This window comes from Vanellus vanellus (genome assembly GCF_965231255.1).
Source record: "Vanellus vanellus genome assembly, chromosome: Z".
NCBI classification, from domain to species: Eukaryota; Metazoa; Chordata; class Aves; order Charadriiformes; family Charadriidae; genus Vanellus; species Vanellus vanellus.
In genome coordinates, this window is record NC_138908.1 from 74792544 (window position 1) to 74911794 (window position 119251).

Genomic DNA, 119251 nt, shown 5'->3' on the forward strand with positions numbered 1-119251 from the left:
CTTTGTATCATCAGCAAACTTGCTGAGGGTGCACTCTATCCCCTCATCCAAGTTGTTGATGAATATATTGAACAGGACTGGACCCAGTACTGACCCCTGGGGAACACCACTCGTCACTGACCTCCAACTAAACTCTGCGCCCCTAACCACAACCCTCTGAGCTCTGTCTTGCAACCAGTTTTCTATCCACCTTACTGTCCATTCATCTAAACCACTCTTCCTAAGCTTCCCTATGAGGATACTGTGGGAGACCGTGTCGAACACCTTGCTGAAGTCAAGGTAGACCACATCTACCGCTCTTCCCTCATCGGTCCATCCAGTCACACCACTGTAGAAGGCTATCAGGTTAGTCAGGCATGATTTCCCCTTGGTGAATCCATGCTGAGTACTTCTGATAGCCTTCTTTTCCTCCACGTGCCTTGAGATGACGCCCAGAACAAGCTGTTCCATCATCTTTCCAGGGATGGAGGTGAGGCTGACAGGCCTGTAGTTCCCCGGGTCCTTCTTCTTGCCCTTTTTGAAGACCGGAGTGACATTGGCTTTCCTCCAGTCCTCAGGCATCTCACCTGTTCTCCAGGACCTTTCAAAGATTGTGGAGAGTGGCCCAGCAATGACCTCTGCCAGCTCCCTCAGCACTCTTGGGTGCATCCCATCAGGGCCCGTGGACTTGTGAATATCTAATTGACCTAACTGGTCCCTCACTTGATCTTCCTCAACCCAGGGGAAGTCTTCCTCTTTCCCTGTTACTTTCTCCAAGGCTAGGAATCCTGAGAGCTAGGACTCCTGAGGTGAAATATATATTTGGAGTTTAGTCCTGTAGTCTTTGATTACTAAACCAATATTTACTCCAGTGAATAAATCCAACTAGTCTGAAAGGACTCCTTGCATAAGCAAGAAGTAATTCTTCCAAGTGTAAATGCTCTGAGAACAAATATTTGTCAATTACACAACAGAAATGACAAGGAAGCATATTGTTGTTGCAAGCTTGAAGGTCAAATGATCTTTTCCACACTAGGATTGCAAAAACTACCTTGATCTATTATGAACTCTCTTGTTAAAAGGAAACTAGAGGTCATTACTTGACTCAGCAAAAAGAATTCCCATGCTGCAGTCAGCAATCAGCAGTCAACTAAAATGTTCTTGTTGCTTTTAAAGTTCATATGCTTTTTCAAATTATTATTTTTGAAGAATCTCAGTATTTTAAACTATGTAGAAAGAGATTATTGAATTATTATTGCAATTCTCTACAATAAAAGACCGTTTAGGGGTTAAACAAAATCTCTGCTCATTACCATACCCATGCTCCTAAGGCTGTGACCTAACAGGAAGACTGAAGACTGGTGGTCCCATTGTTTACTGTTCAGACCTGGAAAGATATTTGCAGAAATAATTCTTGTTTGTTTGTTTGTTTCTTTCTTCATTGAAAAACAAACAGACAAATAAAAAGAAGTAAAAACCATCCAAACAAAAAATCCCTGTAATTTTGTATTGTCCTTAAAACCACTGGAATTTCCTATCAAGCTCCAGGCAATCACCAGCCAAGCTGTAATAGATCCAGTTGTTTTTTCCTCCACTTCTGTAAGGAAGTCCACCTGAAACTGTGAAGCCAATGAGAACTACTGAATTAAAAACTAAAGCACATCTTTCTTTGCAGTAATATTACAACAGAAACTGACACAGCTTCTGAACATGGGGCAGAGCCCACATTTAGTTGCCAGCGTGGAAGCAAATCATGATTTCCTGAAATAAGTGTTGTCCACGATGCCAGTCCTGAATCCCTACTCATATTAAGATGGAGGTAGAGGTCTCTGAAACTGCTGTTCAGGGACAATAGTTTTCTGCTCTACTGGGTGACAATCCTCACAGACAGGTATTTCACCTCTGAAACATGCATTTTTTTTCTGAATATGCACCCTGATTTCTGAAGACCTGTCAGGGATTGTAATGATACATGGGTTGGCCATGAATCCCTGTATTCCAGAGAGTGATGCAATGAACACACTAATAGTGTGATGGGAGGTGATTCTGCTCCTCTACTCCACTCTTATGAAACACTGCTCAGAGTAGTGCATCCAGTTCTGAGGCCCTCAACATAAGAAGGACATGGATCTGTTGGAACAAGTCCAGAGGAGGGCCACGAAGATGATCAGAGGGTTGCAGCACCTCTGCTATGAAGACAGGCTGAGAGAGTTGGGGCTGATCAGCCTGGAGAAGAGAAGGCTCTGAGAAGACCTTATAGAAGCCTTCCAGTATCTGAAGGGGGTGTAGAGGAAAGATGGGGAGGCATTTTTTATCAGGGAGTGTAGTGGTAGGATGAGGGGGAATGGCTTCAAACTGGAAGACGGGAGATTTAGATTAGATATTAGGAAGAAATTTTTCACTATGAGGGTGGTGAGGTACTGGAATAAATTGCACAGAGAAGTTGTGGATGCCCCATCCCTGGAAGTGTTCAAGGCCAGGTTGGATGGGGCTTGGAGCAACCTGGTCTAGTGGGAGGTGTCCCTGCCCATGGCAGGGGTGTTAGAACTAGATGATCTTTAAGGTCCCTTCCAAATCTAAGCATTCTATGATTCTTTGATTCTATGATTCAATGAATAAGGGTTTCCTACTCTATAGTTCTCCATGGAATTATTCACAGAGGGAGTAATAAAGGATTTACCAACCTAAAAATAATATTGTAGTAGAGCTGTTGGCAGTTTTCAAGGAAGACAAAGGACATGGCTGTCTCTGATAAGATTCCTTTATCTCTGAGCAGAACCCCTCTAAGGGACTGGGTTAGTCTGGGGACAATATTTACACATGAAGCAGTCTCGTTTCCTGAAGGCAAGGAGGAGATTTTTCCTGTCAAGTTATAATAGGGGCTAAAGCTTTGGGGTGTAACTAATTTTACTAAGTGTAGACATCTATACATTAGATGGCTAGTCCAATTCACTATTTGCGCTCCTTCTGCATACACTTCCAAGACAGGGCTTCTCCAGAGCACAGGTTCTCATAACACCTGTTGTAAGATGGAATCAGTTCCTGGAGAAACTCTCCCTCTTCTTTAACTGTAGAGGAAGTCTAAAAAAATTGCTTTCACCACATTCTCTGATGTCAAACATTAGATATAATCAATGCCATTTTTCACAAAATATACATAGAACCCTTGAGTTAGTTTGAGGCTGAACAAACCTGAAGATTGAGGACTGTAGTATTTTACCATATTAGTGTCAGAAAAAATCTTTTCTGATCTATCCAAGAACTGAAACAGAAAAGACAATATTGCAAATTTGTGATGTTAAATGAGGAAATTCCTTTAATTCCAGTTCAGATCTCCTGCTTAGCTGCTTGAAAACCTCTCAAGCTCTCCTAAAATACTGTATTCTAGGGCGATGCAGTTTCTAACCACCCATGGATTAAATTATATTTGTAGGCAAAACCTTAGCAGATACACTTTTTATGTCGCCTTATCTTCAGCTTGTTTGTCCTGCTAGAAACTTGACAGTATCACTGCAGCTCTCCTCTTGGAAGACAAGCAATGAAATGTCTTTTTGCATCCCTGAATGTTGAAGCATCCGGGAAAAGGTGTCAAATGTTTTTATACTGAATGCTCAAACGTGGGGTTATTCACATAGTGCTTTTTTAACAGTTAACAGAGTGTGTTGTATCATTTCAAGAATATGCCACATTGTTTATTTTGGATGGGAGGTTCACTCACATTGTGTTAAAATCATGTTAGTTTATTCAAGGTCATGCATTGTTTAGCTACTTTCACTTCCAATTTAATTAACTTGAACAAAAAGAAACACACCCAAACTTATGAACAATTTCCAAGAAAACATCAATTAAATTTTGATACTGAAAAAAGGATTTGAAGAGGAAAGAAAAGTACTCCAAAGCTAGAGAACTAGAGGAGGAGGAAACAAGCAATAAACAAAAATGCCCATATATATCAAATCATGATCTAGCGATACTAACAGATATCTTCCTAATAATGACAATGGTAATACTTCCATATTATATACAAACAGAGTTAACAAAAAAAGTTAACTTCACTTCCCCTGCCTTTAACCATTTAAATGTTACACCTTAACCTAAGACGGCAGGTAGGTTCCCTCTAGAGTTGATGGATAAAAGAGGGTACAGGAGAGCTACTGTAGCTGTTCTGAGAGAAGTAGACTAGATATGGCTAGGGGGGTACTTCATTTTGGTGACTGTAAAACGAGACTTGACAAACAGTTTAGATTAAACAGACACATTTTAAATGCAGAAGATGTATCTTACTGCAAAATGCAGTGGCACGACTTACTAAGGAATCCTCTCCAATACTGAATTTCGGGGTCAAGCCTGTTTAGAAATGTAACAGAAATGAAGACCAGAAACCCTGTATCTGATAAGTACTGTGCTGGCACCAGATTTTATCCAAGGCTGAATCTAATTTATTCATGCCTGGCTTTCAGATTTTATGTCCCTTCTTCAGCCTTCAAAGGATCATATTTTTATTTCACTCAGTTGCATATGAGAATTCTGGGTTTTGCCAAATAATTCTTCTATCTTGTGAGTTAAAAATGAGATGAGACTTTATAATAATCAAATAGCACACATTTTAGAGATAATTGATTCTTAGAAGGTAAAGAATTACCTAACTGTTCAATAGAAAGAGGACTTTTAAAAGTTTAACTATCATTGTGGGGAAATAAGATAAAAAATATTACCTGACTCAGTAAAAAAAACAACCAAAGACAGCGAAATGTCATTAAACTGATTTTATCTCTTATGGTAGGTATTGTACAACCTTGATTCAGGAAACCAGTTTTTATATTCCAGCCAGTATGAAAAGCTTGAACTATCCAGTATATGAGGAGTGTGAGATGCAAAAATTCAGTGGTCTGTTTGAGAAAACAAATTCCACCAAACTCCAAGGCACTCTCTGCACTGACCTCTACACATTCTTTTAAATCCACCTATCTTTCATGTAAAACTCCTCAGTGATTTTTATTTAAACAAAAAAAAAAAAAACCAAACCTTGACCCTGCATTCGTCTAAGATAACTAAAATCCTTGTTAGTATTAGACCTGGGATAAAGAACTGTAGTTTCAGAGATATCATACAATGCATTGTCAGGAAAAGGCGTGGATAGCTTGCATACGAAATTTCCTGAAAACTATGTTTACAAGGAATTTGCTTTGTTATAAAGCTTTTAAATCCATTCCATTTCTTATTGAACACTGTTCTTTGGGGAATATACATCCCCCACTGTTTTTGCTTCCTACAGCAAAATATAGTATATGGGTTTCCCTCAAATATTTCTGTTCTAGGTAGAAGTTAAGCTGGTACGAAAATCTGCATTGCCTTTCATAGGTGGGAAAACATCATCTATTAATTATTCTAGCATCTGCTTTTATACTGACCTCTGTAACAGGAAATAGAGCACAAGTGACCCAATAAAGCTAGTGATAAAAAATATAAATAACATCTTGGTTTCTTGCTATTGTGTTTGCTTTTCTGCAGTTCTGGATGGTCACAATATAACTCACACAGTCCCTCTGCAGAAAGACACTGGACGAAATCTGTGTGTTTGTGTGCAAATTGTTGGAGAAAGAAGCTGTTAAGATGGACCTGAAAATTAACTTTATAAAATTACTTTATCATCTTATTTTGATAAGCAAATTGTTTATAAATAAGCAATATTGTTTATAAATATGATGTAATCTTCATGCTATATATAATTATGTATTTGACTAATAAGAAAAAATACATATTACAGTTATATCTCTAATTATAGATGTTGTACTTAAATAGTAAAAGTAACTCAAATTCAAATTGTGTAACTATTAAAAAAAATCATACTATAATGATACTGTTCAAGTTATCTTATTCTTTTAATTCTAGATTCTCTCTTGCATTTTTTTACTTTATAGTGTTTCACTCCCTAACTCACGGTGAAAAAAAACAAATCAACACAGACAAAACCAGAAAAAAATCATGTATCGTATATCAATTAATGACTGTTATTTCAAAACAGCATCTTTAAAACCCTCGTAGATGGAATTGAGCATTCATAGTATCCAATTTTTCTTCAATATTATGCATATAAATAACAGGAGGTCAATATCTCTTCAAAGTTTTACAACATAGTCTTGCTTTCCACAACAGTGGCTGGAAAGTTGCAACACCCTTTTTTCATTAGTGTACCAAACTGTTTGTTAACTTTGAATAGATAGCTGTGCTCAGTCAGTTTCCAGATGTTGCCATAGAATACCAGTAAATTTACCGCAAGTTTCAGTTTTTTAATTGGGTTACTTGTAAAGGGAATAAAATTCTTTCGCTTTCAATATCCAACTGAAAGTTCAGTTAAGACCAAAAAGGTTTATTGTTTTTTAATTATTTTTTTAAAATATAAATGAGGTGAATTATTGTTAATCTAAAAAAAAAATGCTCTCTGAATAACAAAAATAATTAAAAATGGCTATTTTTCCATGAGTTTGTCTTGTAAATCTCTTCCTCTATTGTGACAATCTCAACTTCTCCTTTCTTCCATTTGCCCACATCTCCTGTGGAACACCCTTCCCATACATGAGAGCAACAGTGCTGTTGCTACACTGAACATTTAAGCATGATAATTAGCTATCTGTTATAATATGTACTGCTTGAGTGAGGCTCTAACATCATCCTACAGGGGAACTGGTGGAAAAAAGGAGGCTCTAATTTACCCCTACTCATCTGACTAATGCCCACCCTTCCCCAGACTTTTGAGACAATACTCAGTCTCGTGCTTCTCCCTTAAATGGAATCAGATGAAAGTGACCGCTGGGTTCAAAGATTACTTGGGAAAATGGCACATATGCAATCGAACTGATAAACTGACAGAATGATTGCATGAGCTTCAACTCTAGAAGGGTGATTAAAATCAGAGAATTAAAAGCTGAAAAAGCAATGTTTCTCATCATTTCAAAACACCCCTTTCTTGACCAAATGGGGTCAGCACCGTTACTCTTTTCTTTTTTCTCTTAAACCATTCTATGATTCTATGATTCTATGTATTCCAGCCTAGCAATATAGACCAAATAAACATGCAAGAGAACTTGAAAGGAAAATCTATCAACTGGTGGATTTCCAATGCCTTTTCCATCTCATGACATCCTTTCTTCCTCTTATTGTTCCTTTTTTTTGTTGTTCTCTTTCTCTTTCTGTGACAGGAGAGCTTAATGCAAAATAACATTTGACCAATACCCATGTATTCCAAACAATGAACACTGATACTATCAGTCATCACAAAGATATGTGAAAACAGTATTTTTTGCAGTCTATCTTAAAGCAAGTGGATTTTTTTCTCCCTTCCTAATTACAGTGACAGATCTTCCTTTGTCATCAACAGATGCAGAAAAAATTGGTAACTACTATAAATACACATCGAGCACATTTTAAATCTGACTTATCTCTCTGAAAACGCCCACTGGCATTCTTTGAATAAAGCGTGTCAGAAGTGGTTTCTCTCTTTTCACAATTCTTTGAACAAGGAAATCTCCATGTATTTTTTATGTGGGCCACAACGTAATAGAAAGATCTTTTACCCTACCAATAAACACATAATGAACATTTGGCAGCTACATCAATTATGTAGGTGGAAAATTAGATGTAGAAAGCCTGGCTTTGTAATCCTAGCTACCTTCCATATAGTGTGTACGTCCCTTTTCAGAACACATGTTGATATTCTGTCCCTAATGAAGCCACCAAAAGATTTGTCATGGATTTTTCTCAATTAAGGATTTCATTCCCAGGATGGATTTCTGTCTTTGGTTTATACGTCTGCAATGTAGACTTCTACATCTCAGCTACCCACCACAATAAAGAGAAAAAGGGTGTTTCAGGTCTTGAGTTATCTAACCTTTTTTGGACCTTTTACAATATGACATCTTTCACATACTGGGAAAGCCTGTTTCTCTTCACTGATTATAAGAAAAGCCTGAAATGACTAGTTCAGGTAAAGATACCTCCATCTACTCAGACAAATTTTACTCACAGGACTTAGTTCAGCTGCAGGTAAATACAGCCAATATCAGTAAGTTCTTTGTGAACTACAAGTAGCATCTATCAATCAATCTAAAGTGTATACTTCTTTGTAGCCATATTTCCCTTCTTCAGATAAAATGGTCACAGTTTTCCTCTTGCAACATCATTTTAACTGTCACTCCTAAGTAAACTTTATCATTCATACAAACCAATAAAAGAAAAAATAAATAGAATTCTAGTTTACAGGGACTAAGAAGGATCCTTTTTGTTAGATTCTATGACTATGCAAATATTCAAATTCCATTTTTTAGGAACTCATTTTGTGAGGCCGCAACAGGAGAAAACATCAGAATTATTCACTGTTACATACATGTCTGCTAATCTATTTCCTCAGTTGCTTTAATAGGATTCTTTTACATGTGAAACTGATAAACATTAACACAGGTTAAGTTAATGTTTACAGCTGTGGGTTTTTCTTAACATATACTGGGGAGTGGATACAAAACAGTTTGTTAACAGGAAACTAGGTTGAGTTCATAATAAACACAGGACTAATGATGTTACTATTTATAGCTTAACTCTTTACCGCCTGTTATGTAAGATTATACTGCTTCGTCCTCTTCTTCACAATATCCTTTATATTTTAAAGATATTCCAAAACTTATCCTTTAATTCCCTCTCACTTTCCGTCTTAAAATCCCCAAGACCTACTCCAATCTAATCAACTTATGCTTGTACTCCAAAATATAATGTCCATCTCTTATATCTGTAAATTCTGATTTTGGATCATACCTCCTAAACCAGTAAAAATACAGTCATGACAGAACTCAACTGTTAATAACATGAAACATGTTGAGCTACCTCGTGGATTGGTTGTCATATTTTCATGTAAAAAGCAGCATTTCAACAAGAACATACCCTGCTTTGTTATACTTCTAAGCATCTATTTGCTGTCATAAACTGGCTGATGTTTGCCTTCTGAAGTCCACGAAAAATTTGAAAAACAAACATAAGTAAATTTTACCCACTGCCTCCTTACACAAAAGTAATTGATAATGTTCATAGCAAGGATTTTAACAAAGAGATATAAATGGATAGCAGTTCTAATTTTGTTCCTTTTGAGATTCAAACTTCTCCTTCAACCCTACTGGCTTGAGTTGAAGCCCCATCTGAAAATTCTCAGTTCTGTTGGAAAACGCAACAATTAATGGGTTGGCTAGATCTAAGATAAAATAATTAATTTTTTTCTATTAAGCTGATGGAATTGTATTTTGTCTAATATTAAATAAATGTATTTCATACTTTTATCTGACCTAAAGAGAATATTAAACCAGAACTCTGTGGTCTACATTAGGTCAGACTAAACAAGCAAAATAATGCCCTTGGCCTTAAAGTCTGTTCACTCTGAAATAAATTTTTGACCATCCCACTGGAAATACAATTCCTCTACTGTGACAGATTTTCTTATACATTTTGCAGGCCTAGAGATTTGGAGAATGTCAATAAAATATGTTTTGAAAGATGCAGTAAATTACTTTTGTAATGTAAAATAACAGCATCTCAGAACTGCATGGCATGCAAAATATCAAATCAAACTGATTGAATAGCTTGGATTATTTTAAAATTATATTATATAGTGGATTTTGAATGCTTAAAGAAAGTACAAAACTGAGCATTTATCTGAATTTTAAATCTTTCTTTTCCCACCAAAAGAAGTCTCTGAAGTCCAAATAGTACTAAAAACATGTGAACAATTAATCTAACCTATCAAGAAGAGTTAAAACAAATTATAAGAAACCAGTTTTATTATATGTTATCATTACAGTGCTTGTATCATTATAGATCTTCCATGATTATACTACTTATTCTAAATTTAATTTTACTAAATGCATGAATATACTATCACTCTGATTCATAAAAAATCCCTTGCCAATTTGCCAGTCAAGCTTTGTATGCAGACAAATTTTTGAAAAGGCAGTAACTAAAAAAAATCATCAAGTTCAGAATATTCTTGACATTAAGTCATAGCTTTACTGGATCACCAAAAATATATATACTGATACCGTATGCAAAATTTCAAATAGCAAACTGGGTTTCATTAAGTGGAAAGGTCAGTATTTTCGGAATTCTTACTATGTACCTACACTGCTATTACATACCTAGCTGCATAAATTCCCTTGCCGTTGTACATATGACTAATAACAGTAAAAAAATATGGTCTCAAAGTTTCTTTCTTTTTCAGTTAGAGTGACTTTGTTTTGACAACTAGAAACCCAGTGACATTTCAAGGTTTTTTTTGTCCACAGCTTTGCTGTTTACCACACGAAACACAATGTTAATTCAGCATCGTAATCACTACTATGAATCTTGTTGCGATAGCTAGGATGGCTCTTCTCTTAAGTTAGATGTTGTGACTACAAGGCACAGCAGTGTGGTGCTCACTATGGTCTAAATTCCCCTCTTTCTGCATATCTGTCTTTATCTTGCTACTTAGGGGCGCCTCCTTGCTGCTTGATGTACTAGCTGGCTACATGCCTCAAACGCACCAATATAGCTAGTTTAAACGTAACTATAAAACCAGCTAAAAAGTAATTCCAAGTGTGTCTACATGAGTGTTACGGTTTGAAGAACCCACAACAATTTATTGTTGTTTAGACAATTATTCTCTTACCCGATGACCCCTTGCCACCCAGGAAGGGGAATCGGGGAAAAACAAGGAAACCCAAAGGTTGAAATATAAACAGATTCAATAGAATAGGGCTAAATAATTAACAATAATAATACTAAGGAACCAATATTGATCCCAATACCAATATAAAATATACAAGGAATATGCTCCAGCAGTGGACAGCAGATATTGGACGCTGTGAGCGCTATGGCTTTGGGAGGAAGGGGAGAGCTCAGGGGTCTGGCACCTGGACAAAAAGTTCTCAGGATCATGGCCACCATAGAAGAGAGAGAGAACTCCTCAGCAAAATTTCTAGTTTATACTGGATGTGATATTCATGGTATGAAATAATCCTGTTGGCCATGTTGGGTCAAGTGCCCGGGTCTCGCTCCTCCTCATCCCCAAACCTGGCAAGCTCGAAAACACCGAGACCTTGAAACCCACGTACCATAGCTGACTATAAAGTAAATATTTTCACAAATTCCGACACTGGAGTCTTCTAAAAATGAAGTTTTCCCAAGCACTAGAAAACACCTTACTGAAAAGTAAAACTACTGAAAGATAAATTAATCCTGTGTTGCTCAAACCAAGACAATGAGTTGTAGGAATGGCTACAGTATAGACAGTGTAATCTACTCAGCTGTATGCAAAAAGGGGATTTTTATGCTGTATAATTTGTTTTTGTTCAAATTCACCATCCAGTTTTTATCGTCCTCCACGAAGCAAGTGAAATGCTTCAGGCAGACCAGCCCGTATCTCCATACCATCACAGGCTTCGCTTTCCTGATTGGTACAGTCCATCTAGCAGCCTACTTGCATCTATATACATCAGTATCCATGTCATTCAAGAAATTATAAACACGGAAGCTGGGATTAATGTTTTTAGCCCCTTGTCAGGCCAATAATCCAAGAACCTAGGAATCACATCTGATAAGGTGCTGTGAATATACAAAATACAGCTCCTGGAGCTTTGTGGTGGCTGGCCCCAAATCAGCTTACAAAATGGGGTGCAAATGTCAAGTGAACAAGCTGGTGAGATATCAACTTTGGACCATTCCTGGAAAAAAAATATCTCATCCGCAGAATACTTCAATATCTCAGCAAACAGCTACCAAAAATATTTTTCCTCTAGCTTTTTCAGTTAGCTTTACAGCAGCCATAATGACTTAGCTGGGAAATGAGGCAATAGATTCCTAGAAGAAATAAAGTTTTGACATCTCTGAGATATGTATTCCACTCTGGCTGTGTAACTTTCAGAAAAGGCCATGAGACTCTAAACAGGAGATGAAATGGGAATGAGAACAAACATAGTAAACCATAACCATTCATGTTCCTTTAATAAGAGCACTCAGAGAGAACTAATGAAAGCAAACAAACACTGTTATTCTCGGAGTCAAAACTATATCGTGGTGATACAAGACCTTACATTAGAGCCTGGAAGACTTCTAAAAGAGTTGAAGGTCCCAGGCAGATAAATGCATGTTAGGTGCACAGGTATTTGATAATGGTGCCAGACTGAGTTAATCAAGAAGCTGCAAGCTAGGAGTTCTGGACAAGGTCAAAAAGGCTAGTTTGGCTGCAGAGTTTGGGGGAATGTTCTCCTGAATTGCTCCACAGGCAGTTATTTGGATTGCTGAGCTAGCTTTAAAGCCCCTGCAAAGGGTGCTGACCTGAACCAAGGTCTTGGCTCAGAGCCTAGCCCTATTGGAGAAACAAGATTTCCATAGACAGTAAACACAAATTAATCCAGGCATAACACTCATATCCACTGACTCACCAATAAGCACACTATTATTAATAAAATGCCTCTGGCAGATACACTGGTTATTTTAACAACCTCATTTTGGTCATTTGATGCTTGGACTCTGCTACGCTCTAATAAACCATCCTTGATGAAGGTGACAAAATTTCTTCTAAGAGAAAGCATATTACATATTCTGGAGAAACAGGCTGATTTTTTCAGGCTTGTTACACTGCAGAATATCTTCAGGATGAAGAAAAATTGTTTCTTTGGACCTTACAAATGTGTATGACGTAAGATTATTTTTTTTACTTCCACTTGCGTGCTAAACCCCAGTTACTCTGAAGCTGCCTCCATTAGCACTGTATCATCTGAGTCAACACTACCCTGCAGTAGAACCCTGCACACCTGTCCATGCAATTCCTGTTTATGACAGTGATAATCGTCAGTTCTGAAAATTTCCACTTAAGAGACAACTTTCTCCTTTCCCCTTGAGTTTTGAGTTAGTTCTGGTCTCTAAAACTTGTTACAATTTCCTGTGAGCTAGAGGAAATATCTGCATCTTTCTTTTTTCAGATTATACTTTTACAACAAACAGAAAATATTTAGTCATCATGCAAGTGCCATAACAATGACACAATATAGTATAACTTCTATTAATTTCTAGCTCTGCTGCTGATAAGCTAGAAAGCAGAATAATACAGCACATGCAATTTTGCTGTGTTCACAGTGGGTGAGTTTTCAGACTAAGAAAAAGCTGCTAATCACAAAATCCTACTGTCAGAGCAGAACTTCCTCTTTCATTATGACTATATACTCTCAGCAATTTCTAGGAAGTGCTAAAGTTATATTTGTTATACCCAAGGATAATTTTACAGAAATGGAACACAGCTGCTTAATTTTCATATCAGCAAATATTGCCACCATTTGATTAAAATACTATATCAAATCTCTCTTTAAATTAAACCCAAAGCTATGCTTGCCCCATGATCTAGATCCTCTGATACTAGTAAAGCAATTCCTAAATTAAACTGGGTACTTAAATCCAAAATTGTGATCTAAAAATTCTTTCACCTCTTCTCCAAACTTGGAGATAACTACTCTCTTTGGGCACTAACCAGTTTGAGTCTGTAAGGTTCTCCAGACATTTAACCATTTTGGTTTTGCATGCCTAGAACTGTGCTTCCAAAGGAGTTTGGTGTCTGGATCCAACCTCCAGACCAGACTTTCTTCCCCTCAATCTTCCTAAAGGGCCAGATCCTGTAGACACACTTGGAGTATGTTTAGCACAAATTGAGAGGATTAATCTCCTCACAAAATGCAGTTCCCATTGCTTCTTTTAAGCCATGGGTGGAAGAAGAGACTCTGCCCGCCTGTTGAGGTATAACACCAGCCAGCAACTAAGCGCCACCCAGCCACTCACTCACTGCCCCCCAGTGGGATGGGGGAGAGAATTGGAAGGGTAAAAGTGAGAAAACTCATGGGTTGAGGTAAAGACAGTTTAACAAGTAAAGCAAAAGCCATGCATGCAAGAAAAGCAAAACAAGGAATTAATTCACTGCTTCCCATGGGCAGGCAGGTGTTCAGCCATCTCCAGGAAAGCAGGGCTCCCTCACATGGAACGGTTACTTGGGAAGACAAATGCCATGACTCCAAATGGCCCCCCTTTCCTTCTTCTTCCACAGGTCTATATGCTGAACATGACATATATGGTATGGACTATCCCCTTGGTCAGTTGGGTTCAGCTGTCCCATCTGTGTCCCCCCTCAACTTCTTGTGCACCCACAGCCTACTTGCTGGCGGGTGAGAAGCAGAAAAGGTCTTGACTCTGTGTAAGCACTGCTCAGCAATACCAAAAGCATCCCTGTATTATCAACACTGTTTCAGCAAAAATCCAAAACATAGCCCCATAGTAGCTACTGTGAAGAAAATTTACTCTGTCCCAGCCAAAACCAGCACACTGCCTTTTCTGTAATAGCTTAATGTTTATAGCATTCATTGGATTCACTTCCCTTCCCAGTCTGGACAGATTCACACTGTCTTACAGATTGTCTTACATCCCAAGGAAAATGCCCCAACTTTTGAGTCTTTTTACATGAAGGCTAAGTTGTTGTTGAAGTGATGAGAGAGTCCTGATCTCTGGTTCCTTCTCCTAGGACCATATGCATTCTACATGACGCTCAGGACACTCCTATGTGACTGAGAGGATCCAGACCACCAGAACAACTCACTCACATTTAAGGCCCTCCCCCCTGCTACCTGGAGGCTGTTTGGATATGGTTGCAGAGTGGGCAGCACATTAAATTGATTGTGCTGGTATCCTTGTCTTTTGTCACCCTCTTTCTTGAGAGCCTGGCAGCACCTCTTTCATCACATGATCACACGCATGCCTATCATATCTAAAAGGAATGTTATACAAAAGCACAATGTCATGAAATATCTGCATTGTACTCATCTGTAATGTGCTCTGGGCAATCCTGCTTTAGCAGGGGAGTTGGACTAGATGATCTCTAGAGGTCCCTTCCAACTCTGAAACTCCGTGATTCCGTGATTCTGTGATCTGACAGGGCATATAGGTGTACAACATGTAACAGACGTGTTAACATATTGGTCACTTGAGGAGTGCACGCTTCATCACATAAAGAGCTATATAACTCAGCCTGCATGGGTGAAAAAGGCTCCTTGCAGGAGCTTTCAGAGTTACTGCTCTGCTACCCGTTCCTGGCCTGAAGAAACCTTAGTTCTCCAGTACACAGTATTTGTTTCAACAGAATGATACAGCCAGTTAAGCAAAAGCCTGCTGGTTTTGACATGACTCTCGGAGACTGGAGATGCTTTTTTTAAAAGTGTTTCAATGTGAAAAAGAGCACCAACTTATAACTCTGACTTTGAAGCTGAATGCTTTATTAGTCTGCTAACAAAATTATGTATATTACCTTCTCTGTCAGCAGTCCACTGTTTCGACACAACTCACCTTCAGAAGGTTCCTCGCTCCAGCCTGGAGGTAGCTAGAGATGCCTGTCTGTCTGTGCCTTGCACTAAAATACCTACACTTGAAAAAGAGTTTGGATTTCAGACTTACCCAGGTGATTGATAATCATGTTACTTCTGGAAAACCCAACACAGGATAATAAAACCCAATATGGGCTTCTATAAGAAGCCCCGGACTGTCTTCTTACCAGAGTAACCTAACCACTGAGATAAAACCAACAGTGTTTCAGACCACAAAAACAAATTATTCACCTGGGCAGGCAGGTGGAGCAGTGGGATTTAGATTACACACCTCTGCAGGAAAATTATTGTAGCACCCCTGAAAGAAAGAGTTATAGCAACCTACAGAAGCTGGAATCCTGGCAGGAGTCTGGTTTGCAACACCCACTATAAAAAAGTAGCAATGTGTTGCTCATTATAGAAGGACTGTTGCAAACGTAATTTGTCTTAAAATCACACAGTTAAAAAGGTAATCATTGCAAAAGCTGAAGTTTCTGCACCACAGGGATATTTTTTGTGTGTATGTGCTGTTGGTTTTGGTTTGGGGTTTTTTTGTTTGTTTGGGATTTTTTGTTTGTTTTTTGTTTTGTTTTGTTTTGTTTTGTTTGTTTGGGATTTTTTTTGTTTTTGTGGTTTTGTTTGTTTTTTAATGTATGCCATAAAACATATACTGGCATCATGACCAGGCTCACGTTCCTGAAAAAAAGCAAGATTTTATTCCTGATCATGAAGATTAAAGGAAAGCCTGGGCAGTGATCTATATTTAAATGTTGCTTTTGTGCTAACTGAGCAAAATAATAGAAATGGAAGAGAATAATGTGCATGCATCCAGGAAAAGGGGGAGAGTTACCGTTTTTATCTATGCAGAGTAGAAAGAAAAAAAATATAATAAACTGAGGGTTTTCACCATGGTTATTGCAGTCACATCTACCTTTTTTCTGTAACCAAACAGTAATAAGTAATTATATTATGCAGACCAGCTGTGAAGGCAATGAATGCAGTGCAATGCAATACAGTGTAAAACTCTGCAGACTACGTAATTATTTTGAGAAAATATTGTCATCTATTAGTCTTCCTTCAAAACACGGTCTCATTAAGTTATTCTTTTATACAGTTTCATAATTGAAATCTACCTGAACAATAAATAATATTGGTTATGCAACATACATACACTTAATTGTTAAGGAGCTGTAATAAAAAAAAGTGTGGGTGGAGTGCAGAAAGCCCAAGGTAATAATAAGTATCAGTTAATCCTCTGCCCCTAAATTCTGGTCTCATTCAAATAATTTCACTTGTATAACGCAGTGGAGCTAATGCACTGATGGACCAACATTAGCTGGGATATTATATGTACTGTTAGTCAAAAACCTTATAAAAAGATTGCAATTTCTAGTGCAAACCCTTGATTTTGTACAATAAAATCTGAATTTATTTCTTTCATCTCACCACACTTGAAGTTACCGGTTCCATTCCCCTCAGACTCAATGTCATAGCTCCAAGACTTCAGTGCTGCAGAAAAACTGCTTCAGCACAAAAAAGGCTGAAACACTCAGGCCACAGAGATCAGTACCTCATTCAAGTTGAACAGATAAACCAGATTGTGTTTTTCCAGCCATATTTGTAGCCTATACTTTGAAGAAATACAGATTCATGTTATAGTCTGATAATATACTACAGAACTCAAGGATATATTGTTGACATAGTAAACAGATAAATAGATAGGTACATAAGCAAGCAGAGAATCTCCTCCATGTTGCAGGAGAAAACTGTGAATCAGGACTTAAACTGTAAGAAGTTGACTCAAAGGAAATAGAAATAGCATAAGAAAAGATGAAAAGACTAGAGGTATCATCTGCAAGAATCTTAAATTCTATTCTAATATAAAAATCCTTCTACATGAGTATTAAGCGACAATCATAAAATGAATAAATTAGTGGAAGATTTATAACAGTAAATGATGACATACAAACTCATCTCCTCCTGGTGATCCTGTATTTTTGTGATACAGTTAGTTTTGATCTTCACAAATATAGGATGAATATTGAAAATAATGCATCCAGAGAAAATGCAGAAAGAAAAGCAGCATGACTGAGGATGTCAGATACGTTAAATCTGCTAAGCAGGAAAATCAGACTATTTTATTTTGGTAGGAATACAGACTGTATGTTAATTTGGTTCACAATTACTCTATGACTGTTGGTATATAATCCAAAAAAAGATCAACGAAGAAGACATAAAAGATATTGTAGAGAACAAAACAGAACACAGAAGACAAAGGGCATTTTCCATAACATTTCCTACCAACATTAATTAAACTAACACAAGCTGCAAAACAAAATTTTTATGAAGATCCCATTGTACAGCAAAAAGGATTTTTGGCACATTTGTACCACTGGTTAATACAGATGGAGCAGAAACATGGGCATTCTCCAAGAATATCAAGTATCAGCTAAAAGCTGAGCTGTAAAACATGAAAAGATTTATGCACAGAGTATTGCTGGAACCATATCAAATCCTGCAAGGTCTTAGTTCTAGTACTTGAAGAAGGAGCCCTTGAGTATCTCAGACATAATAAAAATAAGACTACAGCCCCACAAGTTCTGCCAAGTGAATTCTAGCATGCTCCTAGCATCACATAGGAAAAAATGGAGACTATGAAAATGAACAACAGAGTAATCAAGGTGAAAGACATCTTGGAGACTGTGAATAAGCAAGTGTAAGAAAAAAATGTAAATGTAAATTATCACTAATCTACAGTACAATGTAAACCATCAAAGACGATAATAAGAGCTTTCACTCAGAAGCTATATGAATAAGCTCTGTACTATTTTCCATGCAGTGCATAATACAATGTAATAACAGTGAACATTGCAGAAACATGTTACATCTCTTACAACTATTGATGTTGTCACACTACTCCTTTAATGGAAGTAAGTTAAGCATGCTTCTGGATATTTGAAGTCAAAGTCCTGCATTACTCATTGCTCTCTTCTGCTACAGGTTAGAGATCCTTTTTACCTAACAATCAAAATAGATTAAAATTGCTCATATCGTCTATCAGAGTGGAAGAAAAATTTCCATGGAAAACAAGTTCCATGTACATTACAGTCACATATACAGTCACACTGCCTGCCTTTGAAACTATTTGAAAAGCTTTGGTTCCTGTTCCTTCACCCCTCACCTTTGGGACAGAATGTATTTCCACTGTTTTTTCAGGAATTACACCCTCTTGAAGGGAGAAGAATTGGGTCTTCCTGATATTTTTACTTTTTGTTGTTTTTTTTTCAAAGTCCATTCTTCCAAAGTCTTTCAATTGATCTTTAATCATAAATACTTATATCAGATTCCATGGAACTACTAGAGTAGTTATTCTATAATGCATATTCTAAAATATTTTGCTGAAACTGAACTGGGAAGCAGAGTTCAAAATGTCAAATCACATTTAACTTATAGCACTAGAAAAAAAATCTTTCCTCAGCATTCCATGACACTTTAGAAAGGCATAAAAGAATATGCAAAACAATTATATTCTTTAAACTAAGTTGACATTTTTTTTCCATTATTATAGGTTTTCTATATTTTCTATACTATTATGATCCACTGAAACTAATAATATTTGTTAGGCAGATATTGAAATTACCTAATATCCCAACTACTTCTGAGTCTGATTGCACCACATCTAGGGATTCCTGCTTAATATACATGTGTTCCTACTACTAATGTATAAGACTTTAAACAGTTGCCTGAATGAATGCATCTAAAGCAACAAAGACTGTGAAAAAATGAAGCAGCTATTCTACAAGCAATAGGAGATTGCTTTTTTCTGAATTAGTTTGGCATTCCGAACCGTAATGTATTTACTTTTTTGAATGTATGCAAATTAATAAGAAATGCTAGCTCGCTCTAGCAGTTTGTCTTTTCTAATGTCTTCCTTTTGACATTGCCTGATGCAAGATGCACAGGACACAACAAAAAGAAATTAATAAATAATAATTCCAAGAATATTTTGGAAGAAATTAGAAATAATCCTACAACAGGAACATTCTTTTTATTCTCAAGAAGCATTATTCTCCAACATGATGTACATTCCCCACATATGTACCAAATGTCACTTATACTTGAAACAGGTTTGAACTGATCATTTTAATCCATGTGAAAGTCCTTAGTTTCCCTGTTTCTTCCTCTGGTGTAGTTAATTGTATCACAGAAAGAAATCATTCACTATTATTTGAAAGCAAACTGAACTCCTCCATGTGCATTTAGTTGAAGTATATAGAGAGAAAGGTAATACAAAGATTTGTTAAAAAAAAAAAAAAGCAAAACACCAACCCACAGCAAGTTATCGCCACCTTTGAAACTGGAGTAAAACCAGAAGTAGTAACACATCCCACTTGCAAACAAATGAAACTACAGCCTTTTCCAAAATCTCAGTCTTCTTTTAGTTTGAATGCCATTTTGGTTTCCTTTAATTTTAGGCACAAAACCTTTAACTGGAAAAAATGTGTCTAGTCTTTTAAACCAGTACCAACAGAGCTCAGATCCTCATTTAACAAAAGTGACACATGTGCTTAATTTCATCAACTTTGAGTAGTCCCACTGTGGTACTTAAATATATTTTATAATGTGTGGAGGCAAGTATATGCATAAATTATTACTGAATGAAGACCTTTGTTCTTAAACACAGCTTTCAAATTGTGCAGTTTTCTAAATTTTCCACAGATCTACAAGTAAAGGTGCACCCAAAGTGTTCTCATAAAATTAAGACAGAAGTTGGCAGATGTATTTAACTATTATAGTGATGATTAACAGCTGCAGTTTATTAGCCTCAGAGGAACTTACAAAAATTCCACTAGCTTCCACTTATTCACCAAATTCTTTGCTCCAATTCAAAGAAAAAATGGGGGATTTTTCTACTAGCACCAAGATCTCCAGATCCCTATAGGGTATTTTAATTTATCTTTTTCTTGCTTGAAGAGCCATGGGTTCTTCTGTTTTATGAACGTCAAAATGATTCTTCACCAGGTTCCAGCGCAAGAACTTACACACTGCTGACAGGATGTCACTCTGTCTGAGCATCACTCTGGTAAACACAAAAAGAAAAAGTCCCGCAACCTGTTCTTTTACTGAGTGTTTAATGAACCCTGAAAGTCCCTACTCACAGGCCTGAATCTGGCTGATGATTACCTTTGTGATTTATTCGGTTATTTATTAATGAAGTCGTTCAGGGAGCAGGGAAGGAGGGGGGAGGGATGCCATGCAAATGTTCGGTAGATGAGGGCAAAGGCAGTTGTCTGGTATTTCCTCTACGCAGCAAAGCACAGGGAGACGCAAAGACTCGAGAAAATAGTCCACTGTCTGAAGAATTACTGCATCCCCAGACCCGCTGAGAATGGGGAGGGGGTGGCTGGCTTCCTCCTGCAGGCAAATGACCGGCCATAGAGTGCGTTTTTAAGGGGTGATGTAAGAGAAATTAAACTTGACCAGCCAAACACACCCCACAGTTCAACCATGCGTTTCTCCTGCTGCGAAGGGCGAGAGAAGTGGCTGAGGAGCACACGGAGCTCCTTCTGCCATACTGGGAGGGGGGCTGGCCGGCGGGAGACACTTATTAATTCATTGTGAGCGGGCAGATGTCCCTTTAAGGTCTGCTGTGCTTTCCCAGAGCTGCAGCCGGAGGTTTGGGGGGCGGGGGGGGAAGATTTGGCTTTATTTGTACATCTTAGCGCTGGGCTAGTTCTACGGGGAGGTTTCCAAGGCTCAGAGGTCTTTGAGGGGTGGGCGGGAGGAAAGTTGTGTGCGGGGGGAGGAAGCTAAATTCCTCTTGATGCGAAGAAACAACGTAAAGACCGAATAACAAACAGGAAATGCCTGACTCGGCTGCGAGGCGGACGGGCGGCGCAGAGCGCTGAGCTCCACTCGCAGCGCAGCACCGCGCCGGCGGCAGGACCGCTCCCGCCGCCCCTGCCCTCGCCCCGGGCTCCCGGCCCCCGGGCTCGCAGGAGCCCAGGCATGGCTGCCTCCTACTGGATGCTGACAGGTGAGGAAAGCACACGCCACCCCACCCCCCGCTCCGTTTCTGCCTTGCTTTGAAGACCCGGGTCTCGAAAGCAGCTCTGCTCCCTGCGGGAGGGGGGTGAAGCTGTTGGGGGCTGGCACCCGAGGGACCGCGTCGTCGTCGTCCCCCGAGCGCTCCGCTCCCCGAGCGCTCCGCCTGCCCCTGCCCCTGCCCCGGGAATGCCCTGTCCGGAGCTGCCCTCCCGCTGGAGCCCCTCAGGGACTGCTTCGGTTTGCCTCTCTTTGGGAACGTTAATCCCCTAAACCAACCTTAGAAGCGGGGGTTCGTGGGCGGGAGGGGGGGGGGGGGGGGAAGTGCCTCGGTGAGGATGAATGGGTGAGAAGAAATACTATAATTTCATCCGGTTTGGGAAAAGAGGTGCAGCTGGCAACGGTTTGGTTTTCGGTTTGGGGGTTAGTTTGTTTTTGGTTTGGTTTGGTTTGGTTTGGTTTTAAATTAGGGTAGCTTTTTTGTTTTCAGCTTTCAGATGTTCTGAGCGGTAAAAGGGAAGTGAGGAAGTGGTTAACTGCACCCAACTAACTTCAGAAAGATGAGTTCATCCGGAGAAGGAATATGTAATATTTCCTTTTAGGGTTTCATTTATTGTTAGGGACTTGCTTTTTTAGTAAAACCAATACAGCAAGTATCCCCCCTAGCAAGTCAGTCTTTAGTAACATCCTGAATCTGAAATCAGGGGAATCCAAGAAGTGGGAAAGAGGGTAAGGCAATGCTGGGACTCATGTGCTTGCAAACTTTGACACCGAGCTCCCCAGCAGCTCTTGTGCTGGCAACCAGCATGCACAGTGAACCTGAGGCTGTTCAGAGGAAGAAATCGGTTTCACAAGAATCGTCAAAATGCAGGCGGCAGCAAGTAGGGGAAAAGGCAAGACTGGGGTTTTTCCCTCCTCAATCTGTGCTTATTGTGCAAGAAAGAACATATACAGAAAATGTGAAAATCTGAATGTAGCACTTCGGTGTGCCACGTTTAGCCCTTGTTCATAGATGTCTTTATTACATTTATTACACAGTGATATTTGCCAGAATACGTTTTGTTTGTGTTCCTTCACAGAAGGAGGCTTTGTAAAGTGGCAACAATTTAGTGTGCCACAACTTCCCTTCAGAGTTGTAAAGTTGCAACTGGTACTACTGACAGATAATTGACGAGTAATGACAAAAAAGTTTATTGTCAGATAGGAAAACATCTCAAGGGTGGGTCCCATCCAGATCTGTCAGGGGCTTCCTAGGTTTTGTTGTGGTTTTTCTTTTTAAAAAAGTTGTTGTGAAGTAGAATATACTTAGAAGTAAGAGGAGGCATTACAGATACCAGGAATTGGATTCAAATTTTCTCAGATAAACAAGTCAAAATGTCATAAAAATAAGGACAAGGAGTTTCAGAATTACAGTGGAATAAAAAATAAATGCCAATTAATTACTTGCTCTTCTTTCTTAAAAAGAAAAAAAAAAAGGCAAATAATCTGGCATGCATTAGCAGACAAAATTAGCACCTCTAGAATAAAGGAGGTGCACAGAGGTGTATGTCTGTGTATTTATGCAGATTTTTTTTAATTCAGCTTGGTCCTGTGAGGCCTCTGAGAATCTTGAGTGCAGGAAGTCTGACAGATGCAGACAAACAGGCAGAAGTGCACAGAGAAGTGACAAGCCTGATAAGGGCTGAGGAAAATGATCCATGAGGGAAAACTGAATGAGTTAGATTTGTTTATCTAGAAGAGGGAAAACTAAGGGCAGTGTTGAGCATTTCAAATATATATATTTTACCAAAGTATTATTAGTGAGACTTTTCTTCCAAATGTCAATGTTTTCTTTGTTTTGTAAGAGCACTCAATTATGACTTTCGATATTGCTTCTGTTGATTCATGAAGAGATTGATGAATAGTTGGTTCTCCATGTCCAACAAAAGAAAAGAGAAAATCAATGTAATTCACTATGCAAAAAACTTAAGGTCACAAGAACTTTCTTACTCTTCAGATAAAGAATTACTAGAACAGGCTACCAAAAAAAAGCCCCACGCCTGCATAATATCCTTCACTGAAAGTTTTGATGAAATTGGATAAATACCCGTGAGGGACGGTTGAGGTTTACATCACCTGGACTTATTTTAAGTAGTTTGACTAGGGATCTACTGAATTTTTCTCCAGCTCTACATTTCAACAGAAGAGAAAGGAATAAATCAATCCAAAGGGTTCCAGTGCTTTTTAATGCTTCTTCACTTATACTTTTACACATTGCCTGAGCCATCTTGAATTCTCTCCTCATTGGTGATGATCATGTTGTTGGTACTGAGTATTCATCTTTCTAATACGAAAGACCAGTAATCATAAAGACAGAACTGAATGCAGAAAATGAAGTGGTCTCTGTCCAGAGCCTGCAAAGGCAGGACTGACGCGGGATGAAGGGAAAGCATGAGAAAACACATTTTCCCCACTTTCTCTCGCCATCTTTATCTTTTATCTTCCTTTGCTCTTGCAACAATAATGTCCAACATTTCTCAGCAGATTTCCCCCTATATTTGAGATTCTTTCCCACTAGATTTTCTTGTCAAGGACTTGAGTGTGTTTGCATGAATTCTAGCTAAAATGGCTATGATATGGGGAAGAGGGGGTTTCCTATGAACTTGATCTCTTCTTGTCTAAAATCTGTATGCAACCTATCTTTACAAAGCAGCTGATCAAGATGTAGGGCAGTATGTCTCAAATGTTTTCAAAATAATACTCTTAAAAACATCATGGCTACAAAATCCCTATGAATATATGCTATCATCATTTTTATATTGTCTTGGACTGTGCTTAAGAAGGTCTGAAAATGGATGTCAAATTGCTACAATTATTAGTATATATAAAATTGTTTTTAAAAGTGACAAATTGTAAGAACTGTCAGGTTCTATGCTTAGTCTTAATCTTTAACAAGACTGAAACAGATCATGTAATTTTGAACTCATGCTAAAACTACGTTTTAAAAGCCACTGCTTGCATCAAGTGAATGTTTATTTTCTACTGGATGGTACTGGATGCTAAATTGCAACCTTTATCTAAAATACATCACATCTCCAGGCATGCCTGTAAAAGTTAGACTGGAACCACCAAGCAGAGAAAAGTTTATAAATACACAGCCACAGAAGAATAAAAAATAAAATAAATATTGATGTGGAAGGTAAATATGCACTACAGCTAATTTTTCCTGAAAGAATAGCATGAGGTCAACCCTTGCAATTTTATAATTGCAAAGAACAAAACCAAGAAAATTCACCATAAATTCACCATGTACTATTTACATAGATAAGTGAAATGAACTCGTAAAGAAAAGCTGGATGCACACTCTTTGCATAAGCCACAAAACATTAATACAAAATTATGAGTATGTACAAGCCCAAATTAAACAAACAGTTATTTACATGTGTGCTTATGTTATATTCCCATGGGTGGTCCAGCTTCCTTCTGTGAAACTATTCATGCTAACAGAGTTAAGCATGTGTACTCACCGGAAGAGACTCTGAGGTCTCATAAATAAAACCTATTATGTAATATCTGATAAAGTTGTTTTTACATCAGTATCAAGCCCAGAAACAAGGAACACACATTACTGGGCCAGATTTCAGTTCAGTGTCCTGTCACAGCAACTGACTAGTGCTACATACTTGAGAGAAATTTATATGTACACCATAATGGGAGATATGGGATGATTTTTGCATACAGTAGCCTTGTATCTCATTAAATCCTTGATCCCAAACCCTTTCCAAGTTGGCAAATTCCATAATCCACAGTGTTGGATCTGGGTTGATTTATGTTTTGTTTTTTTATAAAAAAAAAAAAAAAAACCAACAAAAAAAAAAAACAAACCACTGAAAGAAACCAGAAACTTCCTTTTAACAATTCTAAATTTGCCACTTTGTCAACTCTAAGAGGATGTCCTCTTGCTTTTCGATTATCAGACAGAGTGTGTAGACATTCCAAATTCCAAATGTACTGTATATGTTCCAGTTGCCTTGATAGTTTGTCTACTTTCTTGAATATTTTTTGTTCTTTTGAATCATTCTTCATACAAGCATTTCTTTCTATTCTCCATTCTTTTCATTTTCTTTTTCTCATCCTTTCTAAATTTGCAAAATTCATTCTGGAGTTTTCACTGCCATACACCATTTCAAAATAAGCTGCAGTACTTGCATAACGACATTTTCTCTTTTTAATCTTATTTCTGGCTTGATAAATTTGTCTAGGCTGCAAATTGAGCTGTCTAGTTATTGCTCAGGTCCCTTGTCTGTGCAAATAGCATTGAACTAATATGCGTGTTAATTAAAAGGGGTTTTTGCAAGGCCTGTTACTTGCGTTTGTCAACGTCAAACTCCATTTGAAACGTGCGTAACTGCCTCCGAAGCTTCTCAGAACTGCCTCACGCTGACTGAGAAGTCGCAGACTCGGGAAGCAGGCCAAGTTTCAGTACAGGCTGACGGGTAACTTGCAAGTTTAACCAAAAGCTTCTAAGCCCAAGTTCAGTTTAAGCGCAACGTCAAAGTGTCGGCTCAGGTTTAGGTGATGCCTGGCTCCGGTTTCCGTGTCACCCGCTACCGCGGGTCCATCCCCCCTCCCCGCCTGAGCTCCCACCGCATCCCCTCACCGCGCCCGGGAAACCTGCGCCTTGGCCCTACTTTCCTCAGTTCTTTCTTCACCTGTAACCTTCCAGAACTACGGAGGGGTTTTGTTTTCTCTCTTCTCAAACGCGAGGGACTGTGCTAGAAGCTTTTGGAAGTTCGAATCGTCGCTGTGAACAGCTCAGAGGGGAAGGACGAGGGCGGGCCCCGATAACCGCCCGCCCCTCCCCCCCGCCTCGCTCACGGAGAGGCCGCAGCGGGGACACGCGCCAATTCACAGCATCGCGGCTGTCTTCTACTCCCCCAACCCTCTCCCGAAGCCTTCTCTCCGCGGACCCGCCTGAGGCCGCAGCTTCCCCGCACCTTCCCTCACCGCCGACCTGCGGCGCCGCACCCGCACCCGCGCCGGGTCTCGGCAGCAGTGCCGGCGGCGGGAGGAGGCGGCCGTGCGCATGCGCCTCTGGCGACAAGGCGGGGGGGAGGTGCGCGTCCGGCCGAAGCCTTTCAGCACGGGCTGTGCGCATGCGCCGTGGGGGCGACAGGGCGTCACGCATGCGCGCCGAACCGCCGGTGGGCAGCAAGAGGAGCAGACGCCGCCCCGCGCCTGAGGGTGCAGCCTGGGCTCCGCCGCGGGCCCGGGGCAGGACGGTGTTCGGGAAAGGCCGGTTATCGCGGCCCAGGGTAGGCCAGTTGGCCGTCTGTCTGCTCGCCCGTCCGCCGTCTGGGAGCGTGCGCCTCCCGTTGCCAGGCCTCCCGCCGCCAGGCCTGTTGGCTGCTGCCGCCGCGGCCGAGGGGAAGCCGGGGGGAGGGAGGGCGCGGCGGCGCCAGGAACCGCCAGGATGAAGCTGGTGAGGAAGGACCTGGAGAAGGACAATGCGGGGCAGGTGACGCTGATCCCTGAGGAGCCCGAGGACATGTGGCACACCTACAACCTGCTGCAGGTGGGTGACAGCCTGCGGGCCTCCACCATCCGGAAGGTGCAGACCGAGTCGGCCACGGGCAGCGTGGGCAGCAACCGCATCCGCACCACCCTCACCCTCTGCGTGGAGGCCATCGACTTTGACTCACAGGCCTGCCAGCTGCGGGTCAAGGGCACTAACATCCAAGAGAATGAGTACGTCAAGATGGGGGCCTACCACACCATCGAGCTGGAGCCCAACCGGCAGTTCACGCTGGCAAAGAAGCAGTGGGACAGCGTGGTGCTGGAGCGCATCGAGCAGGCCTGCGACCCAGCCTGGAGCGCCGATGTGGCAGCCGTGGTCATGCAGGAAGGGCTGGCTCACGTCTGCCTGGTCACTCCAAGCATGACACTTACCCGTGCCAAGGTGGAGGTGAACATCCCCCGCAAGCGGAAAGGGAACTGCAGTCAGCACGACCGGGCCCTGGAGAGGTTTTATGAGCAAGTGGTGCAAGCCATCCAGCGGCATATCAACTTTGAGGTGGTGAAGTGTGTACTGGTGGCCAGCCCAGGCTTCGTACGGGAGCAGTTTTGTGACTACATGTTTCAACAGGCTGTCAAGACTGACAACAAGCTGCTTCTGGAGAACAGGTCCAAGTTCCTACAGGTAAGGAGCTAAACAGCCTTCAGAGTGGGTAAAAGGAGGTTAAGAGCTGTCTGTGATAAAAGGACATAATTGCCAGGATGATGGGAAATAGTTCACTTATTAGAGAAGATAAATTTCTGTGTTAGCATTGTAAGGAAATTATTTTCACGCCTCCCAAACTGTAAGGTAATTTTGCAAGATACAGGGATGGTTCTTTCCTAGGGTACCTTAATGTGGAGTAGAGAAAGTATTACATATTTCAAACTACATATAATGGCGTATTTAATCTTCAATGAAGAATGAAGTGGAAGTTGGAAAATAGTTTAACTGTAGTGTTAATCTACTGTACTGTATAGCATGCATGATTATTAACAGCTTTTTAAGCTTTTTTAAAGAAGAAAAAAAAGCACCCGGATGTGATAGATGTTAGTTAGTTGTGGTGTTAGTTTTGTACTACATAGCTAGAGGTTATGCGGACCATAGCATTTTTTCCCGTTCATTAGTCATCTCATTGACTGAGTGGGTGGGCTTTTTGCCTTTCACTGAAGTAGGCGCACTCAGAGCCTAAAATAAGTTTTCCTTTTCATAAGGGTGCTTGTATAATTTTTTAATTGGAGTAGGCCCACAATCTATGCTTGCAAAAGGGCAGGTTGGGGGGAGTGGGTGGTGAAACGTGTCCCAGTACTTAATGGTCACAATGCATAGAAGACAAAGTGCACCAAAAACTCTCCTTTTGCATTTGTAGCAAAGTGATAATAGGAAGCGTGAAAAGTTTTAATGTACTTCACAGCTTTGTAAGCATAGTAGCTATGCAGTTGTGCAAGATTTGGTGCTTTTGCACTATTTGCCTGCAGTCTTAAGAGGTCTTTCTCTTCTTGAATACTTTAAAAGGAAGAGGCTGAAGTCTTAGTTTCTTAGTAGTTTCAAGTGGCCCTGCCTTGGGGACTGTCTGCAACAGCTTGTATATTTAACCCAGTCTTTGAATAAGAGAAACAGCTTTCCTGGACTTCTTAAAATACAGTTTAAAGGATTTGATCTAGGCTTTGGGTTGCAGGAGAGATCCTTTAAGAAAAGAATCATGTAGATTTCAAGAAATAGTTAATATTTATCTTTTTTAACTAAGAAGTTATGTATAGTGGAAGCTGTTTGTGATTGGCTAATCAAGAAAATGGTCCATTTTATTTAAAAAAAAAACCCAAACCTTTGACTTTTTTTACTCTAGGTCCACTCTTCCTCGGGACATAAATACGCATTGAAGGAAGCCCTCTGCGACCCAGCTGTAACTAGCCGTCTCTCTGACACTAAGGCAGCTGGTGAGGTCAAAGCCTTAGATGACTTCTATAAAATGCTGCAGCATGAGCCGGACCGGGCTTTTTATGGTCTAAAACATGTGGAGAAGGCCAATGAAGCCATGGCCATCGATACCTTGCTGATCAGTGACGAGCTTTTCCGGCACCAGGACGTGGCTACACGTGCCCGATATGTTAAATTGGTAGATAGCGTACGGGAGAACATGGGCACAGTACGCATTTTCTCTAGCCTTCATGTGTCTGGAGAGCAGCTTGGCCAGCTGACAGGGGTGGCAGCCATCCTGCGCTTTCCTGTCGCTGAGCTTTCTGACCAGGAAGATGAATCTAGCTCTGAAGAGGATTGATAACAATGACTTCATTCCACGGTTTCTTTTCCAAGTCATGTTGAAATGACATTAAAGGCCCTCCCTTCCTACATACTGTGCGCAGATGTGCCATGACATGTAATTTAAGGTTTTGATAGTTTTTCTCACAGCATCTAGCTCTGCTCAGCACACTAATGGATATCTGTTCTGTGGTAATGATTATTAGTATACTGTGCATTGAAGCTGACTGTTTTTGCAAGTTATACCCTGAACCTCCAGCAGTACAAGAAACTAATTTGACTTCCCAAAGCTGCTTATTCTGCATGTTAAGGCAGACTGGCAGCTTAGTGTTTTGGAATGTGTATGAAAAGATAATAAACTAAGAGGGAGAAAACTATGTTGGTCTGTCTAATTCTGTTTAAATGCTTGAATACCGTAGTGCAAAACAAATCTAAACTTCTTCATGCAAGATGTATCAAAACTGTGTTTGATCTTCTTAGAACTCGCCATTCTTCCTACAATGTGGGAAAGGAGTGGGATCAACATCATCTGATAGGGGTTTTTTTTGGTGTTGTAAGTCTAATCACTTAAATATTTATGTGAAACACTTGAAGCAATCGTTCAGAAACCAGACCCTTTAAATTAACCATTTCCTCCTTAATATGGTAGTAGATGCAAGATAAATTGCGAAGCTCAGTGCACCCATTTCAGTTATTTTTCTGAATACTCATATATTGGGAGATTGTCCTGAAGTCTAACAAGGTATTCTTTATCTTGTCATTGACTGTTAAATTGGCATTGGGATTTCGCACCCAGTTCAGAGAAGGTGTATGAAAAGGCTTACAAAATCAAGATACTAGTTTCCATGGGGAAGCTTTTGACAACAAATAGTTTAAGTCAGTTCATAATCTGGTATTTGTCTGTTTGTGTACCTCTTTAAAAACATACATAAGCTGGGATACAAAAGGAAGGATTACAAATTTATAAATCAAACTTCGGCTAAAGATAATGATAGCTGTAAAAATCAAAATTACTTTTCCAGTTACGTGATCTGCTCAAAGTATTGAGAGACACTATAAAATTTTGTTTCTTCACTGGACAATAAAGCAGTTTCTGCTTCCTCAGCCTAAGATTTCAGATTCTGACATAGCTGCAAGGGGATTGTTCAATTTAAACCAATGTTTGATGGCATACGTGTTGTGTGTAAATAAGGGTTCCTTTTTTAAATGTAGTGGGAGGGGAGGAACAGGAGAGACTTGCCAAAAATGAATTTCATTTATGAAATCTGGAAGACTGCTGAAATACAGAAAGGGATATAACTGGAAGGTTAAAAAGTAAAAACACCAAAACTTTTAATCTGGGTAGAATAGTCTTAGAAAAGGCATTTTTAATGATACTACCATATGTTGATGTGTGCCAGCTCTGTGAATTTGCTAGCTGAAATGTCAGCCTAAACTTGATAGAGAAGTACTTTTTGGGTAAAAGCCATCTCCCCTTTTCCCATCATCCACACAGTCTAAGGAGTGCATGATCAGAACTTACGTTAGAGCTGTACTTTATTAACACTGATTTTTCTGTCACTGAAGACAAACAAGCCCATTAAGACAGTTGTTTAGAGTCAGCTTGCACAGATAAGCTATTTTATTTGAGCTTTATGGTTTTGTCTTCAACGGTGTTGAGTGCCACAAGTTGTAGAATGCTCAGGTAGGCTTCCTTCAGCAGTTAGGAGTGGTTACATTAAAATTTCTTTTTTTTTCTGTTCTAAGTCTGCCTAAGCTGATTATACACTTTGCCAGCTAGAAAGCACTCTGATCCCTGCTCTATATGGAATTAAATGTAAAGGTTGTATGAAACAGGTAGAACAATACCTTCAATACGTATTGTCTATATGCAGCAAATTATAGCTTTGAACAGGCTCATTATGTCAAAAAGTTTTTAATTTCTTTAAGATAAGCTGGTATATTAGTATTTGCCTTCTTGTAAGTAATGCAAATTTGTTAAAATTGTACACAAATGGAACATACATTCGAAATTGTAACACACCAGGAAATTCTTCGTTTAATTCTCAGCAAACTGAGAGACAAATCAAACTGTTCCTCGGTTGTGGAATGCTATTTTGTTAGACCAAATTGATTCCAGTTATTCCATTTTAAACAAGAATTTATGAAGAGTTTTTTTCTGTGTACTATAAGAAAATTACAATGGCAATTCTGCAAGTCTAAGTTTTGTGCTTGTGGTGGTGTATCACCAAGGAAAAGAAGCAGCCGTTTTGCTGCTTATTTGTTTTTTTTTTTAAGGTATAACAGCAAACATCTGGTAAGAAAATATGTTCACAGTGATCCTTTGAATTATTCGCACTTAGAGTTAAAATTCTTCAGTGACTTAACAATTTATGAGTATTTTTCTTCTTTTAGCTATTGCTATCAGTGCATTCAGTCTCTGAAATAAATACACATCTAGTTGCCCAAAGTATGGAAGGGTGGGATTTTTTCTTTTTTTTTTTTTTGGTAAGCATTTTTGTAGTAAAATAAATATACAATCACTGTGTAGACAAATGCATCCTGTTTCAGGAAACAGCTTCAGGGCTTGGTATTGAAAGTAGGCTGTATTCAGTAGTTGCAGATGCTTGACCTGGCAAAGTTCCAGGGTTGCTAGTATCTTTTACATTTAAAGGAATTTTGAATAGTTGAAAAGTCCATATTGACAAAGATGCTTGTCTAACACAAACCTTAATGTCTGTGTGTAGATAACACTTACACAGAAGATGTAGCTCAAATGAGTAAGTGGTAGAGCCATGGGAAAATACTTTTTGTGTCTTTTCTTTGGAACTAAACATGCATGAACTAAGAACTCTCCGTGATATGAAAATGGTTCTCTTACACCATAAAGTATTTCAGTAATTTTGAACAGTGTCTCAGATTAGTTTCTGATTATATTCTAACGTAATTTTGTGAATTAGTAGCATGGTTTGTCTTCCAATTTTTCAGTTTTCAAAATAAATTAATGCATATTGTTTATTAAATTTAGTAGGAAAAAAGCTTTAAAAAGTATTATGAAATCAGCTTGATCTTGAACCCTGCTGTGCTCTTATTCAAATAAATTCATTAGTTCAGGTCATAAAGCCTCTCTTGCAAACTCATATTCTGGAACAGGCCCCAGTTTGTTAGTTTTGTCACCTTTGGCATTTGAATCCAGTTCTTATTATATCAATTTTTTTGTGGTGGTTTACCAAATAAAGTTTGATGCAAAACATGAGTTCACAACCAGCAAGAGACCAAATAATGCTACTAGTTATAAAGCAAAATAAAAGATGAATCTTTTCTTAAAACTATAAAGCATGTAACAGTGTTTGACCTAGGGAATTCTTCATCTCCCTCCTTCCTGTCTTCACCCTTGTACACTATACGAGTAAAATGCTGGTAATAAAAGGTCTTTTGACCTCTCCCTGACCACCAGTGTAATAAGAGCCCGCAACTCTTCAGCTTAATTTGTAACGTAACCAGCATAATATTTTTAAAGCCATGAAATAATTTTCATTTGCTCCTGTTTTCTCAAAGGTCAAGTAGCCCTGAATATTAAAACTATCTTACTTAGACTTTGAAAATGTCTTTGTTTAACTTCTGAGATGGTGACCTTGGCTTGCCTTTTTCTGTGAAGGTATATTATAGCTACCTTCTCAGCTGACTGATGTGTAGCTTGAGCCTCTCTTAATTTCTTCCTGGAACCTGCAGTATCCATCCAGAAAATGTGCTCAGTTTCATAAAGGCAAAGTGAGGACAAAAGGTATAATCATGTGCATGTGATCTTTTTTAGTCACCCACTCCATTCACTTTTCTCTCAGATTTTCATATCTGTTTTTAAAGAAGACATGCCTGTTTCATAAAGTTGTCAAGTTTTGCAGGAAAAAACATGTTGTCGTAATGTTTTGCTGTGTTTTTTTTTTTTTTTTTAATCTGAAGCCACATTTGTGCAGTTTGTGGTCTATTTCTTTTACAAAAGATCTAAGAAAGCAACTTTTAAAATGTGAAACTGCAATTAGTAGGTCTGCAATTAGGAATCCTTGTTTATAACCCAAAATTGGAATTCCTGCAAGACACTTAAAAAAATGAAGGAATGACTTCAGAAAACTACTTATCTTTGAACTTTTTAGATACAACAAAATTTCAGACTTGAATTTGCTTTTATCAGTTCCCGTTTTTGTGTTTGGGGTTTTTTTTGTGGTTTGTTTTTTTTTTTTTTTAAGATAAAGTTAAAATGTTTATTTTGGAATGAAGTTGTTAAAATGTAGAGCTAGGTGCAGCTGAGGTGGTTCAGGTTGATGACTGTTAAACAAAAAAGAAGTTTCTTCAAGCTGTGTTAATATGGGGAATGCTACAGGTCTGGGACTCATTCCCTTCTTGGTTCTTGTGAAATATACACCTCCAACTTGTTACAAAGGGAATGATAAAAGCTTTGATGCTGTTAGGATTTCTCAGTTTTGGTTTGATTTAGCTGACCGTGGGAACAGAAGAGAGACATGGCATTGCAGTAGATTATTGTGCAGTATCTGTGTTTCTCCTAAAACGGACACAACTTGCTTTTAGAGACTGTTGTATTCAGATTTCATATGGGCAAATAGTATTTTGCAAACTCATTATTCTGCTAATTTAGAGTTAAGGAAAAGCCTAACCATTTGGGTCTTGTGATTATTGTTATATTTCTTAATTCAGGCTCTGACATGGGTCGAGCCTGGGCTTTTTCAGCAGTGGAAAGAGTGATTGTAGACTGTGGAGCTGCTTGTGTGACAGTTGCCCAAAGAATTGCTTAATAAGCTCAATGTTTAGTCCTGCCACATTTTTTATGCTTGACTCAAGTAGGACATTGACTTTGATTTGAGGATAACTGCTTGCACAGTACAGAATATAAAGGAAAGAAATGTCTTCTGTCTGACAACCAAACTGTAATGCATATTCTGTCAAAACTTATGAACTTGACTGTTTTAGAAATGCAGTATAGCTTCTCTGTGAAAAAATTGTCTCCTAAGATGTCTTAGCCTAAAACAGAGTGTGAGGAAAAGGTCTCTGAAATCATACTTGTTTATTCTGTTGTCTGAAAATAATTCTTCCTCTTGTCCCACTTGAGGGCTGTACAAGAAACAGAGAGGCGGCTGATAGCAGAGCAGCATTTGCTTCCAAGTCAGTGTCTTCTGGGAAATGCAACACGAAGCAGCAGCTTTCAAGCCCTGCCAGCTCTTGTCAGATTTTGCTATATTGATATCTAATTTATTGCCCGCTTTTTTGGGAAATGCCATGTTCACAGCTGATGTAATTACTGTCATGCTACTCTAATAATTACTTAGAAGTCACATTAGAGCTAATCATGAATCCTTTGACAAAATAGCTGTTCCATTAGAGAATGTTAATTAGTTGAAACTAGGCCTCCTTTTTAGGAATGTACATACCAGACTTGATGGGAAGTTTTTTCTCTGGTCCGAAATGGAATTTCTAACCAAAGCCAAGCCTAGAATAGCAAAGAAAGAGTCTAGGGGTTTAAGGAGTCATATGGGACAGAAGACATGAAGCGTAAGACCCTTTTCTGTTTCATTGTTAACACTAAGCTGAAGATGCTCCATTTTCTGTCAGTGTCTTTGGTAAGTACAATTCCATATTGTATAAGCAAATAAATATTTTTATATTTTGGCCAAGGTAGCTACACCACAACTGACTCACGTATGACATCTCTTGGGATGTGGGAGACAATTTTCAGATTTCTGATCTGAATGGGACAGGAAAGTGATTGAAAGCTGGGACTGTTCCTACCTAACACACTCCAGCTGTAGTCTTCATGTTTCAGAAAAAAGCCCTGAGAAGGGTTCCGTGTCTCAAAAAGTTTTTGGACTTTGTGGCATCCAAGCAAATGTACTTTTGAGGACAGGCAGATTATTTCCCATGCAGCCTTAATACAAACCCTTAGACATTTGCTTTACTTAAAACAAATGTTTTTAGCTGGCTTTGTACTGAAAGGACTTCAGAACAAAGAAATGGAACACAAAATGTATGTAAAGATAGATATGTGTGTGTATGAAGATGCAGTGCACTCAAAAAATGTGGTATCTTCATGTAAAAAAAAAGCTAACTTGACTCTTAGCTTGTAGTTGCTTTGGTAGCTGAAGGAATAATTTAGGGTGCGGGCTTGATAGTTGTCTTCAGGCCTCAAGATGTATTTACGGGAGGAGGAGCTTGGTTGCAAGTGCGACATTTGGGATGTTGAATGCTCATGAATGTTTCCTTCAAGCATTTCTGAAGCTCTGAAGGCTGCAGCGGGTGTTGCTGAAGAGAATTGACTTTTCTTTGACCTGCGGTGTTCGGCTTGGTGACTTAAAGCGTGTAACGCTGGTATAGGTATTTTATTTAAGGTGTGAGAGAAATTAATTGCATTTGTTTATCTTACTCGAATCGTTGCCATAAGACCACCTCCACTCCCTTTGGAGAACTGCTTTATCCCATAAAATTTATTCCTTTCCCGAGTGGAAAATGCTGTTCTGGGATAAGGTGGTGAATAGAAGCTGACATGGGCTTTCTTCAGATAGGGTGCAGGGAGAACATCAGCTGTCTGCAAGGACAGCCGTGCCGCCTGGCATCGGCTGCCCTCGCTGCGAGGTGGTACCTGGGAGCTGCTGGGGCAGCAGTGGCGAGAGGCAGAAACGGAGCAGCTGCCTCATGAGGGAGCTTTTCCAAGCTCCAGAGCCCCGAGGAAAGATGAAGAGCGCTGGGTCAATGGAAAACATGAGGTGCTGTGTTGGGCACGGGACTTCTTCCCCAGAGGGAGCTGCAGTGGAAGTTCGAAATGCCCGTACTGGGTTCTGACAGCTCGCCCTCAGCCGAGGGCAGGACGCTGGCTGATGTGATTAAGCTGATGTGATTAAGGGAGAGCAGCCTCGAGCCTGAGGCCGAGATTGAAACCGAGATACTGAGACCTTGCTAACCCTGTCCCTCTGGAGTAACTAATTTCTGACAGGGCTGCTGCCCACCTGTCACACCTGGAGTCATTGCTGTATCCGAGGCCTGTGAAAGACCGACTGTCTTTTCCTTTCATGACCTTTCATAAGCCGCCTTCTTTTTCAAAAGTAGCGCGCTTTTTCGAAAGTGCGTCGCGTGGGTAATCGGCGTGATAAGCAAAGGAAAAATTTCTAGTCAGATATTAGAAGAGAAAAAACAAACCGAAACAACAGAAGCTGATTGAAATAAACCTTCCGGAGTTTTTGAGGGAGTGCTTTGAGAGAGGAAACAGTAGGAGAAAGCCAGAAAAACAATACTTAAAAGTTTATGTATTTTTTTTTAACAGTTACAGGTTGTTTCAACTAAAGCGTTGAGTTTTAAGATAACCAGACTAGTAAGTGTACTAACCAGTACTAACTAGTAAGTACTAGCCAGTACTAGTTAGTGAAATGACAAGTTTTTAGACTTTCTCTCTTGAAAGCTTCAGAAATCAGTTGTTAAAACTCTATTAATACACAGTCAAGCATTGTGATCTTGGTAAACAATAGTTTTATGATTGCTTAAGCAATGGCAAGCTCTCTGCATATGTTTTATCCAAGTCTACTTGCCCGGTCCTGTGTATTTTTGTTATCAGACAAAAGTCCTATTAAGTGTTCAAAAAGAACAAAATTAATGTTGACGATTAGTGCTGACAACAGTGAGTCTAATCTTTCCTAATTCTGAAGACTTGTCTTTCTAGCCTAAATAGGTTATATAAATCTATAACAGTCGTCTTTTATCCAGGGGAGAGTATTGACATTTTCACTGTAAAATGTTTAGGGCTTTGGGCAGTAGTATTTTGAAATGGAAGTTTTCACTTTTGCTTCCAGAACACTTTTATAACGACTTTGTTCCCTAGCTTAAGCACTTTTATTTTGACATAAGAACTGGCAAGAAACAAATGTATGTTGGAGAGCAGAAGCTCCCTACTACTGGAAAAATGAGAAGTTGGAACAGCCTTCCAGTCAGAAAAAATCAAAGCAAAAGGTCCCTTGTATATGGAATTTGTTTACCCTGAAAAATACGATGTACTTGCCAGCAATAGATAGGAATCGATTCAGCAATCCTGTACCCCATGCTCTGAACAGAAGCAGAGCACTTGCTGCTGTTATTTTAGCGGAGCAGTGTGTTGCCCCATGTACATCAGTCCAATTCTTAGTGCACCACATCTCAACAGGCGCTCCAGATTGCACCGCAATACTGACCTCCTGCCAGAGAGGGATTAGCCATCTGAGCTGCCTATCTAAAAATGCTTAGATTAGGTACCTAATGCGGGTTTAATGAGTACTTTCCTTTCGATCTCTGCCAGTTTGATGTCCTCCAGCAGCTTTACATTTCTATTTAAAAATAATTTTTGAGCATTTTATTTGTGAACAGGCATCAGAAACAAATGATGGCCTGGAGGGGAACGCAAAGATTGTAGGGACTCGAATGGAATTAAGTATTGATGGAAGAACTACAAAAAGTTCTTTTGTAGCTCTGAATGTTTGATGTCCTCCAGCAGCTTTACATTTCTATTTAAAAATAATTTTTGAGCATTTTATTTGTGAACAGGCATCAGACGCAAGCCATTGATCATTAAATGTGTTTCCTTTAGAAAGCGTGGTTTCTTCAACAGTTTTGAAGTGAGCTGCTGTGAGTTGGTCCTCTGTGTCTGTCGGTACAGCTTAGAAAAGTCTGCATCAGACAAAGGCAACTGTGGTATCCAAAGAACCGTAGACCGAAGAAGAATAGAAGCAGAGCGCAGCATCAGCCCTGCCGTGCTGCCTGGTAGCTGGGCTGGAAGGACAAGCTGGAAGTGATCCGTTGCCACTCTCTGCTGCTGACACTGTAGTTGGGGTGCTACTTGCATAAAGCTGATGTTAAATCTGTGACAAGGTAGCACGTATTTGCAAAGGAAGTATCGTGGGACGTAAGGTGGCAGCATGAAGTTCTTCTGTGCCTTTTTATGAGGTCCTTTTTTAACACTTGCGGCTGCTGTTGGCTTTGGAAGACTGAGTCACTCTTAAATAACACAAAAACTGGCCTTAGCTTTGCAAACCTCAGTTTAGCCTAGACGAGTGGCACGTGCATGAGGAGATAAAATTTCCTCACTGTTAAACTTCCATGGTACTTTTGTGAAGTTGATGCAGGTGTTTGAAAGAAAGAGTAACATGTTCTTTATGGACCTCCTGGTAACACCAGGAGACTTTCTGAGCAGGACTGGGGCGGACAGATATCTTAAAATCTCGGGTGTACTTCATATGCTGTGGGTGGGAAACGTAAGTTATTAGCGCCAGTAATTCATGTAGAAAGCTCTATCTTAAACTGCATCTAAAAAACAGGATGTTTTTCTACCTCTAGAGTCCAGCTTTAATTTTGGGGAGGGAAAAAACCTTCCTCTTACAATCTCTTCATGGCTAGTACCAAATTTCCCTGAATTGTTTGTTGACCAGTAAAAAAGAACATTTGCAGCAAAAAGACTTAGGATTAGTTCCGTAGTGCTTTCAACTGGTTTACCAGTAAAATCCATCCGACAACGGTACAGCGAAAGAGGTGCTCATGCTCTTACTGGTGCTTAAGTGTCTTAGTCTTTAAAAATTAGTATATATGATTGATGATGCATATTATTATGCTAAAAGTTTCAGTACGTTGCTATTCAATATTCATAATTCACAGTGAGATACTGGCTTTTGGAGAATTTACTAACTTTTTAATAGAAAAAAGGTATCTTGACTATAATAATACACCACATAAAAGAATAATTATTAAATCCCCATAAACTGTTAATGTAATTTTAAAAATTCCTTTATTTCCCAAACTGCACTGTGAAATGGCAATGGTAGAGTAACCGATCTTGATCATATTCCACTTCAAACGTGTCACACACGGTTCTTTCAGGGAATAAGTTTCTAACATACACCAGAGGGGTATCTTTCATTCTTGTTTCAGCGGAGCGATACCGGTGTGAAGCTGGCATTTTGGCTTTGTCGATTTCTCTGATGATCTCAGGTGAACACCGACTTACCAGTACATGAATCCATTTACAGAAAGTTTGGTTTTATCTGTTGCCTGTAAACTACGTTCACCTCCCAGGCAGACTGGAGATTAGTTACTAACGTGTAAAACAGCAAGCCTAGGAAAGCCCTTGCGATTGTCTGAGACTATGAGTAAAGCTGCTTAAGTAAAGTAAACAACTAAATAAGCCTAGCAGCCGTCTGTGAATTGCCTAGTGCAATACCAGTTGTGCTTGAGATTTTGTTTTTTTTTTTTGTCCAAATGAACAAATCTTTGGGTTGCTGATCTTCAGGTTTTCTTAGGGTGCAGTGTTTTTGTGAGGTGTATGTGGTGGTGTTTTTTGTGGCCTTTTCTAGATTAGGCAGCTGTTTCATGGTTGTTGACGTTCGTAGAAGATTTAATGACCACTGTGCTTATTTGCAGTCCCACATTCTTGTCTGCTTGGATTCCTCAGTTAAAAATGTAAAATGTGTGTTATCCCTGAGCCATATGCTTCAAACTGTCCAACACAAGAAAAGATTCCTTATCACAGTTAACAGTTCACAGGTAGAGACGAGTGAGGGAACAGACTGGCTGAGGCTTATCTTCTCTTTTAGCAGTGAGCAGTCCTGAGTTTCAAACCAGGAGAGCTCTGTACATCTTGGTAGACAGCCCATGCCGTGAGTACCCATGGCAGCGCGTGTTTGAGCCACGCTCAGGATTTCGCTCGTGAGCAGGTCTGAGCTGACCTGTGCCAAGAGGCAGCGCCTGCGACCCCGTGCTCCTGCAGGACAGAGCTGGCGTTCCCGGCGGGCATTTCGCTGCTCTGCAGCTGGGGACGAAGAGGCACTTCCATCTGACCTCGCGGTGTGACAGCTCTAGCATCTGGGGACCATGCATGGTGGAATTCCAGCGTTTCGACAAATATGTGACTTATTTTCCATTACTGCCTGTAGCAATCTCTTGTCAACTATATTCTCACAGGAGTCATTTTTCTGGTTACTGATAGGAGAAGTAGTTCAAAAATCTTGAACAATATTATTGACAATACAACTGATTCATTGCAAAGAACATACGCAATAGAAAAGAGGAATTGTTTGGATTATGGTGATTTTTTTTCAGTCTAAGCTCAATGTCAAGCATTTTTAAACCTTTAAAAATTTGCTTTTGGCCACAGTAGGTTTCATCCCTTACTCTCCAGTTCTGCTATGAGAAAACTGCAAGTATGATTATTTAAATACAAAAGAATCGGTTTAAACTTTACTGGGATACTTAAATTTGTAAAAGCGTTTTCTATCTTAGACTGTTGTAGCATCTCCCTGTGCCATGCAAATGGAGCTCAGTTTTGTAAAAATCTTTTTTATTTACATTTTGCTGGAACCTGTTAGCTATATATAACAAGTTTTTCTGAAAAACAATATAGATCTTTGTGCTAAGAAGCAGTTTAAAATTTAAGAGTTTTCAAGTTCCTGTTGAAATACGGGAGTACATATTGTGAGCACGGAAACATGGAATTACTTTTTATGTAGCCATGACAGAAGAAGCTGGAGCTACATAGTGTTTCCCTCTTACTGTTCTAGAAGATGGCTCAGACAAAGAAAATTAATGTTCTGTTGTGCTCCAGTGAAAATTATCATAGATGGTCTATTAGCAGAAATAACACGAAAGGCGTTCTCTCTACAACTTGACTATACTTTGCAGGTTGATATTTTTTTCCTTTTAACATACACACCTGAAATTTAATTCTGAAGTGTGTCCATCCCTGCTTGGCTCCGGAATTTTTTGCTTGGTCAAGCTCTCTGCTTGCTTTTGGGTTTTGTTTCCCCCCAAATCACTGCAGTTGTATGGGACCAAAGGAAAAGATAGATATTTGTAAGCTTCCGTCTTTTCCCTCCACTGCATTTATTACAGCGTCTGGGATCACAGCTGAATTAATATTGATGCTTTTTATAGACATAAAATATGAGATATTGGCTTTTAGCATGCATGTTGACTGCACGTGTTTTTGCTGTGCTGTGCTGTACTGTACTGTATAAAAACTGGCTTGGATTTAAGTCCTGTGGTGCTCTGCCTAGCTGGGTGTGAGAGAGTCATATCAGGATACTTGCGCTTCCTTTTGGAGGATTTCTTCTCTTCCTAAAGCCTTGAGTGATTCGGCTGAGAGCGAGCCAATGATTATGCTCAGCATAAGGGGATGAAAGACAGGGGTTTGTAGCCATTGTGAAGTAAAGAAATGGAAAAAGTTGTCGCTTCTCAGAATGCCTTTGTTGCCACCAAAGCGTTTCCACCCTGATATTAGCTTTAAGACTGCTGACCTTTGAGAAAAATTACCCAACAATCCCTGAAAATAATTTGGGGGGGAAAATAATTGGGGGTGGGAGGTGGGGGGGGGGAGGGGAGGATTAACAAATAATGATACCAAGTCAGGAAGGCAAAAATAATATCAATTGTCCTTCATCCTGGTGAGGAGATAGTAACACGAGTTTTCAGCTAGGCATTGATCTTGCATCAGTTCTTGGGTTATCACATTTCCCAGAGTGTTCAGAAAGGAATTTCTGTCCTGATGAGTTTTATAGATGAGTGGTTTTGAGTTTAATGGAGTAGACTGACGAAGTCTAGGCTGATCAGATAGGCTGATTTTTTTAATTTTTTTTTTTTTTTGGTGTGCTATGGTTCATGCTCTCTTAAAAGAAAGTAGACTTTTTTAATGTCTAAATAACAGCATACTGGCAATATATCCACCCTCAGGAGTTAATTTTTCTGCAGTGTTTGGCAGTTTTCTCTGATATTTTGACAGAGTATTTATATTTTATTTTTCAAATATAGCTTGCTAGATGGCAAGGGAAAACACAAGTACAAAGCATGGATTCAGAAGAAACTTAAAAATATGTAGACATTGGCATTTGCAGTTCACATTTGACCACTGACAGGTAGTAATTTACTCCAACTCACAGGACCGGACGGTGTGAAAAGTATTCAGTGCTTTCTTTTTCCTTAATCCTATATTAGTATACTGAGATTATGAAATATGTAGGCCATGTTGCATAATGACAAAAGTCGCCAGTCTCTATCTTCTCAAAATAAACCTACTTTGGATGGAGAATAGGCATGACACTTACTGTTGAACACATATCACACTAACAATATTTCTACGAGCCTTCACGTGGTTTTATCATGAGCTTCAACTCTGATATTGTAAAACATAGTTCTGATTCAAGGAGGCATTTAAGTTAACTGATCATTAACCATAATAGAGTGGTGCTATGTGAGGATAGTCACACCATTTTTTTAAACAGGTAGCAATGAGTTTACCTCCTTAACCAGTTGTGCTACCTGTGGCACAATCCAGCTACATCTTCGGGTTGACACATAGGCATAAAGTTGAAGGAACTATTGCTTGAAGTTATTGATGTGATTACATATGCTACAAAAGGTATGGAAGTGGCTTGCTTAAGAATAAAATAAAATTGGGCGTACTTCCTCCTATTATCAAGTGTTGCAGAATTTCATTTCTTAGGAAATCTGAAAAAGAATACTTAGAAATATCTGGGATTATTTCACATAGTAAGAATAATAAGGCTTTGGATACTCAATTAGCATCATACTTATTTAAAAGAAACTGCAAGACTCTTAACCTACTTTACCTTTGATTTAGCCTAAGAGCAACAAAATTAATTGGAAATACCTGAAGAACTATGGCTGTTAGTATGGGAAAAGCAGCCCAGCTAACAGTGTGAAGTCAAATGAAAAATCACTGTGGAAGAAGTGACTTTGGGGCTCGCTAGCGATTTTAATGTGTGTTTCCCACAGCAATAGCTGTACCTGCCTTACCGCGCTGTTTTTGACAAGGCTGCACAGCGGAAAGCTTATAGCAGCAGGACATCAGCCTGCAAAACTGGGATTCAGCATAACTGAGCAAGTAGAAACCTTGTAGAAAAACCAGCTGAAACGTCATACGTCAATCTTCCTATCAACCTAGAGGAATTTTGTGCAGAGGAAAACCTACAGGTCCGTGTGCAGTTTTGGAGAATATTGTGAAGAACGCATTTTTCGTTAGGTTAAAGAGTCCTTGTTTATTCACTTTTAATTAATCTGTTGCTCCTTTTTAAACTTCTGGGGTTTATTTCAGAAAATAACATACATGTTCATTTTAAAGGTATTTTCTGTATGAAATCTGAGTTAATTACAGATAATTATAAATATCTTCTATCTTGAAAAAAAGTCAAGAGATAAAGGGTCCTGGGGGCTTGTACATAAAGCTAGATGATAAAAGTTATAGTGGGATGTTCAAGGAGGAAACGGGTCTTTGATAGCAGAAGAGGATGGGCCTGGAGGGGAACACAAAGATTGTAGGGACTTGAATGGAATTAAGTATTGATGGAAGAACTACATCCAAAAGATGGACTGGAGATCACTGGAGACAAACCAAAGCATTTTCTCGGAGATGTTTCACTTCCATCGAGGTGCTAAATTTGCTAAGCCTCTGTACATCTCTACAAGTCTAGTAGCTGATCTCATGGAGTCTTTTTGTGTGTGACTGCATATTTCTAAGGCTTTTCCTCCCTTCTGTGAGAAACTGCAAAGTGCACCGAATTGTGCCAATGAGAGGACTACTTTCCAAACTCTGAACAAAATAGTTTTATTCTGATGACTGTCAGACGAGCGGGGTACATATTTTTGGTCTCTGCTATTGTATTTCCAGGAGTTTTGCCTATTGCATTGTGTTACTCATTTGGGACCACATTACAAAGCACTGATTCAGTGTATTTTCAGGCTTGACACCGCATTAGAAAGCTATTTTCCAGTACAAGTTATTCAGTACACAACCAGCAAAGGAAGCTTTATTTAATGGGTTGTATAAAGCATTTAATTGGTTTTGAAAAGCATGTGGCTACTGAATCTGGAACCACTTTCAAATATATATTTCTTTGTCTTTTGGGGATATTTATCTACTTTTAATAAGAAGTCTTTTTTTTAATTATTTGGTTTTATTCCAGAAAGTCAGTCTTTTGCTCTTCAAAGGTTAAAGATTAAAGAAAAAATGCTGGGGGCAAAATTATACAAAAGTTCTTTTGTAGCTCTGAAAAGTAAAAGACTTGACTTAAGCAGTACTGAAAAAGTTTCAAAGTTGAAACTTTTTTTTTTTTTTTTTAATATACAGCTTTATTTGAAATACGCTGATATTTAGCCAGCCAGAACTGAATGCAGCAGGAACCCCTACCGCAGCCTCTGTGGCCTTCCGCAATAAGGCCAGAGCTCTGTGGCCCCCGAGCTCACAGACGGCAATTGTACCACATGGGATGTCTGTGACTAAACCTCTTTTTCATAAGACAAGACTGCAGTGACATTATCGCAAATGAAGTAAAAAATAAAATGTGAAGACTCTCCCATTTGCTGGACCAGCAGAGAATCCACCTTCACGTGTTTGAGCCATGATTTCACAAATAGCATTTTTATAGGTATGTCTTTGCAAGCAGATGCGTGTTCACTCTTCCCTTGCCCCCAGCCAGATGCAGTCCGGCCCTGAATCCAAATCCATGGTGTTGTGTTGACGCAGCTAAAAGATCCGGCTTTCAGAGGGTTTCATTTGCTGAGGCTCGGTGCTGCGCTTCCTGAAGGACACAGCTTGTTCTCTTGATGCCGGCTTGATTCCGGCTACCCGAGAGCAGCAGCAGAGGCTTGGACATGCCAACGCGCAGTGGTATCGATTTCCTCAAGTGAAAGAGTTTTCTAATTGCAGAGGATGATACTATTTGCCACCGTTTTGAAAATAAGCCTGTGTGGGAGGCCAAGCCAATGTTCCCAGTCCTGCTCCCTTCACTGAGTCCCTGTCACCAGCATCCCCATTGCTTCCTTTTGTGCCGTTTGCTTCCTATATTTTCTACGATCCCAACCGAGGCAGGTAGTCTTCTGCAGTATCAGCATAAAATGCACTTAAAGGCAATCAGTTATTGCCTTATAAACTAGGACATTCGTCTTAACATCACTTAGCTTTGAGTACATGCACTCAAAGCACTGTTCCGTGTTGCTGTTTTGCAATCCTACGATGTGGTTTGCAGGTCTTCAAAACATCCTTACATCATCATTGCTTGTAATATGTGCTGTACAAGACATTAAAGCAATATTTTATTTATTTTTTTAATTTTATTTTTACAAAAGGACCAGGTATATGAGAACTGCATAAAACATTTTAATTTTATTTTAATCTTCCGCTTAAATTTCTCTATGCTCTTTTATTTTCCAGGATGGAAGCCATCTGATTTTTTTTTTTTTTATGCTGATAACTTTTTTTGAGTTTCCCAATATTTTCCAGTAGTGCATACTTTTGCAAGACACTTCTACTTGGTTTCTGTCCTCCTTGTCTGCACCTGCTTTGTTTCAGTCTCTTCTTGCAAAATGCGGAGGAATTAATAAAGACACCTGAAACGCGATAGCAGTAAGTGTGAAATGCAACAAAAATAACACTTTGACCACATGCTGGTGGGGAGAAGTAGCGTGTAGCCAATGTGTAAGCCCTCTTCAATGCTAAGTGCAAATTTGTCCTTTCTCATTTTTGCAAAAAGTTTTTCTATTTCTCAGAAGAACTGCTATTTAGAGAGGATGCAGTTGTTATTTGCTACAGACCATACACAGATAAAACGTTCTAGCTGAATTTTCTCTCTTCTCTCGGCTAAATCAGTCTTTGTGATGCCATTCATTGTGGGTGATTTGTGGTGATCTAATTTTCATCAGTAAAGAGCCAGGTATTAGGCTTTGTTCTACAGTTCGAGTCATGTTTATACGCATCTGTTCTAGGAAAACAAGGGTGCCTATTCTGGAGTTCTCTGTTTACAAAGGTCAGCGTGGCCAGGCAATATGCACGTGGGCAACTGCCAGGGAAACGTAGTTTTCCACATTTTAGAGGCAGAATAACCAGGCAGACAGCACGATCGTTTGGTTAAAAGATCTCACTAAAAGAAACAGAAAAAAAATTTATTAGTGGCTACTGGACAAGTATGAGCTACTACTCTAGGTTTGCAATAGAAATAATATTTGGGTTGTCGTCTTGGTGACTGAGTGTTAACCTTTCACGTATAGGTACAAACTGTGCTCAGCAAAGAATGCCGCATGCATCAGATAGTGTTCTCTCCTCCGTTTAAATCGGTGAGAGGGACGTTGTCCCAGGTTTTCCACAGTGCCTCCTTTCTTGTAGAACCTGAAGTTAAAAGCTGGAACCTCAGTTTTATCCGTTGATAAACATTTATAGTCTGCATTTCTGATCAGTGCTTTGCTCTGTATTTGTATTCATTCTGTTAATACAACACGAAATAATTCAAAATCCTAATTTAATTTACCTACGTTGTGATTAAGTATATAGTCAAATACTACGTACCTTACCAAAATTATTTTTTTTCTCCTTAATCCCCGTAACTCTCAAAAGAATCCTCTCCAACTTCGCTGTAGCTCTTCTTTTTTCCACTGCTTCTGCCAATAGTCTTTTTAATTTATACACCCAAGTTTGCTAGAAAGAGATGAGAATGTGTGCATCTTAGAAACTGAAAGGTTGGAAGAGTGGAAGCTAGATATTCTTATTAATATAAAGTATCATTTTCACAGCCACAATCAGTGATATTTTTAAATGTTCTGAATTGTCAGCTCATGCACAATGTTCTTTGTACTGAAAAATAAAACAAAATGTGAAAGCTGGGTTGCCATAAATCAGTAGATTATTGTTAACAGTGTAATGTGGGTCACCGTAAACTCCACTTTAACATTTACCATGTGCAGATTTGAATGTATCTTTGACTAGCAAGATTTCCTTTTACAGAATTTGTGGAAAATGTAATAAGATACCTTTAAATCTATTAATTATTTTTAAGTCCATCTTACTCTGCTTATCGTGACCCTTACTTTTAGTGAAAAACATTATGGTCATGATGTTTCATAGCACATGGAAGCCAGAGAAAGTCACGTAATACATTTTATATTAAAATATACCACACAGTTTGTGTATGAAGTCAAACTTCAAAGCATCTGATTTCTGGCTAAAATGGATCAGGAAGAGGAGAGAGCACAAGTATGGTCATACTGGATCAAATCAAGACTGTGTTTTGTCCGGTATCGTGTCTGCAGGAGTACATGTAAGCCAATAGCTAGAGACAAAAAATAACTGAGCAAGCATACAAAATATTCCAGTTTCCAAGTATTTCCAGCTGAGGGGATTTCCTGAACCAGATCTGCATTCTGTACAGTTTGTAACCTGCAGTGGTTTTGTCTTGCATTTACTTACTCGGTTACCCATTGAATACATAATAACACTTAGCTTCCAAAACATCCTTTGTTGAAAAGGTCTACAGGTGTATTCCCCCTGTGTAGAGCCACCTCCTTTTTAATTCTGACCTGTGTGACCTATCATCTAGCTTCTTTTGATTCCTCTAGCTTTATTTTTTTTTAGAAGAATACTTATTATCATTATTGCTGGTTTTAATTTGACCTCACTCAGAAGCACAAGGATTTGGGGGGAGTTAGTATCAAATAGCTGGCATTTTTTGTCTTCTAGTTTGCTTGTTTTAGCATTTCACATTTCGAAACTTTCTGTTACAGCTATGAGGATTAGAAGTGTATTCTTTAAAATTATGAGATTTGAGCATATCACATAACAGACTTGAGAAACTTCAAGACGCTTTAGTGTAGTGAATGCAGAGTAAAAATCACAGTAGTTGTCAATAATGCATCATCGTGAAGAAATTCCTTGTCTGTCAGCAAACGATGGAATGATCATGGAGGGTATCTTGATGGAGTGTACAGAGCGCAGAGTGTACATGTAACCTTTGGTAGCTTTAGGAGAAAGTAAATTGGAAGAGATGAGCTGGAATCTGTGACCTTTAATATTTCATATCATAATATGTTTTAAATTTGGGTGGAAAAAAACATGCCTCTGGAGACCTCTAGAATGATCTCTGTCCATCTTATTCAGAGGCTAAAGTAAATAGACTTCTGAAGATCTTTAAGAGGAAAGTCAACATGGATAGATTTTGCATCTGCCTTTCTTCAACTGGGTAATGAACTTAGACACTTACTTTAGCAGGTGATCTCATTAGAACCATTTCATTGTCTAGGAGGTAGGTTGAGAGTCCAAATGACGTGGTCTGAATCCCACGCATGGTGACAAAAATAATAATAGCAATTATTTTTACTCTGAAATTTAACAAAAGAGGATTGAACTGGTGATGACTGAATTTTTAAAAATCAATTTTGTTGATTTTAATTAGGCTTTGATGACAGAGAGCAGGGGAGGAAAACACCTATTGCACGTGAACAGACATAGCAGAGTTTCTTTAAACATAAACATTTAAGGAAGACAAAAGATGCATGGATTACTTTTCCGGCAAATTATTTCCTGTCAGACCATCAGCCATGAGTTTTTTTCTTATTGTTTGCAACGAATCTTTTCTGAAGAACAAAAGTAAACTCTGTTTTAATTTGTTCGCTTCTTTATATTTCCTGACTCTGACTGGAGGAAGAAAAACTAAAATAACACAAATGAAACTTTTCCTCTTTTGCTGTCCAGTGAGACTGGAAATACCTACTAAGTGATAAATAGTCTTTTGTGATAATTTTACTGCATTAAGCAGGAAGTAAGATGCTGAGAGAGAGAGATTAGCGTTGACCGCTTGGGAGTTTAATTATAGTAACATACTTTCTATGAGAACATCGTCTCAGTGGTGAATAACACAGATGTATTTTAGTAATTATTTTATTTAGATGCTTTGACATGCAGCAAGTATTATGAATTTGAGTATTTTTATGTAGCTGCTAAATGTCAGCAAAAGATCATGAAATGCTTCTTTGAAATGAAATTAGAGTTGTATATAATTGTGTTTTTAAGTAGTCTTGGTGTTCTACAAATTCAATTAAATTGACTATTGTGTATTAAATACACAGCTCTGCAACAGCAGAGTCAGTGGTTGCTTTTCAAACTGACTTCAACAGGACAAAGATGGAAGAGATCACTGTAAGAAATAGGAAAAAAAGAGTAAAGCCTTTTTTATATATATAAATAGTAATTTTGGGCTTCTTAATGAGCCTCACGGTGGGTTACGATTACCACTTCAAGCTGGAGTTTTCACCCTATATACCACATTTTTCTGAAACTTGCTATACAGTAATATTTTTACAGTATTTTCCCTGATAATGATCACCGACTCTAGGGTACGGGAAATCAGTTTTAAGAAACATCTGCTGTCATGACTGATCTCATCATAGTCCAACAACTCCGTTGCAGAGTAACTTTTCCTAAGTGGGTAAATGTTGGATTTCTGCAAATAGGCACATACAGGTGCTTTTGAGATAACAGCATCTGGTTGCATTAAAAACTTATTCTGTGCTTTCCCAAATATGAAAAGTTTACAGGTACCCTAGAATAGAATTAAGAGGAAACTATGTGCTTTTTTTTTCCTCTAATATACCTTAAAATTAAATACATCTGAAAGCTTTTCCTCATTCTTTTCCCATGTGTGTCTTCTGCAAACAGTGGAGAGAGATTTAATTCTCAAATTTATGAAAACTTGAGAACTACTACCTTGAATGAGGGAAGGAAAATTTTGTGTAAAATTCTTACATTAGAAATGCATGGAGTTACAAGGAGTAAAAATAACTAAAATTTTGTTTACTATTAAAGATAATAATATTTTACTTGATCTTATTTGAATTGTGATTTACAAATGAGCGATGGACTTTACAAAATAGGTTTTGGATACAGAAGTCCAGCTGCTAACATCTCTGAATTTAGCTGCATATGTGTGTGAGGAAGTATGTTTTAAATCTCTTACCAGTTGTGACAAATATGCCCAAAATGCCACTTTCAATCCCTGTTTTGTACCCTCAGTTAAGTTAACCTTGATTCCTGAAAAGTCTTGGGGTTTATGCATATTGCTACATATTACATTTTTCTTTAAAGCTCTCTTTCACCTCGTCGGCTCTTCCAATGTTGATGTGAAAAATGCGATGACCTTCAGTGGGCCTCTGGAAGACATGTTCGGGTACACAGTCCAACAGTATGAAAATGAGGAAGGGAAATGGTAAGCTGTTTTTCTTTTCTTGCATGGGAACTCCAAATTGTCAGGTATTCGGTGACCCGGGTGCTATACTATTATTTGTAAGTACGCCCCATACATAAGGGTCAGATTCTGTCAGTCATATTTCTTAAACTAATGCACAGTCCTAAGGAAACCTGGAAAGATTGGGAGACTGAAAGGTTCAAATTTGTATCTACATTTATTTCCTCGAAAACGTAAATGAGTTCACAAACTGGGTAAATGCCCTTGTTGGTGGAGCTGAGAAAGTTTTGTGTTATACCTGAGCCCTCTTTTTTCTGTTTACTGAATAAAATCATTATTTATCTTTTCCTTGTGTTAATGTATTGTCAAGTGAAATTGCTCCCGTTTTATATAACTAATCTGTTTGAGTTTTTTTCTAAAGTTTTCTGTCAGAGGCTGTCTGAACTGAGTTTTTTAACTGGTGGAAAGATTTCCCGGTCAAAATATTCATTAATACAGTACTCTGCCTTCCCTTTTGGAGTGCTAATTCCATCTTGCAATTGGTAATACATTCCCATTTGGGACTTGGGGCCTTCTTCTTAATCTGTCTTTTCCTTCTCATTGTTCTCCTGAATTAGAAGTCGCATTTTGGAGTGCTTACTGGTATCATTGCTTCTTGGTCTTTTGATAAACACCTGCTTACGCTTTTCCCTCGTAAGAGCAAACTTCCCAGGCTGACCACTGGGTTGGTGGACTGAAATAACGATGGAACGGTAAAAGCTTTGGGAATCCTGAGATCTCCATCGTTCTTTACAGATTGCTCTGGTTTTCCCAGAGCTTTCCCAGTACGTGGACATTCTTGGTAAACCCAGGGACGCCCGTGGGCAGCCTGGGATGATGGGCACGTGGCTGTGTGACAGCCAGGTCAGACTGTTGTGTACTGCCTGAGCAATCGTCCCCGCAAGCGCCGGGGCTGCCTGACCCCGAGAGTCTGTCCACCCCCGCAAGGCAGTGGTCACCACCAGCCATAGAGGATGTTCACGGAAATGAAGTTGCGGAGCCTGCTTTTGAAAGTTCTCGATCTTGATTGCCCAGGTTGTAGGATGTTTAAATATTCATCTGCACGAGGGTCGTGGGAGACTGATGATGACCTCCTTTCAGCTAATTGTATCCGTTCCTAGGAGCAGGGATTTTGCAAAATAAGCTATATTGTTGTAAGCTGTCCTGAAACCTTTCCAGAGCAAAAAATAGTACGAGCTGGAACTGGCGACTCTTGCAGTAGCTGAAGGAAGACAGGAATCTAAACTAGTGTGATAGGTCTGAACGTCTCTGAAATTAAACTCCAGAGCTGCGTGACGGTTGTCAAGCTTTTGCGTTGCTCTCAGCATAGCAACGTCCAGAGCAGGAAATCTGTAGCTCTACCATTAAAAATGAATATACAAAGCAGCCTTGTGGTGCTTTATCACCAGCGATAACACTGCCTAGATACCACAGATAGGGCTTTTCAGCAACAGACGTTCTGTAAACCTGACTGTGGTTGTTTCTCAATAAAACTGGGGTGCACTAAAAACAACCGCGTGCAAAAAGACAGAACATCCTTCCAGACCGCTTCTCTCTGTGCATGGGGCTTGCTCCTTCTAGAAAAGAACAGCACCGGGACACGATCCTGCTGAGCATTGGTTACCTCCCATGGGATGTTGGGCACACTCAGCTTCTCTGCAGTGAAGTGGAAGTCAAGGATGTTAGGCTGTGGTGCCTGTTTCTAAGTTTTGGTGTAAAAAATACATAGATTACAGCATATAGCTTGAAAGAGCAGTCAGATCTGATGTATACTTGGAGCATTTTATTTTGCTTTAGAATTAATTAAATTATTATCAATGAAAAAAGCTTAATGGATTGCAATAAGCTGTTCCAGTATGGTGTTTTTAGAAGCGGGATTGGTTACTGGGTTTAAATTCTCTTTTTAAATCTGTAGGCTACATTTTACCTATTACATCATTCTGTTCAAATATCTTCTGCCTAGACTCATTAATTTATGATTAAAGATTGAAATGGCTCTCTCAATAACTCTTCACAATCATCTAAGCGTCCAGTAGCAAATTTTACTGAACTATTACTCTCAATGGCAGGATTTCTGTTTCCAGTGTGTGCTGTGAATTCTAATTTAGTACAAATTCTTCCTTACACATTCAATGGAGCCAGTTGTTATCTGCTGCGTAATGCTAGGCTACTTAGTGTATTTAGTGTAGGTAATAAAGATTTGAGAACAAAAACAGTGTCCATGTCTAAACAGTGTTTTCTGCTGAAAACTGGATTTAGGAGTGGATGCTAATTTGTGGTGCTTACAAAGTACTATATAAGAATAGTGATTTTTGATCACACCAAATTTGGAAAAAAAATAAAAATCCTTAACGTTTTAAAAATTTGAAATTTCTTTTAATAACTTTTAATTGCATTATTTTGCAGTAATAAGTGGAAAAATTACATATTTTACACTGCTGGCTTACGTTACTTAACTGAATTATTCTTCTGGGTGCTTGTGAGCCTCTCCTTTGGCATTTGGTCTCTCAGCATGGAAAATGTATTTTTTTCTAGAATATATTAGAGGTCAAGGAGCTGGTAAACAAAACAGATATCTCCTTCTGTATTGCTTTTAATACTTGTCATCCACCCACCAATATTGCTTTTGTTTTCCACTGGAATTTTTTTAAATGTTATTCTATTGTGTAATTTGGTATATAGGCACATTTCCTTTCTGTGTCCTTTATTAAAGAGGAGACAGAATATCTGCTTTTGCTTGTATCTGAACTAGCATAACAGGTACTTTTCTTGCTCTCCATCCTGTACTCTTTGTGTGGAGTTTGCTGCAGCTGCACTCGCTCTATAAGTTTTATTTGCTGACTTTTGTACCTTTTAAGAAAGAAAAAATTCCAAGTAACTTATTTCATTTGCAGGGTACTTATTGGTTCACCTTTAGTTGGCCAACCTGAGAAAAGAACAGGAGATGTATACAAATGCCCTGTAGGAAGGGACAGCCAATCACCCTGCATAAAACTGAACTTACCAGGTATGAAAGAAAATAAACCTGTGTAACATGGAGAAATAATAAAGGTCAGATCTTAGGAAATTTTTAGCTAATAAATATGCATTAGAATTGTTTCTATAGAGAAAATTTACTTAGTACTGTAGAGCTAAATGTGAAGGAATTTGTGTTTGTAACATCAAAAATAATTTTATTTTAAAGCTTCTCATTGTCCTATGGAAAACATGCTCATAATTTCAGAATGGGCATTTGTATGCGTTATCAAAACTTTATTATTACTGGCATTAATTGACTGTGGTTGGCAGTCCTGGCCATGGAGCCAGAAAGGCCATGCAGCATAGATTCATGGATTACCCTTTCCAAAGCTCTCTGAAGCAAAGAGCCTTCATAATGCCACTGGTAAACTTTTGATGACAACGTAACTAGCCAGAACCAGGCTGATGCATCTTAATATGATACAGGTAAATATTAATAATTTTCTGGCTCATGTCAAGAGATACGCAATGTGGACAGGAAGAGACTTCCTGTTAATATGAATTTCACTAAATACACCTGTTGTGGTATTTTTTATCTCCTCTTTTCTCTTGAAAACCTAAATACCAGTAATGTAAAAGCTGTTAAGTCATTTATAGCAGACCAGGGTAAAAAATGAATGTTTGTTTTCTAATTAACAAAGCTGTGTGAACAGTAATCTCTTGCTTTCATGACGTGCTGTTATTTTTACTTTTTTTTTTTTTTTTTGCGGTTCAAGAAACTATTTGAGACAGCAACCCAGACGAATTTTCTGGGATCAAAGCCAGTCTCAGAAATTTTTCTTGATTGTTGCAATTGAAGAAGGAGGAGGAAGGGTGCTAAAATATTTGATGAAACCAGTGTCAGTCTGGGGTTTATTTTAGAAGCTGGAAGCTGGATGCTAGGGGATATATACTTTAACATTTTGTTTTCATGTTCCCAAATACTTAACATTTTAATCTATTTATAGCTTCTACTTCAGTTCCTAACGTCGTGGAAGTAAAAGAAAACATGACTCTTGGAACAACCCTAGTGACTAACCCAAAAGGAGGCTTTCTGGTAAGAAAGGACTTTTTGCCAATTTTAAAAGAAGTCTGTTTTTTTTGTCAGGTGCCATAACAAAAGCATTTCACCCTTTTTCATCTTTTAAAGGCATGTGGACCACTTTATGCTTATAAATGTGGGCGTTTGCATTACACAACTGGAGTTTGTTCTAATGTCAGCTCCACTTTTGAAACCATCGAGGCAATTGCTCCATCTGTGCAAGGTACGCATGCCACAGGAATTCTCTTGTGTGTCTGAAAATACAAAGAGCCAAACAAGACAAATGTATACACATAGGCATACCAAAAAGTATAAACTGCTTAACTTAGCTACCAGCATTACCAAGTTAAGTAAATGTTTTCATTGTCCGTATATAACCTAAATTCTTGCTACTTTTGGAATTTATCTTGGTATAAACAATCACTAGACTGCTATGTAACATCCAAACACAATTGCTAAAAATAGTTGCTTATGTTTTTTACTTATGGCCAAAAGACTCTTTTTAAGTAATGATGGCATTTTAAGACCTAACACAAACCCAGTTTCGTCATATAGATAAAAATCTTAAAGACCCGGTGCTTTGAAAAAAACAAAGAGGAACAGATTGACATTGAAGAAGGTACGGGTCACTAGTAAATACTCCAGTTAGATGATCTTCTAATCCCATTCTTAAATTTCTGCTTACAAGAAAGTGCCTTGCTGATAAATGGAACATAAACAATGTAAAACATGATGCAAAAGTTGACATATGACTGTTGGCGTCGAACGTGTCAGTTCAGCCCCGTGGCAGAAGGACATGCATTTGTTACTAATCACAAAACCAACGGGAGCTGTGAGATATATGTGATCCTTGTTAGTATCAATTCTCACGTGGCAATTTTTGTTGCAGAGTGTAAAAGCCAGCTAGACATTGTCATAGTCCTCGATGGGTCCAACAGCATTTATCCATGGGAGAGTGTCACAGCCTTTCTAAACAGCCTGCTGAAAAACATGGATATAGGTCCTCAGCAAACACAGGTAACATGGTAGATATTTTATGGTTGTTTAATTTGCGAGAGAAAAAAGGATTTACAGGAAATGGGATGACAGCGTCATCTATGGAGCTCTTCAATTACAAGAATTTACAGCAATGGGATGCTAAAATAAAATAGCTGAAACCACAACTAAATCAGTGTCTGTCGCCAAGTAGCAATGTCAGGAGGCTCTCCCTCCCCCCACCACTCAGGCGGTCTGGAGAAACTGACTTCCTAACCTAGAGACAAAAGTTAAGTGCATTAAGTGAGGCCGTTTGAACATTGTCCTTTCCCACTTCCTTCCTCTCCACAACAACTTCTTGTCTTCTTTTGTACTTCATAGCACAAAGGTCATTTCTGCTCCTCCGAGCCGCACATGCACGGTTCAGACAGCCTTCAATTATAAGCTTTTTGGAGCAGCGTTCAATGTTTTGTACTGTGCGGCATTGAGGGTACGGCTTCTAAACATTTGAAATCATAATTAACGACTGGCTGTTAAGCCACATGTTATTAATGGCAGAAGCTGCATTTATATAATAAGTGGAGAGGGCCAAATTCCCAGCTGCTATAAATCAGCTCGGTTCCACCAGAATTAACGGAACTACAACCAACTACCCCAGCTGAGGATCTGACATATGTTTCATAGTCTGCTGAACAGAGTATGTAAATAGCAATTCCAGCAGATCTTGGGGAAGGGGGAAACACGGACACTGGGATACACTTTAGCTCAGCAAGCTTTATTAACAGCAATGGAAGAAACACGCTCTTCCTTTCACTTCGCCCTTTTCTCCCTCCCAAAGTCAAGGATTTTCTGGGATCCTGTAGGATATTTGGTATGCTGCAGGCCAGTACTTAGTGTTTTTGCTGCTTCAGGTTAGCTCCTAACGTTCCGCTCCTGCCCTCGCGAAGGAGACTGTGAGAAGGTGTAAAGGATACATCTGTCTTCAGAGAGCATCCCTGTCATTTTCCGAGTTAATTGGGGTTTGTGAGTTAACCACCCAAATCCCCTGTTGAACGCTGAACACTGGCTGATACAGTTATTACTTATAAACTGTCAACTTTACAATCACGTCCTGTTATTTTAAACACACTGTTCTTCCAGATATTATGAGGAAGAAGGAAAAACACTTTGTCAAATTTAACAGAAAGGAAAAAAAAAAAAAGAAAATTCTTCCTGGTCCCTTAGGCTGCTGATTACTCAAACATGTCCACCTTGGGAAAATAGTTAAACCTGAACTTCCTAGTACAGGGCAATGGCTGCATGGAAACCATCACTGCCTTCTGCTCAAAGGGCTTCGTGGGAATAGTACACAGGGCAATCAACTCTACTGCAGCCTCACCTCTCTTCCTCACCCTGAAATTCCTAAATTTTTACATTGCCACACCTCTGTTATGTTTGTTTTTGGAATCCTGCCTCGTCTGTGTGGCTCGACTCGCGCACAAAAGGTCCCTTGCTGGCCGGCACTCCAGCAGCCCGCCATCTCCACCTACAAAATCCGTTCTGCCCACGATTTGGCACAGCTACCCCTCTTCTCACACGTACACTTATTCACTTGAGAACGTCATCTTTGGCATCTGGTTGCTAAAGAGCAGAAACATTTGAGAGGGAGATAAGAATGGGATAAGGGTGAGAGAGGCTGAAAAACTGGAAAGAGAAGGCAAAAGCTAGTTAGAATTTTCTGGGTTCCTCTTACCTTCCCCTGTCCCCAGAGCATATCCCATCCCTCTCCTCTCCTCCAAGCCCCCTGCTCGGAAACCCCGTCACAGCCAAAGGTAGTAACGAGTTTATACCACCTCCTCCACCCACACTGTCTCCTTTCTCAGAAACTGTGTTTAAATGTCTGTTGAATGGGGAAGAGGGGAAACAACAGAGCAGGCTTATTTCTCCCCTCTCCTCTGGGAGCACAGAATAGAAATGAAGGAACAATAGTATACTTTCTGTCTGTTTAAATTCATTTTTCCATATTCGTTTTTGGGGGATTGTTGGGCATGTGGAAATCAGTGGACTTTCACTACTTCAGATTGTTTTCCTCTTGCACAGTAAAGGAATGAGGTGATTACAGAATAACTCCTTAGCAGCTTGGGTGTGACTTGTTCAAAACCGTGTTTTGATTAGAGGCTTGCAAGATATTTTTTTTCCACTTACCCGCTCCATGAACAATGGTCACTAGATTTATGGTAAGTCAGAAGCGAAATTCCTCAGTGTCCCATGTTTGGCAAATCTGAAAGTGAAAGCCAGAAAATTCAGATGCAAAAAGTTGAAGTTTCTGGTGTAATTTTTTCAGTAGTATTTCCTTCACTTCCTCTTTCCGTTCTCCAGAAAATCCACACCACCGTACTGATGGTTAAGCTACATATCCTGAGTTTAGGGATAGAAGTAAAAGGAAAGTGAAAAAGGAAGAAGGAATTAAATGAGAAAAAATGGTATAAGTAGGAACAAAACATTTCTCCCAGCCTTATTCCACATTTTAATGTAAATGCAAAGCAAGATAGTTGTTTGTTTTTTTTTAATATTTGTTAAACTTTTGTAGAGATAATTGTCTTTTTAATAGGGTGGGGTTTTTAATTCTTTACATATAAGCAACTTTCCGTGATAGAAGAATATCAAAAGACAAAGGAGAATACTTTGGTATGTTCAAGTCCAGCTTTAAAGCTATGTTGGAATGGCCTTCAGAAATTTTCAGGCAGGTTTTCTTTCTCCATTAATATATGATATAGGCAGTTATAGGTACCTTATTATATCTCCAAAGGGACTGTATCAGTAGTCTAATAAGTCCTGCCGTGTCATTCATACCTTATGATCAGTTTTATTTCCAGTCTGAAGTGTATTAAAGAGGTATTAAAAAGATTCAGGATGAAAAAAAGACCTTTGCAATAGTTTACAAGTAATTTCTGTCTGAGTCCCTGGGAGCAAACAAAATGTAGCAGAATTAATTCAGTTTTGCTTTGATTCAGGTATCTTTAGCAACCTCTCCATATGATAAAATGTGTCATCAATTAGTGCTTCCCAAGGCATCTCTGCTTTTTTTTTTACATTAAATATGATTTAAGTACAACCACAAAGATTTCCAATTTTCCTCCACAGCCCAGTGGTGGAAATCCTAGGATATCATCTCCATGTAAATGATTTTCCTTTCCTTTTTTTTTTTTTTTTTTTTTCTTGGTTTTATCGAATAGATTAGCTTAATAATTTATGGGGAAAGCCAGAATGTACTTTCCAAATAAGGGGCTGTATTCACTTATAGAACAACAATAAATAATTGCTCTCAGAAATGTTTTGTCCCGAAGCAGAACAGTCCTTCACTTGCCTGTTCTCTTGTACAACACTTTTTCACAGGAACTGGGGACAATTAAAGAATTATTCCCTTGTGTAATATAAAAGCCATGGAATGCTAGGGAAGGGAACATACACTTAGGAATTGCAAAGATGTTCAATAGATTATGGTCAGTAATGCTGGGAAAAATATTAGGTTTTCTGGAATAAAGCAGAATTACATCCTTCTGTGTAGTACTATTGCATTTTCCCAATTTAAATTAAACAAGCAAATCAAAACATGTAACACCTATTAGTATCATTCTTAGGGGCTTGCTGAAGTTATGCAGTTTGAGCAGGTTTATTGTCCCATAAAGGCACCTTTGCATCACGTAGATGTATCATTTATAGTTTTCCATTAGATTAAAAGGCTGGAAAAGCTGAAAACTTCATTGCTATCTAATAGAATATAATTCTAATTTTACAAGGTAGAATTGATTCTGTGATTCTGTAGGAGACTGGAACATGCAGCCTAGTAGTATTTTGTTTGTTCTGGGAAGCTATTTGTTACCCTTTTTTGAGGAATGGCTCATCTTTGATGCCACAAAATATGTATAACAGCAATAGAAAATATGTAGATCAGTGTTCTCAAAGCTAGTGCGAAGGAAGGGTCCCACAGAACAATTGTATCCCATAAGATAACCACATGCCCCCCTTCCTTCCTGATATACAAGGTATGCAACACAGTGCAGTTTTCCAGACTCAGATGTTCTTCCCATGCACTTCCTGAGAAGGAAATGCTCAAAATGTTTACTTGCTGTGATCATGGACATTTCCTTTCAAATAGGAAATGATACAAGTCAATGTCAGCCTGTAATCTTCTTAGGAAAACGACAACACCAACATTGGTCTTTAGAATCATGAAAGACTAGCAGATACTTCTCACCCTGGCAGCAGTCAATAGTTGATTTAATCCTTGGTATCAATGAAGGTCTCAAAGCTGTAAGAAACGAGGCCATGAATACACAGCAGCGGGCTCCCTGGTGTGCAATAGTCTCTGGCTACATTTTCGCATGGTCCTAGAGTGCTTGAGGCACTCCTCTTCCTCCAAAAGACCAAACATTATGAAAAACTCTTGTTTATCACCAGTTAATGGCAGTCTCTTCAAATGACTAGCAGCATCCTGTTCAGATTATGCCGTATGCCATTTTAGATGCACGCCACAAAATAATTGTCTTGGAGGGAATAGGTTAAAAATATCATCTTCAGCTTGGGGTTTAGCTGGTGCCACATGACTGCTGTGATCGGTAATACAGCCTGTGCCCCAGCCTGTTGTGTAAACACTCTGCAGGATTAACAGGCTCCTCTGGATGCTCTGGGCTGCAGGTGGAGGATGGCATGCCTCTGAGAGAGAGAATTACAATGTCTTAAAAGGGAGCAACTTGTCGTAATTTTGAATTTGCATCAATTCTTCCAGATTTTGTTGTATTTTCAAAAAGATACAGAAATAAAGTGGGATAGATTTAGCTACCGCATACCATTATAATTATAGTCCCATAATTGTAGGTAACTAGCTTTTCATAATGATCGTGATATAGATGTTTAGTATCAAATATTTATCCAACTCTAAGCCTTCTACTACGAGCAAACAAACATTGTGCAGAATCAGACAGGCTATGAAAGTACCTCAAAAAACACCTATAAAGCAATTGCAAGGTACATACTAAGCCACTTCTAAAATAATGTGATGGCATAAACATCCCAGAGGACTTATTGATCTTCAGTACCTAAATGCTAGAGTGCTTTTAATAATAAATGAGTGAGACATAAATATGCCATGTAATTCTGCATTATCCTAAATAACACCTCTAAATTGCCATGTGTAACATAAAATTGAAATATGCTAATGGAACATTGTGTGGAATCTTCCCAGTAAAAGCTGTCAGGAACCTGCCAAAACATTAAAAATGACAGAGATGAATGAGAGAAATTAATTAATATTTAAGAATATTGCTCATCTTTTTATTCCACACTTGTTTTTGCAGCAGGTTCCCTCAGGCATTTGTGGTTGGGCTCCAATCCCGTGCATTGAATTTTTGCACAAAGACTTGTCCTGCTGAGGTCATCTAGAGTCTTTCCATCATCCTCCCCCATCCCAGAAGCCACCATTTTATTCACATTGTCCCCTCTGGCACTTGCCAGGTGTCTTACTTCAGCTTACCTCCTGCTGGAAGAACAGCCATGGCCTGAACTGCCCTGCTGTCTTCATCGAGATAGGGGTACTTTGGTCTTCCACTCACTCTGAGAGCCTACATTTGTCATTGCAGTGCTGTTTATGGACGAGGTTTAGGTAAATAAACTATCAATCAGATGTAGGAATATTGCATTTGGGTAGAAGGAAGAGGACTGTGAGTGAACCATGGCCTTGTATCCTATAAATAAGACTATTTTGAGAAGTGGTGACTGGTGGTTAGGGCATTGGTCTGCCTGGGCCTGGAGGAGAGCAGAGCTGCGGCACAGATTACCGCAAGTCAGGAAGAGCAAGGAGTTGAGCCTGCTTTTGGCTTTGTTCCTATTTTTAATAAAAGCAATTTAGAAACTTCAAAATGTTCTGTGGGATTGAGTGTCTTCTAGACAGTCTTGTTCAAACGCTTATAGGTGTTTTGTACCGAGGGAAACACACAAAGTTCACTTCTTTTCCTGGCTGTAAGTACAGATCAGTATTAACCCCACTGCAGGAGACACAGATGTCTTCCTTAAGGGTAGCTGATTTTTAACATGAACTGTGTATTTCAGGTTGGAATTGTCCAGTATGGACAGACCGTAGTCCACGAATTTTTCCTGAATACATACTCGACAACAGAAGATGTGATGGCTGCAGCCACGAGAATACGCCAGCGGGGTGGCACGCAAACTATGACAGCCCTGGGAATAGACACGGCAAGGTACGTTCACAAAATATTGTCCTGCATATGGTAGAAACAAACACAAACAGATACAGTGACGGTTCTGATTTTATAAATTAAAAATATGATGTGGTTGACATCTGACTTCATTTTAGCTAAGCAAACAAAATTTAGGAGGAAGGTGGATAAACACTCTGTCCAGCATCTACGGCAGTTGTATATGGCACCCTGAAAAGGCAGGAGGAAATGGGGAAAGAGACAAGGAGCAAGGTTGTAGTCCTAAGCAAAGGGCTGACAATCTTTGATGTCCACACAGAGCAGGTAGGAGCTGTGTGTGTAGAAGGATGAAGGAAATTTAAGTTTTTCAGAGGAAACAGGAAAACACAGAACTTTTTAATGTTAATTCGTCTTCATTCTGAAGTTAAGATTATTATGGGGTTTGAGCCCACACTTGTCAGAAAGTCTAGAAATTTTATATCCAAAGTCTTTGAAGCTTCAGGATCACTGGGAGATTAAAGATCTATTGTAGAAATAGCATTATTGAGAAATGCTTCTTTTATGAGAAAAATGAAATCTGACTTTTGTAGAACGGACAGTAAATGCAAAACTCAGACACTTTCAAACTGTACAATGTTGTCCTGGTATTTTTTTTTTCTTCTCTACTTTTCTTTCAGACATGACAACATGACTTTGTTCTGTAAAAGACTGCATCCGCCTTTTCCAAACAACCATTTAGTGAAATATGCAGCATCTTTCTGATTTATTATTTGGTTATCTGACCAAGGTTTTGTTGATATAATGTCTTAAATCTAATAAAATTCTTACATCTTCACCAGTAATGTTTTCCTTAGATACAAGTAGGAGCTTGAGGGCAACTGAACAAGTTCATACAAGCAGAGCCAGATGGGAATTGCCAAATACTCAGAAACCACATGTGGTTCAGAAAGTCCCCCAGAAAGCCCACAAACTATTGCAGGCTTATATACACAGAAACTATCAGCAAAAGCTTCCTCTGCTCCTCCATCCACTTTTAGCCACCATCAGCAGTAGATCTCAGCTTTCACTTGTGGCCAGTCTTAGAGTTCTGCAATATTCTTTTAAAAAGAGGAAGGCCTGTTTCCTTCCCTCTTCTCCAGAGCTCTAATGCACCCTCACCTTTTCTGGTCCCCTCCAGAGTATGGGTGAGCAGCTGCCAAAACCCTCAGTGCCCATTTGCCCATCTGCGGCTGTAGAATTCAACTGGTCACCTCCACCTGCCTCCACCCACCTGCAACTTACTTCCACCACATCCCCAATACCCACTTTTACTGTAGATGCGCAGAGGTGTGCTGGTAAATGAGTAAATACTTTGACCACTTGAAGTGCTGCTGTAGGGTGGAAATAGGTTGGGTTTTTTGTGGGGGGGTTTTGGGATAGGGCAGTGTTGGTTGGGTTTTTTTAAGCTGCCAAAAGCTGCTTTAAGGTGCCAGAAGTTTATTTGGAGAGGGGAAGAACTCTTCACTATCCAGCATTGTATTTTCTGTTGCTCTCGAATGAATAATGAATGAATGCTTATGAAATTCTTTGGCTGTGAACTGTCATGTAACGTCCAATAGTTGTTTGTATTTCTTCACGTTTAATATTAATCTCCTCTTCCTGCTTCTTAGTTAATATAAAGTCTTACACTTTATGGTTGACTTGGTTGACTATGCAAATACGATGCATGTGCTAAATGCTGACATTGCCTTTCTCCAAACGCTTTATGCTCCCTTTAGGAAAGAGGCTTTTACTGAGGCTCGTGGCGCACGAAGAGGAGTACAAAAAGTAATGGTTATTGTGACTGATGGGGAATCACATGACAACTACAGATTAAAAGAAGTGATTGATAATTGTGAAGATGAAAACATTCAGAGATTTGCTATTGCTGTAAGTGGTATTTAATGGGAAAATTCAGAATCTTAAAAGCGTGTTTCATCTTCCAAATGTAATTTCTGTTTAAAAAGTTCCTTTCACAGAACCTTTATGGGAATATAATCATTTCAGAGAGGAAGAAAAGAAAGAAGCTGAAAAAAACTTTAAAATTTGCTTTCTGATTTTATAGCACATAAGAAAAAGCAATCTATCTGTCTTCCTGGTGATGACAGGCGTGTGTGCATGTGCAGAAAAAGGAGAAGGAGTTTGAGGGGCAGTATAAAATCAAATCCTTTCTGTTAAGAGCAATATTGAACAGAGTGGATTAATTCAAGTCTTCTGAGCAATTTCTATAGACACATTACCTACTGTAAAAAAAAAAGCGAATATAAACCATCAATAAAAAACACGTTTATTATGGCTGTTCTATGTTCTGGTATTCTAAAGCTATCGTTTTCATGTTGAGCAAACTTAATAGCTGAATGAGAGGATGAACATGATGGAGGTTAACCCATATCAAGAAATACGGAAACATTAATGATAGATTTGGTGTGAACTCTCCCCCATATTTGTGTATTCTACACTCAGATAATCTGTTTTCTCTCATTAATTTTTAACTTCCGTTGGATTGTTGCTTCTCTTTGTTTTGGTACAATGAGGTGGTATGGAACTATAAAACTTCAAGAAAGTGGTTATCTTTAAATTAAAGAAAAACATAAAACCAAAATTGAATCCAGCAGCACACAAATCCTCAGTGTTTTCCTTCATAAAGCTAGAGATCATTAAAGAAAAATTTGTCCTTGAAGATGCAATAATTTTAGTAATAAAATCCCTGTCTAGAACCAAATTTTAATTGCTCCAGTGTCCAGGAATGCTAGAACATGGGAGTTTGTTTTTTATTTCCCTCTCAAAGCAAGTTAAGTGTATAGAGCGCTTTTTTCTATGAAAAATACTTGGTCTGAGAATTGGAGAACTGAGTCATTTTGTTCTGAGGCATCCTGAATATTCACAGCAGTGGTGTTAAAACTGCAAACCAAATCTCAACTCTTATACTGTGATGGAGTTGTTAACACTGAATGCAAGTGCTGTTGTTATATGTATTTATGGGGTAAATCTGCAAATAAAAAAGAATTATTCTATGCCTAATTAACTTTAATTTTAAATCATTGATTGCTCATATACCATGTTATGAGGAGAACTGGTGGTACCTATGCATAAGCCAGTGCAATTGTGTATTCTGGTGTTGGGTTTTTTTCCTAAATAAGGGCCTATTTCAACAAATTATAGAATCATAGAATAAATCATTAGAAGTTTGTGAAGAAAAGGACAGTTGAGGATAGCAGACATTGCACCATAGGGTTGCTTTGTTTGCTATTGTTGATATTTTCAGAAAAACAACTGAGCCCTCATGCAGTTCTCTCCTCATTGGAAAAAAATTATTTCAAATTAATTTGAGGGAGGTTTTAACAGAATGAATTAAGGTTAGATAGTATTCCCAATATTCTATGACAACCTGCCTCAAAGCTATCTCTTAAAACAGGTTATAAAATGTATCCTTGACTTCCTTTTTCTAATTCTCTTTAGATTCTTGGCAGCTACAGCAGAGGAAATTTAAGTACTGAGAAATTTGTAGAAGAAATAAAATCAATTGCCAGTAAGCCTACTGAAAAGCATTTCTTCAATGTCTCAGATGAATTAGCTCTTGTAACTATTGTTGAAGCGCTTGGAGAGAGAATATTTGCCCTGGAAGGTATGACATTATTTAAAATTTTACTTCATGACCGCATTACAACTGCAGCAAATAGAAGACCACCCGGTTTTATCTTCTTTTGCAAAGTATTGTGCTGCATAAAATGTATTATGCAGGTATTTTTTTCATGCTGATCATAAAAATATTTTACAATAGACACCAAAAACGTAGATAATGATGTGAAATATATTCAGATGGGTTAGAGCCTGTGGAGACAATAGCTGAAAAGGGTAAGTAACCATTACTGTTTTAGCTGGAGTAAATGCTAAATTGCCTTCCCTTAGATAAAAAAGCATTTCCATACCATACCCTGATTACCCCATGATTATGGGTCTGTCTGCCTGTACCTTTAGTTTCTCTTTTTTGGTTAGTTATTAATTACAGTGTATTATTTTGCTATGCAACTTAACATGGACTTGTTGAATGGAGTTGACAAGATATATTTTTCCTTTGGAAATATTCATGATGCTCAGATTTTAGCACAGAAAAGTCATTCTCTCTGCTTACATTCTCCATCCAAATTAGGCAATGCTGTCCAAATCTCTGTTTGTTTCAAGCAAACTACTGGTAACAGAAGACTGAGTTTATTAAGTATAAATTATACTGGGCAACTCTGAAGGGATTCGTGTCATACAGAGAAAATATCCATCTATTTGGACTTATTTTTTTCAACATCTCAACTTTCCAAGTAGCTGGAAAAGTGTAGTTTACAGCTGGAACAAAGATAATGTTGACTTGAATGTCAAGAAATAGTGCAAATATGAGACAGTATTTTACAGTTTTTTAAACTGGAGATATATTTCTCAGACATATTTAAGTACTTTTTTTAGTGTATCATTTAGCTTGATCAAATATTACTTTTTTCAGCTAATTATTGCTAAATATTTTTCCCAGTTTCCATTCTTATCTTTTCACATTGTGGAAGATTTTGTTTCTTCACTTTTGAAACAAATTAATTTGAGGAGAATTTAATCTCTCTAAAGCCCAAAGTTTAGCCTATGTAAGCTCAGTGAGTAAGTACTTCAAAGTTCATTGAACGGGGGGATCGTTTGTTAAGTCCCTGTTTACTAGGAAGAATATACTTCCAGTGGAAAAATAGTTGTTCAAACAGAAATTGAAAACTTAGTCTTCAATTTGTGCTTTTTACTTCTGGAGAAGTGAGAAAAATCATTGTCTTTCATTAGTAGAACAAAATCTGTTAGTTACACCTATTAAATATAATGGATATAGAAAAAAAGTTAATCAGCTGCTAGTCATGACAACAGACGAAAGATATAAGACCTAACATGACTGAGTTTCGGGACATCTGTGTGCTGAAATTCAAGGCTTCCTGCCATAGCTCAACCCTTTGAACAACCAGATGCCACTCGAAGACCTGGTCTGGCTTTGTCACACTCCACCTTGTCCCTTTTAGCAATCAGTAGCCACTAGGTAGTGCCTGGCTGTCACATGAAACCCCAGCCTCCAAAGAGCAGGGTAAATTGTGCTGGCCTGAATTCCCTGCTGGTGGAGCTCTAACCCTTCTATTGGCTAGTAATTCGTTCCTCTAATCTTAAGAAAAAATTGCAAAATATTTGAAAAAAAAAAAAGTTCTGTAGCTTAATAAAATACCCCAAAATAATGTAGTTATGTTGTTAGTGGTGAAACTAACTGTTTGATTAAATTGTATAAATGTTATCTGTTTATATGATAGTTAGCTAGCTCTTGAGATGACTAATCCTCATCATCGTGTCCTTCAGTACTTTGGTACTTTAAGCATATAATACCTCTTTAAATATCAACAAGTTCTGCAGTACTTGAATTCGGCTTTAATTTTCTGCAAAAGATGCAGTAACGAATATGTACTTCTTGGATATTATTAATTTTTAGTTGATATAAACCTATTATAAACTGTTAGGATATTTGTGCTTTGAAGTATTTGCCTTATGTTTAATTTTTACTTTATACAGACTTGGCTGCATTACAAAAAATATCTATTTGAAACAAAAAAAGTGGGAAATTATTTTCATCTACACTATAAGAGATGATCTAGGTAATTTCAGCTCTGCCACAAGGCGTCTTGATTTCCAGATTTTCAGTAGGAATTCAGAGATGCAGTAAGATTTCTATGGAAGACACCTGTGCTATGGGACGAGAAATGTCGCCTCCTCCACCTGTGAAAGTCCCAGAAATCACATAATCGGGCTGCAAGGAAGTCAGAATAGAAACTGAAAAAGGGATCTTAGCTTTTTGTCAAAACATAGCAAGGCTGAGTTGCTCCAATGGGTTGGTAAGGTTGGAGCGAAAAGATGCTGACTAAATCGGTTTCTGTCAATTCTTCAGGCATGGTTTCCTGTCCCCTCCCAAAGCATTTCAGGAGCTATTGTAGCTTTGCAACTGTGTCCATGGATGCATTATTGTGGCGGGGGAGAAAAGCATATTAATTCTGCCCCACCCAGCTTTCTGGTGACAATCCAGCTTATTGGATGTGTGCGATGTGAAAAAGATTAATTAACCCCATACATTGTAGATGAATTAACATCTGTGCATAAAATGGAGGTCACAGGAACCTTTATTCTTAAAATTCTATATCTGAATCTGTTTAAATTCTCAATCTAAATAGCTTCTTGCTAGTGTAGTAGTACACTTGATTTTTATTTTTTCCTTGGTTTTCTTGCTTTCTTTTTGGTTTTGGCCTTTAAAAAATACAAAGGAAAATTGAGAGAGAGTTGAAAAATCAAATCCAACAAAAACCCATACTTGACAGACAGTGGATTTTTACACATAATCTTTTTCATATGCCTCTGTGTCTCATGGCATGGACTTCTGGTTTCAACAGCAATTTCATGTTTTATCCAACCCGTAGGCAGGCACAAATGTTTTTTCACAAATTATCCTTTGTAGGATGCTTGGCAGCTTGAAACTCAATGGAAAGTTAGACTGGGGGCCATTATCTAAGCAGCATTCAGAGCTGCACACACCAACAGTACCAGCATTGTCCTCTGCCTCAGTCTATGAGAGTCCTGTCTTTCTCAGCTCATTAAGGAACATCCTTTACTGCATGAAAATATTGTTTATCAGCAAATGTGCACCTTAAGAGTTTTATGCTTAAAAAGGACTTTTTCAGACTTAGCAAAGCAGCTCCATCTTGTGAAACATGACGGCCTATGTTTGTTTCAAACATTTTGCAATCATGTCTCCTTCCTGTGCCTGGCTATAAATCCCAACAATTAGCAAAGACATCATGTCCCAGGGACCAACCTCTGTGGTCAAAAGTTCAGTACTACTTAATAGTCCAGATGCCTGAAATTCACGCAGCCATGGCTTGCTATGCCTCGGTTTCATTCACACAGTTGGAGATTCGCCGCAGCACTCAGCTGGTAGCCAAGTACGAACTCTTCCTGAACGCGCATCAGAGCAGATTTCATAGTTCTCCTTTACTGCCCATCACTGTATCTTGCTCTCAAGGAGGAATCAGTACGCAGAATAAAGTTACCTTACTTGTGGTGCCTCAGGTGGAAAAATATTGATGGTCCTTGAGTATTGCTTTTACGTAGAGGAAGAGGCAGACCTTTCTCTTTCCTAAGGATATTTCAAGTGTACTTGGTTGCAAAGCAGCCCTTCAGAGTTTAATAACTAGCATATCACAGCCTGACAAGATACTGAAACTAGTATTAGATCACCTTATACCTTTTTTATTCCAAGTCACTTAAGAGAAACGGGAAGATTTTCATACAGCTTTCTGGGCAGGATTATAGTTCCCCAGCCTTTCCCTGAGGCTTTTGTATCTTGGACAGCTGAGACTTTCCGACGTTGTTTTTTAGAAAGGTTCATACAAACATCAAATGTTTTTCATTTAAAGTTCTACCAGCTGCCTACGAATTTTTAGTTGCTTGAATACAAGGCAAGGGTTACATGGCTGGTGTTTTATTGTTCGTTTAGTTCAAGTGGAAAATGGCTTAACCACATTAATCAAACATTCCAAACATATTTACCATCAGCCTGAGGTCAAATCTGGTCAGTTTTAGCCCAGAAATATTTCTTGGACAAGTTCTGAGACATCATCATAAAATGGAAACTCTCATACTTAATGGTAGCATTTATAACACATCTTAATTTCTGTATTTATTATAAAAACCGATGGCAAGATATAGTCACCGAATATTCCAGCTAATTATGCTGTCCTTTATTATCATATGAGCATTTTCATTACACTATTCATGTAGTGTATGTATGTAGTGTATGTAAAAAAAAAACTTTTTTTCAGGTTTAAACTAATTTCTTTTGAAACTTTTTTTTTTTTCTGTTTAATAGCAACAACAGACCAGCAGGCAGCCTCATTTGAAATGGAAATGTCTCAAGCTGGTTTCAGTGCTCACTATTCTCAGGTAAACAAAGTGTTTGAAAATAGAAGTTCTTTTACAAAGTAGATTTTTGTTGGTGATGGCATGATTTTGGAATTAATACTTCAGAATTCTTTGTACAGTCCTGTTTGCTGTTGGAAGTTTTGGAGTTTCCCATAATCCAGTTGGGTTTTTTTGTAAAGTGTAGAATCAAAGAATCGTCAAATGGTTAGAGTAGGAAGGGACCTTAAAGATCATCGAGTTCCAACCCCCCTGCCATGTGCAGGGACACCTCCCACAGACCAGGTTGCTCAAAGCCCCATCCAGCCTGGCCTTGAACACTCCCAGGGATGGGGTATTCACAACTTCTCTGGGCAACCTGTTCCAGTGCCTCACCACACTCATTGCAAAAATCTTCCTTATATCCAATCTAAATCTACCTTCTTTCAGTTTAAAACAGTTGTCCCTTGACCTGTCACTGTGCATTGACAGACTCAGGGTCTCTGGTGTCTGTCTTACCTAGAAGGCTACGTTCATGCCTTTTGGGCAAGAAAGGTAAGCTAACCATTTCTCATTGACCAAAGGCTTTTGCGCAACATACGAGACTCAAAGATTCAACAGAGAAAGGTTCAAGTTTCTGAAAGTTTGTCTGGGAAATGCAATTAAGTGTTGTATTCTCTGATTAGCTTTGCTAAGTCCCTTTTGTCTTTTTGTTTGGCCTGGAATGGTGGGCTGAAGCTGCAGGAGCTGTGTTCCATTCTGCGGCTTTTCCCGCACGCCCCTTTGTTGGTTTTTTTTTTAAGTTGGATGCATTTTTAACACAAAGGGGAGACATACTATGATTGTAGGGGCCATACTATAATAGGAAAAGCAGTGCTAAATAAATAAGTGTACAGGAAGCATTACCCGAATGTGAGCATCATGATCAATGAACATCTAAAGGTGGTTCACATAGAGAACAGGCTTTTTGTTTTTCTCTGTGTAAGGATTGGATCATGCTTGGAGCAGTTGGAGCATATGACTGGAATGGCACAGTGCTCATGGTGAAGGACAGTGGTATTTCAATGCCAACTAATGACACTTTTCGTGACAGGCTTTCAGAAAAAAATGAACCCCTTGCAGCTTATTTAGGTAAGAGCAATAGCACATCTTATAACACTTTCCGACAAATGCTACAAGACCTTGGTCAAATCTCATTCACAAGGACTATCTTACAGAATATTATCTTATGTTCTAGGAGCCTGGGAAAATTTTTAATGTATGGACATGTCCACTGTGTGATTTTCCTGATCTTTTTTAAAAAAAAGTACTACTTCCACAATAAAAAAACTAGTCCAAACACCTACAGACCTAAGTATATCTAGACCTTCCCCAATAGAGATGTCTAATTTGTTGCAGAGATTTTCACACGTTCCTCTAGTATTCTTACCAAGTTTTTCTATGCCTTGGTAGTTACTCAGTCTAAATCTTTGTTTAAAATTTCTCTCACTTAATGGACACGAACAACGGTTTATCACTATCTTTTTTTGTAATAATGTTTTGCATGTTGGCAGGCTGTTGTTTTCCTCTCAGCCTTTTCTACCAAAAATCATCAGTGGCCATCTGTCTCCTCTAGGTATTGCTTTCTTCACCTTGTGGTTATGTTTGCTCTGATATCTCATTTAAGCCACATTTTCACTGATGAAGAGTCAACGCTGCAATAATTTCCTTTTTTTTCCCTAGGTAAACGGTTTGGGTTTTTTTTGCAAAATGCCACTAGCTATTTTTTTATCTCAAATTTGGTAAAGTCTTTTTAAATTTAGGTCCCATCCTCCGTAATTCTTGCAACCCTGCTACAGTTTTGATCCATCTGCAAATTTTTTAAGTCATTCTTCACACAAGTTATTAAATTGTTGTTAATGTTAAACAGAGCTAAGTTCAAAATGCCACCAGAATCGCATTTGGAAGACTCCATCAGTTTGACGGTAAGCTGGTGACAACTGTTCGTTGAAAGCAGCTTTTCAAGCAGCTATTCATGAGCTATTTCATCAGTGCCATCACATTCTTACAGTGTGTAAGAATGGCAAAGTGAACATGACTCACCAGCCTGTGAACAGGTTTAACAACAGGCTCATGACTCCAAGACTATAGGCAAACACACATCCAGCCCTTTTAATTAACTCTGCTATTATTCTCTAGCATAAGCAGGGCTAAACAACTAGCTGTAGAATAAGCCTTAAAAAGACTGAATCACAGCAAGGATTTCTGATGCATTCTGAGTGTACGGCATCTTCTTGACTTCTTTTCTGCTTCCTAGGATATACTGTGAATTCAGCATTGACACCTGGAGGTGTACTGTACATAGCAGGACAGCCACGATACAATCACACTGGCCAAGTTATCATTTATAAAATGGAAGGAAGAGAGGTACGAGTACTTCAGAGGATAAACGGAGAACAAGTAAGTATGCATTCATGATTAACATACAAGAGGAACGTGGCATGTGAAATACAAATAATTATTTCAAATGAGAACTCTGCATCAGAACAGCAAATGAAACTGGGAGTTGTAAGCAAGATCAGAAGGAAAGATATAGTAAGTAGTGGAAAATGGACTCTACAGTACTCAGAGACCCTTGGAAATTTTGTCTTTGAGGGTTAAACCTTCACCAGTGTCAAAGTGGTTGTAGCCATCTCCGTACTTGCAATTTTCCCTGCTGAGTAGAAGGGATATGTCACTGTCGGGAAATGGGTGCAACAAACAAGGTTCTGTTCGAGAGCATCAGCTGGGATAGCATGAAATATTGAATAGCTGCTTATGATATTGAGTAGAGCTCAATGAAAGCTGTTCCTGCAGGATAAAAAAAAACAACATGTAATCACGTAATTAAAGATGGTACTATAATATTATGCATACGAGAGTTGAAAGTCCTGCCTACTTGGGTCTCCCCAGACTGCAGTACCAGCTTCTTTCAGGAGCATTCAGGTTACCTGATTTTCACCTCTAGTTGATATCTGCAACTCAGCTGATCAATCAGTCCTTTTAGACTCAAGCAGGCATTTTTAAGGTTTGAAGGATCTGGCGTACTTGAAGCATCTTCTGTAAGATGACATGCATCTTGCAGTAGAAGAGACTGCTTTTCACATTGAGCATAAAGGAACCGCAGCATAGCTGTGAAGTGAATGTAATCAGATAAATCCCACATCTTGTACCCAGTCTATGAATGTATCTAGCTCTTTGTGTAGATCTTGTTCCTCTGCATTTAGTGGCAGCTTGGGAATTTTGGAGACTGCTGGCACTGTGTTGTCTCGGTGCTTTTGTCCACCATCCTACCTTTTTCCCCTGGCAAGCCTAAGACCATTGATTTTACTCCTTCTATGTATTTATGTTGGGACTGACGTGAAAACTAGTTTCCCCAAGATGCTTCTATTCAAATGTTGTCTTAAGAGGTCTTATTCCCCTTAGCAGGTGGAAGGCACCATTTGTACCTTTCAAACTCAGGAGAGTTGAAAGTTGAATGGAGCATTCTTAAATAAAAAAATCTGACAACAAACCCTAACACAGAAAACAAGCTTCAAAGGCACAGACCAAGAAGATCTAGGTAGCCAAGAAAATTTCTGCCTGATGGTTAACATTCAACGTTGTTGTAAGCAACTGTAAAACAGGTCTATGAACAGGAACATTTCATGATATTGCTGACTCTGTTGCTGATTTATACCTTATATTTTCATGCAGATTGGGTCATACTTTGGGGGTGTTATTACCACAATCGACATCGATAGGGACTCATTTACAGACCTTCTTCTTGTTGGAGCTCCTACATATATGGGAACTGAAAAAGAGGAGCAAGGGAAAGTATATGTTTATGCTCTGAACAAGGTAAGGATGGCTTTTATTGACCAGGAACAGAACATGCTCCTTACTGTCTTCATATCCTTATTTCAAAGAAATATGATAAGTTGAGCTGGGGAAGATGACCTGCTGAAAACTGAGAGACCTGGTTTTGACAATTGAGAGTAAAATACAGATTATTTTTGAAAACTTTCTTCTCAAACTCTTGTTTTCTCACCTTTTTTTCTAATCAAGTGTATTGTTTAGATAAGCACTGTATCCTGTAAGTTTCCATATGGCAAATTTATAGGATTAATTTTCTATCGCATTTTCCTTTTGCTTTCACGGCTTAGGAAACAGTAAGGCTCACCCATCCTAAAAGTGTGTGCTCCAGTATCCTTGCGACTTGCTTACCAACCTAGAGATAAACCCCATACGTCCAACAGCTTTTAAACATGTCACGAGTAGACTGAGGAATATACCAGCTACACCTCAGCTTCTTAATTTGATAAGTCTCTCCTTCCAATGTCTATGCATACATTTTCTTCTTTTTTTCTTCTTTTAGTCCAGTACCGTACTGTATTGTTATAACAGTTACCAAAATATGTCCTAGCAATGATGGTCTCCTAAAATACTATTGCAAGAAAATGACCTGAAGAGACTGGATCTATTTGACAAGGAACTCTTCCAGTTTCTACATGCATGTTGCTAACAACAAATTGCTGGTGAATAGGGTTGGCGAGAAAACAAGAATTCTATGTCCTCCAGTAATGTGAGGGTTTAAAATTTGTTTTTCCTGTGCTTCGTATTATCCACCTCCAAATAAAGGACATGCAGCAACTGCTTGCTGCTGCTAATCTCTAACATGGAACTCATGGGACCAATCTCTTGGACAGATTGGTTACGTACCATACTCTGTGTGTGTGTTTGGTCTAGGATGCACACTGGACCGGAGGAATATGTATGTTAGGCCACGGAGTATCTGCCTCTGAGGGCAGAATTCAGTCTATGTAAGAGAAATGATGTCTTTTGTTCTGGAATAACAGTACTGCCATCTGTGTTTCATCAGAAACTTGGCTTACTTATCAGATCAAGAGAATGCTTTTAGAAGAACCCTTTACACTATCTTAAGAATGAAGTGGTTTACTTATAATAACATCCAAATATTGTTATGATACTATGCTTTCCTGTGAACCTCTAACTTCAAGAAATATGCAGAAGCACCTAGATGCAGAAAGAGAGGGAGCAAGAATATTTTTCCCACCCGCTGTTCAGAAGGAACATTTGAATTGGAGTTACAGAATCAGTTTCTACAGTGCAGTCAGTCACTAGGAGTAGGATGTAATTGTTCCATTTAGTTCATCAGTTTGTCTTCTGGACAAAATGCCTGCATTGCTAAAATGTTGACGGAAATCCACAAACTAAATCTGTTCTTTCACAGACAAAGTTTGAATATCAGATGAGCCTTGAACCTATAAAGCAAACATGCTGTTCGCCGTTAAAACAGGACACCTGCAAAGTTCTTAAAAATGAGCCTTGCGGTGCACGCTTTGGGACTGCGATTGCTGCAGTGAAGGATCTCAACCTCGATGGATATAATGACATTGTAATAGGTTCTCCCTTAGAGGATGATCATCGGGGAGCTGTTTATATTTATCATGGCCGTGGTAACACAATCAGTAAAAAATATTCACAGGTATGAAGTATAACTTTACAGATTGACAGCCGCTGTTAAGTCTATGTAGCTTAAATCCTGTTTTCCCATGTCCCCCTGACATAGAATCAATCTATGACTTGACCTGTCATGACAGATTCTTTTTAAAAATGCTTTATACTTTTAAGCTCATAATGATTTACACAAATTTTACTCTAATATTGTTAGAAAATATATTTGCATGTTTTTATTAGAAACCTTATGACATGTTCTGTACAGCCAGAAAAGTAGATGTTTTTCAATTCTGAAACTTTATAGTGTGTTCATCACCATGGTAACTGGTCTAGGAGTATTGTAATGAAAATTTAATTTATTTAAAGAGTCTAAATGCCATCTAACTGCCAACAAATGCGTCTTGAATATTCTTAAAAAATCCTTAAATATGCACGGCATAAACTTCTTAATGCTTTTCACAGCGTATTGCATCAGGTGGAGATGGGGAAAAAGTGAAATTTTTTGGCCAGTCTGTGCATGGAGAAATGGATTTAAACGATGACGGGCTGATTGATGTCACCATTGGAGGCCTTGGTGGGGCTGCCCTCTTCTGGTATGGACACTCACAGCAGCTGTCAGGCCAGAAAATAACCATTTCTCTTGGGATACTGATGTAACTTGCATGCACTACTGTTTGGACTGTTGTGAGGATACTGGTTTCATCCCATGCTTTGGCACTGGCTGTGAATCTTCATGTTTTCATGTCTCTCTGGAGTCACGAATATAAAACTTAGTGGATAACAGTAATAAACACAGGAATGTTTTAGAAACCTTGTTAGCCTAGTATGAAGGCCTTGTCCTCCTAAACCATATTCAAAATAGAAATTGATTCCACTTGTGGCAGTAAGGAAAATAGGAAAAAACCCTAAGCGTTCTCTTTTTTCACAGTAGTTTGCATATTATCTTATTAGCAATATCAAGGACAGGTTCAAATGTTAAGGGTTGAGTAGGAAAACTCATTTGACTTCCTAACAAGAAAACTCTGGTTTGACTCCCTCCAGAAAATCTTCCAAAAATTTAACTAAACTTTCTGGTTAAAAATTAATTCATTTTCTTTACAAAAGAGCATGATTCAGATGGCATAATGCACAGTATATTTTTTTAAGGGAGAAGACAAAAATGCCGGTAAGAGAAATAAACAAAGTAATATGTAATCCCTCATTTCTAAAGCACAACTAAAACTATTTCTCTTTCTGGTAAGGCAATTGCTAAGCAAAGTCCTTGCTCTCCCTGTCTTGCTGTTCCACCTAACTTACCTGCTAGGTGATCAGTTTTGTTAGGTCCTGCTACCATCCTCAAGCCGCCACCTTCTCCTCACCTTCATCTGGTAGTTTGTCTTTGTAAAAGCCCCGTGTGGGAACACAATGACGTGCTCCTTCACTGCATTCTTTAGGTCACAAATGTGAAGAAAGCTATTTTGCCAGCTAAATTTTCTGCTGGTTTAGTAGACTGGCGTACTGTGTCTCAAGGCCAACCAGGGACTGAGCCAGAGCAAAGGGAGAGGCAGGAATGCGTTTTAGGGACAGGGGTGAAGGGGAGTGAAAGGGAAGCAAATCGGTAGTGAATCCCAGCGCGTTTATGTACCCACAGCCTAAGAGATGGTACATTACCCTCCAGCTTGTGTATGATAGTATGTTCATCTGTGGATATCCTCAAGGACGGGTCTGGGCCTTCAGTCTCTTTTAAAATGGGACTGGCTCTATGGAGTTGCTGAAATGCTTTTCAGAATGTTTCATCTGGTATCTGTTCTGAAACAAGTACAGCGCTGTGGAGAAACCCTGTGACCATTTTCTCTGTAATTTGTTGCTTGTTGGTACTATGTATAGAGTGTATGGTTAATTACTTGTCTACACCATCACATATATGTATTTTAATGCTGAGTGTTGCACATTTTGTACGTTCATTCTTAAGTTGAAAAAGTTGCTGCTATTATTTTCAAGGCACTTTCTCTCTGTGTTTTTGTTAAGGTCTCGTGATGTGGCTGAAGTAAATGTTTCCATGCAATTTACACCAAAAAGCATCAATATCCAACAACAAAATTGTCAAATAAATAAAAGAAAAACAATATGCATAAATGCCACTATTTGTTTTAAGACCAGACTAAAGTCAAAGGAAGATACATTTGAATCCAGTAAGTAGATAAGCACTAAGCTGTGGAATCTTTATCCTATGAAACTGCTAGGCTTGCATTTATTTAGTTCTCCAAAAATGGAATGCAACGCTTCTAAATTCACTATTCAAAGTGTATTTAAGATACTTTGGGTAAAAAGAGTGTGTAGAGGCAAATTGGTTCATAATATTGATCTCAACTTCTTTTGCAGGTCTGCAGTATTGGATTACTCTTGACTCACAAAGACAAATATCTCGAAGCTTGTTCACAGAAAGCCATGAGAGAAAAATGCAAAAAAATATAACTATCAAAGGGTCAGAATGTATTAAACATAACTTCTACATGTTGGCAAGTAAATCATTTAAAGTGTTTTTCTCATGATGACATTATAATAACCCAAATTCATTCCATTAATTATAAATTGGACATCATAATCTGCATCCGGAATTAAACTTAAGAAATGTACATAAAATTTGCTTACTATTTAGGATTTATATATTTGTATATCTATACAGATTAAAACTATTTACTTATATGTACAGTCTATTTACCTTTGTCTCTTTGTTTGTGTCTGTCTTAAGAAAGAGAATAAAACTCTTAGAGGAACCAAGCTGCTATTGTGGTTAGTGGTTTAGGTGCATTCAAAACTCACCAAGATCATGTGAGCTGGAAGTCTAGTTTGCATATTGGTGCAATTCCTCCTACTGAAATATAGTAAAAACCCTCTCAAATTAGTTCTGGGATAGAGAATACTTATTCACTGCAAAACAGAAATGTAATTAGCAACTGTGAGTATGAAATTGCCCAAATTGTAACTAATGTGCAGAGTGGAGACGTGTGTTATAAGCTGCCCACATTTAATATATGTAGTGACTTCACAGTCGTATCATAATTCAAAACTAGTGATAAACGAGGCTCAGAATTTGCTTGAATATTCAATACCTCTCCTAACAGCAGGCCTTAGTTTGACTTCACACAAGGCAATACCGCTGCCCTTCACCTTACTGATCCTTTCTGCACAACTGAAAGAGGAAAGTCTATAGGTTGACTGTTCTGAGACATTCTGAAGTGAAATTGTGTTGGGTATGCTCAGACTAAATGAAATTTTTATGATGAGATGAGATACACAAAAAACATTCGTAGATATTTATAATGATTGGCTTGCACGTTAAATGCTTTATCATCAATTGCAAGCGTTCAAATGCTTCTCTGGCAAGGATGGCGGCAGCGTGACTGAAAAATATTTTACCTCAGCTTTTGGGGGATTTTTTTTTAGCCTCCTTAGATATTAAAGTGAATGTCCTTAACAGCAGTTTTGTTTTCTTTATGTTCTAGGATAAACCTGACTTTCAGGACTCTGTAAAGGTTTTGCTGGAGTTCAATTTTTCTGATCCAGAGAGTGGACCTGTTCTGGATAGCAACCTGCCAAATTCAATATCTGAATATGTAAGTCAGCAAGATTTTGTATTAACAACCAAATTATTTGAGGTAAAATACACAGCCCACACAAGAGCTGAAAGTGTTGTCCACAAATTGGCTAAAAAGGGAGGGTCATTGAGCCTGCCCAGAAGATGTTTCCACTGAATAGGGAGTGGAGCATTAAGGGAGTGGAGCATTAAGGGAGTGGAGCATCTCCCTTATGAGGAAAGACTGAGGGAGCTGGGTCTCTTTAGTTTGGAGAAGAGGAGACTGAGGGGTGATCTTATTAGCGTTTATAAATATATAAAGGGGGAATGTCATGAGGATGGAGCCAGGCTCTTCTCAGTAGCAACCAGTGATAGGACAAGGGGTAATGGATTCAAGCTGGAACACAAGAGGTCCCACTTAAATTTGAGAAGAAACTTCTTCTCAGTGAGGGTGACAGAGCACTGGAACAGGCTGCCCAGGGAGGTTGTGGAGTCTCCTTCTCTGGAGACATTCAAAACTCGCCTGGACGCCTTCCTGTGCAACCTCGTCTAGGTGTTCCTGCTCCGACAGGGGGATTGGACTAGATGATCTTTTGAGGTCCCTTCCAATCCCTAGCATACTGTGATACTGTAATAGAGTCTTCAGGAGTGACAAGCTTGATTCAATGTGCTTGGGAACCAGCCTGGGGTTTTAAAGCTGTCCGGAGTTAACTGAAGGTAGACGAGAGTACAAGCAATTTTATTGTCATTTTTTTACGTGGATGGAGCAGGGGAATGTTAGTCATTTACTTTGATGGTGCTTCGCATCATTCGTACTTCTAGTATCGCCCCTTTTTCTGATCTAGATGAATCACTTAGAAGGGAATGAGTAAAAAGTTTATGTTTCACCTGTGCATTTTACAGGCTATTGGCATGTGTAACTGATTAATATTAAGGAAGGCTTCTTTGATTGTCAAACAGAAGACCTTACATAAAATTAGATAATGAATTAAAATGCAAGTGTTTAATTTCAATAACAAATGTATTAAAATTGAGAATAAAAATACTATTGTTGCAGATTCCTTTCACAAAAGATTGTGGAGCCAAAAATAAATGCATTTCAGATCTTGTTCTGAATGTAAAAGCAAGCATAGCTGGAGACAGGTAACTACACTGGGTTTATTGTATCACTTGATATCTGTACAAAATTTCTATGTAAATTATAAATTCTGTAGTCTATTAATATAATACTGTGGCATAATTTCCAAATCAGAAACAATATAGTCTGGACACTGAAAGAAGTTCCTCTTTATGTTAAAAACAGATTCAAAAGTTAAGGCGTCAGACATTCTTTATTTATTTTACAGCTCTTCTCCATTTGTTGTAAAGTCACGCAATGATAAGTTCACCATCCAGCTCTCTGTGAAGAACAAAAAAGACAGTGCCTATAACACCAGAGTTTTGGTTCAATATTCTCCAAATATTATTTTTGCTGGCATTGAGGTAGGAATTTTTCACATTATCACATTTATGATAACTTATGTTGCTAGGGAGATCTGAGGAAGCCTTTTTATTAAGCCTGAATTTCACTAATCTGGTATCATCTCAGTTGACTGGAAGAGATTGCCTGGGAGTGCTGTCCTCGTTTATCCCTCTAAAAAAGTGTATTTATTTAGACCCGAGGGGCCTCTTGCCTCGCCTCCGTTAACTACAGACGCAAGTTTCACAATGACAGACAGTAAGTGCCCGCATCTTAGATGAACGTCAGCACCATGAATCATCTCTATATCTGTAGAGCCAGAAATGCCTTATTATTTGTCAGTACAGCTTCTGAGCCTCTAGAATTCTCCTTTTGCACATGTATAGGTAAAGCACTGTCTTGGTAAAGCAGCATATATGAGTGCCTGCCTCATCCCTACCTCAGACTGCGTTTCCAAAGTAGCTGTTTTTTCCACCCGCCTCAGGAGATATGCTACAAATTCACCTCAGTTCAGGCAGGAAACGTTGGGAGATGTTTGTCTTCTATCAACAGTCCTGATGTTGCACATTAGGAGAAGTCAGGGATCCATAGCTGACCCTGTGTCAATAATTTATGGAGAATTAATGTCACTTTTATTGCCAAGTTAGGAACACATTCACAAAATTACATGTAAAAACTCTGTACTTATACATATGTTGATCTGCTAGACCCCATCACTAATTTGCATGATATCCAGTTTGTGTATAATTGCTAATGTTCCAGACACTTTCACTGGAAGGGAATAACGGCTACTAATTGATGCAGATATCCATAGGTGGAAACTGTTTTGCAGAAGTTGTGGCTTCCTGTTTTTGTTCCACTTCAACTAAAGCTTTGACTCTTACGATGTTTTGACAATGAAAAGCAGCAGTGCTATTTATGTTCAACGGGCCCTTGATGCTTAGTCAAAATTTAAAAAGAGTTTGCACAAGGTCATGATTTCTCTTTCTGTTTCCTTTAGGACATACAGAAAGATAGCTGTGAGTCTAATCACAACATCACCTGCAAAGTGGGATATCCATTTCTAAAACCTGCAGAAGAGGTAAAAAGTCCCCCTGCATGCAAGTTCTCCTTGCTTCATGTTGCTCAAAGGCCAGGGCAGTCCATATCACCTCTGAATTTATTTTCTCTTGTATTCACCCCAAAACCTGTCCGTTCATGTTTCCCAAGCTATCGATATGAACTGCACTGAGCCAGATAGGAAAACATCAGATCTTCAGTCCCTGGGCAGTCAGCTGTGGCAAGAGAGGAGGTAATAGATGTATATTGCCATCCTTGACACTGTCCGAAGGCAAGCGGCACCCCTGATCGGAAGGGTCTGTCTCCAGGTGTAGAGACCAGCGGTTAGGGTATACTGATAAGACACTAGATACTGTGCCTTTCCACAGGTTGGAGCCTATGCCTTTAGTTATTTCCTGTATAAAATTTATTCAGTTGGTTGAAAATGGAATAAGCTGGCATGTAGAAATGCTAACGTGGATCTGCCAAAGCCAGGAATCAAGACTTGACCTCTGCGCAGTGGGGAATGAGAGGCCTTTCCAGCAAGCAGTCCGCTTAAAATCGAGCTCCAGCTTGAACAGCTCCAGTGACGTTTGTGTCTCCTGCTGGAATAGAGAGGGAGCTTTAGCTAAACTAAGGCTTTGGAAATACACACCTAAGCCTCACTTAATAGTTCTAATATTGAATTGGGAAATACAAAATCACACGCAAATAAGACCAGCTGTCTTTCCTGGCAGTTCTTTGTCTGTTCCTCTGTCATATCAGGTCTGTGTTGCAGATGCATAACAGAGGGACGATCAGGAGAGATGCCCTCTTACATTGCCTCCCACGTACATGTTCCAACTTGTGCATTGGACTCGTAGAAATTAAGCCAGCTGTTGCTTTCTTGCAGCCAAATAGGCGTACTGCCCAACGCCAGTGCCCACAGTCCTCCATTCCCAGCTTTACTGTTTTTTTTGCATTTTCCTTTCATGCTTCAATTGTGAGTTTGTCTGTAGCTATAGATCCCTAACATTAGAAATTTCATACTCTCCTTTGCATTCAGAAATCAATCTCTGATTCACTGATAAGCATCCCTAATACATTCCTTTTTAAAGCCTCTTCCTGGCTCTTTTTTTTTTTTTAATATGAAGAAATGTCTAAGACAACTTTCTCTAGGTCACTTTATAATAAAGATTTGTGCACATTAAAGGAAAAGAAAAGTCTGAGCTGAAGAATTCTGTAGAGTAACAAATAGTAAGACTTTTGCTTTATATAAAATTACTCTTAAGTGTCAGGATATGAACAGGGACGTGTTTGGGACAGTGCTCCCAAATTTTGTGTAGTGCCAAATTGTGAAAGGTAAGTTATAACGAGCAGCGAATTTTTGTGAGACCTAGTAGTCATTTATTTACATTGTAAACATTTCTGTTCTGTATTCTAGGTGTTTTACCATATATTAAGTGAGATTCCAGCAGCCTTCTCTAGAAAGTTCATCTCCACTATAATTGCCTGGCTTTGTAGCTTTCTTTCTTCCTCATTAGAGAAAAAAAAATACTTTTGATAGAACGCTTGCAAGATGAGTTGGTTTCTATTAAGAACTATTTAGCTATGTATTTCTAATATAAAATATAGTAAGTTTTACTGAGGCTTCTCAGTTCTGAAAATTTGAGGCTTCTGTTTAATAAGTGATAAGTATTACATTTCCTTCTTGGTTGGGACAGATTAAAAAAAAATCGATTCATTCGTAGAAAAGTGTTAAAATGTGAATAAGGATTCCATAGATAAAAGTAGTGAAAATTTGCTCATTCTTCATTAGATCAAACCTTATTAGTGTGTTTTTCTGTTTTTCTTTCTTTTTTTTTCCCTTTTAAAATGCATAATGTATTTCTCTAAACAGATTTCCTTCAAAATATCATTCCAATTCAATGCATCGTATCTCCTGGAAAATGCTACTGTTCATGTATATGCAACAAGGTTAGTTGCCATCAGTAATTGTTTACCTTCTGATTATTTTTTTTCTTAGAAAGCTCTGCAGATTTGTGTGATGACTTTTCTGAACTCAGAAGTGGTTAAACAATCTCTAGACCTTTACAGATGTACTCGGGCCAGCAGCGAACTGAGTGGACTAAATAAAAAGCTGGTTGTCTCTAGAACCCGAGACTCACAAATGAGTCATAATTTCCAGTAGGTTTACCTTCAGCAAAGGTTTATTCTCTTACAAAATTACTGCACGCTTTAGCATGAATCACAGTTTATGCTAAACAAAAAGGTCTGGCCTTCAAAGAGCTCAAGCTTTGCAGAAGATGCCTGTGATAAAGGAATGCACTTGCCCTCAGTGTTTGCATTCCCTGCAAAATCCAGGGATGGTGTGAGAGTAGTGGCCTTTACTTTGCCCATTTTCATTCAGTCAACTGTAATTTTAACAAAGATGCATTTCTGAGCTGGGACTGCTGCAGAACTTAATGTTTTAGTCACTGGAAGTAGTCTTTTGAATTCATTTTTAGGAGATAGTAATTAACTGGAAATGAGTAGTGTGTTTTCCTACCCAGGGCTGTAGATATTTCAGTGTCTTAACATCCCTTCCCACTTAGTAGTCGTGTTGCGTCTGCACAGTCTGGTCTGAGTGGCATATGTTGTTTTGTTTTAGTGACAGCGAAGAACCACCTGAGACCTTGAGTGATAACCGAGGACACGTTACAATTCCAGTAAAATATGAAGTAGGATTAATATTTGTAAGGTATTGATGCTTCTCTGTACTTCTGTTTGCTAGCACAGTAAATAGCAGGTGTTCAAAGAGAATATAGTGTTGTTTTGTTGTTGAGCTGTGCTCAGTATCGACAGGTGGCAGCTTCTAGGCTCATGAAGAGGAAGCACGGGCTTCACTGAAAAGAGCAGTTACTTGACATAATGGAGCAGTTACTGTCCCTATCTCGCTGCATCTCCATTTTATCTATTTAAATTTGATCTGCAGTTTGCAAGTACAACAGCAGCTTTCGTTGATTCTTGTACTTTGCTCTATTCATTCAAAGGTGTTGCAGGCACATAAGAAAGCAAATACTTCCTGATGGCCATGAGTTTGTATCCCTACAATATTGCATGGTGTGGTGTTTGATTTCCAGCTTCAAAAATTAGCCTTAATTTTAGATTCTCACAGTTTGTTTTTATCAATTCAGACATAGACTTTGATGCAGGTTTTGTTGTACACTTTATTTCAAATATAGCTAAAATTCAGTTAAATTCCACTCCTGAAAAACTTAAATATTATCAGTAGACTACATTGCATGGTGCACAGTTGTAAATAATTAAGTCAAATTCGTTTTGGATGCATTTCATGGTTCAAGCCTTTGTTTGTCCCATAGGAAATAAGGTTGAATTTAGAATATGCTGGTTTCGTTCTCTTTTTACTTGGTTCTGTCTTTTATAGGACTCTGCCTGTTTCACATGGCAATGCTCAGGACAAGGGCCTGCACACCTAGAATAAGAACAGCAAAATCAGGCCCTGATGTATTATTTTTGGGAACGATATTTGCTCCTTTTGTAGTTTTATCTGAATAAATGTACCTAATAAAAAGTGAGTACCATTCAGAAAATGGGTGAGTTGAACTTCAGTGGAAGTAGCAGTGCACTCATAATTGCAAGACTAGTCCTGGAGGATTCATGAAATAATGAAAAGACCTACATTATTAACTCTTAAAGTTTTTGTGAAGTTTGTGTGCTTATTGGGGTTTTTTTGTGTGTGTTTTTTTTAACCCACAGTGTTTTCAAAGAGCACCATGTTATAATTGCAGCAAACGATACTGTACCTACTGCTATTAACACAACAGAACAGATTGGGGATGAAGTTACTCTACATTATAGGGTAAGAAACAATCAAAACTGTGTGATATAGTTACTGGTTTCATCTTTTTCTTTCATTTGGTTTGAATCACTTAATGTGATAGCCTATTACTTAAATAGAAGCTATGCAATATGTTAAACCTTCTACATGGGTGTTTTGTGTTTAACACCTTTTTTTCATGCTTGCTTTGGAGTAAGGTCAGTCAGAGGTTGTCAGAGCGGTCTATCCCTGCTGAGTAGTTCTGGTGGGGTTTCCAGCTGCTATCCTCTGCAGGGTAAAGAGAGCATGCCATGGTTGATGAGAACTTACATTCTTTGCAGTTTAGAACAAATATTTCCAAAATCCAGTCAGCTTTGCAAAAATCAAATGCCATGCTACAAGAATGGTGTCTTCCTAATGGAATCAATACTGCAAACTGAAGTCACTCAGAAAAGATATTAAATGGACTAGAAGCTCAGCCTCAAGTTGCAGTAGGACTGAATTTAGTTATCTTGAGAGTAGCCTTGTCTCCCAGTGTCAAATCCAAAGCTTAACAAGGGTCCCATATAAAAAGGATAAAAGTCTCTGTATCAACTTCTATCTGTAAAAAATGGGCCATGGGAAAGTTTTCGCTCTCGCTAAAGAGCAATGACAAAGGTTTTTTTTTTTCTATTTTTTAGCCCACCTACAGTCTTTTACTCAGCTACATCTTTTTAGTCTAAAAGTTAAAATCCAGAGTCTTGAACCTTTTATTGCTGTTTAAGACATTATTCATCTCATTTCAAAAACTTTGCTTTCTGACACGGACCAGCTGGAACGTGTCCAGAGGAGAGCCACGAGGATGGTCCGAGCGCTGGATCACCTCTCCTATGAGGAGAGGATGAAAGTGTTGGGGCTGTTCAGCCTGGAGAAGAGAAGGCTCCGGGGAGATCTTATTGCGGCCTTCCAGTACCTAAAGGGGGCCTACAGGAGAGCTGGGGAAGAACTTTTTCTAGGGCATGTAGTGATAGGACGAGGGGGAATGGCTTTAAACTGGAAGAGGGCAGGTTCAGATTAAACATTAGGGAGAAATTTTTCACTCTGAGGGTGGTAAGGCACTGGAACAGGTTTCCCAGAGAGGTTGTTGAGGCCCCATCCCTGGAGGTGTTCAAGGCCAGGCTGGACATGGCCTTGGGCAACCTGGTCTAGTGGGCAACCTGGGCCTATGGCAGGGGGGTTGGAACTCGATGATCTTCAAGGTCCTTTCCAACCTAAACCATTCTATGATTCTATGAATGTAAAAGCTGGTGGATGGCAGAGCATACCATTTATGATCTTGTAAGCAAAACTCATCGCTGCAAGCAGCTTATCACAAATGACTAGTCAGAAGAAAAAAAGTTAATCAGGTTCTTGAATATTTATTAAACTCGTCCACGTCAGAGACAGGATCAACAATGTCCCTGCCAGCAATTCCATCTATGTGTTTTCTCCATCCTTGGCCACAGCAGGCCTGATCAGAAGGAGCAGCAGCTTACAGATATGTCCTGTGGTGTTCTCAGGAAAAACAGGAGAGAGGAGCAGGTGAGCGGGAGGGCTGTTGCCTAAGCACACCTGAGGAGGAACCAGCACTGCTGGTAGAGTGGCTCCTTTCCCATGTTAAAGCATTTTGGGGACTTTATTAAAAATTGAAATGAAATGACCTTAGATGGAAGTCCCAGATGATAAGAGGGTGCAGTAAACAAGATAACAAGAAGGAGTTCATGTCAAATGTCACCTTTCATCCTGTTCATTTGATTTCCTTCAATAGAGCATTGTATTACCAAAAACCACAGAAGAATGTGTCTGCTAATCACAACAGGCTGTTCTTGGGGGTAAAGTAAGAGTTCATTACACCACTTTTTGCATAACCGACTGTAGAAAAACTAAAAAAAAAAAAACCAAACCTTGAAGAATTAAAGAAAAACTCAGGAAAGGAAAAATCTCACAATCAAATACCAACAAAATAAGGAAAATGCTAATCCAAACATTTTTCTTTTTTTTATAGATTGAAAAAGGTGAACACTTTCCAATGCCAAACCTCACACTGCAGATCTTATTTCCCAATGTAACAGCAGCCAAGAACACTCTTCTCTACCTTACTGCATTGTCACATTCTCAAGTAAGCCAGGAATTTTTATTTTTGTGATTAATTTAAATTTGAAAATATTTTTGTAAGGAACTGAAAAATTCAAATAGGAATGTCTTTCTGAATTTTGCCTACTGAGCCTCCAATTATCTCCCTTGTCAGCAGTGCTTGTTGCAAATGCTCTAGTCCTGCCGTGTATGTCTAGAGCTCAATCTCCTGTCCTCTTCTTTCCTGCACGTCTGCTCCCCAGCACTAGCAGTCCTCTGGCTTCTTCCATCTCTGGGGACTGAGACATCTTGAGGGGCATGGTAGGTCATGTCTTTCAAATGTTCTTCATCAGAGCCCTCATTTGAGTTTTTCCATTTCACTCCTCCAGAGCAGCTGGAGATCATAATTCCAGCAAATCCCACAATTCCAGAGCTGTAGATATTAAAACTAGAGCTATATCAATAAGTGGATGGCTGAAGGACCCAAATATCACTACGTGGGGATCTAAACCCCTTTTTTTTTTTTTTTAATCTTTCCCTCAGAGACACACACATGTACACCTCTCTCCAAATATTTCACTTAGTTTTGAGGTGTGGCACCACAGAAAAATAAACAAAAAGGTCTAAATTAAAGTTGAAGGTTCACTTTAAAACAAAAAAATCCAAAACTCCCCAAATATTTCAGGTTTAGAATACAAAGATATTGTGTCTGTTCTCAAATTCCTTGCCCCATATTTTCATTCCCAGGCAATCACCACATTTGACCCAAGTTTGCACATAAACTCAACAAATCTGTGCTTTTTTTTGTGGGTACAATTCATGCGCCACTAGCTACACCCTAGTGACAGTAGTGTGCCAAAGTGCACTGCAGGGGATTTGCAATCCTCTTTGTGCTAGCAGTCTGAAAGTGACTGAAAAAACAAATTCCCCTGCACTGAAGACACCAAAGGATTCCCCAGCTGCCTTTGAAGGAGCCGTGGAGGTCTAGCAGTGCTCCAGCACCCACTCCCCCTTCCTGGGTGCTGCAACAGAGGCTCCTGAATCCTGCACTTAACCTGCCTGTCTGCTTGCTAAGGCAGAACCTCTGTGGATTCCCGTGCAAAAGCTATTTAGCTTTTTTGATAGCCCGTTCTTGCTGGTTCATGTAGTGGTCATCTTGAAGGAAGCTCTTGTTTGCTTCTACAGATATGTAAGTAGCTGGATAGAGTTTAGGTTAAATTGTGTCATAAAAAGCTCATCTGTGGTTTCAATAATGATACTTCAATACCTACACCATCTGCATTTCCTATTCTGCACTCTTGCGTTATGCAGTTTCATTGCATTTAGCGGTTAGTAAATATTATTGTTATTAAATATTAAATATTATTAATGTTGGCTTGTATCCAGAGCATTTTTTTGTAATAGATTGAATGTTAACACAATAAAAATAATATTTGTATTTCTGCTAACAGAATGCCATCTGCCAAAGTAGTTACCCTGTAGACCCGTTAAAGATCAGCATGGGGAAACCATTTGTGTTGCCAAAAATAAAAGAACCTACAAAGGATACAATTATGGTAAGCCCAGATATAGTGTATATATTCATCCCAGATATTAACCCGGATCTTTGAGCTGAGTACCTCTGCAACAAATATATAAAAGCTTCTTTCAAACTGTAACCTATGGAAACTCACTTTGTCTTAATAGCCTGAAAAGCCATCTTTATGTAGACTAGCTATAGTTTTTATTTGGCTACAAAACTGTATGTGGAACTGAATTTGGGGTGTGTCTTTTTTTTTAAATTTAGCAAATGTGCAAATGACAGTAGCACATTTGACAGCTGAGTAAATCTTCACCTTCTATCTTCCCATTGTAATTAATAAATAGTAATGTTTTAAAAGCTTCTCATCTCCCTTGCAACTTTTTTAGGCAACCAGTTGAAAGTTTCAATTGCTGGCACTCTGATCTGATGTATTTTCTATGCTGCTGGTAGAAATGTAACTGATGATCCCATTTGGAGAGGATTAGCCTCTCGCTTTTAGATGAAAGAGTTGCAAAGTAGTTTTGCTGCCGTAGTTACGTTGGCATGTCAGGGGGAAAACCATCATACTACCTCCTCGGCATAGAGGCACAAGTTGAGTTTCTGGTGCAGATGAAACCACGCCATGAGAAGAGCATTTTGCCATTCTTATCGTAGTCCTTCACAGAGGCCTAAAAGGTCGAGGCTAAGCAAATGTTTCAAAGCGTTGAAAATAATTCTGCTGCCTTCCCACCTAGCAAACAATACTGGGAAGTAAAGATACTTAAATTTGCACACAGACATCCTGCCCTGCTTGAAAGACTCAGGTGTCCCACAGTTTGAAGGGATCAGATATACTGCAGAGAAGTGTTGGGAGAAAAACGCTTGGTGTTACAGGCTGTTTATCTTTTAGGAGCTCTGCTGATGCCTTTTGACGCACCCCCACAGCACCAGAGCTTCCTCAAGGCTGAGCGAGCCTGCCGTAACAGAGCCTCTTCTACCACAGCACGAATATCTCAACTTGTTTTATATACTGCAGTGTCATTTTTACCTAAAAAGCCCCAGTAATCACTACCAGTTCAGTACTGGTCTCATAGCAAGTCTATGATCTGTATATATAGTAGTTCACATGTTTTTATTTTATTAATGTGAAACGCCTCTTCCTATTAATTCATGCTGGTGCCTTCTAAACAGGACTGTGATACATACAGCTGTGCATCTATTAATTGTGCCCTGGTCCCATCTGACATATACCAAGTGAATGTTTCATTAAGAGTATGGAAACCTACCATCATAAAAGTAAGTAAATCCCATTTGTATTCAGAATACTCTTGGGTTTGAGAAACTTCAGCCAATGTTTCTAATGTCTATTAAAAGTATACCTTTCATTTTTTTTAAGTCTTCACAGTCCCCTAGTATTTGATATCATTTCTTGTGCTATTTTAAAATTTCCTCAAAACTAAGTTACATGCATTTTATTATCCTTAAAGTAAGTACTTAGCAGGGATTTCAAAACATGGTAAGAAGACACCCCTTACTTATTATGTATTGATGGTCTTTTTTAATAGCTACTTACGCATCCACAAATTCTAATTCAGCAGATATAAGAGGAGGTAGATAGAAACATATAATTTTAAAATAAATTTTAATCTGGAAAGATTTCTCAAGTCTAGAAATGACTTTTTGATCAAAAAGAGCAGAAAAGAGAGAGTCCACTTCAGACCACACCTCAGTATTGTCCGATGACAGCAATGACCAGGCTGTGGTCCATTTTGCTCAGTTGATAAATTTCTGATACTGAGTTCCTGTTTTGTGTCTTTTTTTTTCTCTGGAAAATAATAGAACAGGAGGAGAGATACAGCAGAGTTTTAGAAAGTCCAAATCTATCCCTGTGGTGAAAGTAGTACTCCAGGATTATTAGCATTTTTTCGGAAATCTCTGCTCTCTCCTCATTCAAAACTGTATTGCTGTCCTGTAAACAGTGATGTGCGTGTGTTGTGTGACACATGAGCAGCTTCACTGACTTTCAAATTTTTTAAGCATCTCCCAAAGTTTTAGCATTAAGTTTTGCTTTCACCCTTCTCATTTCTACAAAGCTTTCTACTTCAAAATACTTAATTATAAATCATAGACATTTCTCTCTTCTTTCAGGCAAGTATTCACAGCTTAACCCTTGTTGTGAAAGCATTACTTAGGAGTGAGAACTCATCACTGATTTTGAGAAATGACCATCAAAAACTGGAGGTAAGAACATATAATTCATGGATTTACTCTTCATAGGATTTATTGTGCCACTGAATTTTTGTGCCAGTGAATCATTTTCATTCATTATTAGTGACCTGATCGTTACCTGTTGTAATGTATTATCCTACTCTAAATAAAAATAAGTTATTTCATACGACAGTAGAAATGTCAGAATTTGTCAGATGATGATACCAAAATCCCATTAGCCACCAATGTACCTGGGTGAGAAGCACTGTCTGATGTCTTTCTGCTTGCTGCAGTATAAATGCTTCCTGCATCTATGTAAATTAAAAGCGTAGTTCATATTCTTTTAAGGAATCAATAGTATTTTAGAAATGGTCCTGGATCATTTAGAAGTGATGTTACTTTGTACATTGTATTTTCTTTATTATTTCTTTCCACGTCATTAGCCTAGATACATATTTGAAACAGGATCTTTTATTTTTCAGAATTTCCCTGTCATTTTCTTAGATAAGAAAGTATATAACATTATAGTAGTGGTGTCAGGTATAAAGAGAAATGTTGTTAATTTTGCTAGAGTTGTTATTTATCCTTTAATACTCTTTATTCCGAGACCTTTATAGTGGCTTTTCTGTGATAATTTGTACATGCAGGGGCTTATTTATTACAATGTACATTATTAAGCAAAAGTCTTATTATGTGTATTGGTAGTACCCCCAAAATTTAGAGCAAAGTAATATTCAGTGTGAATTACACCTTCTGCAAAATATTTTTGGAAATACAAACATCACAGGTCAACTATTAGCTGGTATTTTAGCTAGGCATTTCTTTTAAATGATAGTTTAAAATACAATCCAGGAGTGAAAACACAGCTGAGCAGCTTGCCAGTCATGAGAGCTGACTTTACAAACCATGGAATTTCAGAATTATCTTTTTTTAAGACATAATTACAAGTAGAATGTTAAGTGTTCAGCTCTTCAATGCTTTTTTGAACTACGAAGTGTCTCTAATAAATTCTTAAGTTAAAATAATTCGAACTCCTATATAGTGACATTTATTTAAATGTGAATATTCCATATTTCATTTTAGTTTACACCAGATAGGACTGGTTTAAAATCAAAGTAGTATCTACACAGCCTTTTACACTTATTTCATTTAATTGGTTTAGAAGCCACCTTTCAGGGAGGCAGGCATTGAGTGATGAATAATATACCAAAGCAACTCCCTAACATACACTACAAGTACTCAACAGTACCAAGTTTTGGTCCTGTATCCATTATAACAATGGCTACTGACTTACAGCAGGGCCACAGCTCATGAAATGAATGCACTTAGAAAGTGCAAGATATTATGTAAATATAGGGGTTCACATTGGAGATTATTTTCTCAATTCCCTCCTACAAATTCCTGTACTTAGAATGAAATGGTACACTGAAAAATCACTGCATATTGACAAAAGTCATGCTGCTTTGTTGATATTTTAGAAAGGCAAGTTACTTATTGCTCACATTCTGAACACTTTGCAGACCATGATTAAGATTTCCAAAGAGCTCCCACCGGGTACAGTTCCCTTATGGGTTATCCTTCTGAGTATCTTCGCTGGACTCTTGATTCTTGCACTGCTTATATTTGCTTTGTGGAAGGTAAGCTGCACATTAAGGCTGAGGGACTTGGGTCTTTTCAGCCTAGAGAAAGGAAGACCGAGGGGGGATCTTATCAATGCTTATAAATGCTTAAAGGGAGTGTGCCAGGGGGATGGAACAGTCTTTTTTCAGTGGTGCCCGGTGATAGGAAAAGAGGTAACGGGCACAAACTTGAATGTAGGAAGTTCCATCTTAACATGAGGAGGAACTTCTTTACTTTGAGGGTGGCAGAGCACTGGCACAGGCTGCCCAGAGAGGTGGTGGACTCTCCCACTCTGGAGACATTCCAAACCCACCTGGACACCGTCCTGTGCAACTGCTGTAGGTGACCCTGCTCTGGCGGGGGGGTTGGACTAGATGATCTCCAGAGGTCCCTTCCTACCCTGACCATTCTGTGATTCTGTTCTTGTCTTCATGAAAATAAACAAATATGCTTAAATTCTCTGCCATTTCCTTCTCATAACTAGCAGCTCGCAGACATTAATATTATCTAATAAGTGGAATGAAATCTTGTAGAAAGTAACTAATAACACTACATTTTTCTGATGAGTAACATGCAATGTTAACCAATTGAAACCTGTATTACCAGTATTTTATGAAAAGCAAAATTAGAACGGATTTTAGTATGATTAAGGGTTTATTAAGGCAGTTTTTTATTAGCTCTGGCTGTGGCCTTCTATAACCAGGTTTTCTCTTTGTGCAGATGCTAGGCCTGTACTGTAAGTATTGCCACAAGTGGGCACTCTTCTCCAAGCTAAATATTTAGTTCCTACTTGCATTAGAAGGCAATGGTTTATAAATTTCAAGAAGCATAACCTCGTGGAAAAAAATGACGAGTATAAAATAAAGTATAAAATATTATTTATTCAGTTAAGTACCGAATATTATTATGTGTTTTAGCCTTTGACACTATGTGAGCATAACAATGATTCAGCAATTGCTTACTGTATATTAACTGTACTGTTTTTGTCTGCTGTCATGACACATGTCTTTAGTGTTTCCGTTCCAGGAAAAACAATGTTGTACTTCAGTGATAAAATATTAAATGACTTTTTACTTTACTGAAAGCATTAAAATAGTAGTGAAAACCAGCACATGAATGCTACCAACACAGGTAGTATGCTGTGAATAGTTCTTAGTCACTTTTTTCTTTTCTGCAGGCTGGATTTTTCAAGAGACCACTAAAGAAGAAAATGGAGAAATGAAGAAAAAAAATGCAGAAATTTTTCCTCAGGTCTGCCTCAAAAATTTTACTGTAAAATTATAAACTTAGATGCAATGGTCACAAAGTTTTCTGAACTCCGGTGCATTAAAGAACAAGAAGCAGAACAACAAGAAGCAAATCAAGCACACACGCAAAGGAAGAATAAACAGCCTTATGGCATTTTATGATACTCAAGGACATAATTTCAAGTGTTACTTATTTTTGGAGAGTAACTGTGTTCAAAGATTCTAACATTTTTTAATATGGAAAATGCGTAATCGTATTTTTATACACCTATGAATGTGGAATCATTTTCATTCCAAATTATGCAACAAGTCAGCTTGTATGTAGCAATCCCAGTCTTTTTTATCACCTTATTATTTTCAAAAGGAAAAAGCATCATTTTAAAAATTTCCTCCTTATGTCAGTTCTGTGAAAGCAGACTGTCAGTTCACAAAGCAGAACATGGAAACTTTGAGAATGCACCAAATACTGTATGGTAACTGATGTAACAACAGTTCAGAAGATAGAAGCACCTGCGGAATTTTGGTTCAAAATTATTGAAATACCTTGCACTTCTTTTTCTGCTCATTTTAGCGTGTCCAGCTGAACACAGGATACTCCAAGAAAGAGAGTTTTATGGTCAAGCAGACCATAAAGGATTGATCCATTAAATTACATAACTGTTTGAACTTGAAACAGATTTTCGGCAGGCCTAAAAATGTATGCATAAAACATTCAAGCCCATCTGATTGCACACTGTACTCACATAAGCAGGGACGCAATTGCATCTGCCAATTGAAATGTCCATATTTATGCAGAAAATATTTAGAGGTACCCTGAAAGTTTGACTCTTGCTGTATATCTTGGAGTAGCCAGGAGGGTGCTTCATAAACTGTCACTGTAAATTTATTGTGTAGCTATTTAATCCAGTGAGTTTAGAGTGTACAAAATGATAATTAACAGAAGAGCACAGACAGGAAATTCAGCACTGGCAAGCTTCTTCTCGTATTATAAGTCACGTATCATCTTTATTACTTACGAGTTTAAGAAGTGATGAAGAATTTGCATACTAAATAAGCACTTAACAAATGATGTCTATTTTGTGTCAAAGTTTAAAAGTTTATATGAGAATACACTGAAATGTAGATAGCAAAAGATTTCTTTAAGAAATTTTTTCTTTCTATTTAGACTGTTCAGTTTCCTCCTTTCTTTCATGCGCTTGTCTGCCTACCACAAGGATCTCTCCCCAGGGCTCTTGGGCTGTGCCTTGTCCTTGAGAGCTTCCTGTACTACTTGCAGCCACACAAAATTAACAGAAGAAAATGGAGGCGTGCTGGCAAAGCGCGATGTTGCCTCAGCAAGAGACAACTCGGTATCAATTGCCAAAAGATCAGAAAATGTTGAGAAGACTTACTAAGTTCTCTAAGACATACTTGTTTGCAGAAAAGCTTTGCCTTGCCAAGGAAGCCAGGAAAATTTGTTCTTCCTCTTGGTACAAATGTCGCTGAAATGAAAAAAAAAAAAAAACAACAAAAAAAACCCAAACCAAATCATTGCAGTTTGCCAAAAAGTTTTAACTTAGCACTGACTTTATAGTAATAGCTTAAAAACCAGTAATATATTTTATGAAGACTTTTTTTTTCTTTAAGAAGAGACCATAGATTGAGTTGAACACACTGGCAAGTACAACTCTGGAAGTGTGCCAGAAGGTGCTTTATTGTTTGAAAGATGCTGTCGCTCTTAAGTCCCTTCTATTTAGTTCCTAAATGAGACAGAGTAGTCATCGGGAAAGGCTGAGACTTCTACGGTGAACGCAGCAAGCAGGATTAAGTTTGAAAGTGTTTGCAATTTCTCCTTGTGCCTGTGGGAGAGGTGGTTATTTCATAACAAGCGCCTGCTGAAGGTAGCAGCGTGACTCAGAGGAGAGGGAGAGCCCTCCGTGGGAACACGGTGGGTGGCTGCGCTTTGCTTTTTGGAGCCTGGGAGAGCCACCGAGCCGGCCGGCTGGTTTGCTGCGCTCATCCGCACGCCTGGAAGCGCACCCTGCGTGAGGGGGCGCGAGGTGAGCTGCCCGGGTTCTGAGCACAGAGGGAGGGCGGGAGTGGAAGCCAAAAAAACAATGAGGTAGAGGAGTCGTGGGTAGAATCCCTGCTTCGTTCACCGTGCGAGTTGAATAGTCCCCAAAGGAAGGCAAAATCCATTTGTTGAACCGTGAAGATAAACTGATATTCGCAGAGGTGTTTTCAGTCCCGTGTAAGATGCAGGTTTTATTTTAAGGAAATGTATGATTTTGCCAATTTTTTTGAAAGATTTAAATGGCACTTGTCACTGTAGCACCTGAATGCCTCAGAACTGTAAATGTTTTTTTTCCTCATAGCATCTCTGTGAAGGCATAGCAGTGCTGTTATCCTATTACGGTTTTGTAAAGGAACAGAACTACGACAGAATTGTGACTCACCTATGCACACATAGAAAGTCTGTGGTAGCAGAGGAAATACTTATATTTATTGTTATTATTATTCAGCCAGTTTGTTAACCATGAGGTAATTTTTTCTGGCTTCATAAAATTACTCACAAGTTGTGCAAGCCAGACATCATTTTTATACAGCATACTTTTATTTTGTTCAAGTGTTTCACTTTTAGTTATGATAAGCTGTTAACCAGAGCTTTTTACTTTTCTGATGAAATTTCATGTCTTATTTTAAAGCATCAGCCTAACTGAAAAAAATATAAGTCAATAGAACAGCCTGTTTCCCTAAAGACTATGCAAAAATAGACAAGTATTTTATCAATGCAAAGTATGTTTGAGATCAGTGTTCCATTCTTTATAGACTTGCTTTGCACTGTAAAAACAGTAATAAGCTTCATATAACCACACTGCTTTCCTTTTTGTCATGATGCTTTCTCCTTTTTCACGTTTGTCTTATTATCAGATTTTCATTATAATATCTATTTAAAATACGAGTATGTAAAGGGGATATCACTATAGCACATTATTCTCAAATAGGCTAAATTGGTAAAATCACTATTTTTATCCATAAAAGCCTTTCCACACAGCACTGCAGGAGCAGTATTTTACTGCTTTTCACTATATACAACAGAAAAACCTACTGAAAGCAATATTGCAAGCATCAGGAACATCTCACTGAAATTTGGCAAAAAATATCCGAACAGCATGAAATATGTTTTGTTCCTATAAAAAGACACATTAAAAAAGGAATATGATTCCAATAACTAATAAGCTAGACATTTTTTCATTCAAATAAAAGCCTGTGAAAACACAATAATAATAAATTGGGTGTATAACCAGAGTTTAAGCAACGGAGGTAGCCTAGCCCAGCTCAGTTCCTAACTTCAGCACTGAAGTAACTTATCTTAGCGGGAATGGATGAGCTACGTTTCTACAGCGTAGAACTTCCCTGGAAAGGAGCAAGAGCTTTAAACCATCACTCCTGCTTCATTTTGGGGCGGTTCTAGAGGTATGTGTGTAATTTTAGAAGACACAGAAAACAGCATGTACGTTGGAGCAATCTCCCGTGCTTGTCTGGTGTCACACTAGGTCTGTACTATGAGCCCTTGCACAACCCCTCAATCCTGACCCCTTACCTAAGCCCTTTGGTACATATCCTGTGCTGAGTCATTTTGAGCATGAGGTTCCTCTTCTACAGAGCTTGAGTCAGGGGAATCCACCTTCAACTGGAGCCAAGAGTTTTTATCTCACTTGGCACTGAGAGGCTGGAGTTAGGGTCACACTCACCTAATGAATTCCGCATCGTCTAATTGTTTTAATTTCTGGAATTAACTATTGTAAGGTGATGATCACATTAAAAAAGTAAAAGCGGAGCAAGAGAATCAGAATGTACCATTGTTAATTATACCACTTACGGAATAAGAGGGAATTTGCGACCTTGTTAAGGAAAACACAACAATCTGCACATCATTTTCTTTTCCCTGTAAAATTATTCCATGTGTTTTATGGATTTAAAAAAAAATAAAGACTCTAGCAAGCCTCCTTTGTAGTTTGTTTTCTTTTCATTGATATAAGAATAATATAAAGGCATCTCAGCACCTAAAACCAAATCTATCTAGCTGTCAATAGAAATATACTGTAGAAATAAGCATTCTTGCATAGCGTAACGTCAAGGAAAGCTCAAATGTAGTCAAGCTGTCAGAAATACATTGCCATTAATTGTACGGATTCTGTACTCAGAGCTACATTTGAAAGCTTTTCGGAGGACCATATGACTTCCCGACACAGATTTGTTTTCATGACATTACATACATAAAAGTTGAAGACACATTCATTCATATAACCATTCTTCCCATCCAGTGATTTTTCTGTACAATTTATTCCTGTGACCCCAATAGTCTGTTGTCTTGCATGGTTGTAAATGATTCACATCATCTTCCTGAAAGCCTAGTAAACATTTGTAGCAAAATTTCCTAGAAGAAAAAGATTACACCTTTTATATCACAGCTAACTTTCAGAAAACATTACAAACCATGTAATTACTTAACTGTTATCTCATCAGAGACTACTTTAATGGTGAATCATAATTCTCTAATAGCAACATCCTGTCTAGTCATAAGTGAGTGCTTACCAAATGTCCTACTCTGTATATATCTGATCATTAGAGTTCTTGGACATTTTCCATGGGAGTATTTCAATGAAAATCAGGAAAAAAAGCCACTTCTATTTTTGTTTGTTTGTTTTAAAATGCTTTTCAATGGAATTAAAAAAGAATTAGCATCACTTTCTCTCCGCAAGAAGTGTAATATTACGTATTATTTGCACAAAACTGGATTATAATTCATTGCATTTAACAGAAGCAGCCCTAATGCTTCACAGTTCAAAGGCAACAGCAGTTCATGCAGTGGGTGCGGTCTGAGATGTGTAAGAATGAAGAGTCATAAAGATTAAAGCACTGAGGAAGTTTTAGAAGCAACTGGCTGATACCACAGTTTAGACAGCACAACTGGATTCTGTTTAAAGAAGCAGATGATAAAGTAAGCTATCCTCAGTGCAATCACGTCTTAATTACAAAGGCTGAGGGCTGACACCCCAGAGATATTGGACTTTTCTCATTCAAACAAAAGGGTGAGCAAAGACCCTCAGGCAGATTTTTCTTCTGACTCTAGTACAGTGGGGCATAGTGCTCCTTTACTGCTTTTCCCCTCTCATGCACTTACCCTTCTGCCCTCCTCCTTTTCTCAGTGTTATAAGTCTTCTCAGAAAAAACAGACATTCCTCAAGGGCTTACTGAATGTTGTACCTCCCAGGGATTTTAAGAGAAATGGGAGAAGGAGGAGTATGCAAAGTGGACTGCACATTTACATCTCGCAAGCCCGTTGTCTTGGCACACTTTGTCCATCCCCTTCGCACATTCTCTGTTCACTTTCAGCGGTGGCCGTGGTGAAATCCTGCTTCTCAGTCATGGTTCAGCTTGATTTGGAATTGGAAGTTTATATTCATTGCAAAGCTTCACGTATCTGGTTCAGTTATTACATATGGTCCTTAAGGTTTATTCACGTTAAGGTGCCTCTGTTCTTCCTCCTGTGGTAAAGGAACAGGATCTCTCTCTCTCTCTCTCTAGTGAAAGTTTCTCCATTACAGAGCCTTTTCATCTTATCAGAGAGGATAAGATGAAAAACAGAGGATGTCCTCAGTTTTCCCTAAAAAGCATTTGAAGTTTTGCAATTTTGTGGCAGTAGGCATACTCTGAGAAAACTCACGTATTTTCTTTCTTTCCTTTGGGGGAACTGTATACACAAACCTCGCTGAGTATTCTTATCTCACGGTCTAAATGAATAGACATTAATTGCTCACTTATTTGTTTGCCAGCTCATAAAATCTCACTGACAAGAGCCTATTAGTGTGGCCTCAGCCATTTTATGCTATACCACAACAGATGATATTACATCTCAAAACTCCTAGGGTTCAGCAGAAACTTCCCACTACCCTGTCAGCCAGAAAAAACAAGTTTTGGTGGTATTGGTGTTGTAGGTTTTGAGACTCTCAAAAACTACTGAGTTGCTTTTTGCCATTTATTTGAAGGATCTGCCAATATTAATTCACAGTCTCTGGCATCCTTTATGTCATGAATTTCCCGTATTTGGAAAGATGCCTACAGCTCTCAGCAAACAGCCATTAGCAAGTACAATCAGAGAGCAATATATGTCTTATAAGATAGTGTTGCATCACAGTCCCTTGATGCAAAGCACCTTCAGGTTTCATTTCAGTTACTGAGGGCTGGCCTGTTCGCTCCCCCCCCCCCTCACCCCCCCAAGAGATTTTTTCTTGTATGATGAGTAAGATTTCTGCAATTTGATAAGGAACACTTTAGTACATCCAGTCAACTAGGCAACACTTGTTCTATTACCACATTGGATCCCCCACCAACCTGTCTGACATTTCATCCTTAACTCAAGGTTTAGTAGCTAATGGTGGATAATGTAGCAAATGATCAGTTGTGAAGAGCTCCAATTCAGCAGTATACACCAAAAGGTATTTTTTTTCTGTTCAGTGTTATTTTTTATTAGCTTAAGATGTTTAGGCGGCAAACAATATAAACAAGAAAAAAAAAAGGAAAAAGACAACAACAAAGCAATGCATTAAGACTTACATTCGTCTTACCTAATTAATTTAAAATTGTGCAATTCAGTAGGAATTGCTATGGGAGTCAGGTTTACTAAAAAAATGCCTACCAAAACAATTGAGCAACTTTTTGTGACAGGCACATAAAAAGGAAGAATAGATAGGTCTTAATTCCACAAACCAGAAAACGACGACTATGTTTTCAAAATAAAAATGGTCAGAAATAGTGGTGTATTCTGAGGAGGCAGAGGTTCTCGCTTTCTCAGGACCCAGGAAACTACAGGCCAGTCAGCCTCACCTCCATACCTGGAAAGGTTATGGAACAGATCATCCTGTATTAATGGTTGGACTTGATGATCTCAAAGGTCCCTTCCAACCTCAGCAATTCTATGATTCTATGTCATCTCTAAGCATGTAGAGGAAAAGAAGGTTATTGGGACTGGTCAACATGGCTTCACCAAGCGGAAATCATGCTTGACCAATCTGATAGCTTCTGTGATGGCATGACCGGCTGTGTAGATGAGGGGAGAGCAGTGGACATTGTCCCCCTCAAATTCAGCAAAGCTTTTGATGCTGTCTCCTGTAGCAACCTCATAGCTAAGCTTAGGAAGTGTGGGTTAGATGAGTGGACAGTGGGGTGGATTGAGAACTGGCTGAATGGCAGAGGTCAGAGGGTTGTGATCAGCAGCGCAGAATCTAGTTGTAGGCCTGTAGCTAGTGGAGTTCCCCAGCGGTCCGTACTGGGTTCAAGTCTTCTTCAACATATTCATGAATGGATATGAGGGGACAGAGTACCCCTCAGCAAGTCTACTGATGACACAAAACTGGGAGGAGTGGCTGACATGCCAGAAGGCTATGCCACTATTCAGCAAGACCTGGACAGGCTAGAGAGGTGGGTGGAGTGGAACCTAATGAAGTTCAACAAGGACAAGTGTAGGGTCCAGCACCTAGGGAGGAATAACCCCATGCACTAGTACAGGTTAGGGGTTGACGTGCTGGATAGCGGCTCTGCAGAGAGTCCCACCAGGACTGGGAGTCCTGGTGGACAACAGGATGACCATGAGGCAGCAATGTGCCCTTGTGGCCAAGAAGGCCAATGGCATCCTGGGGTGCATTAAAAAAAGCATGGCCAGCAGGTCGAGGAAGGTCATCCTCCCCCTCTACTCTGCCCTGGTGAGGCCACATCTGGAATACTGTGTCCAGTTCTGGGCTCCCCAGTTTAAGAAAGACAAGGAACTAATGGAGAGGGTCCAGTGGAGGGCTACAAAGATGATCAAAGGACTGGAGCATCTTTCTTCTGAGGAAAGGCTGAGAGACCTGGGTCTGTTTAGCCTGGACAAAAGAAGAATGAGGAGCAATCTCATCAATGCTTATATTGAGGCCAAGTGTCGGGTCCTGCACTTGGGTCACAACAACCCCATGCAGCGCTACAGACTGGGGGCGGAGTGGCTCGAAAGCTGCCTGGCAGAAAAGGACCTGGGGGTGTTGGTGGACAGCCGGCTGAGCATGAGCCAGCAGTGTGCCCAGGCAGCCAAGAAGGCCAACACCATCCTGGCCTGCATCAGGAATAGTGTGGTGAGCCGGACTAGGGAAGTAATCATCCCCCTGTACTCGGCACTGGTGAGGCCTCACCTCGAGTACTGTGTTCAGTTTTGGGCCCCTCACTACAAGAAGGACATTGAGGTGTTGGAGCGTGTCCAGAGAAGGGCTACAAAGCTGGTGAAGGGTCTGGAGGACAAACCTTATGAGGAACGACTGAGGGATCTGGGGTTGTTTAGCCTGGAGAAGAGGAGGCTGAGGGGAGACCTTATCACCCTCTACAACTACCTGAAAGGAGGTTTTAGAGAGATGGGAGCTGACCTCTTCTCCCTGGCGACAAGCGATAGGACAAGAGGAAATGGGTTCAAGTTATGTCAGGGCAGGTTTAGATTAGATGTTAGGAAGCATTTTTTCACTGAAAGGGTTATTAAACATTGGAATAAGCTGCCCAGAGAGGTGGTGGATTCACCATCCCTGGAGGTGTTTAAGAAAAGGGTAGATGAGGTGCTTAGGGACATGGTTTAGGAGTGGTGGTGTTTTTATCAGGGTAGGTTAATGGTTGGACTTGATGATCTTAAAGGTCCCTTCCAACCTCACTGATTCTATGATTCTATGATTCTATGATTCTATGATTCTATGAAATATCTAAAGGGTGGGTCTCAAGAGGATGGGGCCAGACTCTCTTCAGTGGTGACCAGCATCAGGATAAGGGGCAACGGGCATAAACGAGAACACAGGAAATTCCATCTCAACATGAGGAAAAACTTCTTTCCTTTGAGGGTGGCAGAGCACTGGCACAGGCTGCCCAGAGAGGGTGTGGAAACTCCTTCCCTGGACATATTCAAAACTCACCCGGATGAGTTCCTGTCCAACCTGCTGTAGCTGAGCCTGCTTCAGCAGAGGGGTTGGACTGGATGATCTCTGAAGGTCCCTTCCAACTCCTACCATTCTGGGATTCCGTGTGATTCTGTGTGATTCTGTGATTCTGAGGAGCAGGAGTGGAGAGTGATACAGCTATTGCTGAGGATATGATGCCCGCACTATACGCCTTTTGAAAGTTTTACTTTGAACCTGGTCTTGAATAATCAATTTCATATTTATTTTTCAGAGGACACCCTCACTTGAAAAGACTTGAATAGTATTCCTGCAGGACTATTCTTCAGTAGTGAAAGGGAGCATTAAACTACCTATGGCTGCTGTGTTTTCTCCCTAAAATCCTGACTTCTCCAACATTCAACTCTGTTCATTTCCTCCAAGGTTCATATTACCTGGTTAAGAAATCAAGTGCATGCTCAGCCAGTTGGACTTTCAAACATTTTGCCATGGTTTATGTTGAGTCTTTGTCATCACTATTAGGCCTTTTCTGTCAATTTTTAGCAGCTTTTGTGGGAAACAGCTTAGTTGGTTTAACATTTTTACTCTGGGATGGCTTGTGTAACAAAGTAGATTACTCTTGTTCACCCCATAAGAAAATCAGCTTCCCAGAGTGGATTTGGATGACTCTCAGAGGGTTTGAGATGCATGGGAAGGTAAAGGAGGCAACTCCATGGATTTTAAACCGATCTACCTTTTGTCTGCTTTTGTAACCCATCTGCAACTTCCTTTGTGTTCGCTTGTGGGGGTGTGTGTTCATTTTCAGCCACTCCAAACCCCTGACTGCCTCCTTACACCCTTGCACAAGTGTTAGTGCCGCCACAAGAGGTGGGTTGGGAACGCACAGCTGGGCAAAGAGGAAACTGAGTCCAGACTTACCTTGGTTTAAAAGCACAGCCAAAGAGCGAGACAGAAAGAATAAGTTACCTATGGCAGGCGTGATCCATAAACTGTACCTTGTGACTTTTCAACTGCGAACACTGAGCTCGGGAACAGGCACCAAACGTGGGGCTCAGTTTGCCTCACACGGGGTGTGCGTGTGTGTGTGCCCGAGGGAGGGGTGTGTGTGTGTGTCGATGCACCACTTTAAACATCACTTACTACATACTATACCTTCAGGTGTCTGACGCAACAGTCCTCCTGAACTATAGGACCGCTTTTTCCTTCAAGAGAGCAATGTAGGTATTTCTGAAACCTACACAGAGGGAGCCTTGCTGCCTGAATTAGTTGTCTACCTTTGCACGCGGAAGTTTTCAAAGGGAAGGAAGACTACAGGATATTTTCCACTGTCACTAATCTTCTGCCCTCTATGCAGACTCACAGTAGGGCAAGGCAACTATCCTGTTAATAATACAATATTAAGAATACGGAAATATAATTATTAAAGTCAAATCAGCCATGATATTCTCAATAATGGCTTGGAATTAAATCATAGAATGATCTAAGTACTAAAAATAACTAATCCTTATACATACCAAGAAGTCTGTCTTCCCGATTGTTCATTATAATTAAATCAATTGAATAGAAAACTATGCATTGGCCCAACAGCAGAAACACATAAAAGAACAAATATTGGGTCAGACCAAAGGTCTATGCAGTACCAAGTCCTGTCTCATGTCAGCCAAAGCAGATACCAAGGGAAAAGCCCAAGACCAAGGCATGCAGGTGACCAGCTTCCCGCAAGCACTCTTCCAGCCCCCAGACTTTTTGCAGCTCAAGGTTTTCATAGGCCAGCGAAGTTTCAATGTGTTTAGCAATCCTTGGAGGATTTCTCTTCCCTGATCTTGACTAGGAACCCAGGTTAACTTTAAATGTCCATCACCCTACAGCACTGCAATCTGCATCTGCAGGGTCCCTGGGAGAATTCACAGAATCACAGAGTCACAGAATGGTCAGGGTTGGAAGGGACCTCTGGAGATCATCTAATCCAACCCCCCTACCAAATCAGGGTCACCTACAGCAGTTGCACAGGACAGTGTCCAGGTGGGTTTTGAATGTCTCCAGAGAAGGAGACTCCACACCCTCTCTAGGCAGCCTGTGCCAGTGCTCTGCCACCCTCAAAGGAAAGAAGTCCCTCCTCATGTTGAAATAGAATTTCCTGTGTTCTGGTTTGTGCCCGTTGCCCCTTATCCTGATGCTGGTCACCACTGAAGAGAGTCTGGCCCCATCCTCTTGAGACCCACCCTTTAGATATTTATAAGCATTGATGAGATTGCTCCTCATTCTTCTTTTGTCCAGGCTAAACAGACCCAGGTCTCTCAGCCTTTCCTCAGAAGAAAGATGCTCCAATCCCCTAATTATCTTAGTAGCCCTTTGGTGGATCGTCTCCAGCAGTTCCCTGTCCTTCTTGAACTGGGGAGCCCAGAACTGGACACAGTACTCCAGATGCGGCCTCACCAGGGCAGAGTAGAGGGGGAGGATGACCTTCCTCGACCTGCTGGCCATGCTTTTTTTAATGCACCCCAGGATGCCATTGGCCTTCTTGGCCACAAGGGCACATAATTGCCTTCTGTTTGTGCTAACCTTACTTTGTGGTCATCAGATATCCCTCCCTCATTTATTGTGAAAAACAGAGCACAACTGACCCCATCATCCCAATCCATGTCCCTTCTAGTATATATTTACTAAGTCCTTTTAAAGGCATGTCTTTTCCAGAGCAGAGAATCCTAATTTACCTTGGTGTTGAGGCCATTAGTATTAAGGCCATTCCCCACCTTCCTTACTCTGTCTCAACTTTTCCTAGTTCTACTGTGGCATTTTGAGATAATTGAACCAAAGTTTCACAAAGTGTTAAAAATGTACGGTTTGGACAGTACCATAGCGAAGTGCTGGTTTATTATCTACTCCTTGCCTAAATAATTCCTAAAATCTCATTTGTGTATTTTTGGCCTTTTCCAGTTTAATTCTGAAACTGAATTATTGCTAATGTCTAAACTACATCCTCACAGCTAATTTTAACATTTCCTTTTTAGATTGATTTTTTTTTTTGTAGCTTATTCTTTTTTCCTTCAGAGCAGCCCTTAACATTTGTGTTACAGACATCATGTGTCTGCCAAAAATAATAACTGGTACTTGGTAGCCCTTCCCTCTAACATCTTCAGACAAATTACATCAAAGAAGTGACCTGGAGCCATAAGCCTTGGCCTCCTGTGAGTAAATTATGTCACCTTTGCAAGAGCCCCTCCCAGAAATACATTAACAAAATCCTCCTCAGTTTTGCATACCACAGAAACTCTGATTCTGCGGCCACCCCTCACAGATGAAAAAAGTGGAAATACCTGAATGGTTTTCTGAGAATGTTGGCATTAATTGTACATTTTTTCATCATTAAAAAGTTAGGATAACATGTCATTTGTAAAATTCCACAATAAAACTGATTGTTAAGTATGTGTTTATCAGAACACACATTGGATTTAAAAATCAAATATTTGCTCAGTATCTTCCCTTTCCAACTTCCAATTTTTCTTGAAAATGCAAAAATTATAGTAATCTTTTTGTAGCAGAACTGATGAAGCTACCTGCTTCGCACAGTCCTTACTGTGAAGAAGAAAGTTTGTTTGGCTTTTGCCAACAAAAAAGTTTCTTCTAATGTGCAAGTAACCCACATGTGTACAGAACCAAGCCCGAAACCGTACTGGCTCTGGCAGATATGGTGCTTTTGGCAAGTGTCCCTGTGATCACTGACAAGCAGACACAACAGGGTGCTATAAAACACGTCATTAAACAACAAAGACATGTAGAGCAAAGGGTGTGTATCATGTCCCATTTTAAATTGCAAATATAAAGAGCACTAACCAAAGTGTTCTCTGAATGATTTTTTTTTTTTTTAATCAGTGTAGGTGAACTGTAATAAAGAATAATTTTTCTGAATAAGTGTAATATGTATAAAATAGCTGAAGAGAGTCAAAAAGTTGAAATACTGCACAATATAGAAAATCTTGTTCTCTATAATATGCAATATACACTTCAGGTCTATATGCGAGGGTTTTTATCAAATGCCTTATAACCTATTTAAGACATAATTAATCTAAGGGAATATTGTTAAAGAATACAATAATTCTCACAGTCTTTATTCACCTATGACCTATTCTTTGTAGATACAGAAAAATGTTGGTCTGAGAAGTGACACCCTGGGAGACAGCCTTTGTGTGTGAGAAACTATTTTTCAACATTGTGTCTGGATGAGGAAGAAAGTTTCGTATCCTTAGGGTATATTTATAATTAGAATGATGTAACTGAATCAAAGACGTTGTTTCTTAGGAAACTGAGACATCTTAGTCTGCGGAGGTTATTTTAGGGTGGGGCAAAGGGGGATTCTAGGTTTATTTCATCAGTAAAGAAATAATTTTTCTCTGTGCTGTGGATTTTTGGGGTTTTGGTTTGGGTTTTTCTTTTTTGTTGTTGTTGTTGTTGTTATTGTCCTTTCACTAGTATCCATTAATTAGTGTTCTTCTTCCACCTTTGGAAGTATAGATTTTCTTCCTTGACCTGGAGTTGCACACATATTCATACACTCAGCACAGATGGGAGGAGATGCAGCTAGAGCTGCTCTCGCGATCACAACCTGTGTACTGGTTGCTGGATCACACTTGGTACTGAAGCTGACGTTTCTGCCTTGGCTAGCTGCACCTTGAAGCGTCTGTTTGCAGGGCTTCTGTCACACCACTTAAAGGAAACCCAGGGACCGCTCTGAGCGACACATGAGTCATTTCTGGTAATGACTGAGTGAGGACTTCAGAGTTCGGAAGTGGCAGTGTCATGGGAAGTGCTCACAAACAGTGAGTCCATGTGCAAGTTCATGTATTAGGATGAGTAACAAGTCTGTGTGTCCTAAAAGACTAGGTACATGAAAGAAATCAATGAGTTATACAGGGACAGGTCATTGCTGTACTTCCATCAATGATTTTAATGTCCTGACAGAGCTTTCTTACCACATGATGCCCATAAAGAACCAATGTCCAAATAAATACCTATTGAACAATCCCATTGAAAAGATTCTTCCTTTTAACTTACAATTCAGATTCAGAATGTTAAAAAGAAATAAGAATCTGAGAGAACACATGTACTTTTCTAGCACTCCTGAAATAAAAGCTATGGCCTGTGTCACACCTAAGTACCATGACCTAGATGCTGAAAAGGGAGAAGGAAAGAAGCATTTCTATTTCAATTTTCCAGGCACACTGTCTTTTGCATTACATAATGTTAATGCCAAGAAATGCAAAATTACTCAGCAGAAATCATTGTTAGAAGATAGAAAACATCCCATATGAAAAGGTAGCCCCACAGATTTTGATCTTTAGCAGAGCTGTGGGAATGGAGGAAATGAGTGTTTTTCAAATACTCTGAATATACAGTATTCAAACAGTGCTAACAACGCTAAATAGGCTGAAAGCTGCACAGCACACAGGTACCGTGCACTTTGCACTTATTTCTGATTTCTTAGCAAGTTGAATTCCTCACCGCCCCTATTTTTACTGGCTTCAATTCACACGGTCTCCCTGGATATTGGCCTGGCACCTAAGCCAACGTAGGCAGTATTTTGCATAGGCAATGCATCCTCACCGTCATTGCCAACTTCTGATCAGTTGTGTGGCAAGGCTCCTGGATCCTGTTGCGCTCCTGCATAGCTGAGGACTTATCCTACAGGAATTTCATTTAAAGGAGAAGACACAGACTTAAGTCTCACTAAATGTGCAATTTAATACTCGAGGAAGACAGCCACTCTACGCTGTTACAGAAATCCACGTTTTACCACGATCCTACATTTTTCTGAGTCCAAAACTCGGAAAGAGGCACTGCCCCCCCCCCCCCCCCCCCCCCCACACACACACCCCGAAGCACTTTTGCGGGGTACCCCGGGCTGTGGCGGCCGTCCCTGCCCTGCCGGCGACAGGTCCTCGCTCCGCCGCGCTCCTTCCAGCGCAGCCCTGGGTGTCTCCTCTGGGGACCCAAAAATGGGGGAGAAGCTCGGGGGACAACCCGGCTGCAGAGTCTGCAAGGGACTGCCGGGACCCCGCCGGCGAGCACCGCGGGTGCGGGCAAGGGGAGGGGGGGCGGGTGGGAGGAGGAGGAGGGAAGGGGGTTGCAGGGGGCGTGGAGGAGGAGGAGGAAGAGGAGGAGGAGGAGGAGGAGGGGTATTTCGGGGCGGCGAGGAGCAGGTGGCGCTCAGTGCCGCGCTGGGAAGCGGCCAGTTCGGGAGCGGCACCGCACCGCACCGCGCACCGCACCGCACCGCACCGGGCACCGCACCGCACCGCGCCATGGGCTCTGCGGCGCTGTCGCCGCTGCTGCTGCTCGCTGTGGGTAGGTCTCTCTGTCTGTTTCCCTGCTCTGGGCAGGTCGGTCGGTCGGTCTGTCTGTCTCCCCGCTCCCGGTAGGTCCCCTCGGTGCGGAGCGCCCCCCCCGCCCCCCCGGCTGCGGCCGCCGCCTGTCCCCGCGGCGCCGGGGACGGGGCAGAGGCGGGCGGTGGGTGCCCGGCGTCCAGCGCCTTCCTGGTTTCAGGGCCAGAAGCGTGTGTGGCTGTGGCTGCCCGTGGAGTGCGGCGTTTTTAAAGCAGGTTTAAACCCCTAAACTCCTGGGCTGGCAGGGAGTTCACCTTCCCATAAAATGGAGGGGGGGGGTGTGGGGGGTGGGGGGCAGTGTGGTGTGGGAATTTTACGGTTATACGGTGATTATGCCTTTTTAAAAGGGAAGATGATACTCTTCATTGTGAATGCTGTTCCTAATTTGCAAGAGTCCTCTAGGTCTGTTCCCACCCTGTTGGGCAGATGTCGCTCCTTGGAAAAGGACAGGGAAACTTGAACCATCTCCTCCTTCTCTTGGCGGACTAAATTACCATTACATATATTTTCCTGGGAACTATAAGCCATGATATTCACTTGCCATGAGCAAATTCCCAAGCACTTTCAGAGTTTTAATATTACTGTATACTCTCACAAACCCTTAATTAGCAAGTCACTGAAGAAGCAACATAAAAATGAGTTTTCACTGATGAGCTGTTCCAACTTGTTCGTTCAGTAACTGTAGCAAACACTCCAGTGGAATGTGCGGCTGCGGGGTATGAAATCAAATACAAAAATATTAACCTGAGATGAGATACACAGTATACAAACAACTTGGTAATTTTTTTAAAAAAAGAAAAATTCTTAAAAGTATCGACAGGCAAAACATTCGCTCTGCACTTTTGCTTAATCCATCCTTTATTCTCCTGGTTACAGTCACTGCACACCAGGACCATTAACATGCCCTGTAATTCATGGGGGTCTTAGGACTTGCAAAGGTTTATAGAGTGGTGCTGAAAGCAGCAGATGAGGGCTGATTGCAAGAGGAGGATTCCCCTGGCAATGAGACTGATAGAAGTGGGATAGGTCTGCTTTGTTCAGGCACTGTCCGTGATTTGTCTTCATTTATACAGTTGAAAGCTGTCATAATTTTGATTTCAGATATCTGATGACATCTGATGTTAGTGGGTGTAAATTGCTGAGTTAATGCTCACTTAGGACTTTTTGATCTTGTAGAAGTAGCAGGGAAAAGAAAGTTTCAGGATGGGACCATTTTCCTCCAGTGATCTGAGTCCTACTGTGGCGGTACTGTTGTAGGTCTCCCATCATCTTTTTCAAATTGATTGAATGCTAATGAACTGTTTTACTATCAAGGCAGTGTTCTTGAATTTAATTGGGCTAGCTTAGCTGAATTAGTCAATACCTAAGGAAAATATTGCAAGTTTATTTTAAACTTTATTTTATGTCAGTATATGAATTATCAGCTATATGAAATGAACCACAATAGGGGCATTGCTTTGTTGTGTCTCCAAATTCAACTAAAAGTAATGCAACGGTTAGTAAAGATGTAGGTTATTTGTTGGTGTGTACTTTTGCGTTTGAAAAGTCACTAAGACTTTGTAGATACTACAAAAGGAAAGGGATAGAAATGCAATAGAACTACCATTTTGATAATATGACTTTGCTACCAAACTTGTTACGCATTGACCACAGGGTATATAGCACACAGAAGTAGATTATGTTAAAAGGAATAACCACAAGTGAAGGACTTATATTAAATCTTAAGTGCAATATGTGCAACAAAGCCTGATGCTTTCTGTTGTAACACATTGCTCTTAGCTGTTTATAGGTTTGCCACATTTAGTTCTTTAAATTTACATTAAAGCATCCAGTTTTTCCCTTAGCTTATTCTTAAAAATCAGGGCCAAAGTAGCCCAGATCCTTCTGAGAGTGAGGCCAGTGGAAAATACAGTAGCTTTCCTGGGCTCGATTCTGGTAACATTTTCTTTGGAAAGCTCTAGTGCCCTTATGCTTCAGAGGAGATATTTGAAATTTGGCAGGAAGGTGCTATTTACATCACATTGAAAGTCTACCTAAATTTGGCCAAGTAACAAATCTTTGGAAAAATGCATTCCTCTGGAAAGAAATCTATTTTTATCAGCTTGATTCTAACATTAATTCTGTCCATCGTTGGTGTGGAGCTCCGTCAGACAATAGTTGGAGTTGTAGTGGAGTGTAGCTGTTTCTGTGTGAGGTCTATGTCTACACCTGCAAATGTAGAAACCCTCTCTCTTGTGTTCTCATGTTATTTGGTATTTTTACAGCAATCTCCATTGTTTGAGGCACTCTGCTTTCCAGTTTGCTTCTGGATCCTGGTCCGCTGATTGTCTGTACTGCATGCTAATAGCTGATTCTTGATCTCTGCGATCAGCTTGTTCTCCCTTTTATAAGAATAATTCACTTCAGAGTCAATTCTCAAGTGATAATGTTGGAAGACCATGCCTAGTGGAATAAATCAAATTTAGTGTGGCCTCACCTGTACAATCTCAGCAGGCCCTCACATTCAAGCCCACCATGCCCCTTCCTCCAGCACACCAGGATGTGAATGATATAACCCTGACACATTCCTAAAATCACTGTGTGAAGAACGCACTCCTCACACTATTTAACTCTGAAGTGAAAAATCACAGCTAAACAAGGGCTATTCCTTTTGGGCCACAGGTGTAACACTTGAGGACCATGAGTCCTCAACCCTCCCTGTGGGACCCAGGCAGGCTTAACTAGAAGGCAGCCCTCTCTGAAATTAGGAGGGAGCGTTCTCTGAAACACCGGATAGAATCCAGAATCTCCAAGTGTAACCCCTTTTCTGTTTGGTACATATCTGACTTCTGCTGATGAAAAACATCTTGTTGTCCCAGGGACCTTGTTGGCAATGGGCTATAAAGCTGTATGGATGATAGGAGAGGACCCCCCTAACATAAGTCTTTTTCTTCAGATCACTTCTGTTTAAACTGGGATGCAAGTTGTGATAAAAGAACAGAGTTTAACATGCAAGATTTTGGAAGTGTCCAAAATAAGTTAGCAACCTGGATTTGTCCCTTCTGCACATCAATGCATCACGTGGTCCCTTGGGTCCACGTGCACAGCCTTGATGCTGACGCTGCCCATGACCAGGGGAAGGTGGTCTGATCAGAGAACAGGCTGAGATTCCTGCCTTGCTTAGTCTTGAAATTAGAATGTGCTCTCCAAATGAGGAAGAAAGTTAGGACGAAGAGAAAGGAATATTCTCCCCCCTCCCTTGCAAAACTGGATTCTTTCTGTCCTTTTTTGTCACAAAAGCCGAGTGCAATTTCAGGCGAGTCATTTAAATCAAATCTTTGACACGTGGTTGGAGCTTTTGTGTTCCTCTCTTTCTCTTTGCTCAGCCAGGGGTTCTCAAAACTGAAGCTGCGTTTTCACGATCTGGTTAAGCTGACCTGAATGTGGGGCTGACGCTGCAAGGACATTTCGTCCGCTCCTGATTGCATGTTCCCACCAGTTTCCCTCTGCTACCACTGGGGCTTGGTCTAGGGAACAGGTCAGGGACCCGTTTGCCTGAATAATTTTTTCCATTTTTTGGGCCAGGTTGGTTTTGGAGATGAGCTGATCCTGTTCACTTAAGCAGTTTATTTAAGTGTTAGTGCTGGCGTAGGGGACAGTCAGAACTCATGGCCAGAGGAGGGAGGGAAGCTGGAAAAGTCCCTTTCACTGGTAGCCAGCACTTCCACTGGCTTGAGCTGGTTGTGAAAGTGCATCTTGACATGCAAAGCTGCTGTGTATTCACAGCTGTGAATGAAGTCAATGGAAATTGTATTTTGAAATATTCTGAAAAAACAAGGTTTTAGCTGTATCACTAGATACCCAAAAGTGGTAAGTACTTTTTTCCTTTTTTTTTTTTTAATGAGGCTAAGGATGATCTCTCATTTCACTTGAGTCTTGAAAAATAAATGCTAGGTCACTTGCAAATACTTACATGCTTATGGTCAAAATTTGTAAAGATGAATCCAAAAGGAAGTTGAGCTGCTAATTCAGTAGGTTAAAATCTTATACATAAAAAGTACAAGGCCATGTGTTGAGCAGCAGAGATTAAACTGATAACTGCACGGCAAATAAAAATTGCACATTTGGTGCAATAAATGGAGCCCGAAGTCCAGGTGAAAATGCAGTGTATGATCATAACACATATGCACACAAATCAACTTAAAGCTGTATAACCCATCTTAATTTTTGCCTTTCTCTGTGATCATCTTTTGTTACTGCGCTGTTTTATTATCATATTTGTGAGTAACTTCAATGTTAAAAATCATTCTAAAATCTGGAGATTGTTTGAAAGCAGGACCCAAATGTGAACTCTTCTTAAACTAAAACTATCTCTCCTTTTTCCTGCTAAGAGAGTTCGTCAGGTAGTAGGAGTGTTACTATATTATTTTTGGAGTTTTGCCTTTCACAGCATTGAAGTAAGGCTTCATTCATACTCTATCACAGGACCTGTATTTTGTACAAATGATGTTTATTTTAGAAAGCATACAGGGTATTACCATCACACTCCTAAACATATTAACAGTTAATATTTATTTGTGCATAATCTGGACAAAGTAAACATGAGACCTTACCAACAAGTTTTAACTATGTGCTGTCTGGCTCTGGAACAATTTTTGAATTGTTCTTTGCTTTTTTGGTTCAGTGACACAGAATTTTAATTTAAGAAGTCAAAGTAGTAAAAGGACTGATACTCCTTGGTTTTATTGTGTTTCCTAGCCACTACAAAAATGTTAGTCATTGTGGTCTTTCTTCACTATTGTTAATTTTGAATGAATGAAACTGGGGTTTTTCATGTACTTCATGTAACGTAGTTTTCATGAGGGCTAATAACTAGAACTGCCACTGCAGTGGCTTAGTGTCCAAACAGCTAAATGTGAATAAAATAATTTCCTTCAGGGTTAGAGCAGGTAAAAGGGAGTTTATATATCTTCAGACGAGTAAAGCAAGTCATTTTCCCCAGCAGAAATCTTGGGCAGTCTCTATCCAGTGTTGTTATTTTCATTTAAAGGTTTCCTTTGTTAGGCTCTGTGCAAGCCGGTTCCCATTTCCATGGTGACCATGCCGAAATGCAGACGGGACACAGGCTGGATTCTCATCTGCGTAGCCATGCACTTGCATACCAACACACGTTATCTGTTTGGCTTAGGACATTTCCATTAGCAGTTTCAATGTTTAAGACTTCTTTTTCACAAAGTGATCTCTGGCCCTGTGATACCGCGCTGTGTTAGGATTTCAGACCCAGTACAGCGAGAGAAAGCAAGCTGATAAGCTTATTTTTTTGTGTAAATAAATTGGCTGAGCTGTTCCCATTCAAATTAGTCAAGGACATCAGAGAACTGTCTCAGCCTTGGTTTTCATTTCTGTTAAGAAAGATAACCGAGAAGGATCGTTATTTATAAACCTTTAGGTGAAAGACTGCCGCGCATCTGTGCTAAACAGTTATATGAATGTACCCCCTTTTCAAGGCACTGATAAAAGGATAATAAAAATAAATGAATGTGAATTACACGGGATAAAGGATACCTTCTGTCTATATTAGCTGAGTGTGAGTGTGTATCCCTGTAAAGCAAAGTGAAATAATTTTCTTCCTGCTCCTGCTGCACTCATTTTTGGAGGTGGAGAAAACTAAGGGTATCTAATGGAGTCAACATAAGCTGTGTGAGAATTTCCACCACTTCCAAATCAAGATGGGAGTTCTGAATTACCAAATAAACTCAGTATTCTGGGTGCTAGTAATTGTTACTTTGAATTAGTCCCTGATAGCATTTCAGGATCTTCAGAGGACTAAGTTTTATTTTCTCCTAGAGATGCATATTCTTTAAAAATCTAATAAGAATTGCATATTTTTCAGGACTTAAAGAGTAACTGTGCAGGCAAAGAAGTAAGATAAACACAGACTCTTTGAATGCCGTATGAGCAAAGACATTTTGTGTATAACCGAATGGCATCTGCATGGTTGAATGTCACACATGATGAATGTCATGGATTCTTTTGTCTCTTTCAAATTACTGGTAGACAGGGCGAAGGGCTTGGAAGTTATGCACAGCCCTGGTGGAACTCTCTTGCCGTATTCCTGATTTATTTTGCCGTTTTAAGCCCGCTTCTAAGTTCATCATTCTTCTTTTGTTTCATAAAGGGTATTTTTTTAATTATACAGATCTCCTTGGCTAATACGATTGGTTATTTCTAAAGAACAGGCGATAAAGAAATCTTGAGCAAAATTACTGTTAAAAGCACGCTTCTGGAAAGGAGCTTATTGCACAGTGGCAATACCTAAGGAAATAATGGAGTTTGAGGGTGGGGGTGTTGGGGGTGGGGAAAGGTTGAATTATGCTTTCGCCTGTTATCTATCTACCATTCTCTCTCTCTGCCCGTCTAGCTGTCTGTCTCAAATATAAGTGAGACTTACACAAGAAAGCTGGCAGCATCTGATGCTGTCTTAGGGCTGTGGCACAAAGCTGTATGTAGTGAGTGATAAGACCGCAGATGCCAAAGCTGCCTAACCCCCTGGGCTACCCGGTAAAGAACTACCTCAACCGACTGCAAGATCAGACCTCTTATCTGAATGAGGAATAGTCGACTCATGCTCGAGTCACGTGGGCCTCGTGCAGCGCTGGGGGCCGTTCCGAGAAGTTGTGAAGCCAGGACGTTTTTGGGGATGTGCTTGTGCCGTGCTCTATGCTGCCCGGAGTGAGGCAGCTGCCTGTAGGTAAACCCGCTGGATCAGCTAACGGGGTGTCTACCTGTTTCGCCTACGTAGCGATCGCGTCTCCTAATTTCTCAGTTCTTGTGACTGTTGTGTTCATGTCTCCCTTCAACTGCAAAAGGACATCGGGTAAGAAATTCTACTTAATTGCATGATTTGCTAAAACAACCAATTGGTAAATTACTGAACTCTAAGCCTAAATTTACTCTTGGCTGGTTCTATTCTGTTAGTGAGCTAATTTTCTACGTAGGTGTCCAAATCAGGGTAACCTGTGTCAAGAGTTAGTGGCCTGGTTTCTTAATAGCAACATGCTACAATAAGGAAAGTAAAACATAGAAGAAGTCACCTGGTAGACACCTGTCTGAAGGAGAAGCGGACGGGCTATCTGGCCCCAAGCGTGCCCTGGTTGGTTACCAAATACCATTGCAATGGAGAGTGTGTGACTCAAACATTTCTGTGCCTGTATGCTTATTTGCCTTTTCTATTTGAGGAGAAAGGTAATTGCTGACTGAAGAAACGCACAACAATTTATAAAATAGTTTTCCAATGATTCTGCTTTCTTAACTGTGTATTCTAATAGGACAGTAAGAGTAGTGCTCTAATAATGAACATGAGAGCGATTTAATCCAGTATTCCTGCTGTGTAGTATAAAATCACTTATCTTTATGTGCAGTACTTCAGATGCATGTAGAACTGATGTGATTTATCAACATTAAACACAGATTTAGCCAAAATTTCTCAAATGAGAATTTAACTAACTTTTCCTAAGTGGCCTGACACTGTATCTAACTATGCCCACCAAATAGAATCCCCATTTAAATATGCCTGAAATACATATAGGTCAAATTTAGAACAGCAGAAATGACTGAAAGTGAAGTAACTCTCTTACTAAGACGGGCAAAACAATAAACAGAGAAAAAGCCCAGCAGTACGGTTTCGATAGTAGTCCTTTGGTAGCTCTGCTAATAATAGTTATTCATTCAACTCTAGCCAAATATCCTTTCATTTCACTGTCTGTAGTCTCTCTTTTTTTTGTTTTTGTTTTCTTTTCCAAACTGCCCCAAACCTGTTCATCATATTGAACAGCAAAAAAAATACGTTAAGAGTCTCTGGAGTTGTCTTTCTGAGTGGTTGGCAACTACAATAGACCTCGCTTCTCTGAAGACAAAAAGCAACTGTTCTGCTTTTGTGAAAGCAAGTATTATCTCCAGAAAACTCTTCTTAAATGTGCATGGGCCCTCCTCTCTGACCCCAAAATGTACAATGGCTGTATTTTACAAAAAAAAAAGATAACTCCTTTCCAAACTCTTGACTAGAGATGGCCAGTGACCCACCTGACCACAGGCATCTGGATACGCCAGAGTCTGGTGTGCGGGCTGAGGGCTGGGAGGGTGCGTGGTGCAGCCCCACTTCACCTGAAACCGGGTGCCCCTGCCCCAGCGTGCCTTGGACTCAGCAGAGAGATTTAGGTGCTTTTAAAGTGCGTGAAAAATATTTGTTTGCAGAGCAGGAAGGCTCCTGCAGTTACGCAGTGGGTTAAAGGGAGCGTTTGAACTCCATCCTTCTCAGGCACCTGCATGAGGTGCCTCCTTCCTCCGGAGGTCAGGGGTGGGGAAGAATTTTGGGAGACCGATGTCTAGTTCAGCTTTTTTTCAAGAAGTACCTGCTTGGGAAGTGATGGTAATAGTCACCTGGGAAATGTGGGCTTAGTTCTCCCTTGAGTCTCATGGAGATGCAGACTTGCCTCTCAAACTTTTCCAGAAGCGTCTTTGCTACCGCGCAATAAAATATTCAGAGAAGCACTCTACCTCTGCCATTGAAACCAGGTCTCAGCTCATCCCAGGATGCATATTCGAGTTTCCAGGCAGACAAGTGAAGACACATCTTGCCTGTGGCCTAACGTCTGGGGCACTTAGCTGCAGGGGGAGTTCTGAGTGGGCCCTTTTGGACTGCTCATGCAATTCACATTTGGTAAATAGGCAGTGCATGAAAAGAAGTTATTTAGTTAAATCATTTAATTATTTAGAGCAGAAATTATTTAATCAGGAAGCATTCATCGCCTCTGGCCATAATATCAGAGTGGGTCTACTGTCGGGTAGGATACATTGCTCTGAGACAGGGGTGCTTCTGCGCCTGTATCATATTCTAAATGTTTACGCAACTTTGTGCTATGAAACCTAGGTGACAGATGATTTTAAGTTCGTTCTGGGTTAGGCAGCTACTGAAGTCTGGGCTCCGTGTATTGTTTTCCTGATTTCAGCAAGCCCAAATTTCTGCCTAGGCCCTATCTGGTGCCAGAATTGATCATTTCAATGTGCGTTAATGAGGAGTTTCAGGTGGGTGATTGGGACCACCTACCTACCATACAAGCTGCCAAGCCATAAGCTCCCATTACAATCAGGGGAGAGAAATAGTTGTTAAGTCTGCTATAGGAAAACAAAAGTTCTGATAATTATAGCTCTTCCAACTATTGTATTATATATCCTGTGGTGCTGTGGAGGTTTTCTTGTTGCAGGAAGCTGATGTAGCAAACTTACTACAGCTGAGGCTTTTCTTGTTTGTGGGGCTCTCGGTATAGAGGGCAGAGAGCTGTGCTCCCGGCTAGCTCTTGAGAAGCTGTGTGGGAGGAAGAGGGTCCTAAACACGGTATCCTAAATGGCATGATGGCAGGGCCACTCTCACCACTGCAGTCCTCACGTTGCTGGCTGTGACACTGGAGCGGCAGAGGGACCGATGGCGAAGACATCAGCCTTTTTCTAATTTAGCCTTTCCAGGTCACATTTAACAGCGATGTAATATGGTATAATACACTGATCTGTTACAATACACTGAAATTTTCATATATCCTAGTGTGTGATAGTGGTAGGGAAATACAGACGCCTTTGGTTGCTTTCCCATCTTCTTGATACCTGTGTGCAAACATGCATTTTCGTCTGTGTACAAACATGTTTTCATAGCCGCAGAGACAAACAAATGCAGCAAATAGGGTATAGAGATAGCAGCCGCATTGGTTTCTGCGTGATGACGTGCATTTCCTCTCTTACAGTCCTAACGTGGCCCATGCTCCTCTGACTATATTTGGAAGTATTGCTGGTTTTAGAAAAGGGTCAACAACTGATAATGCGGACCCAAGGGAAGAGAATTTGCTGGAGCAAAATGCCACTGGGTTGAAAGTGGGTTTTATCACAGGGAAGCACATGAAGGGTTTTTTATTACTTGTGAAGCCAGCAACCTAACTGCATATAAAACATGTAACTGTGTACAGCCTGTTAGCCTCATGTACTTTAATCTCTCTGTGGTATCATTGAGAACAAATCGTAGTAGTCTAAGGACAAAGTTGAAATAATCCTGTTTGTTTTACCAAGAGAAAAGAAAAGAAAAGAAAAACTGCAAGTCAGTTTAAAAAGATACAATTTATGTGAGTTTTCTGTAAGGGAAAGCTTTTCCCACTTAATGATGGAAACATGCCAGGATAATTAATTTGAGTAGGCTTGAATTCTTGATGTCTTTATCTAAAACACATAGGAAGTTGTCAGTCCTGCAGGAACTGCTCTTAAGCATTACTTTGGAATCAGTCCTTGTGTGTACAGTAGGCTGTTGAGATTTCTTAACTCCAGATAAAGAGCAGCTTATTCGTCTGCTCTGGGAGCCAAGGAGGGCGATGCGTGGGCCACAAGCAGGGAGTTAGCAAGAAAAAGACAAGTCTTTCGGAGTAACTAATGCAGTTGTGGGTAAATTTAATGAGACCTC

General features: G+C 39.5%; 2 protein-coding genes across 2 annotated transcripts; both read left to right on the forward strand.

The window, feature by feature from the left end:
- The first annotated feature begins 21386 nt into the window (after positions 1-21386).
- Positions 21387-97438, forward strand: ITGA1 (integrin subunit alpha 1). The gene is made up of 30 exons (XM_082498125.1): positions 21387-21429; positions 50141-50261; positions 53174-53286; positions 54245-54333; positions 54427-54541; positions 55208-55335; positions 61381-61529; positions 63245-63395; positions 64965-65130; positions 69424-69497; positions 70439-70583; positions 71749-71891; positions 73167-73310; positions 74704-74958; positions 75393-75523; positions 76938-77101; positions 77292-77428; positions 78416-78526; positions 79544-79629; positions 79833-79968; positions 80946-81026; positions 82863-82939; positions 83613-83702; positions 84722-84824; positions 86806-86919; positions 88325-88429; positions 89566-89670; positions 90523-90615; positions 92103-92219; positions 93380-97438. The coding sequence occupies exons 1-30, from the start codon at positions 21402-21404 to the stop codon at positions 93422-93424; spliced, it is 3516 nt and encodes a 1171-aa protein (XP_082354251.1). The 5' UTR covers positions 21387-21401; the 3' UTR covers positions 93425-97438.
- PELO (pelota mRNA surveillance and ribosome rescue factor) lies at positions 26445-29606 on the forward strand. The gene is made up of 2 exons (XM_082497933.1): positions 26445-27615; positions 28817-29606. Exons 1-2 carry the CDS (start codon positions 26890-26892, stop codon positions 29246-29248), a joined length of 1158 nt encoding a protein of 385 aa, XP_082354059.1. The 5' UTR covers positions 26445-26889; the 3' UTR covers positions 29249-29606.
- Positions 97439-119251: the final 21813 nt, after the last annotated feature.

Excerpts from the sequence above, each read along its gene's own strand:
- ITGA1 (XM_082498125.1), top strand. The coding sequence starts at position 21,402 with ATGGCTGCCTCCTACTGGATGCTGACAG. Across the intron at positions 63,396-64,964 it reads TTCAGAGATTTGCTATTGCT|ATTCTTGGCAGCTACAGCAG; the intron begins GTAAGTGGTATT and ends AATTCTCTTTAG. Across the intron at positions 81,027-82,862 it reads TTCTAAAACCTGCAGAAGAG|ATTTCCTTCAAAATATCATT; the intron begins GTAAAAAGTCCC and ends TTCTCTAAACAG.
- PELO (XM_082497933.1), top strand. The coding sequence starts at position 26,890 with ATGAAGCTGGTGAGGAAGGACCTGGAGAAGGACAATGCGGGGCAGGTG. Across the intron at positions 27,616-28,816 it reads ACAGGTCCAAGTTCCTACAG|GTCCACTCTTCCTCGGGACA; the intron begins GTAAGGAGCTAA and ends TTTTTACTCTAG.